Raw genomic sequence first — 144,179 nt, forward strand, 5'->3', positions numbered from 1 at the left:
GGAGGTCATCTATACTATGTCACATTTATAGATGACCACTCCAGGAAAACTTGGGTTTACTTAATGAAATCCAAAGATGAAATATTTATCAAATTTCAAGAATTCAAAGTTGAAGTAGAGAACCTTATAGAAAGGAGAATCAAGATATTGAGATTTGATAATGGAGGAGAATATACTTCCAAAGAACTTATAGCCTTTTGTAAGGAATATGGGATTACGAGGGAGTTTATAGTCCCATATAATCCTAAACAAAATGGAGTTGCAAAATGAAAGAATCAATCCACTATAGAAAGTGTGAAAGCAATGCTACATGATCAAGATTTGTCGAAATTTCTATGGGGTGACGCAAGAAAGACAGTTGTTTACATACAAAATTGAAGTCCCCACAGGTCACTAGACAACTTGACTCTTTAAGAAGTATTCACTAGGAAGAAACCAAGTGTAGATCATCTCTGAATTTTTGGTTGTCCTGTTTATATTCATATATCGAAGAACAAGAGAAAGAAGTTGGATTCATCAGGCATGAAGGGAACATTTGTTGGCTACAATAATTCTTCAAAGGCCTATAGGATCTACATAAAAGGACACCGAAAAGAAGTCAGTCGAGATGTGATATTTGACAAAATTATTGCATTCAAGAAATCAAAAGATCTCCCAATGGACTCTGATGATGAAGAACTTCCGATATTTGAAGAGGAAGTTTCTAGGGAGGAAGAAGAATCAAATCATGAAGATGAAGGTCCCAATGAACCTATACAACTTGTGGTAATCCCCGAGACTAGAAAAAGGCCTAATTGGTTGAAATCCACCCTATTAGATGCAAAGGGTCATGGAGTAACAAAAGGCACATTTAGAGAAAGCAAGAAGCCCAAAAGATATTCAAGGTACGCAACATATATGACAAAGTTAATAGAAGCAGAGCCATCCACTTTTGAAGAAGTTGTCAATCATCAAGAATGGAAAGATGTTATGAACGAAGAATACCAATCGATAATGAAGAATGGGGTATGGGAGATCGTACCTAGGCCTGAAGACAAGTCTGTGGTAACTTCCAAGTGGCTGTACAAAATTAAACATGCGGTAGATGGAAGTATTGACAAGTATAAGGCAAGATTTGTGGCTAGGGGCTTCTCTCAACAAGAAGGCATCGATTATGAAGAGACATTTGCTCCAACAACAAGGTATACAACTATTCGATCATTGGTCTCTTTGGTAGCATCGATGGGATGGAATATACATCAAATGGATGTTAAGGTTGCATTATTGAATGGCACAATTGATGAGGAAGTCTATATAGAGCAACCCTTAGGATTTGAAGTCAAAGATAGAGAGTCATATGTTTGCTGGTTGAAGAACGCATTATATGGCCTTAAGCAGGCACCAAGGGCATGGTATGCAAGGATGGATGCATAACTTCAAAGATTGGGCTTCACAAAAAGTTCTGTTGATTCGAACCTTTACTTCAAGGTTGTAAAAGATGAACATGTAATCATTCTTCTGTATGTGGATGATCTTCTCTTGACAGGTATGGAAGGTCGAATTGAAGAATGAAAGAAGCAACTAGCAGCAGAATTCGATATGAAGGATCTTGGGCTGATGCACTATTATTTGGGACTAGAAGTTTGGCAGGGACCTGATGAGATCTACCTAGGTCAAGGGAAGTATGTGATCGAGATGTTGAAGAGGTTTGACATGATGGATTGCAAACCAATGACAACCCCGATGATCACAAACTTGAAGAGACTAAGGAGTTATGAATCTAGCCCAATGGATCCTACCAAGTATAGACAATTGATTGGCTCATTGATGTACTTGGTGAATACTCGACCAAACATATGTTTTGCAGTGAATGTTCTCAGTCAGTTCCAAGTAGAGCCGAAGCATGATCATTGGATAGCAACCAAGCACATACTGAGATATTTGCAAGGAACAATCCACTACTGCCTAAAATATGATAGGAGGAATGATGTCCACTTGATTGGATATACAAATTCCAACTGGGGAGGCAGTGAGAAGGATGGAAGGAGCACTACAAGAGGATGTTTTAGTTTGGGATCCTCCATGATCTCATGGATGAGTAGAAAGCAAGATACGGTTGCTTTGAGTAGTGTTGAGGTTGAATATATTGCAGCCTGTGAAGTGAGCAGAGAAGTTGTCTGGTTGAGGAAGCTATTGTCCGACTTATTTGAAGGACCAATGGACCCTACAGTGATACATTGTGATAACACTAGTTGTATAATATTGTCTACAGACCGAGTGTTTCATGGAAAGATAAAGCATATAAACAACAAATATCACTACATTCGGAAGCTAGTACAAGATGGTGTGTTGCAGTGACAATATATCTCCATCGATGAGCAGGTAGCTGACATATTGACAAAATCTATTCCTAATAAGAAGCTTGTATATTTGAAAGACAAGCTTGGTTTCATTGATATATCCTCCCTGGTTGAGAGGGAGAGATAGGCACATCATTCTTGTCTTCACTTGGGAAGACAAAAGTGAAAATTGGGTAAGCATCTGCCATTTGATACGCTTTGAGGATGAGGTAGGGCATCCAAGATAAGAGTAGTCGAGGAGTGATATTCTTTGAGGACTAGCTATCCAAGGAAGGACATACTCTGTGAACACCCGGGTGGGGAATTTGCCTTGAGAGACAATGATGATGGTGTCTATAAATCATTTGTCTCGCCAGCGTTGTGCTCTGATTTTGTGAAGAGATAGAGATGTTAGTCAAGTCCTTGCTATGTGTCAATGTTGGTTGTTATAATGCTAAACAGATGGGTTACCAGTCCAACTCTTCTTATGAGATTTCTTCAGATTGAGAATGTCCATGTACCATTTATGAACACATCCCTAGTTAAGAGGGAGTGTTGAAAAATGTGTAACTAGGTTCGGTCTTCATAAATATGAAATATACTTTTGCTTTTATGTATAATGTAAAATGAAAGAAAAATTATTATTATTATTTTTGGAGCATGGGTTTCATGCTCAAGGTCTGTTATTTTAGAGGTCAAGCACCCATTGAGTGCTTCTAGGAGTTATCTTAGGTCAAGGAATCAAAAGAGTCATTGTCATGAGTTGAAGACCCCTTCAGGCACATTGTAACTTGTAAAGAAAAGTATTTATTTTAAAGTGTAAAAATACCCTTCAAGACCAAGTCAGCCTGGCAATAGCAAAATCGGCCTATTTTGAGGAGCCACATCCACCTTTAAGAAGCCTATCTAAAGGAGGGAACTCTACCTCTTTGGAAGACATTCATTCACTCACTCATTTAAGTGAAGAAGAAGAGCAAGAAGGCAACAAAGAAGGAAGAGGACGAAGAAGACTTGTTTATGGGCTATTTCTCTCTCACACGTGCAAAGGAAGCCTAGGGTTTCTACTGCAGGACTAGGGTTTTTCTTCTGCAAGTTTGATCTTGAAAAAAGAAGAGAAAGAAGGTCAGTGAAGGTCACATTAGGTCACTCTCAAGCACCAAAAGAAGGAGAAAGGCAAGTGAAGGTCTGAAGAAGTCTTGGGAGGCTAGAATAAGCTCACACCTATGGCCGCAGTTGTTGCTAGGAAGGTCAAAAATTTCAAACCTACAATAAAAGCTGAAATTCTAAAGTTGGGGGTCGAAGTTGTGCTGCTGGATGAGATTTGACTGGGTTTGACTTGAACAAAGGAAGCAAATCATCCAGAAGGGTTGGACTTGGTCTTGGAGGGTATTGGTCATGGTCTAGAGGTCTTGGAATTCATCAATTGAAGAATCTATAAGAAGAGAAGAGATTTGTGAGTTTTCCTCTCAAGTGGAGAGGTTTTGGCCCTAGCTTGCAGCTTACATTTTGTGCTCTTGTGTATTGTTGTTCTTCTTGTTTTAGTAGTTGTTTGATGATAATACAAACATAATAATAAGTGAAGAAGCTAATAAGAAGGAAAAAGTAAAAAGATATCACAAGCAATTATCAAGAAAAGAGAAATCATTCTAACTATTTCCCTATAGATTTCTCAACACTCCGAACTAGAAGCAACTTCTTTGCCTCTTTCTTTTTGGGCCACTTCATCCAATCTAGTGAGATAAGCTTACATTTGCAATATATAAAAGCCCTGCTGCCCTCCTCTCCTTTTGAATCATTCAATACCACTAGCTACTTCATCCGAGGGAGAAAAATCCTAAGCAGCGAATGTTTTGCAATCATTAAAGAGGAAGGCTTGAATCTTCCATCCAAGGTTGATTGAGACCACTGGTAGGCCTTTGACCACCATGGTTAGCTACTCCAAGTAAGGAGTTATCTAGGTCTGCTCATGGCTCTAGGTCCATGCACCGGTGTCCAGTCATGTTACATAGTTGTCCTGACTAATTTTGGAAAAACCCTAGCCAAAGTGAAACCCTAAGGGATAAAATTACCCTAGGACATTAAAGGTGGTATTACAATTCTCCACTTCTGGTTAGGACAAGGTAGAAATACATCTCTACTAAGAATTGTATTCAAAGAAACAAAATGCAAATTCTAGACTTAGGGCAAAGTTTGTAATCATGTTCACTTCATAAAAGGAAGAATCTATTTATGTAAATAGATAATATAGTCTAATTGGTAGCAATTCTAATGTTTACTCTTGTCTATGCACCCTACAAGTCAGCCTAGCCATTGTAAGTAATCTCAAATTAGATTACCATACGCAAGCTTGCATTTATGAACCTACATCTATTAAGCATAGTTGTGAAAACAAATATATTCATGAGAAAGAAATCAATGTTTAATAGAATGCAAATCAAGCAAAATAAAATTAACAGGAAATCCTTAACTTATAGTCCCAATTTCAGGATCTCTCAACCATAGCACATCTAATTCATTCAAAGGATAGTAAAATTTTCCATCATGAGTCCTTCACGGAAGGGAAATGGATTGAACTCAATAAAATAAAGTAGTCAGACATTATTGAAGAAAGAGATTATAATTTTAAAATATTTTATCATTTGGGATCCAAGGCTCTTCTTTGATATGATGGCACCTACCTCTTTATCAAAAGGAAAACCATTGGACAAAGTCAATAAGGAAGTCTCTTAACAATTAGATGACTTTGGGACATCACAATAGTGAAGATTTGGCACATATAGGAGAAAATGCAACCCCACTTGGTGGAATGGTGTAGAATTGCATCACCATATAGTTCAAAGTTTTGGATAAAAAGAGTGGGATGGCAGAAGAAGCTCCCATGCCCAAGGATAATACTAGGAAAAAAGACACAGTTCAGCCTCTTTCAACCATAGAACATCCTATTTGTTTGAGGATGATAAAATTTCCATGATCCGTCTTCATTGCAGAGGTAATAAATTGAAGTGAAGAAAAGAAAGGAAAATAATGCAACAAAACTACAGTACTTGCTTCTAATCAAGTGTAGCTAATTAAGGTTTTTTGAGTTATGGTCATATCTCTTCCTTTGTTCTTCTATGGAGTTATCCTTTTATATTGTAACATAAAATAATTAGGCCAAAGCATACCTCTTCAGCAGTAGTCACAACTGTATCAAAACCAATGTATGGAAAGAAAATTGTTGCTGCCCTACCAAGCATCCCGTTGATTCCATATGGAAAATGTTGAAAGTTGTAACTAGGTTCAGTCTTCATAATGACATGTAATTATGATTTTATGTAAATAGGTGTAAATAAGAAAATGAAAATTATTTTATTGACTTGCTTCATGGGTTTCATGAGCAAGGATTTTGTTTTTGAGTCAAGACTCCCATTGAGAGTCTTTAGGATTTATTTGTCATCTAGTCATAAAATCTAAGTCATTGTAATGTAAATGAAGTCATGTTACACCATGTAAAAGGTCATCTTGTCTATGTAAAGTATCCTCTAAAGAACTTGTCACCAAACCTCTTCAAGTCAGCCTACAAACATTAAAGTAGTTGCCAGAACAAGTCACCCTACATCTAACTGTCAAGTCGTCCTAAAGACCCGGAGAAGAAGGGTATAAGTAGGGGAACTCGACCTCCACTCTAAGCATCAAGTTCGAAATCAATTCCGACGAAGAAGTGCAGAAAGAAGTGAGAAAAGGAAGCAGTGAGAAAGGGTTTTCTCTAAGGTAAAAAGGACACTCTTCTAGGGTATCGAAGGAAGAATCTTCTGGGGAAAATGAAGTAGAATCCTCTGGAGCAAGCGAAGTAGATTCTTCTGGGACAACAAAGTAGATTCTTCTAGGGCAGCAAAGAAGGAATCTTTTGGGAAGCAGTGAATAGGTTTCTTCTGGATAGCGAAGGAAGGAATCCCTAGAAAGTAGAGACCAAGTTTCTCTAGAAAACCTAGAGACTGAGATTCTCTAGGGCAATTGTGAAGGTACAACAGAAGAAGGAGAGAACAAGTTTCTCTAGAAGGGGCAAGAGAAGGAAGGACAAGGAAGACAAGGTTGGTGACAAGGTTCTTGAAGAGGATACTAGAGTCAAGGGTCAGTATAATGGTCTTGGTACTTATCAATTGAAGATATGGAAGAAGAATTTTATCAGGTTTTCCTCTCTAGAGGTGAGAGGTTTTGGCCCTAGCTAGAGAAGCCTATATTTTATGTCACTTTTCTTTATTTTGGTAATTGTCTTGATGAAAAAGAACACACTAATAGACTAACAAGGTGAAAGATCATAAGATACTGAAGAACAAGCAATTATCAAGCAGAGAAATTGTTAACATTTAATGCCCTAGATTTCTCAACATGGAATCAAAGCTAAGGTGCTAAAGACAAGGAAGGGAAGACAAAGCAAGCTGACATACAAATCAAACTTAAAAAGGGGAATCAAAGCAAGTCAAAGGTTATCAACAAGTCCAAGACCTACATCATAAGAAGGAAGCAGGAAGAGAAAGTAAAACCCTAGAAGCACTTCAAATCATCAAAGGATCATAAATCAAGCTCTCTCTCATCAAAAAAGCCATCCATCAACATCAAGGAGGAGGAAGCAAGCAACAATTTGACAAGTAAGTCCATGACTATATCCGATAATATCAAAATATCTTTTTGCAAGGAAAGCAATAAACTAGTTGGGGCTGCAAACTTCCTTGCATGGAAGAAAAGGACTGACCTCAATCTTATTGAGAATGAGGTCATGGTTCACATTAAGGGATCAATAACCCAACCTCCAAAAGAGGATACTCAAGCTCATGCTAAATACATGAAGGGAGAAGTGAGAGCTCAAAGGATTCTTATAGAATCTATAAAAGACTCTCTAATTCCATATGTATCAAAATTAGAAACTGCAAAAGCTATATATGACAAACTAGTAGAGTTGTTTTTTGTAAGTACCGCAGGAGAAGTAATCTCCTTAAGGCAAGAACTCTACAAACTAAAGATATCCAAGGAAGATGGAATAGCCTCATACTTCATGAGGATATCAGAAATTCAAGATCAACTACAAGAACTAGGAGAAGTTATGTCTGACAGAGAGATGACCACAGTGGTACTAAATGCACTACCGGAAGAATGGGGCAGCTTCACTTCAAGCTTATATGGGAAGAAAGAAACTACTCCATTTCAAGATTTATGGTCACTATGTAAGATCGAAGAAACCAGACTAAAAGAAAAAGTTGATGTCGAACCAAGCGAACAGAATCAAGCATATGCTACAATGACAAGAAGAAAGGGAAAATTTGGAAAGTTTGGTCCCTCAAGGAAAAAGAACATGGATAAGATAAGGTGCTTCGGATGTCAGGAACTTGGACACTACAAAAGAGATTGTCCTAATCGTGGTAAGGACAAGAGGAATAGAGAAGGAGCACACATTACTGAAGAAGTGCAAGAACCTGAGTCCAAGAAGCCTAAGAATGAAGAAGTAAAAGATCTCTACTATGACTGAGATGATCTTCTTCTCAAGAAGGTACTTTTCACTTGTAAATTATGGTCTTGATGCAGTTTAAAATTAGATAGGATGCATCTCATTAGAAAAATAGCATAGAAACATTAGAAGTAAGAGCTCGTGACATGGGAAGAAAGTATGTCTGGTCCAAATCCTACTAATTAGGAAGCTCTTAGGAAACCTCATGAGTATTTATAAGAAGCAAAAGATCATCATCGACTGGATCATCATAGAAGAAAACATCTGTCGGATGAGGACATAAAATATCCTCAAGTTTCTCTAAAGGACTCACCGATAGAGAAAGGAAGCAAAATTTGTTTTTAAGGAATTCCAACTTTTGGGATTCAAGGAAAATATGATGACACAAGAAGGAAAGCAAGTCTGAATGACAAAATCCTTTCGAATAAAGCTACAATGGGAAGTCTGGATGACCGAAAGAAAAATGAGGTATGTTCACATGGATTACTATGAAAATCATATGGTTACAGAGAAAAAAAGGATCTCCTCCTAGGTATTGCAAAAGAGCGTAAATCACACTAGATGAAATCAACATAATATAGGCAACATAAGGAAGCTAAGATTGAAATCTCTTGGGAATAAAGTGTTGAAGAGATCGTGATAATATACGACCCCGCCCTTCGGCCCCTTCGACCCCGCCCTCAGCTTATCCTTTTCTTTTTTCAACTTCTGGTGTCAGAAGTCGCAAAAAGATAGAGACCTTTGACACTAAATATTTGTGGAAGATGTATCAATCTACATACAGGATGTCGATACTTACAAGAAGATGTCATGGTGAAAGATCATCACAAAGGTAATTCTAATTTGAAATGTACATTGATTATTTTTGAACTAACATTTGGTTGGGCTTATGTAGAACTGTAAAAAGGGAAGATCTGTGAATGACTTCCAAGTAGACCATATGGAAGGATGTAATGTTCTTCCAGAAATATGGCATGAAAGCAGAATGACATGAAGCAAAGCCAGATGGAAAATTTGATGGATCACTTTCTGATGAGTTAGGGACATGACTAACTCATGGAAAAAAGTGATGGATGATTTGTGCCCTATATACAGAAGTTCCCAAAAGTTGAAGACTCCTTAAAATAAATTCATGACATTGAAGAAAGGAGCTCTTCATGCAACTAAGTGTTCTATAGGTCCCTAGTTAAGAGGGAGCCTGAGAAGAAGTTTCTTACTTGGAAGAAACTCGGAAATTTCTAAGCCGTAAGCTTAGGTACATTCCTCTATGATAGGAATGGGTACATCAAAGGAATAAAATCCCCTGGTATACAAAGGAGCGATAGACATGTTATTCTATGCTTCACCTAAAAAGACAGAATGGAGGATTATGTAATCATTTGGCATCCGATGCTCTAGTGGGATGAGTTAGGGAATCCCATGGAAGAGTAGTCATGGAGGACTGATATTCTTTTGGGGACTGGGGAGTCCAAGAAAGGAATAGTCCTCATGGAGCATATCCTGAAAGAACCCGGGTGGGGTATGTTCTGAGAGAGACAATGATGAAGATGTCTATAAATCATTTGTCTCGCCAGCATTTTGCTCTATGGATAGAGTTGTTAGTCAAGGCCTTACTATAAATGTTGGTTGGTATGATGCTATACAAATGAGTTACAAATCCAAATTCTTCTTAAGAGAAATTCTTCAGATTGAGAAAGTCCAAGGTACCATTATGAATACCTCCCTAGTTAAGTGGGAGTGTTGAAAGTTGTAACTAGGTTCGATCTTCATAATGACATGTAATTATAATTTTGTGTAAAGAGATGTAAATAAGAAAAATGAAAATTATTTTATTGACTTGCTTCATGGGTTTCATGAGTAAGGATTTTGTTTTTGAGTCAAGACTCCCATTGTGAGTCTTTAGGATTTATTTGTCATCTAGTCATAAAATATAAGGGTCATTGTCATGTAAATGAAGTCATGTTTACTACGTAAAAGGTCATATTGTCTATGTAAAGTATCCTCCAAAGAACTTGTCACCAAACCTCTTCAAGTCAGCCTACAAACATTAAAGAAGCTGCCAAAACAAGTCAGCCTACATCTAACTGTGAAGTCAGCCTACATCTAACTGTCAAGTCGGCCTAAAGACCCATAGAAGAAGGGTATGAATAGGGGAACTCGACCTCCATTCTAAGCATCAAGTTTGAACTCAATTCCAGCAAAGAAGTGCAAAAAGAAGTGCGAAAAGGAAGCAGTGAGAAAGGGTTTTCTCTAAGGTTAAAAAGGCACTCTTCTAGGGTATCAAAGGAAGAATCTTCTGGGGAAAAAGAAGTAGAATCTTCTAGAGCAAGCAAAGTAGATTCCTCTGGGACAACAAAGTAGATTCTTCCGAGGCAGCAAAATCTTTTGGGCCAGCAGTATCTTCTGGGGCAGCAAAGAAGGAATCTTCTGGGAAGCAGTGAATAGGTTTCTTCTAGATAGCGAAGGAAGGAATCCTCTGGAAAGTAGAGACCAAGTTTCTCTAGAAAACCTAGAGACCGAGATTCTCTAGGGAAATTGTGAAGGTACAACAAAAGACGTAGAGACCGAGTTCCTCTAGAAGGACCAAGAGAAGGAAGGCCAAGGAAGACTAGGTTGGTGGCAAGGTTCTTGAAGAGGATACTAGAGTCAAGGGTCACTATAATGGTCTTGGTACTTATCAATTGAAGATCTAGAAGAAGAATTTTATCGGGTTTTCCTCTCTAGAGGTGAGAGGTTTTGGCCCTGGCTGGAGAAGACTATATTTTGTCACTTGTCTTTATTTTGGTAATTGCCTTGATGAAAAAGAACACACTAATAGACTAACAAAGTGAAAGATCATAAGTATCTGAAGAACAAGCATGTTGGGTCCCTATAATACTAGTGATTACCCCATTACTATTGTAGTTATACCCCTTATTTATATTGTTGTGCCCCTATTACCCACATATTGTTATTTCTGTGCCCCATACAATTCCTCTATTATAATTTTTGTGGCTTTATATTATTATTGTTAGGTCGGCTGGATTATATTGTGACTCCTTAGACTCCTATATATAGAAAGGAGGTTTTGTCAATTTTATCATCCAAGAATTGCTCATTTATGTAATGTAAAGGAGGTTGCCCCCTCGAAGAGGCTGAATTCTAAGGCGTGGATCTCTCTTTTCTATCTTTTTGTGAGCTAGTTTCATAACATTTGGTATCAGAGCTTTGGATTCTAGGGTTTCGCTGCTCCAAACAAGTCATCGTGGCATTTTCGCTATAACTTTTTTTCTGTGACGTTTCAGAAGTCGCAAAAAAAAACCCATTTGAGAAGAATTGACGCTGAACCTTGGGTCCGAATTTCAGAGATTTTTACGCGATATTTTCGGAGATATGATCTGAGGAAGTTGGTCTTTTTGCAGACTCCTGAATTACACTCAAAACAGGTGACCTGGGGAAAATCGTCATAACTTTCTTTCTGAGCATCGGATTGAAATTTCGTAAGAAGGTACAGAAAGAGGACGGACTGTAGTTTCTGTTTATATATTTTTCAGAGTCAAAGGTTGAAACAGTGACACGTGGAACTTCATACAAGTTCGCTCTACTGAACTAGTCTATAATCAGGTCACTGCGGGAGATTGTGCATAACTCTTTCTTGGAGAATCCAATTTGGATCAGACTTGTGGCATTGGAAAGAGGACACAGAGAGCTACTACAGGTCACAAATTCAGAACTAGATAATCAGAAAGTACAGAGGTACATCAGAGGCAATATCGAGCTCCTACAAAGTGAAAAAAGGTGTGTAGATTTTCTTTAATTTTTGCTTAAGCTTGGTTTGAAAATTTATTTTGAAGGAATTCAAAGGGCATAGTAGAGAATTATTATCGGTAACTAATGCCCCGAGGAAAGAAAATGCAAACACCTAGTAAGGAACCTGAAAGCTCTAGCATGACTCATGAAGAAGAAGAAGAAATGCTACATGATATATCAAAATTACAAGAACAAGTGCAACAAATGTCACTTGCACAAAAAGAAACAGAATCTAAAATGGATGGTTTAAGGAAAGATGTAGAAGCTAAGATGGACGGTTTAAAGAAAGGTGTAGAAGCTAAGATGGATGGCATGGAAGCTAAGGTGAATGGCATGGACGCTAAAATTGATGGCATGGATGATAAGATGGATAAGTTGCTACAAGAAATTGTCACTAAGGGTGAAAGAGTACTAAAGGAAACTCATGATGTGAACAAAAGAAATGTTAATCATGATTCCATAGACTCTAATGTTGGATCGAAGACTCACCATGTTCCAAAAATCGATATGAGGAAGTTTGATGGCAAGGATCCCGCCACATGGATATTACAGATGGAGCAATTCTTCGATCTCAATAATGTGCAAAACACACAAAAGGTACGTATGGCAACTTTATATTTGGAACCAAATCAGTTTGTATGGTATCAATGGCTTTGTTCTCGTAAACAATTTATCACTTGGGCAATTTTTACGGAAGAATTGATAGCACATTATGAGGATACAAAAAGCAACACTTTTTTTAGCCAATTGATAAGTCTCAAACAAAAGGGTTCAATAATGGAGCACATTGAGGAGTTCCAAAAATTGAACATAAGGGTAAAAGATATTCCAGAGGAGCATAGGATTGATGTGTTCATAGGGTCTTTAAAGGATAATATCCAACATGATGTGCGCCTTTGGGAACCTGATTCATTAGAGAAGGCATTCAGGTTAGCAAGAAAAATGGAAAGCAAAATTATGGCAACTAGGAAGCATACCGTTCACAACTATAAAGACGGAAGTGTTGTTGCCCATAGTCTTCCACAACCTACAAGGTTGACACCACAACAATTGGAAGAAAAAAGAGCAAAAGGGCTTTGTTACAATTGTGATAGCAAATACACAAAAGGTCATAAGTGTGCTGAGAAGAAATTATTCTACATAGATTGTGAAGAGGAAGAAGAAAAGGAGCAAGAAAGGTCAAAAGAAGAGGATATATTCCAGGAACAAAGCCTAGATGAAGAACAAATAAATCCGACCATATCTTGTAATGCATTGGCGGGAATTACCACTCCTCAAACCATCAAGATAGAAGGACAAATCAAGAAGAAAAAGGTAATAGTGTTGATTGATTCAGGAAGCACCCACAATTTTATTCATTGTAGGGTAGCAAAAGAATTGAATTGCTTCCTATATCCAGCACCAGAGTGTCAAGTGATGATTGCAAATGGAGGAACAATAAATTGTTCTGGAAAGTGCCATAATATCAAGCTATCCATGGGAGAATATGTATTGACTAGCCCAATGCTTTCCATTCCAATGGGAGGTGCTGATGTTGTACTAGGAGTCCAATGGCTACAATCCTTGGGTACAATAGCTTTTAATTTTCAAGAACTTTTCATGAAATTTTCTGTGGAAGGAAAGGAAGTTGAATTAAGGGGTATTGCAGGGAAACCAGGAAAGATAATCAGCTCTAATGGCATGACAAAGCTTCTAAAAAAGGAGCAAAGAGGTGTAATTGCACAATTATGTTCGCTAGATGTTTCCACATTGGAATCATCTATTTCTCCAGATCTCCAAAAAGTCCTGGACAATCATTCCAAGGTATTTGAGACTCCCAAAGGTCTCCCACCTATGCGTGATCATGATCATGCTATTCATCTGATTCCAGGAAGTGTTCCTCCAAACATCAGGCCGTACAGATATCCATATGTCCAAAAAAGTGAAATTGAACGTATGGTTGCAGAAATGCTAGAGGCTGGTATAATTCAACCGAGTCAAAGTTCTTTCTCAGCTCCAGTAGTATTGGTGCACAAGAAGGATGGATCATGGCGCATGTGTCCAGATTATAGGGAGCTCAACAAGCTCACTATTAAAGATAAGTTCCCCATTCCTGTCATTGATGAATTACTGGATGAATTGCATGGATCAATTTACTTCACCAAGTTGGATCTTCGTTCGGGATATCATCAAATCAGAATGAAGATTGAAGACATTCCGAAAACGGCATTTAGAACTCATGAGGGTCATTATGAATTTTTGGTCATGCCTTTTGGCCTTACCAATGCACCTTCAACATTTCAAGGTTTGATGAATTCAATTTTCAAACCATTCCTTAGAAAATTTGTGTTAGTATTTTTTGATGATATACTAATCTACAGCAAGTCTTGGAAGGATCATGTTGAACATGTTGACAAGGTGCTACAACTATTGGAGGAGAAACAATTATATGCAAAAAGATCCAAATGTTTCTTTGGAGTCCAGGAGGTGGAATATTTGGGTCATATTGTATCTCATGAAGGAGTTAAGGTAGACCCTAGCAAAATTAAAGCCATTAAGGAATGGAAAATCCCCACATCCATAAAGCATCTGCGAGGATTTCTTGGGTTGACAGGGTATTATCGCAAGTTTGTTAAGAATTATGGGAGAATAGCAGCACCTCTAACAACATTATTGAAGAAAGATTCATTTTCATGGACTCCGGAAGCAACAAAGGCCTTTAAACATCTTAAAGAGGCAATGTGCCAAGCACCAGTCTTAGCTACACCGGACTTCACAAAAACCTTTATTGTGGAATGTGATGCTTCAGGAAATGGAATTGGTGTTGTTCTAATGCAAGATGAAAGACCCATTGCTTTTGAAAGTCGTCCAATCAAGGGAAAGTTTTTAAGCAAAGCTATTTATGAGAAGGAAATGTTGGCAATACTCCATGCACTTAAGAAATGGCGACCCTACCTAATGGGAAGACACTTCAAGGTAAAAACGGATCATGATAGCCTTAAATACTTTTTAGAACAAAGATTATCCTCTGAAGAGCAACAAAAGTGGGTCACAAAGATGTTGGGTTATGACTTTGAAATCATCTACAAAAAAGGGAAGCAAAATGTGGTGGCAGATGCACTCTCAAGAAAGGATGAGGATATGGAAGCATTGTTGTGTGCCATTTCTATTATCCAACCAGATTGGATAAACGAAGCAAAGGAGGAATGGAAGAATGACGAAGAAGTGTGGGCACTTATTCGAAAGCTACAACAAGATTCAAGTACTTCTGATACATTTAGCTGGAAAAATGATTCGTTATGGTACAAAGATCGCTTATACCTCTGTAAGAATTCCCAGCTAAAACAAAAGATTCTTATGGAATTGCACACTTCTCCCTTAGGAGGGCACTCAGGATTTTTAAAAACTTACCACAGGGTTAAGAAGGAATTTTTTTGGGATGGCCTTAAATCAGATATTCAAAAGTTTGTAGCGGAATGTTTGGTTTGCCAACAAAATAAAGTTGAAACAATTAAGACACCGGGTCTATTACAACCTTTATCCATTCCAAGCCAACGTTGGGAGGAGGTTTCAATGGATTTTATCACAGGTTTACCCAAGTCTGAGGGAAAGAGTGTCATCATGGTGGTAGTTGACAGACTTACCAAGTATGCACACTTTTGTGCATTATCACATCCATTTAAATCCAGTACAGTTTCTACTGCATTTATGGAAACAGTTCAAAAGCTACATGGAAACCCAAAGATTATTGTAAGTGACAGAGATCCCATTTTCACTGGAAATTTTTGGACAGAATTATTTTCTTGTCTTGGTACTCAGTTAGCTCATAGCTCATCTTATCATCCTCAATCTGATGGGCAAACTGAGATAGTAAACAAATGTTTGGAAGGATATCTTCGTTGCTTTGTATCTGATAAACATACACAATGGGGCAAATGGTTGCCTCTGGCTGAATGGTGGTATAACACTTCCTTCCATACAACAACAAAAATGACCCCATTTATGGCACTTTATGGGTACCAACCACCATCAATCACATCATATTTAAAAGAAAATTCTAAGGTTCAAGCAGTGGAACATCACATCGAACATCAACAACAAGTCCTCCAACTCTTAAAGGATAACCTCGTGTTGGCACAAAATAGAATGAAACAACAGGCAGATCAACATCGCAGTGAAAGAAGTTTTGATGTAGGTGATTGGGTATTCCTACGGCTACAACCATATAAGCAAATGTCCCTAAAGCAAGCTAAGAAGGATAATAAATTATCACCAAAGTATTATGGTCCGTACAAGGTGTTGGAAAAGATTGGTACTATGGCACACAAATTGGAGCTTCCCGCAGCTTCTCGATTGCACCCAGTTTTCCATGTTTCATGTTTAAAGAAGGTTATAGGCGACAAGCTCCCAGTTCAAACAATATTGTCAGAACTTGACGAGGAAGGAAAAATTATATTGGAACCGGAAGCAGTCACAGAAACAAGAACTCGGCAGCTACGAAATCGATCAATTTCAGAGTATCTTATCAAGTGGAAGAACTTATCCGCTGAAGATTCCACATGGGAGGATGAGAATTTTATGCAGAAGTATCCAGAACTGCTCAAGCATTGAGGACAACACTTTTTTTGAAGGAGAGGGGCATGTTGGGTCCCTATAATACTAGTGATTACCCCATTACTATTGTAGTTATACCCCTTATTTATATTGTTGTGCCCCTATTACCCACATATTGTTATTTCTGTGCCCCATACAATTCCTCTATTATTATTTTTGTGGCTTTATATTATTATTGTTAGGTCGGCTGGATTATATTGTGACTCCTTAGACTCCTATATATAGAAAGGAGGTTTTGTCAATTTTATCATCCAAGAATTGTTCATTTATGTAATGTAAAGGAGGTTGCCCCCTCGAAGAGGCTGAATTCTAAGGCGTGGATCTCTCTTTTCTATCTTTTTGTGAGCTGGTTTCATAAAGAAGGAAGGAATCCTATGAAAAGTAGAGACCAAGTTTCTCTAGAAAACCTAGAGACCGAGATTCTCTAGGGCAATTGTGAAGATACAACAAAAGACGTAGAGACCGAGTTCCTCTAGAAGGACCAAGAGAAGGAAGGCCAAGGAAGACTAGGTTGGTGGCAAGGTTCTTGAAGAGGATACTAGAGTCAAGGGTCACTATAATGGTCTTGGTACTTATCAATTGAAGATCTAGAAGAAGAATTTTATCGGGTTTTCCTCTCTAGAGGTGAGAGGTTTTGGCCCTGGCTGGAGAAGACTATATTTTGTCACTTGTCTTTATTTTGGTAATTGTCTTGATGAAAAAGAACACACTAATAGACTAACAAAGTGAAAGATCATAAGTATCTGAAGAACAAGCATATGACAAGCAATTATCGAGCAGAGAAATTGTTAACATTGAATGCCCTAGATTTCTCAACAAAAAATACCTGTCAAAATGATAGATGATTACTATCAATATTAAATATGATTTTAAATTTAGGAGAATTACATTAATGACATCAAAATAAGACGAAATGGAAGGGAAAGCCTTGTCATCATCATAGACACGAAAAGGCATTGTAAATGGACGTTGAGTTAATTTGTTGTGTTATCTTGAATCTCAAAAGGTCAAATAACATGACTAATCAAATTATTTTAAGGGTTTGACGCTTGTTACACCATATTCTGTGGAGTTAATTTGATGTGTTATCTTGAATCTCGAAAGGTCAAATAACATGATTAATCAAATAATTTTAAGGGTTTGACGTTTGTTACACCATACTTTGTATGGTGTGTCAGAGGATCATTTTCCATGACACTTGGCAAGATGACACCATGGACTTTCCATGAACGAATTTGTAGATCATGAGCATTTTCATGGTGCACATGTTCTACTACAAGGTGTGTTTGTTTTAACAGGGCTTTCACCCTAGCGAGGTTGTTGGTTGGCATTGTTTTGTAGATTCTGTGGATTTTGTAGTTACTCAGATTGAGACACTTTCAAGAGCAAAATTATCATTTCGTTTTATGGACACAAATAGATTCCTATCATTACGTTCCATAGCAACGAACTCCCAAAGCGTACACGCTTTTCGCAAGGAGCCATGTCATACGCTTTTCGCCTTTACTCATTAAGTTCCATAGAAACGAACTCCCAAAGCGTACACGCTTTTTGCAAGGAGCCATGGCATATGCTTTTCTTCTTTACTGTTACGTGCAGCTGGTTAGTCGAGGTCGCCAGCTGGTTCGATGACTGGTTATGCCTCCCCTCCCCATTTCCATGTTTGGGGTCCCCTGCAAGCAAGGGTTAAATTTGATGCCCGTATACCCGTATTTAGCTTTTTTACACATAAAATACGTTTTAGTTTCAAATCTCCACGTCATGTGTAACTTGCCATTAATTTTTAAAAACGTCAATATGACGGGCATGTTTAAAAATTAAAAGTTTTAATTTTTTTTTTTTTTATAAATTATATATATATATATATATATATATATATATATATATATTTAACCTTACGTTATATATTTTTTATACCGTATAATCTCCGGCAACTTGCAAGTTTAGCATTTAGGGACAAAGGACAGTGACCAGATAAATTTCAGATGGCTATCAGATCTGCGGATTTTCGCATTCAATTGCCTTCGGGTTTAGTACTTGAGCATTTAGAGAGAAAGGACAGTTACCAGATAAATTTCTAATCGCTAATGATTCGCTATCTTTCTCGTTCAATTGCAATTTGCCTTGGTGTTCGCCAGACTTCCGCATTCAATTTCCTTTGTGTTTATTGAGCCCTCATCCCTCGGGCCTCCACTACAATGATCCTTCATGTGTCTTGATTTCAGGCCGTTTTTTGCAATTTTGTTTGTGTTGTGTTGTCGGCCAGGTTGAGTGTCTTGGGTTCGGCTTTCTGCATAGCAGTGACTTGGCGTTGGCTTTCTAGACACCGGTAGCATCTTCTCACACCAATTACAATGTTCGTGCGGTTCAATGCCTTCAATTTGATTTTCTACGTAACAGTGGGGCGTCACTGGTTAGGTTTCTATTGGGTATGTGTTTAACCTGAGGTATACACAACCTTCGAACAGTAAAAAAAAATTATTGCAGTGTCTATGAAATTCATCAACAATTAGTTTCTAGTTTTCATGTGCTTTTAGTATATAAATTGTACATCTTTTGTTAATACAATAGGCAACTTAACTCCGGTGAGAGCCGTTGTATTCTAAATTCCACAATGAAGTGTTTGTCCCTGCACTACAGTCTAGTTCGTGAGGTTCACCTTCTTGGGTTCCGCTTTCTACATACTGGTGATTCCCAAACCATAATCAGCTATACGGCGAAGGAATGAATTTGTCCGCGTGAAGAGGGATTGATGAATCGGCTACACAATTTGTTGTGGGAGGGCTGAACTTCTTTCATTTCATGGATGTACAGACACCAAAGAGGAATCAAGAAATTATGCTTTGGGAACTTTCTACAGGTATGTTGTTTGCTTAATGGATGGTTTCTAGAGAGTTCTATTGTTGTCCATCCGGGCCCCGGCTATTCCTCCTCTGCTTGCTGAAATTATTATTTCAGTTATTTTTAGGAATTGAGCGGCATTAAACTCATTATGTGCATCGTCCAGATGGTGGTTTGTAAATCATATCTAAATATACTATGTTTTGTCAAATATAATATAGTTTGTTATGTTTATTTTTTAATTTCATTACATTCAAAAAATCTTTTATAGGAACACTGCTAACTAATTTATCGAACCGTAATAAACGATGGCAGGAATAGCAGAGAAAAACTAAATTGACGACTACGGAAATAGGAGGGAAAAACTAAAATTGTTCTGTTTAAATTTGACGATTCTAATTAGGGTTTTATGGAACGCACGATTGTCTCTCTTTTAATTTTTGTTTTATCAAACATAACAACTCATCAATCGTTCAATTTATTTTTTATTGTTTGTGTATGCTTGTTTGGTATGTATTTCTGATTACTGCATCTCATTAATGGTTCAATTTTATAGTTTATGTCTGCCTTTTAACATGCAAATGTTTGGAGATTTCCCAATTTGAAACGAAACCCGGCTTAATCGTAGGTCTTTTGTTCAAATCCCGTCTATGGTAAATTTTATCGTGTTTTTGAAACTTAGATACCGTGGGAGAAGCGGTGTGTAGAAGGCGTATGTCACTTACGAGACCCTACATGAACACAATTATTGTACGGTGAAAAGTTTATTCCAGTGAGAACCAACTGGTCTTAATCAATTATCTACGCACATCATAAAAAGCACATCATTATATTTAACAACGCACATCATAAAAAACACATCATTATATTTAAGAGGTCCCATCTTCGCACGGAAAAAGTTTCTTCCATTGGCATTTGTATCAAATCTCCAAAGATATAAAATTATTATATTCTTGTTCATGCATCTTTGAAATTATCCCAAAACACTTCAGAAAAACTCTAGCGTTTCACGAACCACAATTATTGTAATGTGAAAAGTTTATTCCATTGAGAACCAACTGCCCCTTAATCAACAATGCACATCATTATATTTATTTATTTTTATAAATAAATGCACATCATTATATTGATTTATTTTTATAAATGTGACCAAACGTTTTATTAATATTCAAGATAAAACCAAATTATAATTGATATTCTTTGAAACTGTTTGTGGACCTGGTCTATCCTATCAGAACTTACTGACATTGCAAGCACAAAAAGGACTACCAATTTGGCCTCCAAAAAAAAGACAAACGGTTATGTTAAAGTGAACAAGTAGCGTCGAGAACCAACAAACCTACAACAAAAACCATAGCCATTATGCAGCTGATAAGAGAAAACAAAAGATTCTATAACAGACAGAGTCAGAAGAAGCAAGACAACATGATAGCAATTCCGGAGAACGTAAGGTCAGATAAAGGCCTTAATCAACAATACACATAATTATATCTAACAATAATGTCAGTGACGTGTTTGGGAAGCCGATTTCTGTGCCAAGAACGTGGCCAGCTGTCTGAAATATCTTTCGTCGCTAGCATATTTTTTATTTTCCTGATATTTCCAATTTCTTCCCATTTTCAGGTAGCTGATTTGTCTTATAATTTCAGAGTTTTAACGTCCAAGTTTATTCTAGCCACCGTGGAAGTTTCAGTGCTTATCTGTGAAAGCTACTCTTGAGAAAATATTAAATACTATAAAGAATTAACATGTATTTTTTTAAATATTATAAAGAATAAATAGGTATATTTTCTGGTTAATATCATTTCTTGTATCACTGCAAGATTATTTTTTTAATATGGTTTTAGTTGATGAAATGAAATTCATATATACTAAATACTTTATTTTTATTATATAGGTATTATATATCAAAAATGTCTTCAAAAAAAGGGAATCAACTTTCTATCAACTTTTTTTTTGGATGGTCTAATACATCTCAAGCTTCATTGCCTGATAAAGAAGATCATGATTTTGATGTAAATGAAGATTTAGATGTCTTGGGGCATAATGAAGAATATGATATCTTGGAGCATAATGAAAAAAGTGATGAAAAATTTCACCACGGAGAACCTAGCACCCAAAAGAAAAGAAAAATGAAAGTAAAAAGGGAGTTTCGTGATCAGTGGAAAACTAAGTATAAGTGGTTGAGAGAGGCAAAGCATGAAGGAAAAACAATTATGAAAAGCATATATTGTGAAATGCATAAGGCAATGGGGCCATGGGGAATTGGGACTGGTTGCTGTACATTGTAGCATGATTCTATAATTGTTCATGCTAATTCAAGCATTCATAAACTCTCACAGGCAAAGTGGATATGTGGAAATGAGAAGAAGGCGAAGTCTATTACAGAACACATTGCATGCATTGATGATATGAACAAAGAAAGAGTCATCACTACTATGAAATTAGTATATTGGGTGGTGCAAGAGGATCTACCACTTTCAAAATATGAATCTCTTTGTTTGTTTACAATGTCTTTACACACGCCAAATATGCCAAAGAACAAAGAGTATACATCATATACAAATCACATGGCTGCAAAAGAATTCCTTTTTCTATATCTCAGTACCTTGAAGAGCTACAAACTTCCAAAATTCTAGATAGCCCTTCTTTTTCATTGATGTTAGATGAAAGTACAGACCGTAGTTTAGAAAAACATCTTGTGGTTTATGCCACGTTTTTAAACTAAAAAGGATTGGGTCCTCCAATTTCACAGTTTTTAAAGCTCATAAATGTTTGTGATGGAAGAGGGAAAACAACTTATGATGCAATCAAACATTTAATGGAATCAAGGGGCCTTTCAACAGAAAGATTGATAAGAGTTTCCACAGATGGCGCTTCTTCAATGGTTGGTAATGAAAATGGTTTTATCACTTTCTTGAAGAAAGATGTACCTAATCTTGTAGGTGTTCATTGCATTGCTCATCATGAAGCCTTAGCTGCATCAGATGCTTCAAAAAAAATACCTGAATTATTATTTGTTGAGAAATTAGCAAATAAGGTATATTCTTGGGTGCAAAATTCTACGAAAAGAAATAGTCAACTTATTGCTCTACAGGAACTTATGCAACTTGAAACTCTTCAAGCTCTTCAAATCCATGGAGTTAGATGGCTTTCAAGGGGACAAGTCATTGAAAGACTTGTTGTACTTATGCCTCCCATATTAACATTGTGGAAAAATGAAAGAAAATACTCATGGTATGATAAGGCAAGAATCTTTTCAGTACAATTTTGTTTACATATGCTTGCAGATATAATGTGTGAATTAAACAAGTTGAACAAGCAATTCCAAGAAGAGTACATTGATGTCAGCTCTTTAGGGGCAGCCATAGATGTCATGGTAAACACTTTGAAATGGTGGTTTTTAAGAAGCGACACATTTGCAGGTGGCACATGTTATTTATCTAAATTTATAGATGCCTCTAAATTTGGCTTTCTAGAAATTTGTGATAAGGAGGGGCTTGTTCACAAGCATGAATTACGATTTGTAGCAATTCCACATGCATATGTTGTTTGTGTTGATATACAAACACAATCATGGAAACCGTGTATTGAAGGTTCAATAGAAAGTTGCAAACAACTTGCAAAAGATTATGTTCAAGCTCTCGTAGAGAATTTGAACGAAAGATTCCCTGATCTTGCATTTTTCAACTCAGCAAGGTTGTTTAGCCCTTGCCATTATTTAGAGGATGTTCATGGCAGAGAACGAAATTCAAAGTGTTGGCTCGAAAAGATTTTTCAACACTTACAACATCCTTATTATCAAAGTGAAAAAAACAAAACTACATTTGATTTTGAGGCTTGTTTGAAAGAGTTGCATCCATTTGTTGACACTCTTCGTGTTAATTGCGAGGGATCATCCATGAAAGATGCATGGAGGATTTTTATGTTACAGGGTTGCATACAAATTTTCCTAACATGTCAAAATTATGGCAGGCGATACTTACTATTACTACAAGTACAGATGCTTGTGAGAGAGGATTCTCAAGACAAAACATAATAAAGGATGTCCGAAGAACAAAGCTATCATTAGTTGCATTGGATGCCTTGATGCGGGTGTCTCTAACAGGGCTTGATTCATCGATGGTAGAATGGGATAGGGTATTTGACATCTGGAAAGATGCTAAAGAAAGGAGAGCCTTAAATATTTAAAGTTTTTGCTTTTATTTTTATGTTTGTAATAGTGGTGTTTTGACAATTACCTCTTTTGGTGAAACTGTCCAAAATTTAGTTTGTGTACATGATGATATTGAATCTAATTTTTGAACATTTACATAGTTCATGCACATTATGTTTTTGGTTTGAAAATTATTTCACAACTATTGTTCTTTTAATGGGATTAACATGGCAGTGACTCAAATGGAAAACATGTTATGTGTGAGTGAATTATTTTTGTCAAATTTGTTGCAACAATATTAACATTCATTATTTTCATGTGAAAGTAATTATGAATATATATTTTTTCACTTCATAATATTATTTTTTGTTGTTTCTATATATATTTCCCATCTATTTTATCACTATTTCTATTTTAAACAAAAAAACTTAGAACATTTGAACAATTTGGAAAATTTGCAGAGACAAAGTGTAGCAATGAGACTTGAGCCGAATGGTACAACAAAGAATGGAAAATTTGAACAATTATGAGTACAAGTTGAAATTAGATAAAACTTGTACAAATAAATTTTAAAAGTCATATGATGGGCAATTTAAAAATAAAAACGTCATAAAAAAATTCCTTGACGGGTAGGGTCACCCGTCAAATTTAACCCCTGCCTGCGAGCATACAACAGTTGGTAAAAATAATCCAGTTGGTGGACCAGAGGAATATGGTCCGATTTCTGCTAACCCACGTGAAAGGCACTCACACCGAGTGAAGAGAAGAAGGAAAATAATAGGAAAGGAATTTCGTTTACATGCCCAGGTGGGTGGGTATAACATAAAGGATGTGATGTGCAATTTAGGATCTGATGGATGGATGAGCGTTAAAACCCTCACCACCCTCTGGATCAGGTGAGAGCAGAGCGGTGTTCCACCCGATCCGTCAGTTCGAAAGTCCGCAGCATCTATTCCAATTCGATAGTCCATGCTAGTCGATGAACTCATTGATTCAGCAACTAAGGTGGTAAGACTCAAGAGCAGTTGTTGTGCTAAGCTAGAGAAGCTGCTGTGCTTGAAACACCGGTGCAGCAGATTTTGAGAGTACTGCGGGGACCCGAGACTGTTTTCAAAGTACGAAAGAATTCCCGGTGCTCCAATTTCAGAAAACGGTATAACATGCATCTTAACCCAAGCAGATTCTCTAAGCATCATCTCTGTTGATACAAGGGGCAAAACCCGCCAGGCAGTGACAAGGAGATGGAAGCCACCCCCCCAGGCAGTGACAAGAAGATGGACGCCACCCCACCAGGCAGTAACAAGGAGATGGAAGCCACCGCGAATAATTTTTTAATGTTTTTAATAGGCTATCCTCAATATATAGATGAACAATTTAGAATTCGGCTTCTTCAATAAATGAAAGAGCTGAGTCTTATTTATGTTTTTAATAGGCTATCCTCAATATATAGATGAACAATTTAAAATTTGGCTTATTCAATAAACAAAAAATCTAAGGCCTGAGCTCAATTTTTGCACCTCGGTTGTAGACTACGAAGGCTCCAGTCTCATTCAGATAAGACACAAAAGCATGGCGGGGCGACTTCGTCACTTTCGCTCGTCTACGGTTCCAAGCCCGGGACCTATGGTACATAATGAGGGTGTAAGATTTTTGAGATACACAGATCTAGATCTGCAAAACAATAAACAAGCTTGCAAGAGAAGGAAAGAAGCGAGCAAGAATTGAGAAAAGAATGAAAATTGAATTCTACAATATGAGGTTTAGAATAAATACACAAAAGCAACTAAGTTAAGCTTAGTTGTGCATGCAATAACTAAAGCTAACTAAAGCTAAGTGTGCTTTATCTTATGCTAATGTGGACATGTGCCGCATGCATGCAAGCAATAAGTTAACTAGAGCTAATCTAGGTGCATGTGCACCAACACAACTAGTCTACAGCTAGTCTAAGTGCATGTACACCAACACCCCCCCTTAAGCATAACTTAGGTGAGTGTCATGCAATAATGAATGAGTCCCGGCAACATGGCCATTTTAGGTACCCATATACAATGCATAAAAGGAGGAAAGAGGGAAAACCCAGTGGGAAGAAAACCCCCCCTCAAAATATAATGCAAAATAGAGAAAAGAAAACTGTTAGGCAGTCGTGTCCTTCACCCCGAGTCGATCTCGAACCCGAACAGCTGTGCAGACTGTAAAATTCTGAGAACAGCGTTGTAATTGTCTGCAAACACAAATTTACCCCGCTGATATTGAACTTGCAATTCTTCCACTCGTGCCTGGAGAAGATCATTACCCCGCTGAGCGAAAGCATTAAACCTCGGCATACAGAAAGCGTGGCTGCACTTGGGCAGCAAGCGGAGCGGCTCGTCGTCTCCGAATTCGTTGAGACAGACCGCGCACTCGACGATTTCTTTGGTCTGCGTCTTGAGGCCCTTCACAAGATCGTAGCTGAACACCGGAAAGCTTTCAATGACGGCCCTGTCGAGACCACGGTTGCCCTCGTTCTGCCTCCGGGCCTGTGCATTGGCCCCTCTCGTCCCTCGTCTCAGGCTTTCGTCTCCTCGGCCGAATTTACAGAAGCAGATAAAGACAGAGCCCGCGAAGAAAAACAAGCCCACCAGCACGAAGAGGATAATAGCGGAGGATGGGCTGAAACTACCGTTAAAGCCGCCGTAGAGATCGTTGTTGTTATCGGGAGGGCTATTGCTGTTATCGGCCAATCTCAGGGCAGAAAATGGGGCAGCAAGACTGAGATTCTCAGAGTTTCCCACGACGATCAAATTAAAACTTCCGCCATTCGCAAGTGGGTCATTGAAATAGGCAGGAACGGTAATTACGGCATTCTTCAACGTCTGTCCCAAATACGCCTCCGCTATCTCCTTCATCTTGGTGAGCACCATCGAAGAAATCTCCTCCGGCGCGAACTGCTTTCTCTCCCCCTTGTAATCAACCTCGATCATGGGCTTATCGGGGTGGCCCTTTTCTTGGGCGTTCAAAACAGTAGGCGAATTAGCAGCAGGATCGGTACCAGTTCGTCGTTGTTGTTGTTGGACTCGGACATCACAAGTACGTGGCTTATCCGTGGAATTAGCGGTGGCCACATCGCGTTTCTTTGAGAGGACTTCATTGTTAATGGACTTAGCGGTCTCTTCAACATCGTCGGCATCCTGGGTATCGGAGGAGAGAGAATGTTGGGAATCGGTCCCGTGGCTCGAGATGGGTACAAGATCCAAAAACTGTCGTTGCACGGGGCCGGCTACATCCACCTTCAGTCCCTCCGACGAACGATCTTCGAGCACCTCCAACGGGTTAGGGTCACCACCGTCGGTTTCTTGGAGACCTTGGACATAGTTGGTGGCGTACAGGCTGGCGACATGCGGGTCCTCCGGTTCTAAGCTAAAGCTTTCACGGCTATTTCTATAGATTGCGATCGAATCGTCTATCATTCTAAGCATTTCATCCTGTTTTCCAAACAATTTTTCCAAAATTTTCCATACCTCATTTGGAGTTGAACATGATTCAACATGAAATAGCAGTTTCGGAGAAATAGATAAACATAGGATGCCGAAGGCCTCGTCCATGCGATTGAAATATCTTGATTTCTCCATTGCCGATGTTGGTTCAACTTCCGTTCCCATGGTTATTCGAAATAAGCCTCTACTTCTGAGATGAAGTTGAATCTTTGGCTTCCATTCGAAATAATTATATGGAGTGAGAATTGCCGATTGTGGAAAATCCAATTTAGACACCATTCTTTGTTGTTGCTTCAATCTTCTGAACCTGCAAATCAAATTGCTTGTGCACTGATTACAAAATCCCTGTGCTCTGATACCATGTAAGATTTTTGAGATACACAGATCTAGATCTGCAAAACAATAAACAAGCTTGCAAGAGAAGGAAAGAAGCGAGCAAGAATTGAGAAAAGAATGAAAATTGAATTCTACAATATGAGATTTAGAATAAATACACAAAAGCAACTAAGTTAAGCTTAGTTGTGCATGCATGCAAGCAATAAGTTAACTAGAACTAATCTAGGTGCATGTGCACCAACACAACTAGTCTACAGCTAGTCTAAGTGCATGTACACCAACAGAGAGAGCTCTCGAAGAAAGGACATGAATCGGCAATTACTATCGGATCTTAAAAGGACATAAATCGGCTATCGGATCTTAATGGCCAGCAAACGAAATGGACAATCCCCATTATTAATCGAGGGCGAGGCGTTATGCTTCAGCGGATCGTCCCATATGTTTAAATCAATTCAAACCTTGACCTCTAGACAACAGCTTCTGACCTATCAGACGAATAAAGTCACGCCAGAACAGAAATATCTTTGGAATGAGGAAATCGATATGTCAGGCCAATGTTTAGGGAAGGGTATAGTATTGAACTTTAACACTCAAAGAACGCGTAGATGTAATAGAGAATCAAGTGGAATATTACAAATCTTCAAAGTATAACTTGGCAGAATTATTTAATTCGCCCAAGATCGAGTCATACCTTTGATCCACGACTTCTACCGACACAATGATGTCTGCGAGGATCCCAGCACAGGAATAAAGCTCTCTCTCTCTCTCCCCAGCACGCACAGGAAGAAAACTCTCTCCAAACTTGATCTCTCTCCCTGAACTTTGAAGCTCGGCCCCTTTGGCCGCTCTATTGAGATAGGATTGATTTTGGTTTGGCTGCTCTATTGAGATAGGATTGATTTTGGGTCCAAGGGACGGCTTCTGAGAAATAATTTGTAATCAATCCCACTGGAATTGGCTGTGTCTGGGTCTACTACCGCTGTGATGCCCAGTTAACCCCTCGCCACGATATGGCAGCAGAGCAATGTTAACCCACGCCACGATATGCAGCAGAGCAGAGAAATGACTAGCCGCCAGCCGACCTTTCCACGTTCGGCATAGAACAGAAAGAAAATTCTTTTAACTTCCACGAAGTATGACCCATTGCTTTTTCATCGGCTTTGAATACATGTATTCAGAAAAATGAATAACAATATTTTATGGAACCCCGCGCCACGATCTGGCACGAGAGAAATGACTAGCAGAGCAGAGAAATGCATAGATGAGCTCTAAAGCAACCAGCCAGAGAAATACACAAATGAGCTCTTAAGCAACCAGCCGAGCCTCCCAGGTTTGGCATATAAAATATTATGGATATGAAGTTTTGTTTTTGAAATTCAAGATTCAGTTTTAATTTGAATTTAAAATTCATGATGTGGTTTTGTTGAATTACACGTGGCAAGAAGGGGTGAGGACATGTTCAGATGTCAAGAAGTGAGGTCCCATCATTACTTAAAAATGGTAACAATCGGACCCAGTGATCAAATTTGAACACATTAGAGCCTTTCAAAGGTATCTCGCACGTCACATAAGCAGGGAGCACATTTTCTTAGTCAACAAAATTTAAAATTTGAGTTTTGCTCCTTTAAGAAAATTGGAATAATAAGAAGGGGTTTCAAGTTGTTAACCAGTGAAAAAAAATATATATATATATTTTATTTTTTTCTGAAGTTTGGACTCCATTCTCCATTCTTCAGACTCTAACTCTAGATTCCCTAGCATTCTCATTCGTGTAAGTGGCATTTGCAAATTGCGAGGTGAGACCAAGTTGTCCTAGTATCCTTATCACAGGATTTAGCAGCCGCATTGGCATTTGGGCACATTGTCCTAGTCCTAGTGTTCTCATCATTGGAGGAGAGCACAGCATTTGGGCATTTGCTAGGTGAGACCAGGCGCGTGTATGTCTCCTTATGCACAAAGCAGAGATGCCGCATTCGTTTTCCAGAGCCCCATTTTCAATTTGGGCGTAGATCAGAGAGGTCCAAGTCAGAAGGAGACATCGTTATTTGCACGAGCAACCTCCTCTACCTTAATCTGGGGCAAAGAATTTCCTCTCGCCCGGCACAGGTCACCATGAAGAAGAATTTGTCACATGGCGGAGGATGGTGGGTTTTGGGTTCGGAGAAGATAAGAGAGAAGTTGGGTTTACGCTGTAATTTTTTTGTTTTTCTTCTTCTTCTTTTTCAAGCATGGCCATGCTCGTTTCCACCTTAAATTATGTTGGTCCGTGATTTTATTTCTCTTATGTTTTATTTTGTTTTGGCTTTGGCTTGGATTTTTGTGTAGTTTTGGTTTTGTTAGATTGTTCTTCCTTTTTAAGTTCCTGTATAGAGGGTTTGGGGTCAAGAGTCGATGAGGATGATGCTGCAAAGAAGAGGAGAACAGAACATATGATGGCGCTGCAGAGTAGAGAAGAGGAGAGAACAAAACATAAGATGGTGTTGCAGAGTAGAGAAGTGGAGAACATAACATAAAATGGGATCTAATGGCATGGCAAAGGCTGACAAGGTACGCATCCCTTCAAATTTTATTTCAACTTTTTGGAACGCAGCCCTTTAATTTTTATTCGATGGTTATGTAATTTGTTGTCTAAATTATTTCTGGATATTTGGAACATTTTTAAACTTTTGGATTATGGGTTTTTGCCAAGTGACCATATGTAAATTATGGCTTCCTCATAAATGAGGTTGAGGCTAACACATGTGCTACTATTCTCCTTTTTCCTAGTATTTATTCCAATCGGGTGCTACTATTCTCCTTTTTCCCTTGTATTTATTCCATATAATTGCATGTCATGATTGATTAAAAAATTCCATGATGTCTGATGCCCTTGGTGGATATCCAAGATTTGTTTAAGAGCCTAGGAAAAGTCTGATAATCACAATGTTGGAGAGTTTATTTTCTTTCATATTGTTTCTTTTTGTCTTTAACAGAGTTCAACGTTCACAATGTTGGAGGGTTTATTTTATTTCCTACTGTTTTTTGTCTTTAACGGAGTTGAAGGTTGTGGTTCTTGGTTACTGAGGAGTTTATTCGATAATCGCCATAATGGTGTTCCTGGATAGTGAGGAGTTTATTTTCTCTCATAGTGTGGGTCAGTTTGTTTCCCTGTGTGATTTTGTTTCAGGTTTTATAAATCTAATACAATTTAAATCTATCGAAATTTGTTCTCCCAAAAGTTCATCACCCTTTATTTCAAATATATTGTCTCACACCCAGTTGCTCTATCTATTTCAAATTCAAAGAGATTGGCTAATCATAGATGTGTGATTAGTGCTAATGGTGTTGGGGTAGTTTGATATAGATACTAAACAAAAGAATCACCAACCAGCTCAATTAACCACTGCTCCAAGATATGGACCCGGTTGCTTTATAGTCAAGCGGTTGAAGGGAAATATCAACTTATTTAGTTGTTATTTGGATTTTCACAACCGATCACCTTATAAATCCTCCTCCTTATTCTTGGATAGCCTAATATTTGAACCAGAACTCAAGGATCTTTCTTCCTTTCATTCTGAGCTCTCTCGGGGCAATCGGTAAGGCTGGTATTTAGCAAATACCTGTACAGTTTTCGCATCCATCCCTTTCTTTCAGCAAGCTTTCCCCTCTCCAGTGTAACCAAACTACCTACGTAGAGGCAGGCAGAGTGAACAGGTTGTATTCCACACCAGGTTTGTCCCTTCCAGAGTAAATATGCGCTAAAAGAGTGGGTTCTCTAGCCTTGGCCTTTCCCCACTGGTCTCTGGATAGCCCTTTTGTTGGGCCTAAATGGTTCTTAAATGGCAGTATAATGTATGCTACAAATTCTTTAACAACTCTTACCTAGTTTTCCATATATAACCTTTGTACTGGTGGGTAACCATATTTTTATCTATGAAATGGGTGGTTTCCCCTTACCTTCCAACAATAGAAACGAGGTGGTGAATGAAATTTCAAAGAAATTTTGTTTATGTTTTCTAACAAGATCAAATCCACTGTCTATTATTTTATATTCTCGGAGTTCCCTGACTGCTGGGAATAATTCATCTCAGCTCTCTTCAATGATTTCCTTTTTGGCACAAGGCTCACCCCTAAAGATCCAGATCCCCTTTTCCAAAGGAAAACATTGATTCCCAGTTGGGTTCCTCTTAAACTGAAGGGGCCTCTTAAAAGAAAATTTGCTTACCATCTACGTGCTTTTACCAATTATCCTAAGCTCAACCCCATGTATGATATGTGATGCAACAGAGTTCTATGTGAATTTTTTGGGGAGAAGAAGAATGAATGTACATGAACCACGTCTTTGCTTACAACTGATAAAGAATGATAAATACTAAGTAGGTAAGTGAAGGTACCCTTAATTTCCTTAAACGTACTTTTATGTCATGTGAGCTAACTGGTTACAGGTCTAAGTAATTTGTTTATTGGAAAGCACATGGACTGCGAGATAAACAGAACAAATGCACAATTGCAAGTATGGTACATAATAGATCTAATTTTCATTAGTCACATAGTGGAGGGATAAGATAAATAGATGATAGGAGTAAAAGGGAAATTATATTTAAACACAACTGATTATGTATTGGGTGATTGGTCAAGCCAGTTGAGTAGTTATTACCTAACAAAGTGATTATTTAATTACAACATTTCTTGTCTGTCAGTACTTATGTGGATCCCCTTTCAACAAGGAGGCATCAATGATAGTCGTCTAATTTTGCAGATGGAAGTACTATACTAACGTTTTCTTGTTAGTATAGTAGGAGCATAAGCATGCATGAAGGAGCATAAGCATGCATGAATATTTCTGGCTAGAATTTGAATTTTTTTTCTCAAATGCAGGCAATTTCAGGGTTTATTTTCTTAGATTGATGTACACATTCTTAAACAATATCCCGCTTGAATTAGAAGTGACAAAATATTGAGAAGCCATAATTCTGAACCATGAAAGCTATATTGAAGCTCATCCTAAATTTTTAGCATGGATTTTTCAAGATTATGTCGGAATGAGTACATTGCAAGTCATATACGATGTTGCTTTACAAGTGTATATAATCCCAAATAAGGTTACAAAATGAAAATGGCCTTTTTATACATTCAAAGAAAAACCAATTTACAACTCTTGCCAAAGTATACCATTTATAGTTGTTGAGAAAATCTAGAATTGCAATTTGGTAGAGCAAGTTTTGAAAGTTTTATCAAGTTGTAGCCATACCGATAATGGTAGAGATGACAAATTCAAATAATTTTCTCTGAATGTAAGTTATATCTTCTTGCAATGATTGAATTCTCCTTCAAAGTTGTTGGAAGCAATTTTTATGATCCTTGTTTCATGCCAAACGTGCAATATGTTCCTCTAAATATTCTTTGTTGTTCATGTCCATCAATCTACCAATCAAACAACAAGTAAAGTGTCAACTCAGAAACAAATACTCCAAGATACAAATATTGTAGATTTTGGTGTTTAGTGTTTCACAGCAAGCAAAGGGTAAAACTATTATCATAATATGATCTCTATTAAAATGCCAACCTAGACCTATCTTAACTCTGGAGTTTTCTGGGCTCTAATGATATTGAGTTTAGTATGAATCGTTGTGGGAATTCATAGAAATTTGGAGCTTAATCATTGTGTTGAGGTTCTTGTAGTTTTTCTAAGGGATTGGGTTTGGTAATGGATAATATGAGGTTGCACGAGATGGAACCAAGATTGAAGATTTGCACTAGAATGAGCCTGACTGTTATTTGTTTTGGTATAAATCTGAAGGTTCTTATAGGTTTTCCTAGCCATAATAGTATGAGATTTTGTGTAAATGATTATGAGAATTCATGATATTTAAGATGTATCAAAGATTTGAAGATTTGCATTTGATTGTGAAGCAATTTCTGATCAAGTCCTAAATCAATTGAGTTTTACGTGGTTATGTGCTATATTGAGGAATATCTATATTGATCCAAACATGGGGTTTAATTCATCGGTAGACCACCTTGACAAGCTCCCATATTCACTTTTGTTGCTTATATTCAACAAATTTGGTGATATTAAGGCCTTGGGATGATGTTGTGTAGTTTCAAAGAGGTTCTCTAGTATAGTCCCCCAAGTGCAGATTGTGGTAGTTAAGGTGGACTATGTTATATCTAGTGAAGAAACCAACCTTAACAATAGTGGTAAAAATAGGGGGATATGGAGCTATTTGATGAGAATCATGATGGGTACTAGGTAGCATTGTTAGGCCATGGCAGACATTGCAACATGTTTTGGGCCCGAAGAAATCCATGGTTGCAGAGGTTTCCCATCATTCTCCTGGTGAGGTTTTAAATAATTTCAAGGAAGTGTAGAATCTAAGGATTGAATTTCCTGGTGGGGAACTCGAAATTGATCAATCAACACACCCTTTGATCTTTCAAAACTTTCACTAGAAATGGGAAGACTCTTGGTGTCCTGCTATGATCTCGGTTGAAGGAGTAGACTCCCCTTATCCGTGAGTCTCTACTCTTGCTAAATCATAAGATTTGGTATATAGTGCTAGAAATACTCTTGGTGTTATAGTGGCGGCCACGAGGGTTGATCCGAGGTCTCCCTTAGATTAGTCCAAACAGTTACTGATTCACCATGTGTTAAAAAAAAAGAAATTTGAAGATAATTTATTGTTGTCAATTGAATTGATTTTTTTTTATGCTTTTCATTATAGAAGGGCAACCTGAATGTACGCCCCTCTAAATGAAATTAAGACCTTCCCTTCAAATTTGATCACTGATCGGATCCTCCCATCATTACTTAGAATGGTAAATGATGTAACGCTACTCTCATCCTTGTAATCATTAACAAAAAATTAACAAATGCAAATGCTTCTCTCATTCATTCAAATTAACAAATTTTGGGATGAAGAAATTTTGATGGTGATAGGTAAGTCACTTGGAACTTTTGTTAAAATCTTTGAAGCCATAAAGCAAGTTCGATACAAATAACAAATATAATTCATGAGTTAACAAATATAATTGAGAGTGCATTTGAGGAGTACAAAAGAGAAAAAAATAGAAAATTTAAATCAAATTGTTTTCCTGTAAATGCTTGGTTTGATGAGGAATGAAAAATGGCAAGGAAAACCTTGAAAAAGGCAGGCAAGGAGAAGATGAATGTAAAGTTATATAAGCAGATTTTAAAAAAGAAAAAAGATGAGTTCGTGCAAACAAGGCAAGAAGAGTTAATATATATAGGCAAGAATCACCCAAAGCGTTTTTGGCAGGAACTTCAACCAAGGAAGAAACAAATTGAAAATAATATTACAACCAATCAATGGTTTAACTATGCAAGGAAACTCTATGAGAAAGAATTAGAAGAGGAGCCTCCTCCGAGGATCAGCACAACTACAAAGATTTTCACATTGCAGGAAGTAGAGACGGGAATTAAGAAGTTGAAAATAGGAAAGGCAAAGGACTTGGTGAAACTTCAAGCAGAATATCTAAAGTGGGGAATGAACATTCTTGCACCGCACATCATGGAAATATTCAACAACATCATTCGGCAAGGATTCCCAAGAGATTGGACAACTAGTCTAGCAATACCCCTTTTTAAAAGTGGAGACATTAATAATCCTTCCAACTATAGAACCATTATGATCAATCCTTTGTTTGCAAAGATCTTCAACAGCATGGTGGAAAATAGAATCAGTAATAGGGCGGAAGTCAGAGAAAAGAGGGAAAAAGGGCAAGCAAGATTTAGGCTGAAACATTTGACAGTAGATCATGGTATCACATTGAGACACATTATTGAAAAGGTTTGGGAGGGAAAAGAAGAAGTATTTTGTTTCTTTGTTGACTTCAAAAAGGCATTTGACACGGTCCCTAGAGATAAGTTGTGGAGTAGAATGGAAGAACTTGAAATTCCTTTGCATTATAGAGTTGTTGTCCATAGGCTTTATGAAGAGGTGAAAGTCAAAATTATAACTTCAGCGGGCATTTCAGAAAGCTTTAGAAGTGACATTGGAGTCAAGCAAGGCTGCCCTTTATCCCCTACTCTTTTTGGTTTATATATTGATAAATTGGAAGAGTGGCTAAATTTGCAAGGTGGGGATGGTGTTTGGTTGGGGGAGTTTGTGATAAAGCTTCTTTTATATGCTGATGATCTTGTATTAATTGCTAAACCGACCCAAGGATTGCATATGCACCTTTATGCCCTTGAGCAATTTTGTAAAGCAGTGGGGATGCAAGTCAATACTAGCAAGACCAAAATTATGATTTTCTCAAATAAAAAGAAGAAGAGGCAGCATACATTCTTCTTTGAAGGAAACATTCTTGAAGAAGTAAATGAATACAAGTACCTCGGGATTGATTTCAACAACAAGCTTAATTGGGAGCACTGCAGACAAAAAAGAAGATTAGGAGGGTGGAAAGCATTATATGCTCTTCAAAACAGAGGTAGAGAGGCAAAGTTATGGGATTGGAAAACAAGTAAAGTGCTTTTTGGGCTCCTAGTTTGTCCAGTGATATTATATGGGTGTGAATTGTGGGCTAGCAGCATCCCTGTCTCAAAATGGAAGCAAATTGAGAAAATCCAAAAACGCTTGATCATGAGCAAGTTTAAAATAAAAATTTTGGTTTCTTATGAGATAATGCTGAGTGAAATAGGAGCAACTTCCATCAAAGCAATTTCTATGGTGCGTCTCATAAGGTATCTTCAGAGAATTGAGAAAATGGGAGAAGGTAGATGGCCTAAAGTTATCTTCAATGAAGGAATGAGTGAAAGAAAGAAATCATGGATGATACAAAATAACAAATGGATGCAAAAATGGAATATTTACCTCAATGCTTGTCCCACAAATAGCAAGGATTTAAAGAGTTATGTTATGGAGAAGTTTTGTAAGCATATATGGGGAAAAGAGTTAGGTAGAAAGAAGAAGTACTATGTGCAAGAATTCAACCCCACATGTGATCTCCAACAAAAGAGTACATTGGAGCTATCATTTCATGGAGAGCAAAGATTCGTATTGCTCAATTAAGAACTAACTCGCATCAACTACGATGCGAAACAGGTCAGTGGAAAAGACCTAAAGAAGCTTGGGAAGAGTGAGTGTGTACTTTTTGCACTTCTAGGGCAGTGGAATCGAAAAAACATTTAATTTTGGAGTGTGATGCTTTCAGAGACATCACGGACAGTTACAACAGTATGTTAACATTGGTTCCTTGGCAGTGTCTTTTCAGTGAGGAGATTGTTAGAAGGTTGGGTCAGCTCATCATTAATTTGAATAATAAGATGATTGAATTGCAAAAGGAAAAAATCAAGAAAGCTAGTGGTCCCATAGACTATATCTAGTCTCGTGGACATTAAAATTTCATTTCATTACACTATTTATGTAAGGATGTTTATATGGATGTTTCTAGGGTAATCTTTGAATCTGTGAATCTGTGGTTGTTGAGCATGACGATATAGAGTGGATTCAAATCTTAGATTATGAATATATATCTTTTCATTGTTGATGTTGTCATTAGCATGGTCATTTGTTTTGTGAATTCCCCTTAAATGTTCCCTCTCCACAGTGGTCATTGGGAGACACAAAAACCTTAGATGACTTCACTAAGGTCCAATGCAATAAAAGGAGAAATCAAAAGAAGTTGCAGGCGATATTAGAACCTAAAAAGGCCTCAAAGCCAAATCCATATGTCATCTTAGAGCACTTGGCACAAGAAGAACTAGATCAAGCCTCAACGTAAGCAGAAAATCCTCACAATAGTCGCAGAGAAATACCTATTGCAACTTCAAAAGGCATTAATAAGAAGCATCGGGTAAGTGGCCCTTAAAGGGCCTGGCATAAAAATGGAACTAGCTATGTCTGAAGAGGAGCAGGGAAAAGCCCTCATTGATTAAGTTCTCGAGGAAGTTCCCTAAAGGAAGTAGCGCAAGCTCTTCAAGTGAAAAATCAAGTTGTTATAACAGCAAATTATATCGATCGAATAAAGTGGACAATCGAACAAGAGGTCACACTTAATAATAAAGGAATTTCAAGGGATGACACTAAAGGAATACAACCCAACTTATCAAGGGGTTCTCTCATAATACATTCCACCCCTCGTCATAGAGGCCAAAAATCTCAATTGTAGTTATTATAAGAAGTGGGTTCATACTTGATAAATTTAGGATAGATTATGCCCATTCTGGGATTTTATGCCCAACAACCTAATTCCCAGTGAAGGGCATCTCTTGGAATATTAGGAGTCTAAAAAAAAAACAAAAAAACAGAGACTTCTACACTCCAATTTGCAAGAATATGGTCCAAATATCTTCATGTTACAGGAATCCAAATGTAATGAAGCCATTGTAACCTCTATCTTTCAACGTTGTTGGTGAAATCTGCAGGTCATAGTGTTAGACTCCCATTGCTACTCTGGAGGTATAATCCTAACTTGGAATGGAGATACCATTCTTCTGGAGGATTGTGCAACAACAAGACACTCCCTCACGGCACATTTCCAAGCTATTGGTGCAAATACTCATGGATATGTTGCCATAGTATATGGCCCACACTCAACTCTATCCAAGCTCCTTTCTTAAAGAATTACATGTCGTTGCACCCAAGGTACAAAATCATTAGTAGAATGTAGGAGGGAACTTCAATATCATCTCCTCGCGACAGAAAAAAAGGTAGGCTACATCATCTATATGTAGACTATGTTTCCTTCAACACCTTTATTTCAGATTCCAAATTTATTGGCATGCATACAAATAATGGGACTTACACCTAGAATAATTGTTGAGGGGGGACTCATCAAATTACTAGTAGATTATACTAAGTACTCCTCTCTTGAAGCATATTAATTTCAAGCTAGGCTATAGAGGTGTCTATGCTACCTACAACCAATTATAACCATTGGTTAATCCTTCTCAACATTGGCAATAGCAGCCCTCCCCTTTTTCTAGCCCTTCTTCTTTGAAAACTTTTTGATAAGTCACCCTAATTTCAACATAATATTGAACGATGGTGGAAGGAAGTTGCTTTTGAGCAGGGATCCCTTGTGTATAAGTTCCAATGAAAGCTAAAAAATATGAAAACAAAGTTCAAGCAATGGAATGAAAAATATTCTCTTAGCTAAGCAAGAGTTGGAACAACGTATGGACATTATTCAACAACAAATGATCTGACAAGGAAGGACATAGCTCTTGCTACAAGAGGAAACAAAACTTCAATCTCAATTAAAAGATCGCTATGCTCAAGAAAAAATACTATGGAGATAGAAATCAAGAGTTCAATGGCTATGAGAGAGGGAGCGAAATACCAAGATCTTCCATCGATCTATAATCCACTATTGGCACATTAACCATATTACCTATCTTTGAAACTCACAAGGAGAAGAGCTTCATACTCATCAGACTACTGAAGCTGAGTTGGTGCACTTCTTTAAGGATTTTCTCTTTGAACCACAAATGGACACATCTACCACTATACATAAAATCATGGGCAACATTCCTCGCCTTACCATAGATAAGCACAATGAGGCCCTTCTCCGTCCCATCTTCAAGATCAAAGTAGAGGCTGCAATGAAAGATACTCAAATAGGTAAATCTTCAGGGCCTGATGGTTTTCCTCCTGACGTTTTCACTACTATTGACATTTTATCAAAGCAGAAGTTTGGTAGCTTGTGGAAGAATATAGAAGAATGTTGGGTATTCTTCCTACTCTAAATGCAAGCTTCCTTGCCCTCATTCCTAAAGAAGCCCAAACTATAGATCCCAAAAAAAATTTCCTAACTGCTTTATGCAATGTGATCTACAAGTTAATCACTAAAATGTTAGCTAATCACCTGAAGCCTCTCCTTCCCCTCGTCATCTCCATGGAGTAAAATGGATATGTAAAGGGTAGGCAAATTTTAGACAATATCCTCCTAGCCCAGGAAGCTATTCATTCCTTGCAGCTCACCAAAGCACCCAACATTTTCATCAAACTTGACATGTCAAAAGCCTTTGATGAACTAACCTCGTAGTATATGAAAAAATTTCCCTTGGCCTTTGGTTTTCATCCTACTTGGGCATATTGGATCGCTTCCCTTACCTCAACTGCTTTTTTCTATATCCTAGTTAATGACTCTTCTTCATCCACATTCATGCCTACCAAGGGAATCTGTTAAGGGGACCCCCTATAACCTTTCCTTTTCGTAATCATGGTTGAAATTCTAAGATGTCGTATCTTTGTGACTATTCATTCAAGACAACTCTGAGGCCTCTCTCTACATCACCTAGATCCCCTTATATTCCATAATCAATTCGTAGACAATACCATGGTGATGGAAGTCCCTACAGCTTGAGAAACTCAAACTATAAAATAAGTGCTCAATGACTTCATGGAGGCTTCAGGCACCGCGATCAATGAAAGTAAATCATAGATCTTTTTTTTCAACACCCCTCTTTGTATACAACTGAATGCAGCTTGAATTCTTGCGTAACACCCTCCTCCCACACTTACCCAAGTTCATCAGTCCACTGGAGTAAATATGTGACAAGGATTTACTATGATATGACTCAACCTCCTAAGTACAGTTAAGGAAGTGAATTGACAAACCAAAATTTTACTAACTTCCCTCAGGTGCTGCATGACCCCTAAGGGATAAACCACCCTTCCAAGTGCCCAAGCCCTGAGTTAAAATTCTTTTGTAGTGACCTAGACTCCCAGATGCAAGCATAACACTGCCTAAACTCAATTGTAACCCTCCAGTTGCATGGATGACCCTTCCTCCCAACGACTATAGTTTTTTTCTCCCAGTTTTGTGCCTGCAACTGCAAGATCTGAGCCACTTTTTCAAGGCTAGTCTCCAAACCACTACCTAGAACTTGATGAGACTTTCCATAACAATATATGACACAGATACAAAGCCTTTAACACAAAACTTAGACAAGAACTTGACCTAACAAGGCCTAACCATGATATTCATTTTGTCAAACACATTGGAAACAGGTAATCTATAGGTCATAAACGCATATCTGAACATAGGGGTCTGATACTTATATGAAAATCATCAAGAAGGTATAATTCCCTCTCATACTAGCTTCCATAACATTTATTAGGTAATGCATTTAGTAACCATTAATTTACCAATCAAAGCATGATGAGAGTCATAACTAAAATATGTCATGTAACCATGCTTATAACTAGTATATAACCAGAATAATAACATTGATATAACAACCATCAAAGCCCAAGCACAGTTACTCATAAAATACAAGAGTAAGAGAGCTCTTATTAACATATGTAGAATCCAACCAAGTCAGGGACTTCCACATACCACTCGACCATAGATTGAGTTGAACCAAATCTCTCTTTCAGCCAATCACCCCTGCACCATATTCCAAGCATGAATGTGGGATCTCATGGGATAACCAAAACAAAACAAAACCAAGGTTTCCAGAGGCAAAACCACCTCAACCCTCAATCAATGATTCCACCCCACAGTCGGACATCACTACCCATAACCAAATAGGTCTTTACCCAAGTTGTCTAAGGGTCCAGATCATTTGTTCCAACCTGGCTCCAGGACTAGTAACTCAACCCACAGTTATCGCAGGGCCCTAGAGCGTTTTTCTAACCAAGGATCCAGGACTAGTAACTCAACCCACTAAGGGCTCTAGAGCATTTGTCCAACCAAGACTTCCAGGACTAGTAACTCAGCCCAAGTTGTTCCAGGGCTTCCATAATGTTTTTCCAACCAAGGCTCTAGGAACTAATACTCAACCCACAACCATAAGGAACATGAACACCAACCATAAAATAAAAGGGAAAACCCACAACACCATGGTTATCTAGGAAATGGAAAGGCTAGGAAAAACCACTATCAATCCAGGCAATCCTCCATGCAATTGACAGATCATAACCAAATAAACACATGCATACACTATGCATGCCAAAACTAGTAAGGAAACAATACATACAACTCAAAACCTGCAAAGAAATCTAGCTTTAACTATTCATCTCGTTGTCCCCTTGCACTTTCCTGCTTTCCTTTTCCTTCTTTCTCCAAATCCAATGTGCTCTAAGAATGCCCCAAGCTTTCTCTAAGTGTAAAAGAGTGTGAGAGAGAGAGAGAGATAATAGAAGAGAGCTCCAAGCTTAAACTAACAAAAGGTTGTGAATTGATCCTCATAAGCCTTTTTATCATTGAGGCCTCTATTTCTTCATTTTCCTATATTTTTCCTTCATTTTTCCTCACATGCAATTATGTGACCTTTCACCTCCCCTTTCTCCTATTTTCCATTATTTTCATAAATAAATGTCAATTAATTCCTCTTTGCCTTTGCCAATTTGGTCAAATGAATGTATTGTGTGAGTTGAATCAATGATTTGGTCAAATGAATGTATTGTGTGAGTGGGACATAATCCAATTAAATATATTGTGACATCATAGTGGAACCTTCTCTTGCTGGAAGTTGAAGAATCCTTGTGACCATGAACCTGCATGTATGAGTAATTGTCATTTTGGCAGTAATTCTCACTAGAGACCTGTCTGCTTAAACTAGTTAATAGACAATGCAGTTTTAAGGGTGAGCATGAAGTTGTGAATGTTAGTATGATTGAAAATGTGGGTATGCCACTTGGTTGATTATGGGATTTTATTCTTTGCATACATAAATATGTTGGATTACGTGTAGCTTGGATATAGCCATTGTGGAAAAAGTGGTTAGAATATCAATTCCTCTTATTTTGAAAGCTTGGAGGAAGACATGAAATGTGCTGAAGAGTGGTACTATTGGTAACATTGTTTTCTTCTCTTTGAATTTGAGAGGTGTCTTAAACCAGTAATGGGATTATCCTTCTCTTCAATGTATTTCTCTCTTATCATTGGGAGCAATTAATTTTGAAACTCCCTGCTTTTACTAGTACATTTTTTGGTCTTTGTTGACTTCAATTGTTTGAAAAATAGTGAAAATTCAAGGTTTATTAGAGTTACTAAACACTCTAATCCTATCTTCTACGGACAACACAGTTAAAATCAACAAATATACTTTGTTTGATATTAGAAATTGTCTGCAAAATGCTTATGAGAATATTGAATTTTTGCAGCTTGAGACAAAGCTACAACAACGTAAGCATCATTCTAAATTCTTTTCTATTCAGAACAATCCACTACTCTAGATTGAGACAGACTCCCATCAGCAGTTGGAATATAAAGTTGAGGTTGATTCGCATTCAGTCCTTAGTGAAGGAGCAGATTTGCATGCAAAAGAAGAAATTCAGCTTGCACTTCCCAAGCCGATTATTAGGCCTTGGGTAGAGCTTGTCAGCAACAAGCAAATAACATGTATTGGATATGATAAGAAGGAATCCTTTCATACTCTAGACTACCCAAAGTCAATCAAATTTCAAAGTGTAGGGTTTTTTCATGGTAGTTCATCTTCACTTGTTTTAGATTATGCTCCTCTTCCACAACAACCACAAAATATCAGATGCCAACATTGTGACAAAGTTGGCCATGTGAAGGTTCACTATTTTGATCTTCACCCGAGCAAGCATTGGGGTCAATGTACTCATTATTCACACATATGCTTCAAAAACAAACCTCCTACAAGAACAAATATTCACCTTGGATGGATCACTTCTTGGCAATGGGCTTCAACAACCAAGAAGATATTTGAGTCATATGTTAGAATTTCCTCTAGAGTATTGAAAAGTCTTGCAATTGAGTTCTCTTCATCTTCTCACCTTTTATCTGGTAGGGGGGGGAAGTAATGGTCATCTACAAGTTTCAAAGATAAATCAAGTGAGCCTGAGCCACAACCTAAACTTGCTACCTGAGCCCTACTGCCTAAGCTTATAGCCAAAGACAACCGTACCCAGATTCTGAGTTGTAGACAAAGACATAGAAGCTCCTAAGCATGCCTTTTGGTGGTATTCCTTAAACCACCACAGGCTGCAGACCTCCCTTTCGAGGTTGAATGTCTCCCTCTCCAAAGCATTAAGGAGCACTTCCTCTAGTAGAAGACTTCAACTTCTTGCCATATTTGGAAGAGTTCCGGGAATCGCACTAACCGTTACTTTGGTTGGTGGCCTTCCTTAAACCACTGCAGGTGGTAGACCTCCCTTTTTCCAGGTTGAAGGTCTCCCTCTTCAAAGCATTAGGGAGTCACTTCCTCTAGCAGCAGATTTCAAATTCTTTCCATATTTGGAAGAGTTATGGGAACTACACTAATTGTTCCAGTGTTGGTGGTCATTCTTAAACCACTGTCAGTTGAGACCTCAAGTTCTCCCACCTTATGTCGTCATCTCAGAGAGAAAATTCAGCCTATTATTGTCATGCATGATTGTATTTTGTATTATAGCTCTCTTCTTGGACTCGTATATACCCCTACGGATTATGGGGGGATTGTTGGACACCTAATTCGCTAAGGGATAAGGTGTGGAAGTTGAACAATCAAAGGGAGTCCACGAGACCTTGGAAGATGAATCGAAGAGTCACAAGAGTGTATTATAAATGCATATATCTGTTAATAGAAATATGATTCATGTTTTATCTTTCACATCCCATGTTTGCCATGGTTGTGTTTAACAAATTTAATTATTTTGTGCCTATTTTGGAGTAGGTATACATATAATTTAATTATCAATACTTATTATGTTGATGGTAGGGATTTAAACTATGCACGATATTTTAGAATATATATAGTAGTAGTCACGTATCAAAGGGTTAAACTTATTTCAAAAATAGTTATGCCCTTTCTGCTATTTTAATTAAATTAATTAATAAAAAAATGTCGAACATGCATTATGGTTTTTTGGAATGGTATTGGCCTATGATATTATAACAAATATTATTTGCAAATTAATGGATTTTTGGAATGTTATTAGCTTATGGTATTATAACAAATCTTATTTATAAATTAAGAATTTCCACACTAAAACATAAACAAATATCCATATATATATATATATATATATTCCTATTTTTTTTAATGTATATAAATTATTTTCTACATGTACAAATTAATATATATATATATATATATATATATATATATATATATAGATATAGATATAGATATAGATATAGATATAGATATAGATATAGATATAGATATAGATATAGATATAGATATAGATATATATATATATATATATATATATATATATATATATATATATATATATGACTAGAATAACATTGGTCAGGGTATTATATTAAATAACATTTAAAAAATAAAAAAAACAATGACAACTATGTTATCACCAAATTGGTGTATGAGACCCCCTTGTTTGTGGGACAAGGGACCCACCTCTTGACTACTAAATCTAGAACGCATACATACTCTACCCCCATTTGGTTTTGAACCTGTGACCTCTTAGGAGGAAACACATGCTCTTAACCATTAGGGCCACTCAAGCTATATATGCCCATGCTCAACTTGGAGTTGATACGTGTTCCTATTCATATAAAAATAAAATATTCTCTTAATATAAAAGAAATGGCTGCTATGATAAAAAAGAAAAAATAATATGTAATGCATGTTTAATTAGTTATCTATATGACCTAATATAATAAAATATCCAATGTGGGTTATGAACACAATATTTTAATATGAATTAATATTGACGTATACTTAAAAATATATTAATTAAAAAAACATTTTAATGTGTGCTGATAGAATGGATCAATGCACATGTCATGTAAAATATTTTATATATTGTTTTAAAAAATTATGTATATATCATATAAAGCTATTGAAAAAATAAGTTTTATTGGTTAAAACATTTGAAGTGGTCTCATTACAGTTTAATCCTTTTTTAGGTATACCATTTTATGTCGAAATCCGAGATATATTTTTTGGGCTTATAAGTTTAAGTAATGTAATCTCTATAACATTCAAAAATACAATTTAAACAATGGAAAATTACACATCGTTTTTTCACTCTAAAACATGTTTGCATCTGTAGAAAATTGATCTCTCTCGGCTCACGTTAGATCTGTGCTAGTAAATATAATATAATTGACTACCATTTACAAGAAACATTTACATTCGATGGATAAAACATATCCATCCATTTCCCATTAGATAATTAACGAATTTTGGCTAGACCAGCATAGATCCATCTTAAGTACGGATCTAACATGAGCCAAGAGGGATCAAATTTCTTCATGTGCAAACTTTTTTAGAGTGCAAAATATAATGTGTTATTTTTCATTGTTTAAATTGTATTTTTGAATGCTAAATAGAATATATATAGGACCAAATAATTTTTTTAACTATACTTATTATTATTATTATTATTTCCCTATCTATAGATGTATATGAAATTGATATCAACATAAATCTTCAAATAGTCTATTTAAATCTCTTTTTAAAATATTTTTGAAAAGTATAAGATTTAGACATCTAATTCACACATTTTTTTAAGCCGACATTATTTTTCTATTTAGAACATAATTTTTGTTTTTTGTTTTTATTTTAAAGGGGTAGGGATGGACGAACAAACTTACACATCCCCTCATACTAGGCTGTAGAATGACCCACTTGGCTGAAAAATTCGTCACTTTAATAATGAGATTTTGTAATTTTTAATTAAATTTAAAAAAATTATAGATGGTTTGTCAAATATTTAATACTATGGATTAAGAACGAGATTAGAACATGGAAAATTTTGAAATAAAGAAATTTTTTAAATTCGTTTTCGGTAATTAGATTATTTATCGAATATTATGCAACACACAAAGACTTTTTTCCCAATCAAAGAATGATTTCTTTCATTTCTTTCCTTATTCATTCAAATAAGTGAAATGTATGTTGACAATCAAATAAAAGTAATTTCATATTACAATTTCCAACATCAAAACTTGTCATTTTAAAAATTCTGCCAATAACCCACCAATTAAGGTGAAGGGTTTTTTTTAATTAAATAAAAAGAATTTGCAAGACAGAAGGTATTTTATATTTTTTATATGGTGACATGGAGTCTAAACATGAATCAGTTTTGCAACAGGGAGAGTAAGGAGCCATTCCTTCATGTAACCTCTAATTTCGCTTCTCTAAAAATCACTGAATAGAAAATTTTGGAGTTTTTGGAAGTGCCACTGCAACAACAATTGCAAACTGCTGTCAAATTTACATTTTCCATTAATTGGAAAACGTTCGTAATTAGATTCGATTTTACTATTTAGTTACATTTCATCTTATCGCTTTTTATCGTCAGAGTAATTTGGGTTTTGCTGCCACTTGCTACAGGTGATGAGGAGGGAGCGATGGGAGTTGAAGGCGTAGAGGGCGTTGATGCAGAAGATGAGGGAGTCCCATTTATTCTGCTAGCCTTTACCATTATGGCCTTTGCCTGCAAGGCCACCGCAACACAAAAAATATCTCAATGCAAATTACCAAAAAAATATGTGCAAATTTGATATTGCAAGGACTCCAATGAAATATAATAAAATCCACAAGATAAACATAAAATCCTTCTACAAGACTGCTACACTACCTTATTTGTTGGTACATTGTAAACGATCACTTTCCCTGCATATAAAATTATGAGAAGCGAGGAAGGGGACTACACATTTATCTCATTCAGCTCTACATAATAAAACTTGTAACAACCGTGGTGAAAATTCCATGTAAAAATATATAAATACCATGGATGATGGGACACGTATTCCAAGTTGAATGTTGGGCAAGACATTCTAGGGGGTGTTCATTTGGTTGTTTATGGTTAAGGAAATTGGTAAAGGCAATGGCTAAGGCATTAAAGAGTCCAAAAACATATTTTCGTACATTTATTTATGAAAATAATGGCAATTAGGAGAAAAAGAAGGTGAAAGGTCACATTTTGCATGTGAGGAGGAAATTGAAGGAAAATAATGGAAAATGAAGAAAATTGAGGCCTCATTAATAAAAATGCTTATGAGGATCAGTGGGCAAGGCTTGATTAGGTCAGTTTTGGAGCTCTCTCATTATTCTCTCTCTCTCTCTCTCTCTCATACTCTTGGTTACTTAGAGTTTTCTTGGAGCACTCTTGGAGGGTGTGGCATACTTGGATTCTTGGAGCAAGAAGGCAAAGGAAGAGCAGGAAAGTGCAAGAAGGCATCGACATGAGCAGCTACATCAGATTTTTTCTTAGGTACCGAGTTGCATGTATGATTTTTTCACTAGTTTTGGCATGCATGACACATGCATGTGGTTTCTTGGTTATGATCTATCATTGGCAAGGAGGATGGTTGGGATTGACAGTGGATTACTTAGCCTTGCCATTTCCTGGATAGCCGTGGTGATTGTGGGTTTACTTTCATTTCTTTATTTTGGTTGGTTCTCATTTTTCCATAGCTTGGGTTGAGTTACTAGTTCTGGAAACCCTGGTTGAACAAACGCTCTGGAAGCCCTGTAACAACTTGGGTTGAGTTACTAGTCCTGGAAGCCTTGGTTAGACAAATGCTCTGGAAGCCCTTGGTGGGTTGATTTACTAGTCCTGGAAGCCTTGGTTGGAAAAATGCTCTGGAAGCCTTGTATAAGTTGTGGGTTGAGTTACTAGTTCTGGAAGCCTTAGTTGGACAAACGCTTTGGAAGCCCTGGAAGGCTTGGATGGAGACCAATCTGATGATGGTTTTTGGTGATGTCCGACTGTGAGGTGGAATCACTATTTGATGGGTTGAGGTGGGTGGCCTCTGGAAGCCCTGCATGAGTTTTGATTGATGTGTTCTATGAGATCCCATATTCATGCTTGGAATATGGCACAGGGGTGATTGGCTGAAGAGAGACTTGGCTTAGCCAATCTATGGTCGGGTGGAACATGGTAGTCCCATCTCCGGTTGGTTCATTGCATTTATTAATGAAAAAAAAAATTCATTCCCTTGATTTTCATGTGAAAATGTACTGATGTATATATGGATTTTGATGGCTGATATGTTTATTGTATTTCTGTTCCTATTATGTTTTTTTTTATATGCACATTTACCCCGAAGGTTGTTACAGAGTGGTATCAGAGCATGGTTCAAACACTTGGACTGGATGGGCTCTATCATAGGTAAAATGAAGAACAAAGGTTAAATTTTAGACCTTTCTGTCATATATGTTATAAATTTTCTTCTGTGGAATATTAGAAGTCGAAAATTTGTCCATACTGAAGGTAAATCCCACTGATAATGTGGTAAAAATTTCAGATATTGGTTCACAATACTTTAGGAATTATGATCTAAGGAAGATGACCTTCCTGAATGCACCTTTAAACATGTCACATTGGAATTTCTGCAATAAATTTTCTTCTGTAGGCTTTCAGAAGATGAAAAATCGTCCACATTGAGGGGAAATACCAATGATTATGTGGTAGAAATTTCAGATATTCGGTCGCAATATTTTAGGAGATATGAGTAGAGGGAGTCGAGCCTTCCGAATGCTCCTAAAATCATGTCTCAAACAGGTCACACTGACATTTTTGTTATAACTTTTATTCTTTGCACTCTCAAGAGTTGAAAGTTTTTCCACAATGAGAGGAAATTCCACTTATATTGTGATAAAAATTTAGACATTTATTCGCTATATTTTAGGAGATATGACCAGTGGAAGTCGAGTTTTCTGGATACTCCTAGAATTGTGCACCAAATATGATTTTGTTGGTATTTTGTTATAAATTTTCATCTATGAAATCTCAGAAGTTGTAACTTGAACCATAGTGAGGGATAATACCACTGATCATATGGTTCAGTTTCCATAACTTGTACTACTACATTTTAAGATATATGCATTGAATCATTCGCTATATTAGTTTGCATGCAAAGTGTTTGAAGAAATGCTTAAATGGTTCAATGATTAATTGCATATAAATTGTTTGATAAAATGCCCCACTGAGTATATTGTTTGTGGTTGGGGATAATATTGATGTGTAATAGTATTCTTGTAGTTGATATATTCTTACTTGCATGCAAATAGTTTTCTATATTAGTTTGCATGTAAAGTGTTTGAAGAAATGTTTACATGCAAATGTAATAGTATAGTAGTGTTTGAATAAACTGTAAAAATTTGGTAATTGTTCGAAGAAAATGTTATTTTTTGGATGGGTTAGTATTGTAGTATGATAATATGGATGTAAGTGATCTATGTATATTTGCATGCAAATAATTTTAAGAGTTACATGTAGGGAATTTGAAAGGTTGCATGCAAGGAATTTCAAAAGTTGCATGTAAGGAAATGGAAAAGTGGCATGTTTTTAGTTATTATGTTACAAGTGGAATGAGTGAAATGTTTTTGACATAGTCTCATCCAAATGTATGAGAAATAAAAATTAATTTCTTTTCAAGTGTGGTTAAATTTAGTAGAGCTTTGGAGATCCCATTTCCATAATTGGACATTGGAGATCGGGCCATTATAGTAGCTTCCTCCTTCTACCTTAGTGTGGACCATGGACAGTAAGGGGGTATGCTTATAGGTTATTAGTATTGGCGAATGCTGATTTCAAATTAATAGACACGATGTCTTGATTTTTGGAACATGTGACTGACTGTATATGAATTATATGTCGCTTACATGTTGATTTCATGATACCTACTTACATCCTTGTATGTTAGGTTACATTTTTGAATATTTTGATTACATGTATCAGTCTTGTAGGTTGATTACAAGAATTGATCGCTTATGTTCGACTACATGCAGTTATGTGTATTGGTAGTTGGTTTGGAATTGCTTATGCATATTGTTGGTTGCATATGGCAATGTGTACAATGGAGTAATGGTTGTTATTATGCATGCATGGTCTTGGTTATGATTATGCATGTATAGTAGGTAAAACATGCCTTGTGAAGTCATGGTATGCAATTTAGGTCATCATGATGCTATTGGTTGTTATGATGCTAATGTGTTGGCTGAGATAGAGCAAAAGATGCAGATTATCATAATGAGGTTGCAGCATTGGACTTTGGGGTAAGAGCAGATCGTCATACATGTATTGTATGTTCGACATGCATGTATGTAAGTTAAGAATTTTTATATGAATTAGGTTTATATACATTAGGTTTATGTACTTGTATTTGATGTCACGGTTACATTCATGACAGATGTTAGATGATTAGTGTGGTTATATGCACATGTGTCAGATAGTCAAGAATGATAGTAACCTGTAGTTGTATGCATTTCTCTTGTTGTTTTATATTAGATAACCCAATGATTATGCTATATGTTGTTGATGAGTATGTTATAGGTTAACTTGTTGCTTGTTATATGACAGTTAGCTTAACAATTCGGTTTTATGTTGTTGATGAACATGATATATAACTTATTGTTGTTATATGCTATTAACTTGATGATTAGGGTTATTTCATTGAGATATTGATGTTACAATTTGGATTGGTCATATGTGTGATGGTTATGTTCATTGCATTGAAGATATTGATGTTATATGTATTGTGTTAACCTGGTTTGACCTATGCAGATGGTTATGGTTGCGATACTCAGGTATGAGCTAAAATATTTGTGATATGGTGTCGTACTAATCTATATTGATCATACATATGTGATTAGTATGCATGAACGACAAATGATTATGAGCTTGTAATATGAACATGTTAGTTAGTTATTGTTATGTATATCATGATTTATGTTGACATGTTGTAAAGTTATATCTCGCTAACTAGATTGATTATGCAGACAAGATAGCCTCCCCTGAGATACATTAAGGTATTAGTTTCTTATGTCATATATTTGGTGTTTGAATGTTGATTATGTCATCTAGTTGATTTATTTAACATGGTATGAATGTTTGATGAATTGCATAATATGAGTATGTGTTCAAATGATCTTGTTTTAAGATGATTGTACTAAATATATGTGTTGAGACAGTTGATATGTACTTGAACATAGTAGGTGATAGTTGTAATATTATGACTGATTACTATGAGTTGACTATGGATTATGACATTATTGTTTGTAAAAGTTGATTTCAAATTGATAAATATGATTGTCTTGATATTTGGAACATGTGTTTGACATGTGTGAGCATGATGCAGGGAGTTGCATGGCAAGAGAGGTTGCCAAGAAATCTTGAAGAAGGCTCAGGTTGAGCTTTCCCTTGGATGCATTAGGAACCATGGGGATTGAGTCATGGTGTTTGTTGTTAGTCTCGTGCTTTTGGTCGTTTATGAATTGTTGAGCTTGATTTGTAGCTTTGTTTATGTCTAGTGTATGACCATACCACTTTGTTTACAAAGTCATGTTGCTTGGTTTTTATGATCTTCTTCTTGTTTGTTTCTTGTCTTTCTTTTTATGTTTTGAGTCTTGGAAATTGGTTGGGAAAGAGGAAAGTTAATGTAGCTCGAGAAGAGATATGTGGTACCCAACAAGTGATGTAAGACTCAGATGAAGCTATGTACATGAGTGAATGCAATAGAAGGTAAGGCTATGACAGTCAGTTGGACTGGCTGGGTCCATTGTGGTAAATGGATGGTATCAGTATAGTTATGAGAAAGGTAACATGAAAAGGTAAAGTAAATGGATTTGAGGTGTTGGATGCCTTGGCTATGTTGGGAATTATTATTCTCAATATCATGCATGTTGTGCATGAATAAAGGAAGTTATCTTAACCTTGACCTTGATATGTAGTAATTATTTTATGATCATGATTATGTTGATGTTAACATATGTATACATGTATGTATGTATGTCATATTTGACAGGGTGATCATGAATCATGATTATTTTATGTTAATGTTTATATGTACATATGAATCTATGTATGACGTTGGCTGACGAGATCATTATTATTTTATGGTGTATGTATGTGTACATGCATCTATGTTACTTTCTGACAAGGTTGTTAGGGATCATTCTTGTGAAGGAATAATTGCTTACACAACTGAATGTCATGAAGAGGTTCCTAGTTCATGATGAATCAAGTGGGAAGAGTAGTCATGGAAAATATACACAGTTAATATCATGTGGTTATGAGTTGATATTATGTGATTATATTATGTCTATGTTATGGATAGGTTATACCGAGGGATACATAAGCAAAGTGAAAGCAGTGTGGTATGCGACATGCTAGGATAAGCATGAATAAGACACTGGAAGAAAGGTTCCTTGGTAAGGACAATGTGGTTTTGGATGTGTGGTGCTATTGTTGTGCATATGTTGTACATGTTGCATCTATGATGCGTGCACTTGCGGTGTTGTGTATACATAGCATGTGTACATGTTATTTATGCAATTCTATGTACATGATGGTACAAATAACATTGTGCGAATATTGCATATGGGGTGTTGTATATATATTGTATTGTCTTCATGATGTATGTGCGGCGTGTGTGCATATGGTGCTCTGTGAATGTTGGATATGCAGTGTTTTGTACGGATGATGTTATGTATATGTTGGATATGCAGTGATATGTACATGTGGTGTTGCGTGCATGTTGTACATATGGTGTTGTCTGCATGATTGTACAAGTGGTGCTGTGAGCATGTGGTGTTGTGTACGTGTTGTACATAGGGTGCTATGAGCATGCGGTGTTGTGTAAATGTCATGCATGTGATGCTATGTACATATGGTGTCGCGTACAAATCATGCATGTGGTACTATGTACATGTGATATTGTGTACATGTTGTACAATGGTGTAGTGTACATGTGGCGTTGTGTACAAATTGCGCAGGTGGTGCTGGGTACATGTGATGTTGTGAACATGTTGTGTAGGTGGTGCAATGTATAGGTGGTACTGTGTACATGTTGTACATATGGTACTGTTGTACATGTGGTATTCTATGCATGTCGTTGATGTTGTTTTATGGCCATGAGGTATTATGTATGTGCATCATGCAATCATGGTATTGCGTCGTGCGTACTCGTTGTGTTGTACTCTGTGTAGGTACATGTATTGGGTGGTATTTCACATCGAGTATAGATGGATGCACTGTGTTGTACAATGGCTGTAGGTGTATGAGTTGTACGTCAGGGGTAGGTGCATGTATTGCATGGTGTTGTGTGTCAGGTGTGGCTGTATGTGTGTGATGCACACTATGTGTCTATGCACATGGTTGAGGAGAAGGCATTGGGTGTTTGTTGGGTGTAGAAATGGAGCCAGAGTGCATATGGAATAAAGACGAAGGTAGAAGCTAAGGATTGATGAAAGGATAAGTATCAACATTTTATTTCAGTTTTATTATGCTTGTGATTTATGACTATGGTATATGATGATTATATCTGATCTATGATATTGGTTGATTTATGATTTTGATCTATGATGGTTTTGTTTGAGCTAACCCGATGTGGTATCTTTATATATGTTGATTTTGTCAAATATGCTAGTTTGACTTGTTGTGACAGTAAGCGAACAGGATTGCAAATGTACCTTATTGACGAACTACCAATGAAGTATGATGTGAATTTATTTCAATTTATTTTAAATCTAATGGAAATTATGTGCTTGGTACATGAATGCATGAACATGCCCAGTTGGGTGGTTGAAATCGACTACAAGGATTAGCAGCAACAATGAAAGAAATTGGAACAGGCAACAGTATGTTGGTAAAGCACTTCAGGAGAAAGGCCATTGTGGGGCACTGGTACCCAATAGTGTCCATTGATTGCCATGAGCATGTTATGATCGGTATGGTAGTTTTGAGGCAGGTATATGCCTTGGTATTTGAATCTTCTGATGTGAGGAAGCCTTGCCAAGGGATGGACTGCCCGGGATGGGGGTGCCAACGGAACTTGGAAGGTGAGTGACTGCACGAAAGAGGTGACCAGATTCCCGAGGGACTGTGTAGCAGAGAAGGGAAGGTCACGGATGGATTTGTTTTGGTCATTAGCATTGCCAGATGGAATCAGATGCACATTGGGAGTGCACCCTGGAACAATGAGCTGGTAACTGTTCGTTGAGAGGACAAGTGGTGCAGGATTATAGCGTTGGACATTGGATGTAGATTTGACTTTGTAGTGGATTCTGGACTTCCTGGGAAGGAGGTGAATCTTGGTATTACTTTGAGGGTGGAGGTGTGAGCCTCTGGATTCCCTTATTGATTGATACAAGCATCATATCCTTTATTTGCTGGTTAAACAAATGTGTATATGTGTATATGATTTAATGAGCTATGTTATAAAGCTCCAATATGCGGTATGGTTTTTATCTGGTCATGTTGTCATGATGTTTTGATTTTGAGCAGGTTTTTCATTGTAAATACTGCAACGAGCTATGTTATAATGCTCCATGGGAAGTGTTTTTTTTTCAACAGTCATGTTGGTTATAGGTGTCATTGAACACTGAGGATGGTGTTACCCCAAGGGGGAGGGTTCTGTAACATCCTTGGTGAAAATTCCATGTAAAAATATATAAATACCACGGATGATGGGACACATATTCCAAGCTGAATGTGGGGCAAGACATCCTAGGGGGTGTTCATTTGGTTGTTTATGGTTAAGGAAATTGGCAAAGGCAATGGCTAAGGCATTAAAGAGGCAAAAAGGTATTTTGGAACATTTATTTATGAAAATAATGGAAATTAGGAGAAAAGGAAGGTGAAAGGTCACATTTTGTAGTTGAGGAGGAAATTGAAGGAAAATAATGGAAAATGAAGAAAATAGAGGCCTCATTAATAAAAAGGCTTATGAGGATCAGTGGGCGAGGTTTGATTAGTTCAGTTTTGGAGCTCTATCATTATTCTCTCTCTCTCTCATACTCTTGGTTACTTAGTGTTTTCTTGGAGCACTCTTGGAGGGTGTGGCATACTTGGATTCTTGGAGCAAGAAGCAAGAAGGCATCGACATCAGTAGCTACATCAGATTTTCTTGCAGGTATCGAGTTGCATGTATGATTTCTTCACTAGTTTTGGCATGCATGGCACATGCATGTGGTTTATTGGTTATGATCTGTCATTGGCATGGAGGATGCCCAAGATTGACAGTGGATTGCCTAGCCTTGCCATTTCCTGGATAGCCATGGTGATTGTGGGTTTACTTTCATTGCTTTGTTTTGGTTGGTTCTCATTTTTCCATAGCTTGGGTTGAGTTACTAGTCCTGGAAGCCCTGGTTGAACAAACGCTCTGGAAGCCCTGTAACAACTTGGGTTGAGTTACTAGTCCTGGAAGCCCTGGTTGGAAAAGCACTCTAAAAGCCCTTGGCGGGTTGAGTTATTAGTCCTGGAAGCCTTGGTTGGACAAACGCTCTGGAAGACCTATATAAGTTGTGGGTTGAGTTACTAGTTCTGGAAGCCTTGGTTGGAAAAATGATTTGGAAGCCCTAGAAGGCTTGGATGGAGACCAATCTGATGATGGTTTTTGGTGATGTCCGACTGTGAGGTGGAATCACTATTTGATGGGTTGAGGTGGGTGGCCTCTGGAAGCCCTGGTTGGGTTTTGATTGATGTGTTCTATGACATCCGACATTCATGCTTGGAACATGGCACGAGGGTGATTAGCTGAAGAGAGACTTGGCTCAGCGAATCTATGGTCGGGTGGAACGTGGTAGTCCCATCTCCGATTAGTTCATTGCATTTATTAATGAAAAAAATTCATTCCCTTGATTTTCATGTGCAAATGTACTAATGTATATATGGATTTTGATGGCTGATATGTTTATTGTATTTCTGTTCCTATTATGTTTTTTTTTTTTTTATATACACATTTACCCTGGAGGTTGTTACTATTTAGTTACATTTCATCTTATAGTTTTTTATCGTCAGAGTAATTTGGGTTCTGTTGCCACTCGTTATAAGTGATATAGGAGGGAACGATGGGAGTTGAAGGTGTAGAGGGCGTTGATGCAGAAGATGAGGGAGTCCCATTTATTCTACTAGCCTCTACCATTATGGCCTTTGCCTGCAAGGCCACCGCAACACAAAAAATATCTCAATGCAAATTACCAAAAAAATATGTGCAAATTTGATATTGCAAGGACTCCAATGAAATATAATAAAATCCACAAGATAAACATAAAATCCTTCTGAAAGACTACTACACTACCTTATCTGTGGGTATATTGTAAACGATCACTTTCCCTGCATATAAAATTGTGAGAAGCGAGGAAGGGGACTACACATTTATCTCATTTGAATCTGCATAATAAAACCACACTCAACATAAATTCTACCATTAAGGGGAATTTTTTTTTGTTTGATGTAATTTAAAAATAGAAGAGGGAAACAATGATGGGCGCAGAGGAGCACATACAACACAAGACTTCACAAATTCAGAGACACGCAACAAATCACAAAGAAGAATGGAAAACCAAAAGCAAAGAAAACACAAGCTTTTCATTACTGGAGGGCCTTGCCTTGGCTTGTATTGCTCAGGCATAGGAGGGATTACAAATTTATAGATGGAAGAAGCTCTAGAATTCTCCAATTCTGTCATGTGGAATACATGACTGTACAATGTAGTCAGTGGGACGAGGTAGTAGGTTGTCATCAGTGGCGTGGGCAGTGGACGACTAAGGACAGTGAGGTTGGTGCCCTTTTTTTTTTTTTTTTTTAATTTGGCTTCACGTTTAACATTCTCCCACTTGAAGCTGAATGAAGAATCCTGAATCAAGTCATATCAAGTACTACCATGCCTCTACATATCTCATGTTTATTTCTTGGTAGAATCTTTGTGAGCATATCAGAAGGGTTCTTATCTGTATGGATATTTTCCAAGGATAATTGTCCTTCCTCCAACACATGCCAGATCCAATGGTACCTTAATTCAATGTGCTTTGTTTTTGAGTGAAATGATGGGTTTTTCACCATGTGAATGGCACTCTGACTATCACAATATAACACATACTTGTCTTGATTTATTCCTACTCTCCTAGGAATCACTGCATCTACAACATCTCTTTACAAGCCTTTGTTGCAGCTATGTACTCTACCTCTGTTGTAGAGAGATCTACTATTCTTTGTAGCCTTGACACCCAAGATACTATTGCACCTGCAAATGTGCACAAATAACTTGTAGTGGACTTTATGATGTCGATATCTCCAACCATATCTGCATCTGTAAATCCTTCAAGCACAATCTCAATATGGCCAAAACATAAACAATAATGACTAGTACCCTGAGATATCTCAAAATCCATTTCACTACTTGCCAATGTTGTTTGTCTGGATTGGCAAGGAACCTGCTCACTACTCCCACTAAATATGCAATGTTTGGTCGCATACATACCATGGCATACATCAAGCTGCCAACTGCTTAAGAATGAATAATCTTACTCATCTCTTCCTTATCCTTGTCATCACTAGGACATAACTTAGTACTTAGCTTGAAGTGAGTTGCAAGGGGTGTACCAACTGGCTTGGCATCCTTCATATTAAACCTATCAAGCACCTTCTTGATATATTTTTCTTGTGACAACAACAACCTTTTGTTTTTCCTGTCACGTATGATCCTCATGCCCAATATCTGTTGTGTTGGACCCAAATCCTTCATTGCATTTCCTGCCAAATCTTTCTTCAACCTATTGATCATATTCTTATCATGCTCAACAATCAACATGTCAGATGTCCACATATAACAATAATATGATATAATTTCCTTCATCACACCTCTTAATATAAACACAATGGTCAACTTCCAACACGTGAAAACCATGTTCCAACATGAATGAATCAAATTTCTTGTACCATTGTCAAGGTGTCTGTTTCGACCCATAGAGGCTTCTTCAACCTGCAAACAAGGTCTTCTTTGCCTTTTTCTATGAAGCCTTCTGGCTAGTCCATATAAATTTCTTCCTTCAATTCTCCATGAAGGAAATAAGTTTTTACATCTAACTATTCACATTCTAAGTCTAAAGCAACAACAAGACCAAGAATGACTCTAATGGATGACATCTTAACAACAAGTGAGAAAATTTTAGTGAAGTCAATACCTTCTTTTTGGGCAAATCTTTTCACCACCAACCTTTCTTTATACCTCTCCTTCTTTTCATCACCTTCATGCTTAATCCTGTAAACCCATTTTTTTGTAGAGACTTTCTACATTTTGGGAGATTTACCAACTCCCAAGTTTTATTTTCCAACAAAGAGTTCATTTCTCCCTCCATCGCCTTCTTCCATTCTTTACTGTGCTCAACTTTACAAGCCTCTTGAAAACAATTAGGCTCACCTTCATCAATCAATAGTATATAGTTTGAAGGAGGATACCTTTGTGAAGGCTTATGAGGTGTAGAAGATATGTGAACCAACTGTGGTGGTGCATTATCAGGTTAAATATCCTGTAAAAGTTCCTCCAATATTCCTTCTTCTTGGTGTTCATCATTTTCCACTTGCTGTCCTCCCCGCTCCAGAATTTGTTGTTCACTTTCTTGCATTAGTGGGATGTCTTCCTGATGCTCTTCAAACCTATCAATAAATTTCGTGACCTCCACCTCACCTAGAGTGCTCTTAAACATTTCTGATTCATTAAATATAACATCCCTGCTTCTAATAATTTTATGTTTGACTGGATCCCATAGATGATAACCAAATTCTTCATCCGCATATCCCAGAAAAATGAATTTCATAGATTTATCATCTAGCTTAGTTCTATTTTATTTTGAAATATGTACAATTGCTTCACATCCAAATATTTTCAAATGAGAATAATTCAACTTCTTACCAGTCCAAACTTCTTCAGGGATGCTGCCATCCAAGACTATACTTGGAGATCGATTTATAAGATAGCAAGTTGTCCTTACAACTTCTGCCCAAAAATGCTTCTCCAAACTAGAATTGGACAACATACTTCTCACCTTTTCCATAATGGTGCAATTCATCCTTTCTGGGACACCATTCCATTGAGGAGTACCAGGCACAACCTTCTCATGCTTTATGCCAAACCTATTACAATATTCCTTGAATGCATTTGAGCAATATTCTCTACCATTATCTGTTCTCAAGCACTTGAGCAACTTGTTAGTTTCTCTTTCAACAACAACATGGAATTTTTGAAATCTTTCAAATAATTCACTTTCACTTTTCATAGGGTAGGACCAAACCTTCCTGGTTGCATCATCTATAAATGTTACAAAATATGATGCTCCTCCTAATGAATTGGTGTTAACAGGACAAAACACATATGAGTGTATCCATTCTAACAATTTTTTTCTTTCTGTCATGGCCACCTCTAAGGAATGAAACCCTTCTTTGTCTACCATATATACAATGCTCACAAAGATCAAGATTGTAGGATTTCAAACCTGACAATAAATTTTTACCAACAAGGATTTTTAAGCCCTTCTCGCTCATGTGACCCAAGCACTTATGCCACAGATCTGCTGAATTTCCTTCTTTTGTGACAACAACCAAATATGATTTTCCTATCATTGCCTTCAATTTATATAATGTTCATGTCTTGGGTCCTCTAGCCATGACCAATGATCCTTTGCTAATTTTCCAGCATTCTTTTCCAAAACTTGTGAAATAGAATTCATCATCCAACCATCCCATAGAGATCAAACTCATGCACATTTCTGGTACATGCCTGACCTGTTTCAACAATATATCTTGTCCATCCTTCATCTTGATCTAGAAATCTCCCACTCCAAAAATACTGCAAAATTATTATTCCCCAAATGCACTCTACCATAATCACCAGAATTATATGCAAAAAAAATATCTTTGCATGGGGTTACATGGTGAGATGCCCCAGAGTCAAGGATCCAATCAAAGTGACTGTTAGATGTATATAAACATGCATCCTCTACTGAAACAGTCAAAAAGACATCGCCATCTGTGGCTACATCAGTAGTCTCACCTTCATTTGTGTTGGATGACTTGTGATTTGTACTAGTTGGTCTTTGATCCTTTTGTCCTTTCTTCCAGACTCGACATTCTTTTTTCATGTGCCTAGGCATGCCACAATGAAAGCAGATGATCCTTCCCCTCCTTGATTTAGACCGACCTCTCGATCTTGATCACCCTTGTCTGCCTCAATCAATTCTCCTACGACGATTAGCTTGAGCTAGAGCTTCTCCTCCCTGGTTTTCTGCAATTGACTTGCGTCGAAGTTCCTCATTCATTAAACCGCTACTGACATCATCAAACTTCAGGGTCCGTGCAGGTGCTGAAGTACTCATAGCTAAAATTAAATTTTCCCAGCTGTATGGCATGTAACACATTAAAAAAATGGATCTAATTTCATCATTTAGAATGATTTTAGGAGAGGCAAGCTGACTAGTAATAATATTAAATTCATTCACATGCTCAGCAACTGAAGCACCCTCCTTCATCTTGAGATTTTAAAGCTTCTTCAGCAAGAACACTTTTTTTGATGTTGTGTTCTTCTCATATAGATCATGGAGCTTCTTCCATAATCAGTTTGCCTTCTTTTCTTTGGAAATATTGAAATACACATTCTTTGCTAGATACTCGCGGATTGTTGCAATCACCTTTCTATCTGGCTTATTCCATTCCTCATCTGTTATTGTTAAGGGTTTCTTTGTTATACCCTCAATCGACAAATACTGATCCTTGAAAATCAGTATATCCTCCATCTGTGATTTCCAAAGGGAAAAATTAGCTCCGCTCAACTTCTCCATATCTGTAACTGCTGTCTCCACTGTCAATAAAATTCACGCACCAGAAAATCAAACTCCTCTTACAAAATAAAAGTTTACCAAAAAACCTTTAATTATTGGACATTTTAAAATAAAAGAAAAAATCCACCTCTAATAGATTTTTTATCATATAACAAATATCACCTCCCTTTTAAAATAAAAATCCATCTCTCTTAACAGTGGAGCACCTCCCTTTTTTTACACCTGTCTTTTAACAAAGGAACGCCTCTTCTTTTTAATTAGTTAATTAATTAAAATGCATTACTTCAAACCCCATTTTTTTAATGTTGTTTTTTAAACAACCAAAACCACAACTCACAAACATACACAATCCCATACCACTAGTCATCGCCTCCGCCTTCCAGATTTCTACAGCAGATGGCAGAACTTTGCCAAAGAGGGCTCGTTGGTGTAGGGTTGAGCTTCAACTTTGTAACATCAAGTGGCATGCATGGGATATATCAACCCTCCTTGAAGAGCGTGGGCGTCGAAAGAGGCTGCAGGTACTAGAGGTTATAGGGTGTGAAAGAAGTCGTCGAATTGAAGGGACTAGAGAGTCCTTGTTATGCTAACAATGCCTTGGCCAATGCAAAATTCCAAGATGTCGACTGAGAACAGTCCCAACACAAACCTATAAAAGGCCACTTTATTTCACAATGGTTTGCAACCACTTCATTAATCGTGTGAGGGTAGTGGTTCAGATCATGAACAACTCATAGAAAATGCCAGTGGTGGACATTGTTGGATGGGATTCTGCCGATGAAGAGATGAAGAGGGAGATTGGGCATAAGTAAAAGATCAAGAATGCTCTGATACTAGTTGATGGGCACATAGGAGTACAGACAACACAAGACTTCACAAATTTAGAGACATGCAACAAATCACAAACAAGAATGGAAAACCGAAAGCACAAAAAACTCAAGCTTTTCATTACTGGAGAGCCTTTCCTTGGCATGCATTGCTCACGTAGAGGAGAGATTACATATTTATATATGGAAGAAGCTTTATAATTCTCCAATTCTGTCATGTGGAAAACATGATTGCACAATGGAGTCACTGGGACGATGTAGTAGGTTGGTGACGGTGGCGTGGGTGGCGGACGACTGAGGATGGTGAGGTCGGCGCTGATTTTATTCTATTTTTATTTATAATTTAGCTTCACATTTAACAAACAAGATTTAATTTATTGTGATTCTGATAAATCAAATCCTAAACCAACCAAACAGCTCTCCCTTTATTTGAGTGTAATAAGGAGTGAGTTAATAATTGAACAATAAGTTTAGATACTCAAATTCTACTATAACAAAATGAGTTCATAAGTTTAATTTTACACATGTACTCATCAAACTTACAGGCCATTGTGGATTCCAAAATCAGACAGGTGTGGAGTTATCCTTTCGCTACTAAATTTGGGAAACAATTCCTACTGGAAAATCGTTAATTTTCTTTAAAATCCCATAGAGTAGAATCAAACATTACCTGTGATACTATTTTTCTTTGCCCATGCTACGAGTTTTTCCCATGAATTTTTCAAGGGTTGTTTTCCCTTATCGTTGTCATTTAAAGTATTCAAATATCTTGAAAATACTGACATATGTTGAGCCGAGAGGCTCATTCTACAACCTAGTGTGAGGGCAATGTGTAAGTATGTCCATGCTCAGCTTGGAGTTGACACGTGTCCCTATTAATATAAAAATAAAATATTCTCTAAATATAAAAGAAATGCCTGCTATAATAAAAAAGAAAAAATAATTATAGACATCAAATTGGTGTATGAGACCCCCTTGTTTGTGGGACAAGGGACCCACCTCTGCACAATGATTTCACTGCTAAGTCTACGAAGGCATACATATTCTACCCCCCTCTGGTTTTGAACTTGTGACCTCTTAAGAGGAAACACATGCTCTTAACCATTAGGCCCACTCAAGCTGTAATGCATGTTTAATTAGTTGTCCATATGGCCTATTATAATAAAATATCCAATGTGGGTTATGAACAAAATATTTTAATGTGAATTAATATTTACGTATACTTAAAAATATATTAATAAAAAAAATCACCCGATGCAATGAGTGCTAAGTGAACTATTCAAAAATCATGAGAAATTAGTCAGTTATGACTACCTCTCATGGAAATGATCATACGTGAATGACTTATTTAACGCAGTTGAATCCAAAAATGATATCTAATATAATGCACAGCGTAAACCCTAATACTTAAAAAAAAAACATTTTAATGTGTGCTGATAAAATGGCTCGATGCACATGTTACGTAAAATATTTTATATATTGTTTAAAAAAAAATATGTATATATCATATAAATCTATTGATTTTTTTTTTTGGTTAAAACATTTGAAGTGGTCTCATTACAGTTTAATCCTTTTTTAGGTATACCATTTTTTTTTGTAGAAATCCAATAAAGAAATTTTAGACTTATAAGTTTAAGTAATGTAATCTCTATAGCATTCAAAAATAGAATTGAAACAATGAAAAATTACACATTGTTTTTGCACTCTAAAATATGTTTGCATTTGAATAAAATTGATCTCTCTGGGCTCATGTTAGATCCGTGCTTAAGATGGATCTATGGATCTATGCTGTGTAAGTATGGCCGTGCTCAACTTGGAGTTGACACGTGTCAAGAAATGCCTTCTATAATAAAAAAGAAAAAATAATATGTAATGCATGTTTAATTAGTTGTCCATATGACCTAATATAATAAAATATCCAATGTGAGTTATGAACAAAATATTTTAATATGAATTAATATTGAGGTATACTTAAAAACATATTAATAAAAAATATTTTAATGTGTGTTGATTAAATTGCTCAATGCACATGTTATGTAATATATTTTATATATTAGATGTTTTTTTTTTCCCTGAATTTAGGCTTCTGTGATCCATAATGAATTAAGAAAACCAACAAGTGGCCCTGATGATGAACTACACTTGTTGGTTTGAAATGTGTCCACCAAAAATTTCTCTTGTGATTTCTACGGAAAGAATTTTTTTAATATTTTATATATTATTTAAAAAAATTATGTATATATCTTATAAAGCTATTGAGAAAAATAAGCTTTATTGATTAAAATATTTAAAGTGGTCTCATTACAGTTTAATATATTTTTAGGTATATCATTTTTTGTAGAATTCCAAGAAAGAATTTTTGGACTTATAAGTTTATGTAATCTCTATAACATTTAAAAATACAGTTTAAACAATGAAAAACATTCTAAAATAAGTTTGCATCTAGCTCAAGTTAGATAAATATATACTGGTTTAAATAAAATGAAAAGGCAAGATCTTACGGTAAGACATGGGAGCAAGGGCAAAAGCATGCGCATTGGCATAAGGTGCGAAAATATTCATTACCAATGTGAAGAAAAATATCAAGAACGTAACAGAGACAGTGGAAGTGGCCATCTTTGAAAATAACAAGAAATGTCGATATCAGATACCAAGAAAATCAAGAAAGAAAATCGTAATGCCAAAACAACGCAAGTTATAATTTCATTTCAAAATTTTCAAGCGGGAGTGCTCAGTTTGAAATCCTGATGACGAAGTGACATTGAGTGCACAAGAGAAATCAAATGAACTCAGGTCCATTGAATAAGAAGAATGTGCATGCCCATGTTATGTATGTTGTGTCTTAAAAGGTGCATTAAAAACTCAATAGAGTAATATTAGTTGCAACTTGCCATGATTTATAGCCGGATTTGTACCGAATTATATTCTCTGTCGTGCACATGATTTGACTATACATCCATATCTACCGATTTATATTCACTATCGTGCACATGTTTTGAATATATCGAATTATATTCACTGTCGTGCACATGATTTGACTAGGCCAACAACAATGATTACGAGGCATGATTTATCATTGGATTATGCCGACGATCATAATTACAAACTAACCATATGTATAGGAGTAGTCTAACAAGGCAGAGGAATTTCTCGGTTTTCGTTCCCACCCAGAAAAACGTCTAGCTCCGGCGATCGGCAATTCCTCCGCCCTCCACCACCCTTCGCTAACTCTGCTACCATCTGCCACCCTTCCACATTAATTGCAGTTGGGATATGCTTTGAAAGATTTGGATCCGGATCTCCTGACTCACCTTGGTCACATCTCGTCGCGGTGCTATGGGCTGTCCGCTGTTGGTGTTCGGTATTCAAATTTCTCAAAACCGTGCGCCTCAACTCCCGACACATTTGCCATTAGAACTCATAACTCAGACCTCTTTGCATAGTGAAAACCGTGCGCCTCAACTCCCGACGCATTTGCCATCAGAACTCAGAACTCATACCTCTTTGCATAGTAAACACAGTCATTCACACTTGCCATTACAGGAGCAACCAAGAATTCCGCTATCGCCAGCTGACCACCTTAAGATCTTTAGGACGCTTTCATCATAAACATTACAGGAACCCAAAAGAGCAAAAAAAGAATAAGAAGAAGATAAAGTCCAATCAGGTCTGTGAATCCATTGTATAGTTTTTAATAAATTCTAGCAATGAAGATCAATAAATGTGAAATTGCAGTCATCTAGTTATTGCTGAGAATACAGGGGACAGAACTGTGTTCCATAAATATGTAATTGCAATGCCACAAGTTCCCCAATCCATCACACCATTGAGAAAGGTTATGAAAATTCCAACACAACAACAAATCAAAAGCTCTGGAATGTTTTCTGTATTTGCCGATGTTATTTTTATCATGTCCAACTTAAACATATACCCTTGAATCCTCACTCTGTTTTCACCTGCCCATCTTATATTTACAATGTTGAGAATCTGCCAAAATGCTTGTGATTTTGAATTTGAGCTAGTGAAGTTCAGGGCTCATACACAAGTCCATGCTTTGGGCACCTGTGACTCTTAGACACCCTTATTCTCACCAGGGGGTGGGAGGTCTACACTGTCTGCTGAAAATTTTTCAATGATCATAGTCTAGCTGCTTACAATTTTTTCTAACAGTGGCCAATATATGTCAATATAAAGCCTTTACTGTAATTTAGTCTATCTAGCAATGCATTTTAGTTGCTTTACACTGCGTTGTGTTCCAGTTTTGTTCTTTTCTTATCTACTAAAGCTGAGGCATTTTAATTTTTTATGAGCCCATTCAGAGATTTTCCCTTTTTTAATCTGCATGACTTCCTAATTTGAAGATGCTAATGCTCTTAAACACTCTTATCAAAATTTGTTGTTATTTTCTACCTATTTATTTTAAGTTTTGATGTACTTTTGATATGCTAAATTTAAGTTGATATAGTTTATTTCATTTTACATGATAACTCTAATGATTTCTAACATGGATATCTATCCCATATTCTACATTTTAGTCTTTTGATCTGAAAATAGGACTTAAAGCTCATGTTTTGGGAGCCTCTGCCAAGTTCAAATGTTCTTGATTTTGGTGTTAAACGTGCTTTGTTAAGAAGGGAAATAATAGCACGTCTGCTGTCGGGTGGGTGCTGGACCAACTTATGTCTCCAAACCAAACTCTGATTCTCTTACATGTCAAGCCACCCATTCTCACCATTCCAATGCCATGTATGAATCCTTACTTGTGTTTTACTGTACCTTACATGTTTGGTTGGTATGTCTACTAGGCACAATTCATGTTTTTGGGTTGCTTTTTCGTTCGAAACCAACACTCCGAGTCAACATCTCAACTACTTTGACGAGACAAGGAAATATGATATGACCCACAATTGATTTTTCTCTCATTTTCCTGATATGGAATAAGTTTCATGTGCATGCCTATCTTCTCATCCAATTGTTGATTGTATGTACATCAACAATTTAATATTTCACTCATTTACAGGGGTTGGTTCAATGGCTGGATTCAATTTTCTCTTCTCATCCACCTTAGGGAAAACCTCTTGTCTCAACATTTTCCATTTTACCAAAGCAAATATAAGGCCCAGCACGAAAAGGGTGCTTCCTATTGTGATCCCAACAATCACCCCAGTGCTCAATAGATGAGGTCTGTTGTCTTGGACTGAGCTTGCATTTTTGGCCCATTAGATTTCCACATATAGCCTTGTTTCTAAGAAATGAAGAATAAGTAGTAAAATTACTACATCCACCACCCTCAGGAAGAGCTCCTTCCAGCAGATTATCTGAGAGATTGAAGAAGTTGAGATCCATAAGATCGCACAATTCATCGGGGACTGATCCTAAGAGATAATTATCAGAAATGTCCAAGTATATGAGTTGTGAAAGACTACCAAGCTCTAGAACTATGGTACCTGTAAATTCATTGGTGTGAAGATCCAAGTAGGTTAGACAAGAGAGATTGGCAAGAGATCTTGGAATTTCTCCACTAAATGAATTTAAACTCAGATTCAGTGTCTCAATCTGATGCCAGACTGTGCTCTTTGAAAGCAAGCTAGCAATGCCACAAGATAACCTGTTTTTTGTACATATAGACCAACAATGTTGACCAAATTTGCAAGAGTAGTTGGCAATGAGACATATAGCTTAAACTTATAGCTTAAAAACATTAACATTCTAAATTCTCAAAACAGAGTACATACCAGATTGAACATTAATTTCAATTTTAGTTAGAATGTTGCAAAGAAATAATTCTAAATCAAGAAAATTCATAGCTTAAAAACATTAACATTCTAAATTCTCAAAACAGAGTACATACCAGATTGAACATTAATTTCAATTTTAGTTAGAATGTTGCAAAGAAAGAATTCTAAATCAAGTTCTTGGTTTTCCTTGCTTTAGGAAAAATCATTAACATTCTAAATTCTCAAAACAGAGTACATACCAGATTGAACATTAATTTCAATTTTAGTTAGAATGTTGAAAAGAAAGAATTCCGTGTTGAACTTGACTGCCCAGAAGTAGCTTAGGTGAACTTGACTACCCAAAACCCTATAGATGGTGGTTTTTGCAGCGAATCTGTTATGTGATTCGGGTCCACTTTTCACACTTAGATGTGATTCCCTCCTTTCCCTTTTTCCTAACATTTTCCAAACTTTTCTGAGCTGCTCTCTCGGACCAATTTATGTACTTTTTTAGGACTCTCCCATTTTTCTCGAAAAAGTTGGCACTCTACTTAGAGGGACGAAATTGTCATTCTTTTAGAGAGTACATGCTATGTCAACATTATTTAAAATAGCCTTCCGCTTACTTACCCACGTAATTAGGGAAAATGCATGTGATCTAAATCCTACATCTAGTGCCATCTTTGACTTTCTTAAGGAAATGAGATGAGTTCAATATTGAATAGCTATAAAAGATGAAATTTCATTGCCTTTTCTTTGTTCTAGCACATCTCTTTTGCCACAGGTAGTGGAATGTGACCATAATGATTGCCTGCTATAAATTTCAGATATATTATGGCAGCATTGAGAATCTTTGAGGACAGACTACTAGTAGAGTTGTGATGTAAACATACATTGTAGAAAGGCCTTTCATTCAAGTCTAGTCCTGCTTAGCAAATGGTCACCCTAAAAAAACATGGCCAACATTTATTGGATTGCATCTGTTCATGTTGTCAAAGGAATCTTTCCTTTTAGGAACGCCATGTTCAAAGTGAATGAGGCAAGAAGAAACATCTTAAAGGAAAGGCTTGCATCCCAAATAGCCTGCATCCTTTTGTGCTATTTATTTTTGCCATTATTGAGATTCTATCTTCTGTTTAATTTTGTTACAATACCAGATTGAACATTAATTTCAATTTTAGTTAGAATGTTGCAAAGAAAGAATTCTAAATCAGAGAAACTACTCAAATAATCAAAAGGTGCCGTGAGGCTATCTTAAATTGCACTATATACCCCATAACGTCATCAAACAACATATATCGCACTAATTTATCTTTCTGAGCACGCAGGAACTTTTTAAGACCGGTGCACTTAAGAAATCTTACTGTTTTGAAAATTATTATTGCAAGCTCTGAAATGGAATTTCTAGCTCCACCTTATAACTACTAGTAGGAAATATGACATTGTAACAGTCATAGGGATACTTATATCTAACAATATCGAAAGCATTCAATTTGGTTCTGATACTCCAACAGAATTTGTCAGTCAGTCTTACATTGAATTTGTGAAAAAAAATTATCTTCTTTTTTGAATTATATATGACTGAAAAACATGTTGAGTATTAAGAAATAGATAATTGTCTACTTGTTTAACATGAATTTATTGTTATCTTATTTTCCAGGTTTTTGAAGTGTAAAAAATGGTGCAAAAGTGGCGTTTATGCATTGAAGTGTCCTGCTTTCCAAATCCAGGTCGAGCAGTTGTTAAATTTGTCCTTTACAATATGGCAACAAATCATTTATTTCATGGAAAGAGAGAAGTGCCTGGAATGATGACAAACTACGAGGCATATTACACTGCCCTTGTTGAAGGGATAAAAGAGGCAAAACAACACGATGTCAATGATATTGAAGTCTTCACCAACTCGGAGTTGATATGTAATCAGATGAAAGGCATCTATCGGGTTCAAAAGGACAATTTAAAACTCCTTCATAAGGAAGCAATAAATTGGAGTTGTCAATTTCAATATTTTACCATCAATCGCTCTGTAGACATTGAAAATATGTCCAGTGATATAATGTCCAGAGCATTCTTAAGCACATATGTAGATGTCAAATATGACATAGGATCACCATCCAATGCAACAGAAATCATTGATCACCATCAATATAGATCCCCAGTGTGCGAATGGGTTGTTGTTATCATTTTTCTTGGGTCTATCATAGCATGGTTCTTTCACTAAAGAAGAACCTGTTAATGTTTTATTTTTCCCCAACATGCAACGATTACGATTTTTTGTATGGGAGACAAATTTATGGATGTTTTGAATAATACATAGCATTTGGATAACTTCATCATAATAGTACTTACATTGACAAATTAATCTTGTTTGTGATTGAGACAACATGAGTTATATATTTTCAGGGTCACTTTCTTACATTTCATCCGTTTTTGTGTTTTCTGGAAAAAAAGATAAATCAAATTTTGATTTCACAAAAGGTGTGTTGCAAAGCATCCAAATACAAGCTTCTTCCTTAAAACCAGACTCCTGTTGCCTTTGCTTATCTCCAAACTATAATACCAGACATATGATGAGTAAACAAATGATTAGCATATGACAACAAGGTTTACCATTTCACATATGATGTTTTGAGTAATGAAATCAGTCATTCAAATGCTTGCAATGATTACTAATAGTAAATATGGATATAAATTTATAGGCTATAAACCTTGAAATATGAGTAATCTTAAATAAATAATGTCTTGTACAACTTTTGTTTCTTCTAATGAAATGCCATAAAAGCATATTATCTTGGTAGAAAGTGAGAATGGTATGCTTAGCAACGAATTAAAGGTTAATTTGTCCCCATTTTCTTCAGATTAAAAATTTACAGACTTTCTATGAGTTCCATACACCTCATGGGCACTTGGACGTTACCAAGAAATTTCTGAGGTGTTTCTGGGTTTCCACAAGTTTTGGGTGGTGGTATGTAGGCAGTTTAGAAGTTTTGTGCAACAGAGATCCTCATATACATTAGCCTACTTCACTATATAGGAGGCACACTATTCTACTATTGATAAAAGAAGTATGCAAATTTGCCGTGCATCACTCTTTTTAGTCATTCGCATGTTAATCTAGGGATATTCCTCTTGATACATAGCATTTCTCAGAGATGTACACAAAAATCCTTCATACTGACAAAGTGAATCTGTACACAACATAAGGTTTAAGACGTCATAGCAGAGTCCATAGAATTGGGAAATATTCCTTCTCTTATAGTAATTTTGAAAAGGTTTGCAGCTGAATCCTTTTAAAGGGGAAGTAGACACTCAAACTAGAGTTGACAAGGTACATCAAGTCAGCTGTCAAAAAGCGTTCCTTATTATTCTCTATTTATCTTCTTCTGGAGCAATTGGACACTAGCCACCTTACCATTGTGAAAATACAATATACAAAAATATTATATGTTGCTAATAATAACATTCATTTTTCATGCTTATTCGGCCACTAATATTTATCCTAGTTGTTGATATTTCCAAAGCTAACATGACTGTAATATAAAGTGATTGCCACCTACCTTCCATCTTTTAGTTGCAATTGGGTTTCTAGAGATCTATTTTTGAACTAGTTTTTACCATACTTCCAGCTGGCTGAACATCATGCCTTACCTAGAGAGTTGTTGGTGCCATTCATGTTTAGTTTCTGTATGCAGAACTCTATTCCATTCAATTTTTGGGAAATTAGAGTGGGGTTGGAGAATGCACATATGAGAAAAATTGATTATTTCATTGATAGTAGATGGGGATAACTCCAAAGCTTCTCAAAATTCAGTCCCGCTACATCTTAACTTTCACACAAGTATATTGATTTTCATGTTATTCTTAGTTAGTTTTAAATTTTAAACATTGGGTACTCTTGATTGTTATCTAGCCACTTTATCTTTTTCCCTCTCTCTATGTATTGAGTAGTATTTTCTTGCCATTTTTGCTTGTTGTCCAACTACTATTATTCTAATTGCAAAATTTGTTGTGATATTGTGTTTCTAGACATCAGTATTTAACGAACATGAATAATTAAACCCCTACTTCACCACACCACACCTAATTGTAAACAATATTCATTTCCCATCAACGATTATTTTATTGTTGCAACCATTCATTTATGGCATTGAATCCACCTTCCACTTCTTTACAAGTGATGCTTATGCAGTGACGATTTTCATTGCATATATCCCCTTAAGACAACAGCTAAAAGTGTTTGTGCTCTTATAGCTATCAAAATTGTTGCTTTTGGAAAGAAAGGTGAAGAACATTTGTTTGTTCCCTTGATTCATATTTCTTATATATACTAATTAGCAAGAGAGCCCAAAGGATCGAGTCTTCAATTCTGACCAAAGACAACAAACTAAAATTGCGTTGGGAAGTCCATAATTCACTGAAGTATGGAAGCCACAAAAAACTGCAGGCTGCTTCAGTAGATGTGGATTGTGGGTTAGAGTCTTGTGTCTGAAACAATATTGTGGCTCAACTGATAGAAGTGGAGGTTGCAAGTTTTAGACCTGCCACAAAGGAGCATTAACACCAAGAACTAGTGTGACTATGGGACTTGTTTAACCATAGAACTGAATAGATCATCTAGAATCTAGAATGATTTAAAGGAGTTTGACCCCTCTAATGTCAAAATATGTAACCAATAAATGTATCCATCCACAATAATCTGAATTCAAAATAGCTAGTTATTCTATAAGCAAGCAAATGTTCCAACTTCAACCTGTTTAGGACCTGTGTATAAATTTCGAATGGAATTTTATGTTTCAATCTGAGTGTAGCAGTGATAAGGTATCCTTGGGTACACAGGTTTGTCTCTTAATTAATGGCAAAAAAAAAAAAGAATTGTGCAACTAGATTGTAGGAATTGATGCTAGGTATAATGATGCCAGACATGTATAAATTAATTCATGGTCCTAGACCACCATACATTTTATAGAGTAGTCTGTTGTCCTACAAGGCCATGCATTCTATAAAATACATTGTGATCCAATGAAGATACAACATATGCAATTACAGTTAAAATTTTAATTGATGGCCTAAGTCCTTAAGTGAGCAGAAGTGGTCAATGGGACTGAAAAACAAATCAACATACAAGGTACAACTACTCAGGGGGTGTTTGATGCATCTCTCGAGAGAAATATGTCTAAGCTATGTATGACTAAAAAGCAACGTAATATTTAAGGAAAGTGAATATAAGAGAGAACTTGACTGAACTATATTGCTCGAAGAAAAGAGCCAGGAAGTGCAGGGTATCTACTTTCCATGTTCACTTCATAAATCCTTGCTATGTGGAACACAGTAACTCAAAAAAGGCCTAGCCACTCTATGTCATTGGGGTAAAATGAAATAAATAGAATGAGTAATAGAATATAGTTATCATCGACAACATTGAAGTCACCTAAAATTTGGCAGCTACTGTCTGTAGTAGTAGAATCATGTTTGGCTAGGGAAAAGTTAGGGATGTAAATGTAGGGAGAATGACCATTGACTTATTTAGGGATGTAAATATAGGGAGAATGATGGTCATTTCATTCTCTCTATTGGATCCTCGATTAGAATTTTGGAATGATGTGCTGGATAATTTTGGATCCTAGCATATGAACCCCTAAGCATGATAATGGATTTTTAAGTGACTGACCATTGTTGCACATAAAAGTGGATGTAGGGTCGTGACATTTTGATGTCCACCATTCATACACAGTGGTGGACTTTATAACTTGTGGTGTTGACCATTGTTTTCATTCCTAAATATAGTAATGCCAAAACGTGTGTTGTAGACCACTCTTTAGAGTACAAATCTAATTAAAAGTGTCCTATAGCAGGCAAAGGAATATAAAATTGACCTCAGGCATTGTTTTCTGTGCAATCAGAAAAGTTGCAATGATCCCATGAAACAATCATAGCTTTCCATCAAAGACACAAAATGTTTCATTAATATTTTGTATGCATTCCGGGTTTAGAGTTAAGAACTGAAATAAAGAACAACTTGTCATCACAATTTTCACTCCAATTTCATATAAAATGGGTTTATAATCCCATATTATCCACCATCAATCACATAAATTTACTACTTATGATGTCTAGTGTATCTCCACATTTTCTTGATGGGGACAAAGTAAAACAATGGAATTTGATCGACCACATTAGGGCTAGTCTTTTACAAAATCTCTTTTGCTTCCTCTGCCTTATAGGAAAGAGCAAGTATAGGTTTGTGACCATAATGCTATTATGTTTGTGTTGAGCATTCAAATGTATGTGGACCCAATTTGTTATTTTTGTTATTTGATTTTATTGTTTATATTTTGCTCTCCCTTGTTGAGTGATTCTATTTGTTTCTAAGCTACATTGTGTAATATTCCTAACCCATAATATTCCTCAAACCCCAGCAAAAACTCCAACCAAATACGTGCAAATGATATTTAAACCCAGAAGTGATAAAATAACAATGGAACAACATATAATAATGTAAACCGGAAATATAAGCAGATACACAAGAAATGCAGCGAGAAATGCTAAGCCATTTTATTATACTGAGCAATAAATGAGTACAAGAGGTGATTAGACAGATGGCACCTCGACTTGCACAAGGCAAGTGAATAAATACTCTCAGAATGACAAGAATGGCCTCTCTGCGTGGATGCTATTGCTGCTAGAAAGCAAATGATGATTTGGGGCTGCTACCCTCCTCATAAAAAGCTAAAACTCTGGATTCGGGCTCTACTCAAGAAACCCAAAAAAACCCAGAAAGATTTCCTGGAATGGCCTCACACTAATCTGCGTCCTAGCCGCTGGGAAACTATCGTGCTATTGTTGCTGCTGGAAATCGAATGAGGATTTGGGGCTGTTCCCCTCCTCAGAAAAGGCTGAAACTCTGGAATCAGACTCTACTAAAAAAACCTAGAAATATTTTCTGAAATGGCTAACCCTCGAAAATCACCCCCTTGGGGTTTTGCGCAGTTCCTTAAAGACGCTGATGAAACTACTGCTGAAATGCTGATGGAACTGCTGCTGATATGCTGATGAATCTACTGCTGGAATGCCAATGGAAATACCTTGGCCGAGCAGGCACTCGAAGTCCCCCGGGGCTAAGGGTGAGATCTCTGAACGGAGACACTCAATGCACTAAACAATGTTGCAGACTAGCTAAACAGCCAACGTGCTCTAAGTCAAAATGACTATCACAAATGCTCATAACCAGAATGATCCCAAATGAGGGGGTTCCTCTCTATTTTATAACCTCTGCCTCTCACAATCCCTAGGCTCACCTTCTCCTGCGTGATCCCCTTCTTGCCATGTGTTCCTTCCCTCCTGCGTAATCCCTCCATGTGTCTGCGTGGGCACCATTTCTGCGTCCCCTTTTGGCCCCCTTGGTTCCCCTTTAGTCACAATGTTGTGCTACCTAGGAAGTGACTTTTTATTCTAAAGTGAGTTATGTTCCCCCTTCCTCACTTTTTTATTTACAAATAACTATAGAAGGCAAAAATCGACCAAAATCGAATACTCCAATTAGCATTAGCTAATTAGGAATATTATAGTCTCCCCCGGCAAAATGTTGCTTGCCCTCAAGCAACTAAAGTGATGGATGATGTAAGATCTCTTCACTCTCCCAAGTGGCAACCTCATCCGGCAAATTCTTCCACCTCACCAAGAATTCTCGGACCATCCTGCTCCACAACCACCTCTCCCTAGTGTCAATGATAGCCTCCAGCTGCAATACCAAATGCCCCTCATCATCCATGGGTGGTAGCTCATCCATCACGGTCACCTGCTGCCCCAATGCCTTCTTCAGGCATGATACATGAAAAATGTTATGAATCTTGCTACCTTGGGGAAGCTCCAACTCATATGCAACCTGTCCAATCTTGCATATCACCCTGTATGGCCCATAAATGCGGGGCTTGAGCTTCTCATCCCCCTTCTGCTTTAGTGATGACTGTCGATATGGCTGTAATCGTAGGTAGACCATGTCCCCCACCTCAATCTGCCTCTCCACCCGACCCCTGTCGACATACAGCTTCTGCTGGTTCTGCGCTGTAGCCATGTTATCCTTGAGAGCTCGGAGGATATCCTGACTCTCTTGGATCCAAATCTTGGCTCTAGGAGCCCTGCTATCACCAAACATCACATCGACAAAAGATAAAGGATGATACCCATATAAGGCATAGAAAGGTGACATACCAATGGACATGTGATGTGAAGTATTGTAGCAGTCTTCCCCCAGATGCAGCCACTTTAGCCATGCCCGCTGCTGCCCACTGACATAGTTACGCAAGTAGCCCTCCAGCCACTTGTTAACTATCTCCATCTGTCCGTCCGTCTATGGGTGATAACTGGTACTCGATGTCAACTCCGTCCCCACCAATCGGAAAAGCTCCTGCCAAAACCCGCCCATGAAACGAATGTCCCTATCACTGACGATGGTCTTAGGAAGACCATGTAGCCTAAAGATCTCCGTGAAGAACAACTCAGCCACTTGTGCTACTGTATAGTGTGAGGATATGGCAAAGAAATGTGTGTACTTCGTCAGTCAATCAATGACGACAAAGATACAATCCTTGCCCTGTACCATGGGCAACCCTGTGATGAAATCCATCGAAATACTCTCCCATTTCCCCTCCGGAATGGGAAGAGGCTGCAATAATCTTGTGGGATGGATCATCTCTCCCTTGTTCCTCTGGCAAATATCACACTCTCAGATGTGTTGGAGTATGTCCTCCTTGAGGCCCTTCCATGAGAACCTCTCCCTAATGGCCCTGTAGGTTTTGGTAAAACCCTGATGTCCTGCCAATGGGGAATCATGTGATGCCTGGAGTATCTTCTTCTTGAGCTGAGACCCCTCAGTCAAGAAGATCCGGTCCCTGTAGTAGATGATCTCATCGACCACCCTGTACTTGTCATCTGCCACCTGCCCATCCAGAACCTCACATGCAAATCTGTCCTTGGAGTACTCTACTAAGAGTCGAGCCCTCCAATCTGTATCCAAGCTCATAAGAGACAACGTGGCTGGTCTACGTGAAAGGGCATTTGCTACCACGTTGTTCTTACCTTTGACATACTCAATGTCAAAGTCATATGCTTGGATCTTACTGATCCACTTCTGCTGCCTCTCCTGTAGCTGCTTTTGCTCCAAAAAGAACTTGAGGCTGTTGTGATCAGTCCTCACCTTGAACCTGTTGCCTACCAAATACTGTCGGTACTTAGCCAATGCATGCATGATGGCCAGCATCTCCTTGTCGTATATGGAATACAACCTCTCATGCGGAAGGAGCTTCCGACTCTCAAATGCTATAGGGTGACCTCCCTCCATCAATATTGTGCCGATCCCCTCTCCTGACGCATCACACTCCAAAACAAATGGTTGCGTGAAATCTGGCAATGCAAGAAACTCCTGGATAGCCCACTCAATCTCATCCCGATAGGCCTTGGGGTGCCTATAGGGGGTGGTAATCACGGCCTGTATGCCCTGCTTAAGGTCGATGGTGTGCTCAAACCCCCTATCTGGTGGTTGTCCTAGTGGAATCTCCCCAAACACTATGGCATACCGATCAAGGATAGACTCTATCTTTGGGTGTACCGTCTGCCCTGTAGTTCCAGCCTCTGATGTATGCAGCTCCACTGCCCACTCTATGTCTCCCTTCCGAAAGACTGCCTCCATCCGATGAGTCGACACAGTCTGAGGCAGATATGTGTGTTGTCCCCATATCTTCTCATGCCTCCCTGCCTTCTCATCATCCCACTCCATCTCTAGGGTCTTCCAAGCCGTCGTGACCTTCCCTAGATTAATAAGCAACTGAACACCCAGTGTCATGTTGGTGTCCGGAATATCGACCAAGAAAAAGTGGTCAGTCAATGTGTAGGTGCCCATTGTCACTGAAATCTCTGGAACATAACAGGCACATGTCATGGTCTGATCTCCTGGGACCAATACTGAAAATCCATCGAAGCTCTCTATTTGGATGCCTCTCCGCTCAACCATCTGTGCATCGATGAAGTTGTGGGTTGCCCCACTGTCAACCAAAACTGATACGCCCTGGCCACGTACTGTCCCTTGTACGCATAGCGTCAGATACTTGTGAACTCCTCGCAACGCTGCAAGGGCCCCTCCGGTGGGTGCAAAAGATGCACCACCTGTTGCTGGTGGTGGAGGTGGCAAAGGTCCCTGTATGGCATGGTTATCTCCTGCCTCCACATCCTCCTCGTCATCCTCTTCTCGACTTCTCTCAGAGAAGACCTCAATAAAATGTGCTTTACCAGCAGCACATATATGTCCTGGTGCCCATGGCTCCTGACAAGTGAAGCACAACTGCTTCTTCTTCAGCTCCCTCCTAGCATCATCGTCAAGCTGTACTCGTCTTGGATTCCCCTTTGGAGGTGGAATCCTCACATCCTTCCCCTTAGACTGGAAAGTCTGTCTCTAAGGGTAAGGTGTCCGGGTCTTGGGTAAGACATCCTGTAAGTCCCCGGTCCTACTGATAGCGTCCTGGAGTGTGGCTAGTCTAGTGGATCGGACTAAACACTGAAGTGGCTCTGCTAACCCCTCGACATACATATAGACCCTCCGTGCCATGGATAGGTCTGGCACCATCATAGAGACCCTCAAGAAATCTGCAATGTAGGTCTCTGGGCTCCCTGTCTGTTTGAGCCTTGTCAGCTCAACAAAATGCTGCTCTGGATCCCTCCGATCAAATCGCTCCATCAATCTCCTGGTAAACTCGGCATATGTCGTCACTGTGGAGTGCCCTAGTGTAACCATCCCATGAAACCACCAATCCTAGGCCTCACCATCCAAATGAAATGTTGCCAGCTTGATGGCCTCTGTCTCTGACATCTGGTTAAGTTGGAAATAAATGTCCAGCTTCTCCACCCAAGACTTTGCCGAACTGTTTGATGAGCCATCAAACGTAGGCAAGTGGAATCTGCTCGCTACACGGTGGGTGTCGCCATCATGGTAATGCGGGTACCCTCTGTGATGATCGCGGGGTTTGCTATCCCGCTGGAGTTGAACAAAATCTCTGAATGAGAGGTTTTCCCTGAACTCCTGCCCATAGGCCTGGTACTTTGCAAAATAATTTCCCATATGCCCGGGCTCTGCCTCTCGCTGGGCTGCGGCCCCTATGTCTTCTCCTAAGAAGGTGGGCATGGTAGAGCGTGTAGGGGCATGTGAGGCCCCCTGCTACGCAATATCATGCTACTCTAGCAAGTGATGGGATGCACCTGATCCCTCACCGATCTGGAAAACTCGTGGGCTCTCCCGCTGTCTGGTCTCTACTGCCGTGAATCTCTGCCCCATAACCTCAATCTGCCTCGACAGATCCTGCACTGATTTGAGGAGCATATCAAAAAATCTCTTCCCGTCCTCGTCTGCCATTTGCTCTGCGTCCACTACTGGCTTTCTCTGTTCTGTGTCTACCATAAGTTCCTCCTATTTTGCGTCCGCCATAGGAACACAGTCTCCCTCTCCATAGGTATTCTCCAACCTACATTCAGCGTCTCTGTATCTCTGACCTTTGTAACAGATATAAGGTTTTTCCCCCGGTGTCATAGATTGCTAGCTCCACAGGCTAAGCCAGATCTATGCTCTGATACCACTGTAATATTCATAACCCACAATATTCCTCAAACCCCAACAAAAACTCCAACCAAATATGTGCAAATGATATAATAACCCAGAAGTGATAAAATAACAATGGAACAACATATAATAATGTAAACCGGAAATATAAGCAGATACACAAGAAATGCAGCGAGAAATGCTAAGCCATTTTATTATACTGAGCAATAAATGAGTACAAGAGGTGATTAGACAGATGACACCTCGACTTGCACAAGGCAAGTGAAGAAATACTCTCAGAATGACAAGAATGGCCTCTCTGCGTGGATGCTACTGCTGCTAGAAAACAAATGATGATTTGGGGCTTCTCCCCTCCTCGGAAAAAGCTGAAACTATGGATTCAGGCTCTACTCAAGAAACCCTGCAAAACCCAGAAAGCTTTCCTGGAATGGCCTCACACTGATCTGCGTCCCAGCCGCTAGGAAACTGCCAAGCTATTGTTGCTAATGGAAATCGAATGAGTATTTGGGGCTGCTCTCCTCCTCAGAAAAGGCTGAAACTCTGGAATCAGAATCGACTAAAAAAACCCAGAAAAACCCAGAAAGATTTTCTGAAATGGCCGACCCCAGAAAATCACCCCCTTGGGGTTCTGCGTAGTTCCTCAAAGACGTTGATGCAATTGCTGCTGAAATGCTAATGGAACTGCTACTGAAACACTGATGAATCTACTGCTGGAATGCCAATGGAAATACCTTGCCTGAGTAGGCACTTGAAGTCCCCCGGGGCTAAGGGTGAGATCTCCGAACGGAGACACTCAATGCACTAAACAGTGCTGTAGACTAGCTAAACAACCAGTGTGCTCTAAGTCGAAATGACTATCACAAATGCTGATAACCAAAATGATCCCAAATGAGGGGGTTCCTCTCTATTTTATAGCCTCTGCCTCTCACAATCCCTAGGCTTACTTTCTTCTGCGTGATCCCCTTCTTGCCATGTGTTCCTTCCCTCCTGCGCAATCCCTCCATGTGTCTGCGTGGGCCCCATTTTTGCGTCCCCTTTTGGTCCCCTTGGTTCCCCTTAAGTCACAACGTTGTGCTACCTAGGAAGTGAGTTTTTATTCTAAAGTGAGTTATGTTCCCCCTTCCTCACTTTTTTATTTACAAATAACTATAGAAGGCAAAAATCGAACAAAATCGAATATTCCAATTAGCCATAGTAATTAGGAATATTACACATTGAAATGGAAATGGATTTGGAAACATGGGGAGAAACAAACGCAACAAATTGGAAAAAAAATGAATACAAAGTGGTGGGGAAACCACAGACAGACAAACACAAACACATGGAGATAGACATGTTAGTGATGGGGGATTACGAGCTAGTGTCATATATGCTTGCGATACTCACAAGGCTAGTGGATATGATCTTGGAAGTGCAATTTTAGTTAACACAAGAGATTCTGCATATCTTCATATTTAACTCGCTCACAATGAAATAACAAAAAAAGGGTCAAATGTAGATAGAGAAAGAGCTCAGAAAGTATTCAGTATTGGTGCACTTAAGGGAAGCCCAAGAGACATTTTTAATAAGTTTTGAGGCTCATTTTTGGGTTTAGGGTTGGTGTAGATGCTCTTAGGGTCTTGTTTTTGCACTTTTGTGTTTTTTTTTCCAGTTTATTTGGCTTGAAATGTCACTATTTGGGCCTGCAACATTTCCATAAATACTGAATCGTTTCAGGTGAGGGCCAAAACGTGGGATTGATGTTTTTGGATGCTGAAATGCCTTTTCAAAAATAAGGAAATGGCCTAGAAACGTTTTGGTGGTGTTTTCCCTCTGCTTCAGTATCTGAAACGACTATGTTCTTTTGTTCTTTGATTTTATTGTTTATATTCTGTTCTCCCTTGTTGAGTAATTCTATTTGTTTCTAAGTTGCATTGAAACGGAAATGGATATGGAAACATGGGGAGAAATAGACAAAAAATTGGAAAAAAAATGAATACAAAGTGGTGGGGAAACCACAGACACACGGACACAGACACATGGAGATAGACATGTTAGTGATGGGGGATTACGAGCTAGTGTCATATATGCTTTCAATACCCACATGGATAGTGGATGTGATCTTGGAGTCCAATTTTATTTAACTCAAGAGATTCTCCATATCTTCATTTTTAACCCACTCATGATGACATAACAAAAAGAGGGTCAAATGCAGATAGAGAAAGAGCTCGGAAAGTATTCAGTATTGGTGCACTTAAGGGAAGCCCAAGAGACATTTTTAATAAGTTTTGAGGCTCATTTTTTGGGTTAGGGTTGGTGTAAATTCTCTTAGGGTCTTGTTTTTGCACTTTTTGTGTTTTTTTTCCAATTTATTTGGCTTGAAATGTCACTATTTGGCCCTGCAACATTTCTAGAAATACTGAATCGTTTCAGGTGTGGGCCAAAATGTGGGATTGATGTTTCTGGATGCTTAAATTACCTTTTCAAAAATAAGGAAATGGCCCAGAAGAATTTTGGTAGTGTTTTCCCTCTGCTCCAGTATCTGAAATGATTATGTTATTTTGGGAGACTTCTAGACTCATATCTAGTAACTTAGATTTGTTTATCTAGTTTTGTGATATCCTAGAGTTATGTGTCATAAAATTAGGTAACCCTAAATATATGTTACTAGAAATGTGAAACACAGAAAATGTGAGAAATAAAAATGCTCAAGTTTGCACAAGTAACAATTTGATGATCACTTTTGCTGACAATGAAAAGGACCAGTGCTGAGGGTGCCATCTCCTCTATGAAATCTTTGTGAATGATAATCACTATTATTGTTGATCATGACAATGTATGAAATGGAAAAGTACCAAACAGTAAACCTCCACACTGTCTCAAGCTTCAACAAATAAAACAAGCTTCTTGATATGACTAGATATTCATTTCAAGCATGCATTATCGCCTGAGAAAAAACCGGGCAACTTTAACTGTTGCAAAATATGAAAGGATATTCATAAATGAAAGATTTATTCAGAATTCAAATGCTCTTGCCTCCAATGTGTTATGATATAAGTAAAGAGGAAATATTCAAGGAATTTAAATAAGAAAATTAACAAAAAAACTTGAGCTTCAACAAATATAACAATGTTCTTGATACGGCCTGGAGTATGCCGTAAAACTGCTTCTGCTTGGCTAAGAGCTCGTCTTCCTCGGACGTAAGGAAACAGGTTAACGGCCCAAGACCCAGAGGCATCTGGCAGGAGTGATGAGCCTACTCCCTTACGGACCACCAGCGGGTTATTTCAGGTGGCGTGGTTTTCCTATCTAACTGTGATGAGTCAAACCGACATTCGCGGATAGCAGCCAGAGATGGCTGTCCTCACTGTTGGTTTTGACACCTGAGTTGATAGGTTTTTCCACCTAGGTGAAAAAAACAAAAAATAACAATGTTCTTGATATGACTGGATAATCATTTCAAGCATTTATTGTTGCTTGAGAAAAGAGAAGGCAAGTTTAACTGTTGCAAGATATGAAAGGATATTTATAAATGAAATATTTATTTAGAAGTTGAATGCTTTTGCCTCTAGTGTTTTATGATATAAGTAACAAGAAATATTCAAAAAACTTAAATAAGAAAATAAGCAAAAAAATGGGCAGGTCTTCCAGAAACCTCAGAAGGACTAAAACTTTGTAATATTAAAATTGTTTGAGGAGGATTACATGCTTAAAACTCTGCTTCAAATCTTGAAAGACATGTCCTAAAGGTTAAAAACTATGTAATCCTTGGTATCTCTCTAGGGAAGTTGATCAAAATATAAGCAAGATCCCAAAATGAATAATTTAAACAGTCTAAAAAATTGTTGCCTTATGGCATTACAATAAATCCAATGCCTTAAAGAAATGACGAATTCAATTACATTTGCTCTCACAAGCACATCTCTATGGAAGCATGGATGGGACTCCCACAAAGCATGAATATCATGGAAATCTTGGAAGAAGAAACAAAGGAAAAGTCAATCAAAACTTGTTTTTATGGTTATGATACCAAAAAAACAATGTTACAAATATTTAATTGAAGGAAATGTGCGGGAAAGGGAAGATTTGAATGGCCTTAGTTACAAATATGTCAAGGCAAGGTTCTCAGATTATTCCCTTATTTTCTGAAGAGAACTAATTATATTCTATCCTTGATCCAAATTGAGGGCCCCTTGGCTATCGTAAGTGTCCCAGCTGCTTTCCTTTTTGCCATGAGGACTTAGTAGGAGCCTCATGGAAGGCATGTGGTGGCTTTTCATTCTGCATTGAAAATGGGATGTAGAGGATAGATCTGTGCCTAAAACAGAACCAATAAAAGCACTTCTAATTTTATAAAAGCTACCATATAAGTTTCTTTCTAAGTCTGGAAAACACTATTAATTTAAAACAAGCATGAATACATACAACAACCATAAGATGCCTATTAACTGATCTGCCTCTTTAAATGTTGTTGCACCTTCACACAAACTGCAATCTGTTTATGGACCCAAACATTGTATGGATATGGTTATGGGCCACTTTCTATGTTAAAGATTTACCATAAATCACTTCCTTAGTAGATTGATTCAAAAGCGGAAATATGGTGAAGGGAGTAGATTTCAAAGAATGAATCAGTGTTTTCATTGGCATGTTTGAGGAACATAGATGGAATAGAGTGGACATTTGGAAGGATCTTTCTTATTAGCTGAAATTGGTTAATTAATAATTTAAAGGGGCTACCATTGGAATGATAAGTACAATGATTGCAAGGGATCTGCTTTACTGACATAGAAAGGAAGATATCAAAATGGAGTGGAGCTAAACTTAAAAAATTTGGAAATATAACAGATTGCTAGCAAGAAATTCACTGCAATGGATTTCATTATATTCAATTTATTACAAAATGCTAGAACTGTTTCCTCAAGACTGTGGAAACTGCCACATTATTGAATAATACTTCCCTGGTGCTTCCAGAGCATCATTTCATGTAATGATGCTTATACAAAAGGTAAATTAATCTATCACAACTTTTTCACTTACTGTACAACTGGAAGTTGGAAAACCATGGACTAGATAAAATACAAGCCTTCAACCATGACCATCACTTCAATGATGTGTTTTACAACAAAAAATATTTGTATAGCAGACCAATTTCCAACCAACCAACCACAATAGTTACCACTCCTCCCAACAAGCCTAAACTATAAAATCTAGTCAACTAGATTAGAAAATTTCTGAGGATCCCAGATAAACATTGTGTGCTTGGCAAAAGACCACATTGTGTGCTTGGAAAATGACCACATTGTGTGCTTGGCTGAGAATTTATGTCTTCCACATTGAGGTTCAATGCATGTACAATCCTGGTTGGAAGCAGAATTGTAGAACAACCTGAAAAAAGAGTGTCCACGTGAAAATTTTGAAAATTAATCAACACCTGTATTATCCTAGTAGATCATAAACTATATGTGACCAGGAAATTCAACACGCATATATACACAAGCACACAAGATCAAAATAAACACTATTGTTCGAACACACAACTTAAAGATAACAACCGACATTGATTTGGGCAACAGGACAATTCACATATTATCACACGCATAAAAGGATAGAACATCGTTCAGTGAACATCAACAAATCACGAAGAGGGCATGTTCAAAATAACATAACAATCTACTATGCTATCATATAATAATCCATGAAGGCAAAATAAGCTTGATGAGGTCATGAAAATCCAATGAGAACTTTGACTAGAGGCAAGGAATCAAAAATACAACAACAAAAAAACGCAATGATAAGGTTCAAATCTCACTGGCCTTTGACCATTTAACCATAACTTTATAAAGATGTAAAATATAAAGATCTATAAATCTAATAAACACCGAACCATGAACATAGGTATGAGAACATAGAAACTACATGTTTAAGTATAAAAATCAAACATGTTGCATGAACATAAATAAGTAAAGAGATTCTATTTGACAGCCAGCATGATGGATAGGAAAAAAATACAAGCATGGGAAATGAACCCATATGATGGTCCTTCTCCTCAACCATGAACAAGCATAAAAAGGCGTGTAAAGCCCATGACTTTGGCATAGGAAATACAGTTAACACCTTAGTGGGGGAAGGCGTTGAGGACTGAACTTTGTTTCAGTGAGCAATGCATGGGAAGAAACATAAGCACTGACAATGATCACATTTGGCAATCCTAATCTTCGAGTGAAAAAACCCTTTTGACCTAAACCATGAAAAAGCATTGAAGATCATGTAAGGACCATCAACTGGGCATGCATATAGAAAATAGGTACACCTTAGTGATAGAAAGGCGTAGAAGAGGATCTATAAATTTTTCAGTGACCATGAACAGATTATGAAAAGGGTATGTTCATAACAACATAGCAATAGGAAAACATATATAGACTTATCATATGAAAAAGGGAAATCCGCCTGATGAGGCCATGAAAACCTAGCTTATTTATTCTTTGTGCATAACTCATTGATTCCCACTAGATTTGAAGCCATTCCATGGATGATCAGTCATTGTAGAAGATGATGCTTCTCCACTTGTTCTATAGTTATGTTGCAAAGTGTCATATGTTATCGCAAAGAAATTTTCTAGAGCATCAAGGTATATGTACACACACAATGAAAGAGTATCAAATGTACCTGGCATGGAAGGTGAGGTTGGATGGTCTTAAATCTCCCTTTGGTCTTGGGTTGTCGCCATGGTTTGGGATTGTTGCATTGCTATAAAAATAAACATACCACATGTTAAAGAATGGTGATGATTAAATACTTAAATCTAAAACCATGACTCTATTCAACACATGAAACTAACTTGGAACCATAGACAGGGCATTATTTGATCGATGACGTCCTCGCTTATTGAGGTATCGAAACTCAAATGGTTCATATTCTGATGGATCAACATTTAAATCAATTTTCAAACCATTGTTTTTTATGCTACTTCTTCTATTCTTTGCGGGGCTAAGGAAACTCTTCTTTCTCTTCAAAGATGGATCAAGAGAACCCAACCCAAGTGTGAAGTCAAAATCAGTAACATGCAAATTTTTGGCTTCATCCAACATTTTTTTAAGCATACCAATCAACTGGTTTGTCTTCGTCAAAGTAGTAGGAGGGTTATCTAAAATGAGACGTGTATAGCTAAACAACTCCTCCCTTGCCAAATGAAGTGCCTCAGAATCTGTATCAACAATATTTGTGGCCATAAGAGTAGCATCGACATCTACATCATGGTTTTGAGGCTCTATATTGATCTTAGGTGGTTCATTTCATATGTTATCCTCTGCATGCTGATGAAGTAATGGATTTGAATTATCTGAGTGGAAATACAACCAATTAACCTTTATGGCATGCTTGCAAATGTTTCCATGGATAGACCATGGACATTCACACGTTATAAAATCTGTACGATACCAGGTGACAAGGTATTTTTTACCTCGATCTGTCTAACTTCTCACCCAATAAGCACGGGTTATGCTCTCATGAGGACAACAATCAGTATCCAAAATTTTTCTTACTCATTCCACTGATGATTCTAGCTGCTTTTCTCTCTTGTAGTTGTTTAGAAATCCTTCTTCTTTTAATATTTCCTTGAACCGATAACAAGGTTCAACTGTTGTTAGTAGCATATGCAATAACTATTCCATCCCCTGGGCACATGTTTTCCTTCTATTAGATAGAAATGTTGTTTTTAGGTAACAATGGTATGACTCAACAACATTATTGGTCTCCTAATTTGCATGAGGAAACTCCCGACAACCTTTCACCCACATACCTAATTGCAAATAGAACCATGTCAGTCTCACTATATCACCTTTATAGAAGAAAAAATGCATATAATACGAAAAAAATGTTTACTTACAAATCTTATCTCCAGTGACCCAATTCTTGTTGAAATAGTCTAAGAACTTCTCTTCATCTGCAAATTTGATAAAAAATTGATTGATTGCATCTTCCACTTCATAATTGAGAGTGTGTTTCATGATGAAACCTAACTCACTAAACATCTCATTGGCTTTTATGGAACTAGTGGCCAACCGATTGACATTTTTTAACCAAGCCCTCCATACATGCCAAACGCATAAGATCACATCACAACCTGTGATCCTCCTGCCATATTCAATGCATTTTAGTGTGCTATTTTTAGAAAAAAATCAAGTTTGGTTATTTCATGACAATGTTAAAGTTACCTCAAGGCATTGATTTCAACTAGTGTATCATCAACCATGAAAGCATTGACTTTCCAATCAAGACGGATTTGGAAATACTTGCGCATGAGCTGCTCCAGCCCACAAGGACTTCACTTAATGAACCTCTAACATATCACATGCGTTCGTGGCATATTAAACAATACCCTTAATTTGACTACATATTGGAAAATAGCTCTAAAAATCACATTATTTAACCCCCTACCAATATGAACCCAATATACCTTCCCAATTTAAAAACCCCTACTTTCACTAGATATTGTAGGTATCCATTTTCTCATTAACATTTTTTATATCCCTTTATATTTTTTCATTAACTTTAGGCTCCATTTTTTTATACCTGCTAATATAAAAACCCTCTACCCCCTATATCTCCCCCATTATATTTTGTCATTTTTTCTTCAATAAATATCCCCCAATATGAACCCATGTGGTATGGTATTCCTCCCTTAGTGAAGCCCCCGTGCTCTAGCCATATTGCAATATCATCTGATGTGTTTCGTGATGCCATGAACCATGCCACTGGCACCTCGCTTTGTTGTTCATCAAATGCCACGAGTGTATACAACTGATACTGTCATATTCAACATTACATAAAGTCAAATACAAGTTATCAATCATTTTGAATGTATACAACTTAAATAAATATATCCAATCAATCATTGACATCTGACTTACCCCGTATTTATTTGTATTAAATGTTGAATCCATGGCTATTAAGCTATTGTGTGATAGCTTGACCATTGTCTCCAACATCCACTTTGTTTGAATCCTTATTATAAAAGGGACCTCCACAACATTGGGCTTTTGGTAAAAGAAAAATTCTTCTCGATTCTTTTGATACCAAAGGTTTACACTCATTTCATCATTTTTGTGAAGTTGATAATTTCCCTTCACCAACCTATTATAGATATTTACAATATCTTTCTTGCATAAGAAGAAATCTCTATCTCGAGCTGCCACATCGATGTCAACATGTTTCTTAATGTGGGTTCTATACACTACATCAACATACACTCCAAAAAAGAAACAACTCTCTACATATGCAACAACGTCCCTTGAAAGCTTTGGCCTATGCAAGGTCCTGGTCTCACCTGAAGTGTCACGTTGACCATGACAAGCCCAACCTTCCCCATCTTCATTTTCATACATATTGAGAGTTAGTATTGCTCTATCAGGAATTTCATTCATAATTTTCACAATAAAGTGGCATTGGCAACCCCTCTTTTGCACAAATGAGGTCCTTCGTTTAGCTGGAGGATTTCCTCTTTTGTCCTCTGGGCCAAATGAACAATGATAACTACACCAAAAATTTAAAATGTTAGTACATACAAAGAAAGATAAACGTGGTTTCAAAAGATCTAAACAATACATTTTTTAAATACTCACATCTCATATTGCAATGCAGCGGTAGCTCTTTGTTTTGTTTTTTGTATGAATTTACATGGAGTAATAGGATTTTCTTCCTCTCCTTTGATAAAGTCAGCAACTCATTGTAATGGGATTACGACAACCGATCAATACTATTGTTTTTTCTATTTATTTCCGTCCAAACCAAGTCTTTACTAGAGAACGCCATTTTGCCTTTGAGGTCTTGCACCTCAAGATCCATGATATATTGCCATTTGCTTCGCTTGCCCATTTTGAACTGATTTGGTCAAACAATATACAAGGACATTAGAACTGAACTTTCAAGCTTAGCAAGTTATCCAACATATATATAAATACAAGACCCCCTTTATGATTTTTTTGAGGTCTGAAATATCAATCACTTTTAATCTGAAATATCAATCAATCTTTAGAACCGGAAAAGGAAAACCTCAACTCTGAGGTTGGATCCTTGAAAAATCAAATTCAAAACCTTCTACTGTGGGTCAATACACTTGAGGAATCAAAGAGAAGATAACAGAAGCTTTGGTAACAGGTCAAGAGCAATTACAGCGGTTGGAAATCACAGTGCAAGAACTTAAAGAAATAAATTACAGCTTGATGCTAGATAAAACAACACCGGAAGCAAAGTATCAAGATATATCTGAACAACTTGAAGCCCGTCAGCAAATGCTGAAAGAGTTATAAGAAGAAAACTCTGAGATGATGGGTGAGAGAGACAACCTTGTTTCAGAACTTGCAAGTAAAAGTGCATGCATCTTTGATCTTGAAGAGGAGCTTATTCACTTAAAACAAGAAAATTAAGAAAAAAAATATGTTTTTCCTTTATCCATAAAGTTGGTGTTGCGCAGTCACTAGAATCTGGTTAGTGTGTTTTGTAGGGAGGATCCTTTTAAGACCTTAGCAGTCAGCTTGGGATGAAAATTTGGGTACACCTTGCTATATGGAATCGTATAGGAAAGTTTGCTATCTGGTTATAACACTTTGATTGTCCTGGGTGATATATTTGTTAGACATAAATCTTTGCTATCAATTTATTGTTTTAACAATGATGAGATCTAGTTCCTACATCTAGCTTTTTCAAAATATTTTCTTGAGGCAATCAGATTAGCTGACTGAAAATTGGAGAAGGCCCAAATACAAAGAAGATCAAGAAAAAATTACATTCAAATGGTGTAGCCACTGACTTTTTCATTGACAAGGTACCAGAAAAGGTCATTTATGTTGCTCTCATCCTTTCAAATTATTTGATTAACATAATTATTTGAGCAGTTATTTTGAAGGAAAACGTGTCTTCGCCTTGCAAGCTGAGCAATCAATGTTAATAACTGAGGTTCCCAGGAGTTTGCTGCGTGCTCTGATAAGCAGGCAAGCAAGGCTTTTGGGTTTCAATGAGCTCTTATAATTGTGTAAGAGCAAAACGAAACATATAATTTGGTTAGAGCTGGTATTAGTATTACATAGAGTATTTTTCTTTTCCTTTATTGTGGGGAAAATATGTTGAACTGGCTGAGGGTCTTTAAGAAAAATAACTAAACCTATATACAACATCACACATATTTAAATTAATGTAAGCCAAATCAGAACTATTCAATAATAATAATAAATGATAAAATAAAAAATCCAAAAATATGTTACTTCAGAGACTTGGATATGAAATCAAATTTTCTTAAAAAACCACCCATAAAACCTTTTATCCTCTGTACAAACTTGTAGTGGATACACAATCTTATTATATCGCTACCTCAAGTGATTTATTGTCAGTCACAAATCCAGGAAACAAAATAGAAACCACTGACAGAGTGTAAAAATTGAACCACTGAACTAGCAAACAAAATTCCAAAATGTAAATTGTTGATGTACATACAATCAATGCTTGGATGAGAAGACAGGCATGCACAGGAAACTTATTCCATATCAGGAAAATGAGAGAAAAATCAATTGTGGGTCATAACATATTTCCTTGTCTCATCAAAGTAGCTGAGATGTTGACTTAGAGCATTGGTTCTGAATGAAAAAACAACCCAAAAACATGAACTATGCCTAGCAGACATACCAACCAAACATGTAAGGTACAATAAAACATAAGTAAGGATTCATACATGGTGTTGGAATGGTGAGAATGGCGACCTGACATGTAAGATAATTAGAGTTTGGTTTGGAGACATAAGTTGGTTGAGCACCCACCCAACAACAGACGTGCTATTATTTCCCTTCTTAACAAAGCACGTTTAACACCAAAATCAAGAACATTTGAACTTGGCAGAGGCTCCCAAAACATGAGCTTTAAGTCCTATTTTCAGATCAAAAGACTCAAATGTAGAATATGGGATAGATTGCCATGTTAGCAATCATTAGAGTTATCATGTAAAATGAAATCAACTGTATCAACTTACATTTAGCATATCAAAAGTACATCAAAACTTAAAATAAGTAGGTAGAAAATAGCAGCAAGTTTTGATAAGAGTAGTTAAGAGCATTAGCATCTTCAAATTAGGAAGTCATGCAGATTAAAAAAGGGAAAATCTCTGAATGGGCTCATAAAAAATTAAAATGCCTCAGCTTCAGTAGATAAGAAAACAACAAAACCACAACTCAATGCAGTGTAAAGCAACTAAAATGCATTGCTAGACAGACTAAATTACAGTAAAGGCTTTATATTGACAGATATTGGCCACTGTTAGCAAAAATTGTAAGCAGCTAGACTATGATCATTGAAAATTTTTCAGCAGACAATGCATACCTCCCACCCCCTGGTGAGGATAAGGGTGTCTAAGAGTCACAGGTGCGCAAAGCATGGACTTGTGTATGAGCCGTGAACTTCACCAGCTCAAATTCAAAATCACAAGCATTTTGGCAGATTCTCAACATTGTAAATATAAGATGAGCAGGTGAAAATAGAGTGAGGATTCAAGGGTATATGTTTAAGTTGGGCATGATAAAAATAACATCGGCAAATACAGAACACATTCCATAGCTTTTGTTTTGCTATTGTGTTGGCATTTTCATAACCTTTCTCAATGGTGTGATGGATTAGGGAACTTGTGGCATTGCAATTACATATTTATGGAACACAATTATGTCCCCTGTATTCTCAGCAATAACTAGATGATTGCAATTTCACATTCACTGATCTTCATTGCTAGAATTTATTAAAAACTATACAATGGATTCACATACTTGATTGGACTTTATCTTCTTCTTCTTCTTTTTTTTCTCTTTTGGGTTCCTGTAATGTTTATGATGAAAGCGTCCTGAAGATCTTAAGGTGGTCAATTGGCGATAGCGGAATTCCTGGTTGCTCCTGTAATGGCAAGTGTGAATGACTATGTTTACTATGCAAAGAGGTCTGAGTTCTGAGTTTTGATGGCAAATGCGTTGAGAGTTGAGGCGTGTGGTTTTCACTATGCAAGAGGTCTGAGTTCTGAGTTCCAATGGCAAATGCGTCAGGAGTTGAGGCGCGCGATTTTGAGAAATTTGAATGCTGGCCACCAACAGTGGACAACTTGTAGCGCCGTGGCGAGATGTGACCAAGGTGAGTCAGGAGATCTAAATCCGAATCTGTCAGAGCAAATCCCAGCTGCAATTAATGTGGAAGGGTGGCGAATGGTAGCGGAGTTGGCGAAGGGTGGCGGAGGGTGGAGGAATTGCCAATTGCCGGAGCCGGACGTTTTTCCGGGCGGGAATGGAAACCAGGTAATTCCTCTGCCTTGTTAGACTACTCCATATGTATACATTGTATGACAACATAATGGTAAGTAATGCTATTATCGGAAAGAGGACGATGCAAACAAACGACCATCAAAGATAAATTTAATTAAATATTCAATTGTTGGCATTATGACACAGGTTTGGCGCTATGGCACATGTGTAGCACAGGTATTGTCCTTGATGGCAACTCACTGTGGTAAATAGATCTCAGTTTAGGCTCTCAGAATGAAGGAAAAATATATATACGCAGGTTCATCGTGATCAAGCCCCGTATACACGCGGGTTACACGTTCCAAAGTTGCGTATGCGTATACACGCACTTTCACGCAAGGAAAAGCGCGTACATGTGGGAGAACTTATGTTTGGTCCGTGGTATTTAGTCCTTGGTATTTGAACCTATGGTTTTGGACCATAGTATCTCGTCAGATGTGTTGATCCCAAGTATTGGGTCCATGGTATTGGTTTGTTATGGTTTTGGACTGTGGTATTGTGAAAGGCCTAAGACTATAAAAGAGGAAGGAGATCATTAGGCAAGGATCATCTGATGTATTGAATATCTGAAGACGTGCAAGTGATTGGTTTGTGTGGCTGGATCTGAATCAAGGAGGAACCTAAGCATTACAAGATAGATAAGTTCTATTGATGGGTCGAGATCTCAAGGCTTGAATAGTAAAAATTTTTGTGAATTGATCTGTTATAATCTGCGCATAATTAGATCTATAAATCTGAGTATAACTGAAGTCTGTTTAAGTGTAAAGGGTGAATTGTCTTTTATAGATCTATATGCAGGTTCGGCTCTGCAAAGGTGCATATACACGCAGGTTCAACAAGAGAAGAAAGCGTATACGCTGGTTGACCTTGATTCAGCTGCATATGTACGCAGGTTTATACACAGTGAAGTAGCGTACATCTCTTGAAATATGTTTTAGCTGCTTCTGTGGATTACTGCAGTGTTCTGGGTTCAGCATTGGTGTCTGGTTACTAGTATTGTTTTCTGGTTACAACATTCTGAGAAGTTATTGGTTGATTCAGTAGTTGTTTGTGGAAAGGAGATTGGTTGATGCACATATACTTGATGTTTGTTTGATATTCATGGATCTAGTCTAAAAATTGATGAAACGTGGTCCCTGGAAGAGAAGAGAAGGTTGTAGCCTTCTGTAGGTCAGCACCTACGTACTAGTATCTCAGCTAGTACAAGAGCTAAGGGGGTTGTAGCTCCCTTCCAGAAGAAGCTGGAGAACGAGAGAGGGTTGTAGCTCTCTGCAGGTTGCAGCCTGCGTACTGGTATAAGTCTGCACCAGTACAGAATCATTGTAAAAAGAAGTTTCTAATTAAAAGAAGATAGAGACGAATTGCAGTAGGTGGTTTTCACCCACATTGGGTTTCCACCTTATATCTTGTGTTCTTGTGTGTGATTGTCTTCTACTCTGTTTTTACTGTTCCTGGTTATTGTTTATATGATTCTGATGCACAGATTAATGATCAACATCTGTAGAATACATTAAATTATAAGTCTGCATGGTATACGCTGGTTTCCTTATTTGAAGTTGCGTATATACGCGGTTTTCTCTAACTGAAGTAGCGTATATGATCTGGGTGTGAAATAAAAATATTTGACTTAATAATACTGATTCACCCCCCCTCTCAGTATTATTTCCAATATCAATCACTTTCAAGGCATATGATGACTCTAAACTAAAAAAATTAATGAGTAAATCACATCAGAATTACATTTAGATAAAGATTTATATTCAAAATTAATATTTAGATAAACAACAATTTTTTTTAAATACTAGTATGCTTTATTACACGCTATCATCATGAGTGTAAAAATAATCTTTTTATGATTTAAAATCCATTATCATTATTATCATGCCAAGTAGGCCAACCTTGTTCCCAAATTTCTTTACTTTTACTTTGAAATGATGTGATTCTCAACTTCACTAATCCTTTTATGATTTAAAATCCAGTATCATTATTATCAAACCATGTAGAAACAGTGGTTCCCAAATGTCTTCAACTTTACTTTCACTTTGAAAATGATGTACATATATGTCAACTCAACTTCACCTTTTTTTTTTTTTTTTTCTCCAAATTAGGTCATCTTTAACTATTTTGGGTCAAACATTCCATTCCATCTACTAATCTACTCTCTCTTCGCATTGGTTATTTGAAACGTCAATCCACTCCTTTCAACGGAACTTTATCTTTTGCATTTCTATTGGCTGAAAGGAAAAGATAATAGGAAAGTAAAGGTATCTACATTGAAGCTGCGCATCTTCGGAGTGGTTTACGCAAGTGGAGGAATTGTCAGATTTGTTAAAAATGATTGGAATTTGGGTAAAAAAATTTCAAAATTTTTTATACAAACAATATTTGTTTAAAGAATTGAAAAAAATTGAAGACCATTAACTACTATAACTTAGATTTTTCTCATAACTTAAATTTCCATAATTTTCTGGACCAAAAAACAATCTAATTAAACTGCAACCTCATCTTGGACCTCAAACTACTAAAAGATAAATGGAAAAAATAATAATTAAAGGATATTGGGTGATGTGTCAAATATGTTGTCAACGTAAATAAGAAGATGCCAAGAAAAAAAAATGCCTAAAAATGCCTTCCTTCCTTCATATGTAAACCTGTCTCATGCATAATCTCATATGGGACCTGCAACAAGATGAATAAAAGAATAAAGAAAAGAAAAGAGAGGTGATTGAAAACAGGGCATGAAAAGACATGGACATTGCAATCATATGTAAACCTGTCTCATGCAGAATCTCATATGGGACCTGCAACAAGATGAATAAAAGAATAAAGTAAAGAAAAGAGAGGTGCTGAACAGGACATGAAGAGCGTTATCTTCTTTAACCAATTTACGCGGAATTTATCTTTTTCTTTAAACAAAAGTAGGGTATGAACATCAAACAGTAATTTACATGCATGAGAATCTCTTCATCTTGAAGAAAAGAATAAAAACAAAAGGAAAAGAAAGATGACAATGACATTGCAATCATGTCAAGCACTTGGATGGCTTGTGAGCGGTGTGGGATGGCTTGTATATGAAGATCAGGAAAAAGGGGAATAACATGCCTTCTTTTCGTTAAAAAGGAGGATGGAGATTATTATTAAGTAGCAGAGGAGAAGAAAGTTTAGCAGACTGCGCTTTCGAAGGAGGAGGAGATCAATTAACACGCTGAACTGATTCTGCTGCTTCGGCTCCTCATTGGTGGAGAAAGGATGTCGAAGGACTTGGAGTTGATTTTGAATAACGTCTTCTTGGCGTTGCAACTGTTTCTGGGTGTATGGCAGTTGTTCACCAAACTCACACCCCTCGGGGCGCTTATAAAAGGTGTAGTCGGCTGCCTGCTGCAACCATCTGGACTTTCCCAAACTTATTCTCGCCTGCAATTTCTTTCTGATAGAGCTTTCAAGAAAACGAATTGTTTTGTCATCCTAGACACTCGGCATGTCAGCGTCAGCTTAACTAATAATTGGCTGTTACTTGTGAGTGTCAGAGGAGAAACTTCTGAAAATTTTAAATTTGTTTGCTGTGTTTCTTCTGCAAACGGAGGAAGAGAATGTCCATTGGCTCATTCCCACATCATTGAGCTTTTATATCTGCACTCCTGGAGTTCTGCTGTATCACGCATTTCATATGATACCCCTGCCTCGCCTCCGTCGTGGAGGCGACAGGTATACTCTTTGGGAAAGTAAGTGGACAATTTAAAACCCTGGAATGACCTACAACTAAAGAAAGATCCGAAGGGGAAATATAGGTGCAATTATTGCTGGAGGTGCAAAAGTCGACACAGAGGGTACGAGTTTGGTGCTTGGTTAAACATGGCCGATCAAGAATACAGCAGCCTTGTCATTTCCTTGTAATTCCATCGAAAGCAGCATGACGTGTACTTCTTTTGTGGTTCTGAGCAGATGCTACATTGATGCTCCCCCGATTAGTACCGTCATAGTGGAGTGTAAGATCAGTAAAGAGGAATTTTATAAAATGATTAAAATTTTATATCATTTATGTGTAAATTTCAAATTTTATGAAATGATTAGGGAGGAATATAGGCATATATGTGTTTTTTTATTGGAATTGGTTACTTTAATCATTTTCTTAATTATTTTTTTGATTGGATGGCCTAAATTGAAATTATTTTTTTGATTGGATGGCCTAAATTGAAAGATGCCAGTTTATTCTCATCTTCGTCACTCCATCAATGAATAAAATTGAAAACAATAACGTTTTTAAGTATCTAAATCACATGTTTAAATTATACTAAAATTATTTTTTACAAAACATGATTAAAATTTTACTATTCCTATTATTTATCACCAGGTATCATAATTAACAAAAAAAAAAAAAAATTAAAAAAAGTGAAATTGTTCATATTCTCAAAAGTATGCCATTCAACCATTTTCCAAGTGATTTAGGCACTCCATTACTCCAATGGCTCCCTATGGGTTACAAATTCCCTTCACCACTCCATTATCTTTGTGGTTGCTTATGAGTTACGAATTCCCTTGCCATTTAGTGGTTAGCGGTTGCATAAGAGATCTCATGGATCACTAAATTATGGTGCATGTTCAATTGTGTTGAACCCTCACTCTTTGGATTGCTCAAAACTATGCAGGGTAAATTAGTGAATTTTAATTATATATTACAATATCATGTGTTTTATCATTTTTCTTAAAACCTTGTAATGCTAATTCTTTTTTTTTTTTCACATTGTAACAGATCTTAAAGAAAATGTAAAGGTTGCTCGAGAACCCTCTATTCTTTTTTCTTTTAACTGTTTACTTTTCCTATTTTGGTGTTCTTTGTTTTAGAGGCATTGTGGTTATATATTTTCTGGAAATGTAAAAGCTTATTTAATATAAGAACTGTTATTTTTTCTCTTCTTCTCAAGAAGATAATCCTAACTATAAGTAGTGGAGAGCCAATGATAGGATCAATTCATATTAATAAAATTATTCTGGTAAGTTTTTGGATATGATTAAACAATGGAGTGATTTTGGATTGTTTTAAATCATGGTAAAAATATTGTTCTAATGTAGAATAAATTGGCAACCCACAGAGGAAGGGCACAACAAAATCTCAAGCAATTTAAATTTCTTTGATCTTCTCATCTTAACTCACTAATTTTTTATGTCGAATGCCTGCATAATTGCCCTCATTTTAATGTGATGGTTTTTTCTTTTGTTGTAAGGTTCATACATGTTTTGAAGTAATGGACATTATCTACCAGTCCAATTGCATTGAATGGATATTGACCCAACTGCTTTGAATGAATGTTTATATCATTGTAATTTTATGGATTATCAATTAATTATTAATGTGATGTACACTAGGGAGCTATATGAACTTATTTCCGATAGGAATCCATGAACACTACTCTTATTTTAAAGCTTCTATTTACAACGAGAATTTATTTATCTACCTATTTCTCATTGTTTTCCCAACTAATAATTATTGGTCATTGCATAATAAAGTGACATGCTATTTGTTCATGGGTTAATAACGAGCACCTTAGGATTTTATTTTTGATCTTGTTGACGATAGATAAATGTGATTGATCTTTAACATTTTTTTTTTAAATTTCCCCTTTAAAATTATATATATATATATATATATATATATATATATATATATATATATATATATATAGATAGATATATATATATTATCTTCAATAAGTTCAATATTTTTTAAAACCACAATAATTATTGAAAACTAAATATGGAATGTATATCCATCATTTTTTCATGAGGATTGCCCCATTCTCCAAGTTCTCTAATAAAGTTTTAAGAATATATGACTATCTAATACACATTGAAAAATTCTCAGTATTAAAACTTAATTTAAGATCTCTACATTACATTTGCATATTGTAATTTTAATTTTATTGATGTAAATAATAGTTAAAATTATTTTCTTAACCTATGCTTAGAATATCATTTCTCTACATTACATTTGCTTTATATATTTACAATATTGTAATTCTAATTTTATTCATGTAAAAAATCATTAAAATTAGAAGAAATGATCAAGATTTCACACTTTACTATTTTATATTAATATTGATAACTAATTATATAACATAATATTATATAATTAATATTATTGTTAAAATAGTGTTAACTTAAATATTTATATTAATCAAATTAATATTAATAATAATATTATTATTATCATTAACATTAATTTTATTAAATTAATTATATAAACATATTTAATAATAATAAAATAATTAATAATATTAATAATTAAATTTAATATCATAATATTTAATATTAAAAAAAAATAAAATATATTTAATATAAATATTAAATTTCAAGTTGATAAATGTGATAGTTTCGTTTTTATAATTTTAGTGTTTAATAGTTTTAATTTATTTAGGTTTTATGATATTAAGTTTTTATAACATTTGGTTTTTATTAATTTAAGCTTTTAAATTTTTATAATATAAGGTTTTTATAATTTTATTTTCCACAATAATTAAGTTGAAGAATTAAATTTGCAATGTATATTCATCATTTTTTTTATATGATTGTTTTATTCTCCAAGCTTTTTAATTAACTTTTAATAATATATAGGCATCTAAAACATCTTGAAAATTTCTCATTATTGAAACTCAATTTATCATTGAAGCCAATTACAATTAAGATTAAAAATGTCAACTAATAATCTTTTTATTGAACCTCATTTATGAGAATCAAATATCATTTCTCTACATTACATTTGCTTTATAGATTTATAATAGCGTAATTTAATTTATTATTGATAAATAAAATCATTAAAATTCTAGGAAATTGACAAAGTTTCACACTTTACTATTTCATATTAATATTAATAGCGATAACTAATTATATAACCTAACATAATATTATATAATTAATATTTTTGACAAAATAGTATATATATATATATATATATATATATATATATATATATATATATATATATATGAGATTAATGTTATTAAATTAATTATAGAAACAAATTTTATAATAATAATAATAAGAAGGAGGTAATTATTAATATAAATAATTTAATTTAATATTATAATATTCCATATTTGAAAAGAAAAACAAAGCATAAGCCCAAGTTTTTATAATTTTAGGTTATTAAATATTGAAAAGAATTTAATATTTAAATTAAATATTAAGTTGATAAATGTGATTGTTTTGGTTTTATAATTTTAGTGTTTTATAACTTTAATTTATTTAGGTTTTATGATATTTGGATTTATAATATTTTTATTTATTAATTTAAGTTTATAAATTTTTATAATTTAAGGTTTTTATAATTTTATGATTAATTAAGATTCCACATTTTACCATTTTATATTAATATTGATAACCAGTTATATAACATAATATTATATAATTAATATTATTGTTAAAATAATGTTAACTTAAATATGAAAATCTACCTCTCCTTTGACTTAACTCTGGTTGCATTGGAAAGGTAACTGAAGACGGAACGATGGAAAGCACGGGATTCGAACGTGCGTCGAACAAGCGCATCCAGGAGGATCTTTCGAGCTATGGATCCAAGCAATGCGGCCAGATCTGGAGGGGCAGCGAGTCGGAGCAAGAGCCGGGCATGTGGGGAATGAAGCAGGGACAACAGAAACCGATTTGGAGTCAGATTGCGGGGATTCATCTCTGGTATGCAACCTCTCCCATGCTGTATAATCCCTCAAGATATAACAGACTTGCCCGTGACAACATACAACAAGTTTTCAGAGCGGATCCAGGCAAGAACTATTTTCGCGCACTACCTCAAAGAATCCAGGACGAGTTTTTTGTCAATAGGCACGATCTCTGGCGGTTTCAAAAAAATGGAACGGCCCAGAACGCGGATGGTTTGGGTTTAGTGGTTTTTACATCTGTTTTGATCGCTGCAAGGAGAATGCATGTTCCAGATCTGCCCCCCATCTCAACGGATTGGCCCAAACAGAATAGATCTGGGCCGGATCTATCGGATCTGACCAATCCTCGAGGACAGTTAGATCCCAGTAAGGCAGCTTTGCGCTTACAATCATTGACAAGGCCCTACCCTCGAAGACCCAGCCGGGATCTACATGATACGAACAGAGACCATGCTTCTTGTTTAGACAGAGGGTTTGCAGACTATGTCAGGCAAATAAGAGAAAGACCCAACAGAAGACCAGATCCGGGAAACGACTCAGCATATAGGGCCAAATATTTGCAAAGAACTGGATCGGGCATTACATCCACGGCAGCTTACCGTCTGCTCAGATCTGCCAACAAATCACCAGATCGGGCACCCAGAAGAACATGGAGCTATAAAAGATCTCAGATCTGTGGACACGGAACCGACACACAGCGACCTCAGCAAGGCTCGGACCCCAGTGAAGCGGATCTCACACAAATCTTTCTAAAAGCACCGGAAGGAAGAAGTTACTGCTTGAGATTATGGAAGGGCAGCAGTATCCTAGAGCTTTGGAATAGAATACAAACCCTTCTTGGCATCCCAAAACAAGGGCAAAATCTGATCTACAAAGGGCGCAGTCTACAGGATCACTACACCCTACAGGAATACAATATAACCACAGATTCAACAATCATCATAAACCTCCGTTTCAGAGGAGGAAGCGCTGGATCCAGTTCAAAAAATACAGGTTCCTTCAGGGACGCGGTGAAAGGGAAAGGGGAAAACATTCACCTAAAACCAGGTCCAGCACTAGAGCTACCAGGTCCCTACATTGTGGAACAAACACTGGAATCTCCAATGATCCAAGTAACTCTGCCAGAGGTAACTGATCTACACACTGATCTAGCCACACGTGCTGTTATATGTAGATTCAATGGCTACTGGCCAAAATCAGATGCATTGCATAACTGGATCTTCACAACATGGTCACCTGACTGTGAAGTTCACCTATGCTCAAAGGGTTTCTTCATAGTTATTTTTACAACAGAACGAGAACGTGACAATATTATCAACCAGGGGCCTTGGTTCTGGGGAAAGGCTGGCCTCTTCACCACCCCCTGGTTCCCAGAATTTGATGCAAATACTATGAAAGTAACAACAGTTCCTGTTTGGATAAAGCTACACAACCTCCCTCTCCACTTCTGGCACTACAAAGTTTTATCAGCCATCGGAAATTCTTTGGGGAAATTCATCAAAATAGATGGAAAAAGAGTAAACCAAGGATTATTCACATATGCTAGAATCTGCGTAGAAGTGGATCTCAGTCTGGGGCTACCGGATCACGTTACATTGAACTATAATAATACACAGAGGATACAATTGCTTGACTATGAAAACACAGCGTTCAGGTGCCTAAGATGCATGCAAACAGGACATCTCCAAAGCACCTGCCCACTGGGAAAGAAGGACCCAAAAGAGAACAAGAAACAACAGAAAAAGCCGAAAGGATGGCAGCACACCGATTGGAAGGAAAAAGAGGACATGCAGACAGAATATACAGGGAAACAAACAAAACCTGATACACCAATGGAACAGGAATACACACAGGAAGGAAATGTCCCAGACACACAATTGGGGCCTGACAAAATGAAACAGCAACAAGACATACAGTTGGAAACAGGTGGCATCAAACGAACTCATGGATCTGAAGGCTCGGAATCCGACAAGGAACAACCAATAACTACAACAGAAAATCAACTGGCTATCACTGCACCAAACTCTGATGGCTGGCGAAGGGTGGAGAAGAAGAAGGACAGGAAAGCATAGACCTGCCGACTTTCTTTTTTGTATTTTTCTTATCATTTTGTAATCTCTGTTTTCGCTTGCGAATACAGGAACAAGTCATCTGCATATGCTAAAGCATCTACAAAATGTAATTTTTTCATATTATGAATAAAATTACGACTTTTTCTACGGGAAAAATGTTAACTTAAATATTTATATTAATCAAATTAAAATTAAAATATTATTAATATTATCATGAAGTTTAATTTTTATTAAATTAATTATATAAACATATTTAAAAATAAGAAGATAATTATTAAAATTAATAGTTTAATTTAATATCATAATATCAAGATTATAAATGTGATAGCTTTGATTTTTATAATTTTAATTTATTTAGGTTTTATAATATTAGGTTTTTGTAATATTTGTTTTTATTAATTTAAGTTTTTAAATTTTTATAATATAAGGTTTTTAAAATTTTATTTTCCACAATAATTAAGTTGAAGAACTAAATCTACAATATATATTTATCATTTTTTTCATAGGATTGCTTCATTCTCCAAGCTCTCTAATTAATTTTTAAGAATATATGGACATCTAAAACACCTTGAAAATTTCTCATTGAAACTCAATCTATCATTAAAGTCGGTTACAATTAAGATTAAAAATGGTACCTATTCGATTTTTATGTACATTACATTTGCTTTATATATTTACAATATTGTAATTATATTTATTGTTAATAAAGAATATTATTAAAATTATGGCCAAAATTTCACACTTTACTATTTCATATTAATATTGATAACTAATTATATAACATAATAATATATAATTAGCGTTAACTTTATATATATATATATATATAATCATTATTATTAAAATTAATGTTATTACATTAATTATATAAATATATTTAATAATAATCATAACATAATTCTTAAAATTAATAGTTTAATTTAATAGGATAATATTCAATATTTAAAAAGAAAAACAAAACATATTTATATAAATATTAAATATCACATTCATAAATGTGATTGTATGAGCTTTAATAAAATTAGGTTATTAAATATGGAAAAGAATTCAATATTTAAACTATTAAATATCAAGTTCGTAAATGTAATAGCTTTGATTTTTATAATTTTAGTGTTTTATAATTTTAATTTATTTAGGCTTATGATATTAGGTTTTTACGATTTTTATTAATTTAAGATTTTAAGTTTTTATAATATAAGGTTTTTATTTAAAAATAAATAAATAAAAATTATCAAGAATAATATTCAAATTAATATTAAAAATAATATTATTAGTAATATTATTATCAAAATATTTCCAGCACTGGTAATATTATTAATAATAAATTTTATAATAACATTATTAATGAAATATTAATGATGTTTAAGAAAATGATATTAATAAAATTATTAATCATAATAATTTTTCATAATTATTAACATTTCATATTACTAACTTAATAACATTCATATTATTAATAACATTAATATTAATTTATTTATTTTTGCATGGGGTTACATGGTGAGATTCTCCAGAGTCAAGGATCTAATCAAAGCTATTGCTAGATGTATATAAACATGCATCCTCTACTGAAACAGTAAACAACACATCACTATTTGTGGCTACATCAGTAGACTCACCTTCATTTGTGCTGGATGACTTGTGATTGTACTGGCTGGTCTCTGATCCTTTTGTACTTTCTTCCAGACTTGACATTCTTTCTTCATGTGCTCGGGCTTGCCACAATGAAAGTAGATGATCCTGCCCCTCCTTGATTTCGATCGGCCTTGTTGGCCTCGACCAATTCTTCTACCACGATCAACTAGAGCTAGAGCTTCTCCTCCTTAGTTTTCTGCAATTGACTTGCGTCGCAGTTCCTCTTTCATTTAACTATTGCTGACATTATCAAACTTTAGGGTCCCTGCAGGTGCTGAAGTACTCATAGCTACAAAATGGCTCTAATTTCATCATCTAGAATGATTTTAACAGAGGCAAGTTGATTAGTAATAATATTAAATTCATTCAGATGCTCAGCAACTGAAGCACCCTCCTTCATCTTGAGATGGTAAAGCTTCTTCATCAAGAACACTTTGTTTGATGTTGTGTTCTTCTCATATAGATCATGGAGCTTCTTCCATAATCCTTTTGTCGCATTTTCTTCGGACACATTGAAATACACATTCTTTGCTAGAGACTGGCTGATTGTTGCAATTGCCTTTCTATCTAGCTTATTCCATTCCTCATCTATCATCGATGAGGGTTTCTTTGTTATGCACTCAATCGACAAATATTGATCCTTCAAAATCGGTATACCCTCCATCTGTGATTTCCATAGGGCAAAATTAGCCCGCCCAACTTCTCCATATTTGTAACTGTTGTCTCCATTGTTAATAAAATTCATGCCCCAAAAAATCAAACTCCTCTTACAAAATAAAATTTTAGAAAAAAACCTTTAACTATAGTACCTTTTGAAATAAAAGACAAAATCCACATCCTTTAATAATTTTTTTATCATATAACAAAGATCACCTCCCTTTTAAAATAAAAATCTGTCTCTCTTAACAAAGGAGCACCTCCCTTTTAATAAAGGAACACCTCTTCTTTTTAATTAATTAATGAATTAAATTGCATTACTTTCAATACCATGTTTTTAATGTTGTTCATTTAAACAACGACAACCACAACTCACAAAAATACGCGATCCCATACCATTCCACTGGTCACTGCCTTTGCCTTCCAGAGTTCTCTAACAGATAGCAGAAGTTTGTCAAAGAAGGGCTCGTTGGTGCAGCGCTGAGCTTCAACGTCGTGACATCAGGTGGCATGCATAGGATATATCGACCCTCATTGAAGAGTGTGGGTGTTGAAAGAGGCTGCAAATATTAGAGGTCGCATGGTGTGAAAGAAGTCATCGAATGGAAGGGACTAGAGAGAGTCCTCCCTATGCTAACGATGCCTTGGCCAATGAAAAAGTCCAAGACGCTGACTGAGAATAGTCCCAACACAAACCTTATAAAAGGCCACTTTATTGCACAATGGTTTGCAGCCACTTCATTATTAGTGCAATGGAAAAGGTTTAGATCATGAACAACTCGTAGAAAATGCCAGTGGTGGACGTTGCTGGATGGGATTCTGCCGATGAGGAGACAAAGAGGGAGATCGAGCGTAAGTAAAAGATCAAGAAGGCAATGATACCAGTTGATGGGCGCAGAAGAACACATACAACACAAGACTTCACAAATTCACAAACATGCAACATATAACAAACAAGAATGGAAAACTGAAAGCACATAAAACACAAGATTTTCATTACTGGAGGCAAAGGAGAGATCACAAATTTATAGATGGAAGAAGCTCTAGAATTATCCAATTCTTTCATGTGGAATACATGACTGCACAGTGGAGTCGTTGAGACGGAATAGTAGGTTGGTGTTTGTGGTGTGGGCGGCGGACGATTGAAGACAGTGAGGTCAACACCGATTTATTTTTTTAATTCGCCTTCACGTTTAACAAGCAAGATTTAATTTATTGTGATTTTGATAAATCAAATCCTAAACCAACCAAGCAGCTCTCCCTATATTTGAGTGTAATAAGGAGTGAGTCAATTTAAACAATAAGTTTAGATACTCAAATTTTACTATAACAAAATCAATTCATAATCGGTTCATAAGCTTAATTTTACATATGTACCCATCAAACTTAAAGGCCACCGTGGATACCAAAATCTAACAGATGTGGAGTTATCTTCTCGCTACTGAATTTGGGAAATAATTCCTATTGGAAAATCGTTAATTTTCTTTAAAATCCCATTGAGTAGAATTGAACATTACCTATGATACTGTTTTTCTTTGCCCATGTTGTGATATTTTTCCACGATTTTTCTGAGGGTTTTTATCCCTTATCATTGTTAGTTAAAGTATTCAAATATCCTGAAAAGACCCACATTTGTTGAGGCGAGAGGCTCACCACCTCTGTGCAACGATTTTACTACTAAGTCTATGAAGACATACATACTCTACCCCCCTCTGGTTTTGAACATGTGACATCTTAAGAGGGAACACATGCTCTCAACCATTAGGCCCACTCAAGATGTAATGCATGTTTAATTAGTTTTCTATATGACCTAATATAATAAAATATCCAATGTGGGTTATGAACAAAATATTTTAATATGAATTATATACTAATAAAAAAAATATTTTTAATGTAAAAGATAAAATGGCTCAGCGCACATGTTATGTAAAGTATTTTATATATTGTCTTAAATATATATATATATATATATATATATATATATATTGAAAAAAATAAGTTTTATTGATTAAAACATTTGATGTGGTCTCATTACACTTTAATCCTTTTTTGGGTATACCATTTTTTGTCGAAATCCAAGAAAGAATTTTTGGACTTATAAGTTTAAGTAATATAATCTCTATAGTATTCAAAAATACAATTTAAATAACGTAAAATTATACATTGTTTTTGCACTCTAAAATAAGTTTGCACATGAAGAAAATTGATCTCTGAGCTCATGTTAGATCTGTGCGTAAAATAGATATATGCTAGTTTAAATAAAATAGAAAAGCAAAATCTTATTGTCTGACATGGGAGCAGGGCTAGAGCATGCACATTGGCATAAAATGTGAAAAGATTCATTACCAAGAAGTGACTAAAAACATCAAAAAAGTAATTTCGGATATCAAGAAAGAAAATCATAGCACCAAAAGAATCCAAGTTATAATTTCATTTCAAATTTTCAAGCGCAAGTGCAGTTTGAAATCATGAGGACAAAGTGACATTGAATGCACAAGAGAAATCAAATCATGCCCACCAGATAAAAAGAATGTGGATGAGTGTATAAATCCCAATTAAGCATATTTTTCATCCATTGACGATCAATTGTATGCTTCCTACATCCTTCCATCACTGAAAAGAACTTGTGCATTTCTGGTTTTGACGGCTTCTTACAATCAAAAGGCACAAAGTTGTCAAATCTGGATTGAGGGATTATTTCGTCAAGTTGTTCCAGATATCCTATACCATAGCAAGGCATACCAGTAGGACACATTTTGCTAAACTTGTCTTTGAGGCAGGGGTCTTCATTTTCCAAAGATTGAAGCTCATGAATCATTAATACATGATCAATATCATGAGGGAAAGGTATTTCAGAACACTTAGGATTTGGACACGGAGTGACAAAAGTTGTAGGAGGAGATACTCCTGTCCTTGGATGGTGGTTCTGATGTATGACAGAATTAGCAAGGCTACTGATATTTATCTTTTGATTGTATCTTGGGAAAATGACCTACAGGGATGAAAAATTTACAATTTGGGCATATTCAAATAGATCTATATGAGGGAAATTTACAGATGGTGTAAAAGAACTAGTATCTACTAGTTGTGGATCAATATACATGGATGATGCTTTGCAAGCTAAATCGATTCTTCTGCGATCTACTATAGATCTTCTAGGAAAGGATACTACAACAGATGATGGTCCTTCTTGTATATCAGCAAAAGTAATCTTTTGCAATGTTTGAGGTTTTGGGTTATCAACAACCCAATGTTCTGGGTAACTTAGGTCCTCCCATTTAATAATCTGATGTTCTATCTTTTGATTCTAGGTATCTGTTAGAACAAACACACTAGATTTGAATTCTTTGCTCGGAGCATGGATAACTACATGATAGAGGGTATTTGTGTGTCTAAAACAACCATGAGTTTGAATGGCAATATTATTTCTCTTTTTCTTCATATCAAACCCTGTTGTTTGAATCTGTAGTTGTAAAATATCCTTGATGTGCTCATCAAATGTATATATAGAAAAGTTGGGATAACAATCAAAGTATACTGGTCCATTTGATAATGGAGCAACCATTCCTCCTATCAATGAATCTGAATACTTGTTATGTGTCAGATCTCTGACTGTGACAAGAACAAAAGTATTCAGTCCTCTATGGACTAAGGGATTGATCCCTACCCTTATGCACCCTAGATGCAAATATTTGGTTCCTAGCCTTTTGGCTTTAGCCTGAAGTTTCTTAGTGTCAAGAAGAGAAAGTGTTTGTACAGAATCTGAGTTCTCTTGTATTTGACTAATACTTTCTTTGATAGATATTCTAGTTACAGCTTTAAGATGGAACATAGATAAGTCAGCATATACTTCTGACGAGGAGATACTAGGCAGACACCACTTAGGTGTCGACTGACTTTCAAAATATTCAAGTTCTGCAGAATTTGTAACCCTTTTAGATGATGAAGAAAACATATCTCTTAATGGGTTTTCTTTAGCTTGTTCTTCAGCTTCAATCTCTCTGAAAGAGACTGATCTTCTAGAATTATGCATTTTAGAGACTTATAGATTTTGAGTACTAACTGTAATGAACCAAATGTTACTGGCTCTAATACCAATTTGCTGCAAGGGCTTCAGATGTGAAGCTTGCTCTCGTTGAGTCTCTTCTATGTGATCAATACACGAACCTTTACACGAACCCGTACACGAACCTTTGGACTTTCACACTCTAGCATCTGACACGCAACTTCCTGCCTTTAACGGACTAGTGTTCCTCAGACCTCGACAAACCTCTGGCGAAACTCTTGTCTCACAGATACTACCTCAATAGATAGTTTGAACACATGCAGAAATGAAAAAATGTACTCAAGAAGAATGTATCATGCTCAGAAAATGGATACTCATATATTTATGCAGAAGTTTCTTTACAAATTCAGAGAGAAATTCTGAAGCTCCTTTCCATAGATAGACTATTTAGGCATTTATCGGATGTTGCAACTTGTCAAACAAGAATCTATCTAAAGGATTCCTGGCCTTTCACAGACTGTCTTAGAACTTGAATTCTTACAAAAACACGCAGAATTCAAAAACCTAAGAATCTGGCCACTTTAGGTTCTCACCAGAGCTCTCACTCTGATGTGCAGGCTTCTCAGATCCAACTCTAAAGATATGGAAGCAATAACTTCCTCCTCAGATTCAAAAACTCAAAAACATAACCAAAATCACACTCACACCCCGAATGCCCAGAATGAACCTTACTCCTTCCTTATATAGGAAAATGAGGGGACAAACATTTGACAATCAAGCAGACAGATTCAATATTATCTTTCGTCAGTCGAAGAGATGTGGCTCAAAGCTCACCAAAAGTCGGAGAAGTGCTCCGAGTCTCGTGACTGAAGCCATTCACCTTGCCGTTGTCTTTGTGTGGTCCCTGTGGCCCCAAATTTTACTCTTGTGTAGTGAGTTTCGTTTTTTCCATCTACATTCATGATGTCCCACCACAACTTTTTGTAGTCTGAAAAGTTGTAAATGGTATCCGGGAAGATAATGCTTGGATTACCCTGTGGCCACATTTCTAGCATGTCATACCATCCCAACCATCTGGTCCGATTTATGGCAAGATATTTGTGGAAGATTCTCCTCTGGTTGCTTCCTTCTGTCCAGATCACAGTGATATCTCTAAAATTTTGGCTTAGGGATTCTTCAGCCAAATGTGCGGCCATCATACTCCTCTGATACACCATGTCGTGTATCCATTTGCTACCTTTGGGGTAGACTTTCCTTTCAGGTACTAAGTGTTGAATATCTGAATGAGGTTGCAAATTTGCATCGAGCACTTTTGTGTTTCTTAGTTGCCATGTTGGTTTCCATTTGGAACAGTATTCTTCCCAGTTCTGTGTTTCAGAAATACTTCTCAGAGTCTCTGTATGTTGGGAAGGGTCCCATTCTGTTACTATCACCATGGCAGTGTCTTTCTGATTTAAATATTCTCTGCTTAGGAAGTAAGGCAAACATTTCTTTTCGCCTTTGATGTGTTCGACTTCAAAGTCAAAATTTGCAAATAGAGCTTGCCACCTTGCGAACTTAGCTTCTCCTGATTTCTTTATAGCTTTACTAAGGACTTTCTTTAGTGCAGAGGCATCTGTTCTTAAGAGAAACTTTTTGTGTATCAGATGGATATCAAATTTATCAATGTAGTTCCATGCTGCTTTGACCTATTTTTCTATAGCAGAATAGTTTTTCGCAGGTGGGCTCCAAGTCCTTGAGACAAACTGAACTATTTCTTCTTTTACTTCTTTCTTTTGCTTCAAAATTCCTCCCCGCCCTTCATTGCTAGCATCTGTTTCAACAATTTTGAAAGAATATTCATCAGCAATATGAAGAATAGGAAGAGTTTTTACCTTCATTTTAATTCTTCTGACAGCTTCAGTGTGGGCCTGAGACCAAGGTTCTGGATGTTTTTGCAGTCTTCTGTTGAGTAATAATCTATCTTTGGCACAATATTTGTAAAATATGCTTACATAGTTTAATCATCCCAAGAGTCTCTGTAATTGAGTTTTGTCAATGATAATATATGGAAATTTATTAACAAATTCCAGAGCATGTTTTTGGAGAGTGATCTGCCCATTTTTAATTGGATGGACAAGAAACTTGATACTTGTCTGAAATAATTCAATCTTTTTCTTGCTAAGAACCAATCCATTGGTTTTGAGAAGTTGTACAAATTTATGGATATGTTTAAAGTGATCATGGACGTTTTTAGAAAATATAAGTATTTCATCAATGTATACTAGTAACCAATCAAAATATGGCTTGAAAAATATTATCCATAACCTTCTGGAATTTGGAGGGGGCATGCTTTAGTCCGAAAGGCATGACGTTCAATTCATAGTGTCCTGCTGGGACACTAAAAGCAGTCTTAAACTTATCATCTTCATTAATTGCCACCTGCCAAAATCCTGATTTCATATCGAATTTAGAAAATACTTTAAACCCTGTTATTCTTTCTAAAATATTTCCTTTGTGAGGAATGGGGTAAGTATCATCTGAGAGGACAATATTCAGAGCTTTATAGTTTATGACCAGTCTTGGGATACCTCTTAACTGTTCTGAATGTTTATTAACATGAAAACCATAGCAGTTCCAAGGATTGTTGGATTCTCTAATCAATCTTCTTTCTAGGAGGCTTTCTATCTCGTTTTGACAGAGATCTCTATATTCTTTGTTCATAGGGATTGCTATGCTCTGGTAGGGTATCCCTTCATACTTATCTTTGTAGGGCAATTCTACACAGTGTTGTTTTCTATGCCAAAACGCATTTGGCTCTTCAACACAGCATTCTTTTTCTATCTGCGATCTCAGAGTTGAGATCCTTTGTTTAATTATAGGAGTCTGAAGATAGTCTCCTATCTGTATGGTGGTCTTTAGCTCCTTGAGCTCTTCAATTTTATTTTTTTCCTTTTTGATCCGCTGCATTGCTTGTGCCATAGTAGACACTTTGGGAGTAGAGATAAAGGGTAACTTGATTGTTTGTAATTTTCCATATGAGCTTGGTACAGATATAAAATAACCAACCTTGCCATTTTTCAATCTGGCTGATCCATGTGGCTCCACAACTGCTAAAAATACATTCCCAAAAATACAGTCAATAGGAATGTTTGCAACAAAAAAAATTAATTTGATGCAATGCTCTTTAAAGCAAATAGAGGCTCGAGGGACTTCATACGGTAGATATTTGTTTCCTAACCCAATCACTTGTCTAAAGGATTTTACCCAGTACTTTGCAGGTACTATTTTTGAATTCAGAATATTGACATCTGCCTCGGAGTCAATAAGTGTTCTTAGGGAAAACATTTCACCATTTATACAGATATCTAGCGTAACATGATGTTGCTGATACTGGAGAGCCATTACTCTCATGTCGGTAAATCCTATAGTATCATCCTTTTTTCCTTAAAATATTTCAATATTTGGGTTAGTGTAGTATTCATCATATGCATCCTTATTTTTCTTCCCTTTTTGTAACTCAGAGACATGTGCTTTTAAAGAGACAATCTCTTTTTTGAGATGATGAATCTCTTGGCTGACTTTTCCTAATGTGAGGGCTCTGGTCTTAGAGTTCTGTTGGTTTCTTTGGAAAGATATTGTATTTCTTTCAAATGAGGCATTGATGAATAATGCCTTTGGTTCAGTTTTAGAGGCAGTCTTGCTACTGCTCCCTTGATTTTTGTGCATTGTGCTTAGAAAAGTTTCTAGTAACTTTTCCTTCATTTCTCCTTCTCCCAATGTTCTGATTTGGGCAAGTAGCTTTGTTTCTGCATCGTCCATGGTTTGTTCCATGAGAACCTTCTCCTTTGGCTAAGAAACATGGTCTTCATCAAATGAGATTTCGAATTCAGTGATTGATTCACACTGACAGTTGTCTGAATCAGTGCAGTCACATTCATTCATGTGCATGTTTAATTCTTCATCAGAGCATTCTGAAGAAGAACTTTTAGAGGATTCAGATGTTGAACAGAGTTTTCGTTGTTGTATCTGTTCTCTAAATGAGATGTTTGGACAATTTTAGATTTGTGATTCTTATAACCACATTTATAACATAGGGTTGGCACCATGCCTTCTGTTTTTACTATCCTTTTCTTCTTTGCAACTTCAAAATATTTCTTTCCTATGTTTCTCTTAGATTCTTCTGATAAAGGACAACGACTGGAGGTATGTCCAGGTTGGCCAAAGAGAAAACAAATCAATTTATTCCACTGACCTTTCTTATGTGTCTGGAGATGAATATACTTGGGTTCATAGTGATGTGTTTTTGGCACATATCTATAATATCCTTTCTTGGTCCCTTTTCTTTTCCTCTGTGGATATTTTATATAATTTTTGTCTTTTTTCTTTCTTGGCCTTCTTTTTAGCCTTTGTTCTTTTTACTATGGGGTCATATATAACAAGAACATACTTATTACAGATGGATTTGTTGTCTGGTAATATTGACATCTTCTACAGAGATTTATTAACTTTCATACTAGTGCATAAATTTACTAGAACTTTTGTTATGATGTTGTATATTTCTCCCCAAGTAAAGGATTCAAAAGGCAACTGAAAAGCATCTTGTTGTCTTAGATAATCTACAAATTTTGAAGGCAATGCTGCTAAGTAGATTTGTTTCCACAAGAGATTTTTGCTATCTTTAACCTCATATATTCTCTGAATCCAGTCTCTATGAAAATCTAATGATACATTTTATTACATTTAATATTCATGAGAATTATCTCATGCTTATTGGCAAGTTCAAGTTCTCCTCCACACCAATGTTCTAAAATGAATGAAGTTAGTGCCCCAATCATATTGCTTTGTGGATCTCCATCAGAATTATGAATGATATCTCCCGCTTCATCTTTCAAGATTTCATTTTCCATTTTTGCCACTATTGCTAGTGATGACTTTGTTTCCCACCATCTCAACAAAGTTCCAGTAAAGCACTGAACAATAGATTTACAAGCTTCTATTTCATTTTTTCCCCTTAGGCACATGAGCTTGTATTCTATAAACATAAGATCTATCATTTGTCGAATCTGAGCAACACTCAAATTGTCAATATTCCATTCTCTGTCTGATTTAGGATGGAAGTTATGTGTTTATGGAAGTTTCCCTTTTCCACTGAGATTAGGTGCTGGATACCTAGTATATTGACTTTGGAGAGGCTCATAGATAGGGAACAGATGTGGTTCTGAGCTTTCAGGTTTCTCTGCTTCTTTAAACAGTGAGGAGATAGTCATTGGCTCAAATTTTTCTTTGGCCTTTTCTTTAGGGAAGAGAGAAGGAAATCTATCAACAAGCTTAATAGGATGTTGAATATTTATAGATCTCTTGAATAGAGAAAAAATAGGAATCGGTTTGTCTTTGGGGGCTATATGAAGTTTATCAAAATTTTCAGACAGTTCTTCAATAGATTCCTGAGTAGATTGTTTTCCCATATCTACTTTCCTTTCAACATCTTCTATCCTTGTTAAGGATTCTTTAACAAAACCTTTCAATACAGTAGTGGAATAGTTCACATCATTCAGAGTTCTGTTAATACTATTTATAGAGACTTGTGCCTTTTGATTGTAAGAAGTTGTCATAACTAGAAATGGACAAGTTCTTTTCGGTTATGGAAGGATGTAGGAAGCATACAATTGATCATCAATGGATGAAAAATATGCTTAATTGAGATTTATAAACTCATCCTGAGGCTGAAAGTTTTGACCTCACCACTCCATACCCAGAAAAAAATCAGATTATCCCATGAATGGAAAACATACATGCAAAAGAATAATGTCTAGTTGTATTTTTATGAATGGAAGAGGAAACAAGAAAATACAGATGTACAAATGGCAGATGTTGAATCATTCTCAACAAAACATTCTTGGACTGCCATAGATGGCAGTGAAATTGAAACTCCTACCACCGTCCCTCCTTACAAAGGCATTGTATTAGGAGAAGCACAAAACAATGCTAAATCCATTCCGCTGGTCATAAAAGATGACAGTGCCCTTGGCATTGATGGTGGGATACATAAAGCCAGTGAACAGGTAAACTGGACAAATACAACAGTTAAAGGGCTAGAAATGAATTGTGCAAAGTCTATTGAAGTTAAAAAAGATTTTGACAGTATACAACTCTCTGTAAATAGTATTAACAGAACTTTGAATGATGTGAACTATTCCACTACTATTTTGAAAGGTTCTGTTAAATAATCCTTAACAAGGATAGAAGATGTTGAAAAGAAAGTAGATATGGGAAAACAATCTACTCAGGAATCTATAGAAGAACTGTCTGGAAAATTTGATAAACTTCATATAGCCCCCAAAGACAAACCTATTTATGTTTTTTCTCTATTCAAGAGATCTATAAATATTTAGCATCCTGTTAAGCCTGTTGATAGATTTCCTTCTCTCTTCTCTAAACAAATGGCTGAAGAAAAATCTGAGCCAGTGACTATCTCCTCACTGTTTAAAGAAGTAGAGCAACCTGAAATCTCATAACCATGCCTGTTCCTATCTATGAGCCTCTCCAAAGTCAATATACCAGGTATCTAGCACCTGACCTCAGTGGAAAAGGGAAACTTCTAGAAACACATAAATTCCATCCTGAATCACACAGAGAATGGAATTTTGACAATCTGACTGTTGCTCAGATTCGACAAATGATAGATCTTATGTTTACAGAATACAAGCTCATGTGCCTAAGGGGAAAAAATGAAATAGAAGCTTGTAAATCTATTGTTCAGTGATTTATTGGAACTTTGTTGAGATGGTGGGAAACAGAGTCATCACCAGCAATAGTGGCAAAAATGGAAAATGAAATCTTGAAAGATGAAGTGGGAGTTATCATTCATAATTCTAATGGAGATCCACAAAGCAATATGATTGGGGCACTAACTTCATTCATTTTAGAACATTGGTGTGGAGGAGAACTTGAACTTGCCAATAAGCATGAGATAATTCTCATGAATATTAAATGTAATAAAATGTCTCATTATGAAGATTTTCATAGAGATTGGATTCAGAGAATATATGAGGTTAAAGATAGAAAAAATCTCTTGTGGAAACAAATCTACTTAGCAGTATTGCCTTCAAATTTTGTAGATTATCTAAGACAATAAGATGCTTTTCAGTTTCCTTTTGAATCCTTTACTTGGGGAGAAATATACAGCATCATAACAAAAGTTCTGGTAAATTTATGCACTAGTATGAAAGTTAATAAATCTCTGCAGAAGATGTCAAGATTACTAGACAACAAATCCATCTGTAACAAGTATGGTCTTGCTATAGATGACCCCATAGTAAAAAGAAGAAAAGCTAAAAAGAAGGCCAAGAAAGAAAAAAGACAAGAATACAGAAAATATCCATAGAGGAAAAGAAAAGGGACCAAGAAGGGATACTATAGATATGTGCCAAAAACACATTACTATGAACCCAAGGATATTCATCTCGAGACACATAAGAAAGATTAGTGGAATAAATTGATTTGTTGGCTCTTTGGCCAACCTGGACATACCTCCAGTCGCTGTCCTTTATCAGCAGAATCTAAGAGAAACAAAGGAAAGAAATATTTTGAAGCTGCAAAGAAGAAAAGGATAGTAAAAACAGAAGGCATGGTGCCAACCCTATGCTATAGATGTGGTTCTAAGAATCACAAATCTGAAAATTGTCCAAACATCTCATTTAGAGAACAGATACAACAACGAAAACTCTGCTCAACATCTGAATCCTCTAAAATTTCTTCTTCAGAATGCTCTGATGAAGAATTAAACATGCACATGAATGAATGTGACTGAACTGATTCAGACAACTGTCAGTGTGAATCAATTACTGAATCAGAAATCTCATCTGATGAAGACTATTTCTTAGCCAAAGGAGAAGGTTCTCATGGAAAAAACCATGGAGATGCAGAAACAAAGCTGCTTACCCAAATCAAAACATCGGGAGAAGGAGAAATGAAGGAAAAGTTACTAGAAACTTTTCTAAGCACAATGCAAAAAAATCAAGGGAGCAGTAGCAAGACTGCCTCTAAAACTGAACCAAAGGCATTATTCATCAATGCCTCATTTGAAAGAAATACAATATCTTTCCAAAGAAGACAACATAACTCTAAGACCAGAGCCCTCACATTAGGAGAAGTCAGCCAAGAGATTCATCATCTCAAAATAGAGATTGTCTCTCTAAAAGCACAGGTCTCTGAGTTACAAAAAGGGAAGAAAACTGAGGATGCATATGATGAATACTACACTAACCCAAATATTGAAATATTTTAAGGAAAAAAGGATGATACTATAGGATTTATTGACATGAGAGTAATGGCTCTCCAATATCAGCAACGTCATGTTATGCTAGATATCTGTATAAATAGTGAAATGTTTTCCCTAAGAACACTTATTGACTCCGGGGCAGATGTCAATATTATGAATTCAAAAATAGTACTTGCAAAGTACTGGGTAAAATCCTTTAGACAAGTGATTGGGTTAGGAAACAAAGATCTACCGTATGAAGTCCCTCGAGCCTCTATTTGCTTTAAAGAGCATTGCATCAAATTAGTTTTTTTGTTGCAGACATTCCTATTGACTGTATTTTGGGGAATGCATTTTTAGCAGTTGTGGAGCCACATGGATCAGCCAGATTGAAAAATGGCAGGGTTGGTTATTTTATATCTGTACCATGCTCATATTGAAAATTACAAACAATCAAGTTACCCTTTGTCTCTACTCCCAAAGTGTTTACTATGGTACACTGTGTAGAATTGCCCTATAAAGATAAGTATGAAGGGAAACCCTGCAAGAGTAGAGAAATCCATATGAACAAAGAATATAGAGATCTCTGTCAAAAAGAGATAGAAAGCCTCCTGGAAAGAAGATTGATTAGAGAATCCAACAGTCCTTGGAACTGCTATGGTTTTTATGTTAATAAACATTCAGAATAGTTAAGAGGTATCCCAAGACTGGTCATAAACTATAAACCTCTAAATATTTTCCTCTCAGATGATACTTACCCCATTCCTCACAAAGGAAATCTTTTAGCAAGAATAGCAGGGGCTAAAGTATTTTCTAAATTTGATATGAAATCAGGATTTTGGCAGGTGGCAATTAATGAAGATGATAAGTTTAAGACTGCTTTCAGTGTCCCAGCAGGACACTATGAATGGAACGTCATGCCTTTCAGACTAAAGTATGCCCCCTCTAAATTCCATAAGGTTATGGATAATATTTTCAAGCCATATATTGATTGGTTACTAGTATACATTGATGATGTACTTATATTTTCTAAAAATGTTCATGATCACTTTAAACATATCTAGAAATTTGTACAACTTGTCAAAACCAATGGATTGGTTCTTAACAAGAAAAAGATTGAATTATTTCAGACAAGTATCAAGTTTCTTGGCCATACAATTAAAAATGGGTAGATCACTCTGCAAAAAAATGCTCTGGAATTTGCTGATAAATTTCCAGATATTATCATTGACAAAACTCAATTACAGAGATTCTTGGGATGTTTAAACTATGTAAGCAACTTTTACAAAGATTGCGCCAAAGATAGATTATTACTCAACAGAAGACTGCAAAAACATCTAGAACCTTGGTCTCGGGCCCACACTGACACTGTCAGAAGAATTAAATTGAAGGTAAAAACTCTTACTATTCTTCATATCGCTGATGAAAATTCTTTCAAAATTGTTGAAACAGATGCCAACAATGAAGGGTGGGGAGGAATCTTGAAGCAAAAGAAAGAAGGAAAAGAACAAATAGTTCAGTTTGTCTCAGGGACTTGGAGCCCACCTGAGAAAAACTATTCTACTATAGGAAAAGAGGTCAAAGCAGCATGGACCTGCATTGATAAATTTAATATCCCTTGATACACAAAAAGTTTCTCTTAAGAACAGATGCATCTGCACTAAAGAAAGTCCTTAGTAAATCTATAAAGAAAGCAGGAGAAGCTAAGTTCGCAAGGTGGTAGGCTCTATTTGAAAATTTTGACTTTGAAGTCGAACACATCAAAGGCAAAAAGAATTGTCTGCCTGACTTCCTAAGCAGAGAATATTTAAATCAGAAAGACATTGCCATGGTGATAGTAACAGAATGGGACCCTTCCCAACATACAGAGACTCTGAGAAGTATTTATGAAACACGAAACTACGAAGAATATTGTTCCAAATGGAAACCAACATGGCAGGTAAGAAACACAAAAGTACTCGATGCAAATTTGCAACCTCATTAAGATATTCAACACTTAGTACTTGAAAGGAAAGTATACCCCAAAGGTAGCAAATGGATACATGACATTGGTGTATCAGAGGAGTATGATGGCCGCACATTTGGCTGAAGAATCCCTAAGCCAAAATTTTAGAGATATCACTGTGATCTGGACAGAAGGAAGTAACCAAAGGAAAATCTTCCACAAATATCTTGCCATAAATCAGACCAGATGGCTGGGATGGTATGACATGCCAGAAATATGGCCACAGGGTAATCCAAGCATTATCTTCCTGGATACCATTTACAACTTTCCAGACTACAAAAATTTGTGGTGGGACATCATGAATGTAGATGGAAAAAACGAAACTCACTACACAAGAGTAAAATTTGGGGCCACAGGGACCACACAAACACAATGGTAAGGTGAATGGCTTCAACAATGGTGGAACGATTTCGGCCTCAACAAGATTGCTATGGATCCTCTTTTCTTCCATCGTGACTTTTGATATGAATGTGACACTTGTGGATTTTTAACTGAATGCTAACATTGTCCATGTAAAATTGTTGGAGATGTCAATAATTATCAAGACAGTCAAATTCTTGGTTATTTTATGAAAAGACACCATGAATGGTTAGTCATGACTAAGATTAAACACCAAATCGTCTTAAGAAAGCCTATGATTGTACGAAGAATTTATACAAAGGCTTGGGATTCTTGTAGATATTCTCAGATAAGATTTCCAGGGGCCACACCCTTGGGGGACTAATGGTTCTCGTGGGCTTGTCCTTAAAGCTTCCACAGTGTAATAATGATGTCTAGTCACAAGACTGAATGTGACCAGTTTTCTCGTGGGATTTTCTGTTTAAAAGCATCCACTATGTAAAATTTATTTACAGTACAATGTTTTCCGTGGGATTTGTTCAAATCTTCCATAGTGTAACTTAGTACGAATATTCTTCAGTCACAAGACTCAGAGTACTTCTCCGACTTTTGGTGAGCTTTGAGCCACATCTCTTCAACTAACGAAAGATAGTATTGAATCTGTCTTCCTGATTGTCAGATGTTTGTCCCCTCATTTTCCCATATAAGGAATGAGTAAGGCTCATTTTGGGCATTCGAGGTGTGAGTGTGATTTTGGTTATGTTTTTGAGTTTTTGAGTCTGAGGAGGAAGTTCTTGCTTCCATCTCTTTAGAGTCGGATCTGAGAAGCTTGCGCATCAGAGTGAAAGCTCTGGTGAGAACCTATAGTGGCCAAATTCTTAGGTTTTTGAAATTTGCATGTTTTCGTAAGAATTCAAGTTCTAAGACAGAGTCTAAGAAAGGCCAGGAAGCCTTCAGATAGCTTCTTGTTTGACAAGTTGCAACATCTGATAAATGCCTAAACAGTCTATCTCTGGAAAGGAGCTTCATAATTTCTCTCTGAATTTGTAAAGAAACTTCTGCATAAATATATGAGTATCCATTTTCTGAGCATGATACATTCCGCTTGAGTACATTTTTTCATTTCTGCATGTGTTAAAACTGTCTGTTGAGGTAGTATCTGTGAGACAAGAGGTTCGCTTGAGGTTCACCGAGGTCTAAGGAACACCAGTGCGTTAAAGGTAGGAAGCTGTGTGTCAGAAGCTAGAGTGTGAAAGTCCAAAGGTTCATGTAGGGGTTCGTGTAAAGGTTCATGTATTGATCACAGAGAAGAGACTCAACGAGAACAAGCTTCGCGTCTGAAGCTTCATGTTTAAAAGGTGCATTAAAAACTCAATAAACTTGTAAATATTAGTTGCCATGTTTTACAAGGTGCATTAAAAACTCAATAAACTTGTAAATATTAGTTGCCATGTTTAATAGCCGGATCTGTACGAAATTATATTCTCTGCCATGGACATGATTTGACTATACATCCAGATCAGTATCGAATTATATTCACTGTCGTGCACATGATTTGACAATAACGAATTATATTCACTGTCGTGCACATGATTTGATTAGTTCAACGACATGATTTGACTATAGCAAATTATATTCGTTGTCGTGCACATGATTTGATTAGGCCGACGATTTAAGAATAATCAGTGTAAGAATAATCAATCCATTATCATTATTACCATGCCAAGTAGGCCAACCTTGTTCCCAAATTTCTTTACTTTTACTTTGAAATGTTGTGATTCTCAACTTCAATAATCCTTTTATGATTTAAAATCCATTATCATTATTATCAAGCCATGTAAGAGAACCTGAGTAGGCTTTATTACAGGCTATCATCATCATTGTAAGAATAACCTTTTTATGATTTAAAATCCATTATCATTATTACCATGCCAAGTAGGCCAACCTTGTTTCCAAATTTCTTTACTTTTATTTTGAAATGGTGTAATTTTCAACTTCACTAATCCTTTTATGATTTAAAATCCAATATCATTATTATCAAACCATGTAGAAGACCCTTATTCCCAAATTTCTTTAACGTTACCTTCACTTTAAAAATGATGTGATTCCACATATGTCAACTCAACTTCACCATTTTATTTATACCAAATTATGTCATGACAAAAAAAAATAAAAAATAAAAATCAATTTTGGGTGGAACATTCCATCCACTAATCTACTCTCTCTTCGCATTGGTTATTTGAAACGTGAATCTACTCCTTTCAATGGAACTTTATCTTTGCGTTTGTATTCGCTGAAAGGAAAAGATAATAGGAAAGTAAACGTATGTACATCGAACTTTGTCATTTAGGAAGTTGTTTATGCAGCAGAGGAATTGTTTAGATCTTAAAAATAGTCGGAATTTGGGAAAAAAATTTAAAATTGTTTGTAAAAACAGTATTGTGAATCATATTTTTGAGAGTTAAAATAATTTCAGAACTATCAAAAATCTTAAAATTTAACCACTATAACTTAAATTTACAAAAATCTCTACCAATTTTTTCAAAATATGAAAAATTTTTCCCTAAACTACATCCTCAACTGGTACCCGGTCTCATTTCAGACCCCAAACTACGGAAAGATGAATGGAAAAAATAATAATTAAAGGATATTGGGCGATGTGTCCATCTCGTACCAGTAGTCGATGGTCAAAGATGAAGATGTAAAGGTCAAAAAGAAGATGCTAGAAAAAGCAAAATGCCGTGCTTCCTACCCATGTAAACCTGTCTAATGTAGAATCTCATATCGTACCTGCAACAAGATGAAAATAATAATAAAACCTGTCTAATGTAGAATCTCATATCGTACCTGCAACAAGATGAAAATAATAATAAAGTAAAGAAAAGAGAGGTGCCTGAAAACAGGACATGAAGAGTGTTATCATATTTAAGCAACTTAGGCGGAATGTATATTTTTATTCTAAAGCAGAAGATAAACAAAAGTAAGGTATGTCCATCAAACAGTAAGGTATGAGTTGGGCGCCTTGGTTAAAGATGGCCGATCAAGAATACAGCAGCCGTGTCATTTCCTTGTAATTCCATCGAAAGCAGCATGACGTGTACTTCTTTTGTAGTTCTGAACAGATGCTACATTGATGCTCCCCGGATTACATTGGTTACAGGTATTTGATTACATTAAGGAGGAATATAGGCATTTGATTACATTGGTTTCATTCATGGCAAACAATGGTTGTGTGTCACTCAAATCTTGTGGTCCAAACAATAAAGCATCAGTTGGCGGATTTAGTCAGTCCATACTTTCTTATGTCAAAAATGGGTTTCCACCCGTGTATGAATTGGAATTGTACAACGTAGTTCTTATTTAAAACTTTTCACAAATTATATTTGCAGTTATGGTTGTTATTTTTCCATAAAAGTTGCCATTTATGTTGTTAATTTTATTTTTTGAAACTTTATATAAATTCAAGTTATAAAATTTTATATCGTAAAATGTACATTTGATGATTGTATATGTGTGTAAATTTCAAATTTTGTAAAATGATTGAAATTCAAGTTATAAAATTTTATATCACAAAATGTACATTTGATGATTGTATATGCATGTAAATTTCAAATTTTGTAAAATGATTATGGAGGAATAAAGGCATATAATTATATTCGTTTTATGCTTAGCAAACCGTGGTTGTGGGTCACTCAAATCCAGTGGGCCAGACAATAAAGCGTCTGCTCCCAGATTTAGAGCACAATTACCAAATTCGGTCGAATTGGAGGAAGAAATTCGAAAATACAGCGGTTCGATTCGGTTTGTGAATTAATTCATCGATTCGAGGTTCGGTATGGCATATTTAGTTTACAGAGAGGCAACAGTTTTCCACGTGCTCATCCGCTCTTCATAAACCCCTTCACATCCATGAAAATGCATATGGTTTAATGTTAATATTGTATAAAATCAACCATCTACAGATTGATAGTGAATCTCCCAGGTCACTTGATAATGAAAATATGGTGTTCTGATTACCATCCAAAACCTAGGATTGAAAAGATTAATACAATGTAGGAGACATTCACTTATATCTCTAAAGAGGCTATATCTTTAAAACATAAACAATCATGACTGTGAACCACATTCTCTCAATGTGCAGCAAATGAAAAGATTATAGACATATATAACAAAATTACAAAAAGAGGGTGAAAACATGCAGAGAGACTTTTAACCCGGGTATGGAAATTCCCCCATATCAAAAAAGTTCTACTCCCAAATGATCTCCAAGTACCATTTGCCAATCGATCCCCGTAATCCTTTCTTTGATAATTTGTTCGCTTCTTTGTTTAGGTTCCTTCCAATGTGCTGGATTGTGGAGCTACTATGTAGTTGCCATAGAAATTTGATCCTTTCTAGCCATCCTTGAAGCATGGGGTTGTTGATGGATGCCCTCCCCATGAATCTTCAAGTCTCCATATATGTGTAAAGTGGGGTTCCCAAGAAATTGTTGAACCATAGGGGCCCCAAGAGTGTTGATACTTCAACTTTGGTATTTGTACCACTACCACAATTCCAGTAGACCCTGTATGACAAATCAGCAGTCATGGCAATCCAAAATCCACATGCACAAGTGTTCCCTTGGGCAGCCCCATCAAAAAACCCCATAGGGTATATGAATTGAAAAATATTCTTCATTTGAGGGCTGATATTAGTGCATGATGACTGTACAAAGAAAATTGAAAGATTGGTGGAGATTCTTTCAATAATCAAAGAGAAATCTTCCCTACAGTTCTAGAATATACTTATGTTCCTCCAATTCCAGATTGCCCAGAAGATAAAAAGAGGAATGCCTCTCCAGACAGTGTTTTGTGTGCTGCACCATTTTAATGAGTTCTTAATGCAAGTGTGTTGAATGTATGGGAAACCAAAGAGGGAAGCAATCTTTTTCCATACCTGAGTAGTGAATTGGCAGTGCAGAAAGATGTGATCATTATCTTCAATATCATTTTTGCATATGGAGCATATTCCGAGGCCATGCCAATTTCTTTTCTGTAGATTCTCCCATACTAGATTTCTGTTATGATATACAAGCCATATGAAAAGTATAACTTTTATAGGAGCTTTAGTTTTCCAAAACGCGTATAGAGTTTGATGATCCCCCTGTCTGGCAACCATATTTGATAGAGTATAATGTTTGTTTGACACTATAATGTTAGATGCCATTCTACCTGACCATACAATTTTTTCCTGTGTTCTTGTGCGGCAAATGCCAAGCTGCTTCATTATTGAAATACTCTGAATCCATTCCCCTTCCTTTTGGCAAGTGAACTCCAAATCCTGGGCATTTTTCCATATAAGGATCGAACCATGCCAACCATTTATAACTTGGCCCCAAAAAAAAATGCCACGCTCATTCAAGTGTAAGATGATACTATTAGAAATAGAGAAATCCAAACCAGCACCCAATATTAGGTCAATGCCAATAAGAATGTTATTTCCACACTGAAATTTCCATGCTAGATGGTGAATAAAATACTTGTCTACTTTCAAAAAACTTAGCCAGATGGTTGAACCTTGTTTGATACCAATGGAGCCATATCTGTACCAAACACTGAAATCTTTATTCTTTAGATACTTGTGCTGGATGATCTTGCTCCATGTGCTTGCTCCAAATAAGCCCCTCTAGAGGGATTTTATGAGCATTGCCCCACCAAAACAACGAAGGTCCATAATTTCCCAACCACCCATGCCCTTTGGGAGAGTGATATTTGATAATTCAGTCAAGTGGTATTTTTTCCCACTGTGGCTACCCGCCCAAATGAAGTTTTCCATGAGACAGTTTATATCGTTAATGATAGAGGCAGGGATATGGAAAAGATGAGCCCAATAGACGCCCAATTGTGACAGAACAACTTGTGTAAGGATAACCCGTCCCCCTAAAGATAGGCATCTAAACTCCCACCCAGAGATTCTTTTGTAGAATCTATCAGCAAGCCATTTCCAATCTGCGGTTCTGTAGCAGGTGGGTTTGAGATGATAGCCAAGATATTTCATGCCATTTTGTATAGGCCTTGCCTCGATTCTAAATAAACCTTTGATATATGCAATTGTTTCCAAGTTAGATTGTCCATAATATAAACCACATTTATTAATATTCATGATCAGCCCAAAAGCATTTGCAAATCTACTAAAAATGTGAAATAGATATAACCAAGAAAAACGACAGAGCATACCCATTATAAGGATGTCATCAACAAAGAGGTTATGTGAAATGCTGATGTTATTTCCCAGCTTTAGTGGTTGAAATTGATCCTCTAGGACCGCTTTTTTAATATGCAAACTTAGACAGTCCATGACCAGAATAAATAATAGAGGGGATAGCGAACATCCCTGTTAGAGACCCCTGCCAGCCCGAAAGAACCTTGTTGGGTACCCATTGATAATGATAACATAGTTTACATTATCCACACAGGCCATGATCCAGTTAACATATCTAGGATGTAAACCAATCTTGTTAAGGACGAGTCTGAGAAATCCCCAGTCTAGGCAATCATATGCTTTATGAAGATCAATCTGTAGTATAGCAGCTTCAAGATATTTGGTGTGAATCGAGTGCATACTTTCCTGTGCATTTGCCACAACATCATGGACGAGTCTACCCAGAAGAAAACCATGATGTTCCGGGGTGATGAAGCATGAGAGAGTTCTGCGCATACGCCCAACAATAGTCTTCGATATGATTTTATAGGTGACGTTGCACAGAGAAATAGGCCTGAAGTCAGTGAAACCATTAGCAGAGTTGTTTTTAGGAATGAGGGCGATGTATGTGGAAGTTATCTTATGATGGATGAAGCCCATGTTCCTGGATTCTTCAATCATGCCCAGAAGGTCAACTTTGAGAGATTACAAAAAGAGTGTGAAAAGTTTGATTGTCCATCCATCAGGACCAGGACTTTTGTCACTCTTAAACGATTTAAGAACGCTCAAAATTTCTTCTTCAGAGACTTCCATAAAAAGATCATCATTTTATCTGAATCATACATGATTGGGTATGGATCCGTACCCCAAAGCATGTCTTTAGCAGAAATGTTTTCAGTGATGCCATAAGCATTTTAAAAAAATTGTACAACAACATCACTTATCCCCTCTTGAGTCTGGTGTATGCGTCCATCAGAGTCCGTAATCTCCCATATGGTATTTATATTACGACGATGGTTAGCATATCTGTGAAAGAATTTTGTATTGCGATCACCTTCCTTCAACCATAGCGCCCTGCTCTTTAATCGCCATGTGGATTCTTCCATAGTAAGGATCTGCTTCTTCCTGAGTTCCAGTGATTGAATGTTTGAGCGGATGTGAGCAGGAAGATAATGAGTGGACATGGAGGAATGGGAAGAGTCCAGACTATTTTGGATATCAACAAGCTCCTTTCTGTTGTCCCTGATTTTCTTTTTTCTGCCAATGTTTGACAGCTCCCCGGAGGGAGTCAAGTTTCTCCAAAATGTTGACCATGGGAGAGGTCCCTGCAAAGCCAAAGCTGCCCCAAGTTTCGAACACCAATTTATTAAAATCAGAGTCCTCCAAGACTGTTCTATTAAATTTGAAGGGGATGCCCATGCGAAGCTCCATTTTCCTCCATTTGAGAGTGATGGGTCTATGATCCGATATGAAGTTACTGATGATCTTTACTTGGGCATCCCCCAGACGGCCCAACAATTGTTCATGGATCAGAAATCGATCCAGTCTCTTTGCAACGTAGGTAGAGCTAATACGCCCAATGTCCCAAGTAGGGGCAATTTTGGTGGGGCAAATGTCCACAAAGTTGTTCATGAGGATGGCATCCTATATTTTCCCAGCAAGAGGATCAACTTTCCTGAAACATCCCTAAACTTCATCTAGACATATAGTGCAGTTTAGATCCCCCGCTATAATAAGTGACTCTAGGTCCATCAAACCAGAAGATATGAAACAATGCCAGAAATTCCCTCTATCTTTGACGTGGCGTATATGTTTAAGATATGAACACGGCCAAGCAGGCCACGAATGTTGCCTTCTAGCAGGATACCAACGAAGCATTCATAGACCTTTATATTGATCCAGCTGGGATCCCATAAGGCCATTAGACCACCCGAGAGACCCACAACAGCAGTAGCAGATATATACTAGTTCGGAAACGTTTCTTGAATAAGAATAATGAAAGGTTGTAAAGACAACAAAAGATGTTTGAGGGCTAAGTATTTTGGGGTAGTCCCCACACCCCGGATATTAAGGGAGATGATGCACATCATGGAAGATCTTTCTCGGGCAGCCGTGCTCTAAGGGCCCATGAGGGGGAGATGTCAGAAATGGGGATGTCAACCGGAAACCGGTCCATTGGGGAGGAAAATGGATTTCTATTGGATCATCCCTGAAAATGACGACTGCCATGGTTTTGCTTTCTTCACATAGTAATGTTGCCTGCAGAGGTAGGGCTGATGTGGGGAGATGATTGAGCCCCAGGCTTGTGGATAGTGAGGGTACGGAGATCAAGTGTCTTCCTTTGTAAGAGGAAGTCCAGGTCACTCCCTACATAATTTGTAGGCGAAGCTGTAGGGGAATTTGGTGGAGTAATGCTGAGACATGGACCTTTATCTTTTGATTGACAGTGAGGTGGTGTCAAAGGGGCAACATATGATACATGCGAGGTAGACAGAATGTCTGGATATGGATGCGGGGCTGAAAAAGGATTTGGAATGTCCTGACTAGTGGTAGGCTCAAGTGGCGAATGACATATGAAGGTTGGTGGACTGTTAGAAAGAGGAAAGTCCGATTTGGGGGAGACATTCGGGGATGATGGGCTAGTAATGGGCGATGAAACTATTGAACTGAAAGCATGTGGAAGATGGGAATTTTGGGTTGAATGCATACCTAGATGATGTGGATGATGATTGTGTGGCATAACTCGTTTACCATTAAGACTCTGTCTACCCATGTCAGAGCGAGACACCATGGCACCATTGAAGCATCTTTTTCCATGGAAGTGTCTGCCAGGTCGGAAAGGGCATTGATCACGCATATGACCAATTCTGTGGCAGAAAGAGCATCTGAAGGGAACCCCCCAATAGTCCAGCCTTTGTTGGAGGAAAGTGTCACCCTAATGAAGTTCAATGTGGTCTAGAAAACCACCGCGATAATCCTTCTCAATGAGAATCCAGGCAACCCTCTTGTCCTGTGCCCCCAGACAGTGTGGGTCAACATAGATAAATTTTCCGATGGCATTGCCAATGTCAGAGAGAGCTTGTTTGGTCCATAATTCAAGTGGAAGACCAGGTAACTTGACCCATACCAGTTTGTTGGAAGGTGTATTGTGAAGAGGATTGTACCCGATGTACCATTTATGGAGGGCAAGGAAGCTTTTTCCATGAATCCATGGGATGGCTTTAATTTTCTCCAAGTCCTCCTGACTGAGAAAATGAAAACTGTACCATCCCTTTAGTAGCCTCACAACCGTAGGCAAGTACCCTAGTATAGACTTCCATTTATTGTCTATCCAATTTCACATTTCAGAGTCCTCCATCTCCGAGAAATATCATCTACCTAGTAAAGCGCGTTTTTGGAGACTGTTAAATATGGTCTGCCAGGTATCACTGTTCAAAGCCAAAGCTGGAGGTGGAGGAGCAGTTGTTATGGTGTGATGTTTTGAACAACGATGATGGAGTACATGCCCAACGCCCATCTGATCAGGAGGCACATGAGCAACATCTGGCATACTGCCGTCACCCAGGATAGTACGCCATGCATCTATTCAAAGGATCTGTAAATATTCAGCATCTTGTTAAGCCTGTTGATAGATTTCCTTCTCTCTTCCCTAAAGAAATGGCCGAAGAAAAATCTGATCCAATGACTATCTCTTCACTGCTTAAAGAAGTAGAGCAACCTGAAAGCTCAGAACCACATCTGTTCCCTATCTATCAGCCTCTCCAAAGTCAATATACCAGGTATCCAGCACCTAATCTTAGTGGAAAAGGGAAACTTCCATAAACACATAACTTCCATCCTGAATCACACAGAGAATGGAATATTGACAATCTCAGTGTTGCTCAGATTCAACAAATGATAGATATTATGTTTATAGAATACAATCTCATGTGCTTAAGGGGAAAAATTGAAATAGAAGCTTGTAAATCTATTGTTCAGTGCTTTACTGGAACTTTGTTGAGATGGTGGGAAACAGAGTCATCACTAGAAATAGTGGCAAAAATGGAAAATGAAATCTTGAAAGATGAAGTGAGAGATATCATTCATAATTCTGATGGAGATCCACAAAGCAATATGATTGGGGCACTAACTTCATTCGTTTTAGAACATTGGTGTGGAGGAGAACTTGAAATTGCCAATAAGCATGAGATAATTCTCATGAATATTAAATGTAATAAAATGTCTCATTATGAAGATTTTCATAGAGATTGGATTCAGGGAATATATGAGGTTAAAGATAGCAAAAATCTCTTGTGGAAACAAATCTACTTAGCAATATTGCTTTCAAAATTTGTAGATTATCTAAGACAACAAGATGCTTTTCAGTTGCCTTTTGAATCCTTTACTTGGGGAGAAATATACAACATCATAACAAAAGTCTTGGTAAATTTATGCACTAGTATGAAAGTTAATAAATCTCTGCAGAAGATGTCAAGATTACCAGACAGCAAATCCATCTGTAACAGGTATGGTATTGCTATAGATGACCCCATAGTAAAAAGAAGAAAAGCTAAAAAGAAGGCCAAGAAAGAAAAAAGACAAGAATACAGAAAATAGAGGAAAAGAAAAGGGACCAAGAAAGGATATTATAGATATGTGCCAAAAACACATCCCTATGAACCCAAGTATATTCATCTCTAGACACATAAGAAATATCAATGGAATAAATTGATTTGTTTGCACTTTGGCCAACCTGGACATACCTTTAGTCGTTGTCCTTTATCAGAAGAATCTAAGAGAAATAGACGAAAGAAAGATTTTGAAGTTGCAAAGAAGAAAAGGATAGTAAAAACAGAAGGCATGGTGCCAACCCTATGTTATAAATGTGGTTCTAAGAATCACAAATCTGAAATTTTCCAAACATCTCATTTAGAGAACAAATACAACAACGAAAACTCTATTCAACATCCGAATCCTCTGAAAGTTCTTCTTCAAAATGCTCTTATGAAGAATTAAACATGCACATGAATGAATATGACTGCACTGATTCAGACAACTGTCTGTGTGAATCAAGCACTGAATCAAAAATATCATTTGATGAAGACCATGTTTCTCAGCCAAAGGAGAAGGTTCTCATGGCACAAACCATGGATGATGCAGAAACAAAGCCACTTGCCCAGATCAGAACATTGGGAGAAGGAGAAATGAAAGAAAAGTAACTAGAAACTTTTCTAAGCACAATGCACAAAAATAAGGGGAGCAGTAGCAAGACTGCCTCTAAAACTGAACTAAAGGCATTATTCGTTGATGCCTCATTTGAAAGAAATACAAGATCTTTTCAAAGAAGCCAACAAAACTCTAAGACCAGAGCCCTCACATTAGAAGAAGACAGCGAAGAGATTCATAATCTCAAAAAAAAGATTGTCTCTCTAAAAGCACAAGTCTTTGAGTTACAAAAAGGGAAGAAAACTGAGGATGCATATGATGAATACTACACTAACCCAAATATTGAAATATTTGAAGGAAAAAAGGATGATACTATAGGATTCACCGACATGAGAGTAATGGCTATCCAGTATTAGCAACATCATGTTATGCTAGATATTTGTATAAATGGTGAAATGTTTTCCCTAAGAACACTTATTAACTCCGGGACGGATGTCAATATTCTAAATTCAAAAATAGTACCTACAAAGTACTGGGTAAAATCCTTTAGACAAGTGATTAGGTTAGGAAACAAATATCTACTATATGAAGTCCCTCAGGCCTCTATTTGCTTTAAAGGGCATTGCATCAAATTAAAATTTGTTGTTGCAGACATTCTTGTTGACTGTATTTTGGGGAATGTATTTTTAGTAGCTATGGAGACACATGGATTAGCCAGATTGAAAAATTGCAAGGCTGGTTATTTTATATATGTACCAAGCTCAGATGGAAAATTACAAACAATCAAGTTACCTATTTTATATATGTACCAAGCTCAGATGGAAAATTACAAACAATCAAGTTACCCTTTGTCTCTACTCCCAGAGTGTCTACTATAGTACATTGTGTAGAATTTCCCTATAAAGATAAGTATGAAGGGAAACCCTGCAAGAGCAGAGCAATCCCTATGAACAAAGAATATAGAGATCTCTGTCAAAAAGAGATAGAAAGCCTCCTGGAAAGAAGATTAATTAGAGAATCTAGCAGTCCCTATGGTTTTTATGTTAATAAACATTCAGAACAGTTAAGAGGTATCCCAAGGCTGATAATAAACTATAAACCTCTGAATATTGTCCTCTCAAATGATACTTACCCCATTCCTCACAAAGGAAATCTTTTAGCAAGAATAGTAGGGGCTAAATTATTTTTTAAATTTGATATGAAATCAGGATTTTGGCGGGTGGAAATTAATGAAGATGATAAGTTTAAGATTGCTTTCAGTGTCCCACTATGAATGGAACGTCATGCCTTTTGGACTAAAGCATGCCCCCTCCAAATTCCAAAAGGTCCAAAAATTTGTACAATTTTTTTTTTTTTTTTTTTTTTTTTTTTTCAGAGAGAAAATCCACATATGGCCGAAGCCTACAGATATTTTTACAATACGGCCGAAGCCAGCAGAATATGGCCGAAGCCAGCAGATTTAATGGCCGAAGCCAGCAGAATACGGCGTAGCCGTTCGAAATCGCCCAGCGAGGGGCCGCCGCAGGACTCGATCACGGCTGGGGGGTGCGAAAGCCAACCGCCCCAGCCGTCCTAACATGCACGTCATGTGCAAAAATTTGTACAACTTGCCAAAACCAATGGATTGGTTCTTAGCAAGAAAAAGATTGAATTATTTCAGACAAGTATCAAGTTCCTTGGTCATAAAATTAAAAATGGGTAGATCACTCGACAAAAACATGCTCTGGGATTCGCTGGTAAATTTCCAGATATTATCACTGACAAAACTCAATTATAGTAGAGGAATTGTTTACATGATTAGAAACTCAAATTTTAAAATTATTTGTAAAAATAGTGTTTGAATTATATTTTTGAGAATTAAAATAAATTTCAAAACTATCAAAAATTTTGAAATTTAACAATTATAATTTAAATTTACAAAAATTCCCATCAATTTTTTCAAACTATAAACGAAATTCCCAAAAAAAAAAAAAAAACAAAAACAGTCCCTTTAAACTACAAGCCTCAACTCGGACCCGGCCTCATTTGAGACCCCGAACTACGAGAAGACGAATGGAAAAAATAATAATTAAAGGATATTGGGCGATGTGTCCATCTCGTACCAGTGGTCGATGGTCAAAGATGAAGATGTGAAGGTCGAAAAAAAGAGGCTAGAAAAAGGAAAATGCGTTGCTTCCTACACATGTAAACCTCTCTCATATCGTTCCTACACATGTAAACCTCTCTCATATCGTACCTGCAACAAGATGAAGAAAATAATAAAGTAAAGAAAAGAGAGGTGCTTGAAAACAGGAGATGAAGAGTGTATATTTTTCTTTTCTCTTAAAGTGAAAGCAGAAGATAAACAATAGTAAGGTATGGCCATCAAACAGTAATTTATATGCATGAGAATCTCATCATCTTGGACCTTCAATAAGAAAAGAATAAAAAACAGAAGGAAAAGATGACATGGACATTGCAATCATGTCAAGCACTTGCAAATATGCCTTCTTTTCCTTAAAAATGGAGGATGAAGATTATTAAGCAGCAGAGGAGAAGAAAGATTAGCAGACTGCTCTTTCGAAGGAGGAGGAGAACGATTAACACGCTGAATTGAGTCTGCTGCTTCCGCTCATCATTGGTGGAGGACAACGATTGACACGCTGAATTGAGTCTGCTGCTTCCGCTCATCATTGGTGGAGGAGAACGATTAACACGCTGAATTGAGTCTGCTGCTTCCGCTCATCATTGGTGGAGGAAGGATGTCGAAGGACTTGGAGTTGATTTTCAATAACGTCTTCCTGGCGTTGCGACTGTTTCTGGGTGTATGGCAGTTGTTCACCAAACTCACACCCCTCGGGGCGCTTATAAAAGGTGTAGTCATAAAAGGTGTAGTCAGCTGCCTGCTGCGACCATCTGGACTTTCCCAAACTTATTCTCGCCTGCAATTTCTTTCTGGTCGACTTTTCAGGGAAGCGAATTGTTTTGCCATCCTACACACTCAGCACGTCAGCGTCAGCTTAACTGATAATTGGCTGTTACCTGTCAACTTGTGAGTCTCAGAGGAGAAACTCCTGAAAATTTTAAATTGGTTTGCTGTGTTTGTACAAACGAAGGAAGAGAAGATCCATTGGCTCATTCCAACATCATTGAGCTTTTATATCTGCACGCCTGGAGTTCTGCTGTATCATGCATTTCATATGTGACTTCCTGCCTCGCTCATGGAGGCGACAGGTATACTCCTTGGGAAAGAAAGTGGGTGGACAATTTAAAACCTTGGAATGACATACAACTAAAGATCCAAAGGGGAATATAGCTGAAATTATTCCTGGAGGTGCAAAAGTCGAGAAAGAGGGTACGCGTTGGGTGCCTTGGTTAAACATGACCGATCAAGAATACGTGTAGTTATTTTGTAGTTCTGAACAGATGCTACATTGATGCTCCCCCGATTACAGTTATGGTGGAGTGTAAGAGTAGTGGGGAATCTACGCATTTGGTTACATTGGTTTCATGCATGGCAAACAATGGTTGTGTGGGTCACTCAAATCTTTGTGGTCCAAACAATAAAGCGTTACTTCGCGGATTTAGTGAGTCCATACTTTCTTATGTCAGAAATGGGGTTTCTCCTGTGTATGAATTGGAATTGTGGAACGTAGTTCTCACTTCGAAACTTTTCACAAATTATATTTGCAGTTATGGTTGTTATTTTTCCATAAAAGTTGCAATTTAGGTTGTTAATTTTATTTTTGTGAAACATCAAATAAATTCAAGCTCGTAAAATGTACAATAAATTCAAGCTCGTAAAATGTATATTTGATGATTATGATTGTATATGCGTGTAAATTTCAAATTTTGTAAAAAGATTGAAATTCAAGCTATAAAAGTTTATATCATAAAATGTACATTTGATGATTGTATATGCGTGTAAATTTCAAATTTTGTAAAATGGCTATGGAGGAATAAAGGCATATAATTATATTGGTTTTATGCTAAGCAAACCGTGGTTGTGGGTCACTCAAATCCAGTGGGGTAGACAATAAAGCATATGTTCCCATATTTAGGCATAATTACCAAATTCAGTCGAATTGGAGGAAAAATTCGGAAATATGGCAGTTCGATTCGGTTTGTGAATTAATTCGTCGATTCGAGGTTCGGTACGACATATTTAGTTTACAGAGAGTGCAACAGTGTTCCACGTGCCCATCCGCTCTTCATAAACCCTTTCACATCCATGAAATTGCATACGGTTAAATGTTAGTATTGTATAAAATCAACCATCTACAGATTGATAGTGAATCTCCCAGGTCACTTGATAATGAAAATATGGTGTTCTGATTACCATCCAAAACCTAGGATTGAAAAGATTAATACAGTTTAGGAGACATTCACTTATATCTCTAAAGAGGCTATATCTTTAAAACATAAACAATCATGACTGTGAACCACATTCTCCCAATGTGCACCAAATGAAAAGATTATAGACATATATAACAAAATTACAAAAAGAGGGTGAAAACATGCAGAGAGGCTTTTAACCCGGGTATGGAAAGTCCCCTATATCAAAATTGTTCTACTCCCAAGTGATCTCCAAGTACCATTTGCCAATCGATCCCTGTAATCCTTTCTTTGATAATTTGTCCGCTTCCTTGTTTAGGTTCCTTCCAATGTGTTGGATTGTGGAGTTGCTATGTAGTTGCCATAGAAATTCGATCCTTTCTAGCCATTCTTGAAGCATGGGGTTGTTGATGGATGCCCTCCCCATGAATATTCAAGTCTCCATATATGTGCAAAGTGGGGTTCCTAAAGAAATTTTTGAACCATAGGAGCCCCAAGAGTGTTGATGCTTCAACTTTGGTATTTGTACCACTACCACAATTCCAGTAGACCCTGTATGACAAATCAGCGGTCATGGCAATCCAAATTCCACATGCACAGGTGTTCCCTTGGGCAGCCCCATCAAAAAACCCCATAGGGTATATGAATTGAAAATTATTCTTCATTTGAGGGCTGATATTAGTGCATGATGACTGTACAGAGAAAATAGAAAGATTGGTGGAGATTCTTTCAATAATCAGAGAGAAATCTTCCCTATAGTTCTGGAATATACTTATGTTCCTCCAATTCCAGATTGCCTAGAAGAGAAAAAGAGGAATGACTCTCCAGGCAGTGTTTCGTGTGCTGCACTATTTTAATGTGTCCCTGATGCAAGTGTGTTGAATGTATGGGAAACCAAAGAGGGAAGCAATCTTTTTCCATACCTGAGTAGTGAATTGGCGTGCAAAAAGATGTGATCATTATCTTCAATATAATTTTTGCATATGGAGCATATTCCGAGGCCATGGCAATTTCTTTTCTGCAGATTCTCCCATACTAGATTTCTGTTATGATATACAAGCCATGTGAAAAGTATAACTTTTATAGGAGCTTTAGTTTTCCAGAAGGCGTATAGAGTTTGATGATCCCCCTGTCTGGCAACCATATTTGATAGAGTATAATATGTGTTTTCCACTATAATGTTATTAGATGCCATTCTACCTGACCATACAATTTTGTCCTGTGTTCCTATGCAGCAAATGCCAAGCTGCTTCATTATTGAAATAGTATGAATCCATTCCCCTTCCTTTTGGCCAGTGAACCCCAAATCCTGGGCATTTTTCCATATAGGGATCGAACCATGCCACCCATTTATAACTTGGCCCCAGAAAAAAAATGCCACGCTCATTCAAGTGTAGGATGATACTGTCAGAAATAGAGAAATCTGAACCAGCACCCAATATTGGGTCAATGCCAATAAGAATGTTATTGCCACACTGAAATTTCCATTCTAGATGGTGAATGAAATACTTGTCTACTTTCAAAAAACTTAGCCACATGGCTGAACCTTGTTTGATACCAATGGAGCCATATCTGTACCAAACACTGAAATCTTTATTCTTTAGGTACTTGTGCTGGATGATCTTGGTCCATGTGCCTGCTCCAAATAAGCCCCTCTAGAGGGATTTTATGAGCAATGCCCCACCAAAACAACGAAGGTCCATAATTCCCCAACCACCCATGCCCTTTGGGAGAGTGATATTTGATAATTTGGTCAAGTGGTATTTTTTCCCACTGTGGCTACCCACCCAGATGAAGTTTTCCATGAGATGGTTTATATCATTAATGATGGAGGCAGGGATATGGAAAAGATGAGCCCAATAGACGCCCAATTGTGACAGAACAACTTGTGTAAGGATAACCTGTCCCCCTAAAGACATGCATCTAAACTCCCACCCAGAGATTCTTTTGTAGAATCTATCAGCAACCCATTTCCAATTTGCGGTTCTGTAGCAGGTGGGTTTGAGATGATAGCCAAGATATTTCATGCCATTTTGTATAGGCATTGCCTTGATTCTAAATAAAACTTTGATATATGCAATTGTTTCCAAGTAAGATTGTCCATAATATAAACCACATTTATTAATATTCATGATCAACCCAAAAGCATTTGCAAATCTACTGAAAATGTGAAATAGATATAACCAAGAAAAGTGGTAGAGCATACCCATTATAAGGATGTCATCAACAAAGAGATTATGTGAAATGTTGATGTTATTTCCCAACTTTAGTGGTTGAAATTGATCCTCCGGGACCACTTTTTTTATATGCAAACTTAGGCAGTCCATGACCAGAATAAATAATAGAGGGGATAGCGAACATCCCTGTCAGAGAACCCGGCCAGCCCGAAAGAACCTTGTTGGGTACCCATTGATAATGATAGCATAGTTTACATTATCCACACAGGCCATGATCCAGTTAACATATCTGGGATGTAAACCAATCTTGTTAAGGACGAGTATGAGAAATCCCCAGTCCAGGCAATCATATGCTTTATGAAGATCAATATGTAGTATACCAGCTTCAAGATGTTTGGTGTGAATCGAGTGCATACTTTCCTGTGCATTTTCCACAACGTCATGGATGAGTCTGCCCGGAAGAAAACCATGATGTTTTGAGGTGATGAAGCGTGAGAGAGTTCTGCGCATACGCCCAACAATAGTCTTCGATATGATTTTATAGATGACGCTGCACAGAGAAATAGGCCTGAAGTCAGTGAAACCATTAGCAGAGTTGTTTTTAGGAATGAGGGCGATGTATGTGGAAGTTATCTTATGATGGATGAAGCCCATGGTCCTTGATTCTTCAATCATGCCCAGAAGGTCAACTTTGAGAGATTCAAAAAAGAGTGTGGAAAGTTCGATTGTCCATCCATTAGGACCAGGACTTTTTTCACTCTTAAACAATTTAAGAACGCTCAAAATTTCTTGTTCAGAGACTTCCATAAAAAAATCATCATTTTTCTCCGAATCATACATGATTGGGTATGGATCTGTACCCCAAACCATGTCTTCAGCAGAAATGTTTTCATTGATGCCATAAGCATTTTGAAAAAATTGTACAACAACATCACTTATCCCCTCTTGAGTCTGGTGTATGCGTCCATTAGAGTCCGTAATCTCCCATATGGTATTTATATTACGGTGATGGTTAGCATATATGTGAAAGAATTTTGTATTGCAATAACCTTCCTTTAACCATAGCGCCCTGCTCTTTAATCGCCATATGGATTCTTCCATAGTAAGGATCTGCTTCTTCTCGAGTTCTAGTGATTGAATGTTTGAGCGGATGTGAGCAGGGAGATAATGAGTGGACATGGAGGAATGGGAAGAGTCCAGACTATTTTGGATATCAACAAGCCCCTTCTTGTTGTCCCTAATTTTCTTTTTTGTACCAGTGATTGAAAAAAAAGAGTTTTATTGGTTAAAACATTTGAAGTGGTCTCATTACAGTTTAATCCTTTTTTAGGTATACCATTTTTTGTCGAAATCTAATAAAGAATTTTTGGACTTATAAGTTTAAGTAATGTAATCTCTATAGCATTCAAAAATACAATTTAAACAATGAAAAATTACACATTGTTTTTGCACCCTAAAATAAGTTTGCATTTGAAGAAAATTGATTTCTCTGGGCTCATGTTAGATCCGCGCTTAAGATGGATCTATGCTGGTTCTACAGCCCAGAGTGAAGGCGATATGTAAGTATGTTCGTGCTCAACTTGGAGTTGACACGTGTCCCTATTAATATAAAAATAAAATATGCTCTAGATATAAAATAAATGCCTTCTATAATAAAAAAAGAAAAAATAATATGTAATGCATATTTAATTAGTTGTCCATATGACTTAATATAAGAAAATATCCAATGTAAGTTATGAGCAAAATATTTTAATATGAATTAATATTGACACATACTTAAAAATATATTAATAAAAAAAACATTTTAATGTGTTGATAAAATGGCTCAATGCACATGTTATGTAAAATATTTTATATACTGTTTTAAAAAATTGTGTATATATCTTATAAAGCTATTGAAAAAAAAATGTTTTACTGGTTAAAACATTTGAAGTAGTCTCATTACAATTTAATCCTTTTTTAGGTACACCATTTTTTGTCGAAATCCAAGAAAGAATTTGTGGACGTATAAGTTTAAGTAATGTAATTTCTATAGCATTCAAAAGTAAAATTTAAACAATGAAAAATTACACATTGTTTTTGCACTCTAAAATAAGTTTGGATCTGAAGAAAATTGATCTCTGGGTTCATGTTAAATCTGTGCTTAAGATGGATATATACTGGTTTAAATAAAATGGAAAAGAAAGATCTTACTGTCAGAGATGGGAGTAGGGGTGAGAGCTTGCACATTGGCATCAGGTGCGAAAAGATTCATTACCAAAAAGGTGAAGAAAAAAATCAAGACATAAGGTGCGAAAATATTCATTATCAAGAAGGTGAAGAAAAACATCAAGAATGTAACATAGAGGGTGGAGGTGGCCATCTTTGAAATAACAAAAAATATCGATGTCAGTACCAAGAAAATCAAGAAAGAAAATCGTACTGTGAAAAGAGCGTTATAATTTCATTTCAAAATTTTCAAGTAGTAGTACTCAGTTCGAAATCCCCAGGACAAAGTGACATTGAATGCACAGGAGAAATCAAATCAGGTTGGCCTAGGGTTGGAATTTGGATTCCTCTTTACCCATCAAACAATTTTTTTTTAACGTTTTGGATCTTTATACTTTCCGTCAATAAACATTATGTTTAAAATTTTGCCCTTCAAGAATAAAGTTTTGAGGCAGAGTAGAACAAAATGATAGTAGATAATTTTACACTAAAATGTCATAAAACAAAGTAAAAGCAATATTTATATTATATAATGATTTGTTGTAAAATGATAGTGACCCTTGGAAAATAACTCATAAGCTAGTGAAAAATAACTACATACACTACCCCCCCCAAAAAAAAATGAAGTGATTACGTAAGTTTTGTTTGGAAAATTGTGAGTTATTTTCCACTCGCCATTTTGTAAAGGTTGCAAAGTGGACCAACATTATGGAATTCTCTAAAACCCACTAGCATTAACGCTCTATATAATTTTAACGGAATTTTGTTTTGGAATTTTATTGTATAGTAAAATTTTCAAAATAAAAAATTCACCCACTTGCGTTAACGCTCTACATAATTTTAATAGACAAAAAAGTATACGCAAAGCAAACTAAACACATTTTTGAATGGTTTAATGGCCTCCATCCAACCACAAAGATATTAAGGTCATGCTAAGACTGAGGAGACTACCTCCAAGGTTGCGCAGCCAAACAAGTAAGCCCACCTGGAGTGCAATGATTTTAGCGTAGCACAAATCGATGGAGGAGGCCTTGATTTTACAAGACACAAAAATTTTGGTGCACATGTGATTCTTCAATTGCACGTCCCATCCATGGTCCGGTGCTCTCCTTGTGGAGTCACTATAAGTTGTCCCCTACACATTTCTTTAAAGAATATTATAGATTGGGCACATTCAAGTATGATTTCGAAATAAATAAGTCAATTTCACTGACAGTGCTCCATTGATCAGGGAAAATTTTAAGGATGGATATCTATTTGAAAGTTTCGAAACCTTGGTGAATATTAGTAATCTATAATAGAAAATTTCTAAAATTTTAGATAATATATTTTTTAAAATATCTAAAATTTTGATTATATTATATTAGTCTATAGGATATTGGTGATTTTTAAGGTAAAATAATTTCAAACTATAAAACTTGGGCGAATTATTTTTAGAAAAAAATAGAAATTGGCGAATATTTTTTTTGGAAAAAGTATAGAAAATTAGCCCACCTGTGAATATTAGCCCCTAAAATTTTCCCTGCCATTGATACGTTAGTTGAAGATCATAAATTCTCCAATGTAATCTATCAAATCAATTTCGATCGCACATTTTACCAAATGAGAGAGGCACAAGGATAAACAACATTGGTGTCCACCTACTTGCAGTCTTACTCCATACTCGGTGAATAAATGGATGGATGTGACACCATGAGATGCCTCAGTCCAAATGAAACACAACTTGATATACAATATTAAGAACGTTTTCGGAAGATAATAACCCATCAAAAATACGTTTTGTAAATTAAAGAACACATCAAGAAAGACGACTATGCTAAATTTTTAAACATCAAATACGGCCAAAATGTCATGTGACGGGGGATTTTGCCCGTCAATTCCAACAAAAAAGAATGTGGATTCCCATATTATGTATATTGTGTCTTAAAGGGTGCATTAAAAACTCAATAGACTTGTAAATATTAGTTGTCATGTTTTATGACAATCAATATATCCAAGGCTATTGAGCCATAAATATGCGGGGCAGTATATGCCCACCACTGCATTGAAACAAGTGGGGGCAGTATATGCCCATCGCTACATGATCGAGCGATGGGCATATATTGCCCTCACGTATTTATGGCTCGATAGCCCGGTAAATAAGTGTTGCCATGTTTTATAGTCGGATCTGTACCGAATTATATTCTAGCCGTGCACATGATTTGACTATACCAAATTATATTTGTAGTCGTCTACGGCAGCTCGATAGCCTGGTAAATAAGCGTCGCCATGTTTTAAAGTGGGATCTGTACCGAATTATATTCTCACTGTGCACATGATTTAACTATACCAAATTATATTTGTAGTCGTCTACAGAGGCGGAGGAATTGCCTGAACGGCCAAAAGTGGCTGAAATCTGGGTAAATATTTTTTTCAAAAAATCTCGTAGAAGAGTGTTTGAATTATATTTTTGATAGGGAAAATAGACTTAGCACCATCAAAAATGTCTGGGAAACCTAAAATTTTAAAATTTAACCACTATAACTTGGATTAAGCAATTTCGTTAAACTACGACATTATAGTCACTTTCATTCACATGATTGTACTATACCCCATTATATTCACTGCCATGCATGTGATATAATTCACTGTCGTGCACATGATTTGACTATACTGAATTATATTCATTGTTGTGCACATGATTTGACTAGGCCAAGAACAATGATTACTACGCATGGTTTATCATTGGACTATGCCAACGATCACAATTACAAGGCAACCATATGTCTACATTGTATGTAGCGAAATGGTAAGTAATGTTATTATCCGAAAGAGGACGATGCAAGAAACGTGCATGAAAGATAAATTTAAATATTCAAACACTTCCAAGGCATATGATGACTCTAAACTAAAAAAATTAACGAGTAAATCACATCAAAATAAAAACATTTGTTAAAGTGGACTACATTCCGATCAACATTTGTATTCAAAATTAATGTTAAAATAGACAACAATTTTTTTAAATGCCAATATGCTTTATTATACGCTATCATCATAGTGTAAGAATAAATATTGTTATGATTTAAAATCCATTATCATTATTACCATGCCAAGTAGGCCAACCTTGTTCTCAAATTTCTTTACCTTTACTTTGAAATGATGTGACTCTAAATTTCAATAATCCTTTTATAATTTAAAATCCATTATCATTATTATCAACCTTGTTCCCAAATTTATTCAACTTTACTTTCACTTTGAAAATGATGTGATTCCACATATGTGTAGTCAACTTTCTTTTTTTAACCAAATTATATCGTCTTTACTTGGACAAAGAAATACAAAATTCTATTTTGGGTCAAACGTTCCATCTACTAATATACTCCCTCTTCGCATTGGTTATTTGAAATGTGAATCCACTCCTTTCAACTTGAATTCTTCAAACCTAAAGTTAAAGTTAATATGTGGGACATTAATCTAAAATTAATCTCGTGATTTTTTTTATTTTTTTTTTAAATTCCACATTTATCTATTGTAAAATTTTATAATATTTATATTAAATTTTTACTAATAATGATAAATAATATTTATTTAAATTTAAATTAATTTTTAAAAAAATTAAAAAATAAAATTTATACCTTTCTTTTACATTTTTCCTATAAAACGCGTATTACAATTATGTCAAATATTTGTAAAAGCATATTAAATGATATAGTGAAAGAAATGCCACCTTCTAATTCAGAGTTCACGGATTTAAGCATTAAAAGGTTATGAAATATGTGAATTTTAAACAATGAGAGGTTATGAAATGAATTTTACTTGTAAATTATAATGAGTATAAATAATTTTGTTTATTTAAAATTAATATTTATAAATATATAAATATTATATTTTTGAAAAATTAAAATTAAATATAATTATTTAAAAATTAAAATGATAATTTTATTTAAAATTAAATTAATTTTATTTAAAATTAAATTAATTTTAAGATTATGGTTTAAAATTTTAAACAGTACAACAATTTCATACAAATTTTAAAAACAAATAAAATTTTATCTTAATTAATTGATGTATATTAAAACAATATTTATATAATTTATTTTTTTCTCTGATTTGGTGAGACTCTGTTCCACGACCATTGCCACATGAACTACCCCTTACGAACAATATTTATATAAATTTTATTATAAACTTTAAATTAAATTAAAACATAAAAAATTTCACAAATGCTACAGAAAGGACTTGGACAATGCATTTCCGAGGGATGATTGAAAATGAAGATGCAAAAGAAAATAAGCAGATATGCCCCAATAAGCAGACAATAAAGAAAATGCATTCCTTCGTTTCCATGCAAACCACTCACATGTAGAATCTGAACTGGGACCCGCAAATGGATGAAGATAAAGTCAGTGTGCGTGTCTTGTCGTACGATGTGTTCAATTTTTAAACATGTTCCCGTCAGGAATTCATCCTCGGCTTTCCTACAGTGAAAGTAAATTCTAAATTTATTTGGTAGGTATTTTTGTAAATTTATATTATAATCGGTAAATAACAACTAAAATTTCTCTTAAAAAAATGTTTGAAAGAATTTTTTTAAAAGCAAGCAAACCCCAAGCAAATTTACATGTATTTAAATTATTATAACCATTTTTTTAGATTGTGGAATCTTTGTCTATAATTTTGAGCATTCTACAGTCTAGTATAACAACAAGTAGCCACTGCCGTGGCGATAGTCCCTGCCGGGGTCTGCAAGGACAACACAAATGAATTGTATACTGTCCGATTTGAAATGGGATTTGAAATGGAATTGAAATAGTTCACCTAAACCTGTCAAATGTACGGTGATGTGTGGAATTTGATATGCAATTGGGTTTTATTCGAAACCTATGAATTTTGTTTTAGTTAGCTGAAACACAGCTTATGAAGGGTGCAATTTTTCCTTTTCCTTTTGCTTTTGCGGTCACAGATTGTATTTCCATTAACTTATTTACATAACCGCTAAATATACCGAATTATTTATAATATTTACAAATTATTGTTATACATATTTATATAATTAATAAAAAAGATATAATTAAATATAGTTAATTATAATTAATCATATAAAATCATAGCTAACCAGTTATTCAATTACAGTTAGAAATAATATATAACAGGTAACCGTGATTTAAGATATTGTCAGGTATGAAACCCTAGGAACCATTATAAAAATTACAGATAGCCATAATATTGTCATAAATACAACAATCGTGATTTGTGGTCAAATTATGAATCAACAGTATGAGATATTACCATTGGTACAGTTTCTGTGTACAGAACGTAGAAAATGGAAATATATATATATATATATATGGAAATTGAAAAACATAAACGCCATATTATATAGGAAGTCCTATATATAAGTTTTTGGCATGAAGTAGCTTCTGAACATTAATATCTTAAAGCTACACTGGAAAAAGCTTTACTTTCATTTAAAAAGAATACGGATACAGTGATTAACTAACGAGTTACCTTTTGATGCACAGGAATGACATCTGATAATTGATTGTTTAAACCAAGAGCAAGAGATATTCTTGAGTTACCATTTAAGAATATGTTGAAATAAAAACAACTTTACTGCTGTCCACAGATACCAAATGTAATTTATGATAAAAATATGCAGAAAGTGCAGGTTTCGAG

Source organism: Pinus tabuliformis, chromosome 3_2 (genome assembly GCF_031772625.1).
Source record: "Pinus tabuliformis cultivar Carrire ecotype Pingquan chromosome 3_2, CPIR1, whole genome shotgun sequence".
NCBI classification, from domain to species: Eukaryota; Viridiplantae; Streptophyta; class Pinopsida; order Pinales; family Pinaceae; genus Pinus; species Pinus tabuliformis.